Source organism: Poecilia reticulata, chromosome 15 (genome assembly GCF_904066995.2).
Source record: "Poecilia reticulata chromosome 15, P_reticulata-male-v2, whole genome shotgun sequence".
NCBI lineage: Eukaryota > Metazoa > Chordata > Actinopteri > Cyprinodontiformes > Poeciliidae > Poecilia > Poecilia reticulata.
This window is the reverse complement of record NC_088844.1, coordinates 16,670,504-16,814,682: the sequence shown is the minus strand read 5'-3', so window position 1 is coordinate 16,814,682 and position 144,179 is coordinate 16,670,504. Positions and strand designations below refer to the sequence as shown.

The following is a 144,179-nucleotide window of genomic DNA, read 5'->3' as shown; positions in this document are numbered from 1 at the left end:
AAAATGTGGAGGAACAAAAAAAATATAAGTGTTTATTGTCTACAGTAAATAAATGAGCCACATAAATGAGAGTAATAATTGGAAGAACCCTCAACTGTTTTTACCATATTTCATAATAACGATGGTTTTCTGTAGCTTGCGAAACGCATCGTTTTGCTGACCCCATCAGCAACTGTGGGATGTTTAGTTTCAAATCAAGAGATACTTATGGTTGAGGTCAAAATGTTCACGTTTTATTATTTTGAAACCTTAGTGTGGTTTCAGAAAATGTGCTGTGACATGGGCATTCAGGACCAACATGCACATTCGACTTTGAGATACAACTTCAGACCACCTTACGATTTCAGGTGTATCTAAGGACTTAAACATGTCAAACTGTGTGAGAACCATGAGACAGTAACTCTAGTCACACTGCATGGCAGATGACATAACTTGCTGCTGAAGCACAAATGCATCGAACAGATTTCACAGACATATGAGCCCATCAATAAATGGACAATAAGGTATAGATGTTTATGAGCTTATCATGAGAAATAGATGTTTTCTTGCTTTCTTTGTTTACTTGCATTGGTACAAGTATTAAGTCCAAGCAAATACTGAACACTTAAGCATTTATAGCCTTTGCTAACTTGTAATGCACGTGACCAGGTGGTGCTGAAAAGAGGGAGAGGAGGATGCTGGAATGAAGATTCCAGCAGAGCTGCTTTGAGGCTGGACAGAAGTGGAAAATTAGATGTTGACTGCTTAATTTTCCCAGGAAATATCTGACTCGACTTAATATTTGTTCAAGGTCATCGATCGCTGTAGGAGCGCTGAACTGGTGTTTGGAGTGACTGTCGCACTGAACGACCCCAGAACATTAACTTAAGCCCCAAACAGAGATTTTCATTCACGCTGAAAAATTTTGGACAAGAGTACAGATACTGTAATTGCACAGAACCTGGTTTAACGTTACAGGTAGGATTTTGTCTGTAAGATGAAGTAAGTTCATCCTGAATGAACGCACGCATACTAACTACATAACAATGTCCCAGCTAACATATTTTTGCAGCAATGCACCAAAGCAAAGAACTGTGCAACAATAAAGCCATACTCAAATGTATAAACAGTTTAGAAGCAATGACTTTGCTTTCAACCAAAACCACACAGTCTGAAGATTGAGAACCACACAATCACTTAACATATTCTGTCCTCATTAATGTTTCTTTGCAGACAAAAATTTATTTATGCTTTTCCTCTGTGTGTATATCAAGCACATCAGCCATGAAAGTTTACAGGTCATAGAAATATCATGCCCTACATTTTGCTTTAGTCAGTGAATCAAATCATCTAATTGAATAATTAGAAATTTAAGTTAAACCACACAAGGCTGTACTTTTCTTGGACGCAGTTTATGTATGCAGTGCCCATTCATAAATCCGCTGTTCCATTGTTGACACAACAGCATTTGGGCTTGAAAAATGGATTTCCTCCACCGCTCATTTCACACAAGGATCATATGGGGCGAAGAAATAATGTTTCGAGTTCTCCTTGTTCCACATTTTTGCACCTGCAGAATTGGTTGGTCTGAATTAGATTGCCGTGAATGAGACTTCAGAGAGTACAGCAGCGGGGCCCTGCCCTGCCCTGGAACTGGCCCGGCACATGCCTGTCTAATAGCAGTGATACGTGAGTGGGACAGAGCACGTTCAGCACACTGCACCCTATTGATGAAGATGGGATGATTTTCCTCTGACCAGGCATGAAACTGCCAGGTGGTCTGCCCTTGAGATTTTTCATCTGCACGCATTGGTATGTGTGGGGTAATGCTTATGGGGCACCATGCACAGACTGAATGAATGAGCGAGAAAGTGAGGAAAATTATGCTTTTCTTGTTCCAAAGTTTATGTTGTCCAAAACTAGCATAGGTGTACGGTGAGCAGACTCCAGTACAGATGAAGTGGTTTGGAGCAGCGGCTCCAACCCCTGCCAGAGAGAAACTGCTGTTCTTCCATTAACACAGTTCAGCAGCGTGTCCGCCTGCCAGACTGCTGAAAAGCCCCATTGTGTTGAACAATTAACTAGTTTGTTCTTGCTTTCATTTATCTGGGCAGGGGTTATTCTGGACACATGTTCTTATGCAATATGTCACATTCTTTAGTTATGCACACGTCTCCAGTTCCTCCCATTAGTCAACTGCTACTGACTACTCAGAGCTTCAATTATGTGCTTAACCCGAAGCCAGTTTAAATATACAAAGGTTGCAATGAAAGAACATTAGCAGTAAAAGAATTTTAGTCTAAACTGAGTATCAATATATGAATGTTCATTTGGTGTTGTGCATGATGACAAACATGTTACTGTGTTTCTGATGTTTCAACATTTAATGTTTTATTTTAATATAATACATTATAACTAGAACATTTCTGAAGAAATTTAAATGGGGCCTGCCAAAGTGTGCCCGTCTAATGCTACAAATTAGCATCAATGTGAAAGTAAGCTGCAATGTACTCTATAGCACGTGAAGAGTCACAAACATGTTGAATAACATGGACTTACTCCACTCTGTATGTTAAAATTAGTGCACAAGTTAAAATGAGCCAAATTGCTAACATTAGCCTAAATACTGTCGCTAGCATGTTGTTTTACATGTTCTTCCTCCATTCAGTATACTAAGTGAGAATAATAAATACGAAAAATAGATAAAAACTGTTTTTAGGGAAAAGGCTAATGCTAATGTTTGTGCAGTGTATTAACTGACAAAAGAGATGTAACTTCTATCATGAATATAGATTAGCCAAAAACCCTATAAATTGCAATGAAATACTGTTACTTCAGCTGGTCACCAGAAGTAAGAACCATAATCATTTCCCCAGTAAGCCTCCCAGGAGTAAGGTGGAATGTTCAGTTCCAATGGTATCAATGACATCAGCAGTGATGTCATCACTCTATGATATCACAAGGGAATCTCTCTCTTGAATATAGCTGGCAGACAGGATTTTCTCTGATCTGCTCCACAGTTCTATCGCGACAGATCACCCTTCAGAGCACGCTCGAAGTTTAGAGAAGCAAGAAGTTACTAGAATACAGATATGAAGCAACAACAGATTGTTTGCGAACATGAAGCTTTTCCAGCTAAGCTTTCATGGGTCGACATTGTAGACCGCAACATCCAAGTCGACTACGACGCTGTCATTTTCCCCGTTGAAGATGACAGCCCCATTGAGCCGGAAGTTGAATCAGAGATCCAGGGGGAATCAAGTCCTTCCGGCAACTTTGAAAGTCCAACATCTTTGGAAGTCAAGCAGAAAATAACACCCTCTGCTGGCTTCAAGATCACCCCCTCAGTGGAAGACGTGGCAAAGACTAGCCAACACGTCAAAGATTTGACAAAGCAGGTAGACGATCTTAAAACAGAACTGCAGAAAAAGAATTCTGAACTCCACGAGGAAAGAGACAGAAAGATTGCATGTCAGGCTGAAGTCAAATCCCAGCAGGAGGAGATTCAAAGACTGCAAAAATTGTTGGAAAAAGAACGTCACCTGCAAGTCAAACATGAACAGGTTTCTTGCTCTACCAAAGTTACAACTGACAAGAAAGTTCTTCAGCAGCTGGAATACTTCAAGTGGGAGGCTGTAAAATACGCCTCCCACAATAAAGGTCTGATTGAAGTAATGATGGAAGAATACCAGGTGAGACTCAAATATGAGGAGCAGCTCAAAAGTCACTCTGAGCAAGCTTCCAAATTTAAGGCTCAGGAGGAAATGGTGAAAGCTCTGCAGGGTCAGGTTGCGGACCTGAAGGTGGAGTTGAAACTTGCTCTAGAAAACAACCATCCTAGAGTCTCCACCCGACCAGAGGTCCCCCTGGAAAGAGAAGGCTCCCCACAAACAATGGAGACCAAGGATAGACAGACCTCCAATCAACCAGGGAGGTCTGAAGAAAGACAGACCTTGAATCAACCAGGGAGGTCTGAGGAAAGATGGGCCTCCAATCAAACAGGGAGGTCCGAGGAAAGACAGACCTCCAATCAACCAGGGAGGTCCGAGGAAAGATGGACCCCCAATCAACCAGGGAGGTCCGAGGAAAGATGGACCCCCAATCAACCAGGGAGGTCCGAAGAAAGACAGACCTCCAATCAACCAGGGAGGTCCGAAGAAAGATGGTCAGAGGAAAGATGGACCCCCAATCAACCAGGGAGGTCCGAAGAAAGATGGACCTCCAATCAACCAGGGAGGTCCGAAGAAAGACAGACCTCCAATCAACCAGGGAGGTCCGAGGAAAGATGGACCCCCAATCAACCAGGGAGGTCCAAAGAAAGATGGACCCCCAATCAACCAGGGAGGTCCGAAGAAAGACAGACCTCCAATCAACCAGGGAGGTCCGAGGAAAGATGGTCCGAGGAAAGATGGACCCCCAATCAACCAGGGAGGTCCAAAGAAAGATGGACCTCCAATCAACCAGGGAGGTCCGAAGAAAAATGGACCTCCAATCAACCAGGGAGGTCCGAAGAAAGACAGATCTTAAATCAACAAGGGGTCTCCATGCATTGCCTGGCTCAGCCTTTGCGCCGACCCACACTCAGGTTGCAAACAGAAGAGTCCACGCAAAGCCAAACCTCCGCACAAACATGGAGGTCCGAGGAAAGACAGACATCCATGCGATCAACCTCCACTGGTTGCATGGAGGGTCTTCATGTTAGCATTGGCAAGAAGGTCAAAAAGCTAAGCCCAGCTAAGCCTTTAAAGCGACCCACACCCAGGTGGCACTAACCTAGGTCACTATCCAAGCCCAGGTTTTGCTAATACTTTGCATTATGAAAATTTGAGACTTTGCACAAATTTGGCAAAGCCTCAAACACTTTATATTATATAATATTCATCCATCATCTAACATATCTATGTATGTTAGATGATGGATGAATATCTGTTAAACAGTTGACAATAAAATATGAAACAGAGAATTTGTGAAAATTCATTTGGCTCGGCTACTGTCCAGAAACAACAGTAGCAGAACCAAATCAGAACCAAAAGGCAAACTTGGTTCTGATTGGTTTCTAATGTGTTGAATGTGCTGAGACACATAATATAATGTGCTGAGACACATTCAACGCATTAGACTATTAGTGTACTGCAGCTATGCAATTGGCAGAAAAACAACCTAACATTATATCATTATTTATAGAATTATTTAGAAAACAAAATTCTATACAGGCTGGTCAAAACTATTTCGACCCATATTAGAACTTTGCATTGATTTCCCTTTATTTTAGTAGCTGCGATTTTGCCTAACCCAGACATTTTCCCTAACCCAAACCAATACTAGTCTATTCCTAACATTAACTAAACCTTAATTCACATCTTACCTCTAAACATTACCCCTGACCCAATCAATGAATCCATCATGTTAGGACAATTCTTTGGTCCTAATATGGTGGACCTAATATGACACTGGACATATAATGGTGCGTTCACACCAAACACATTTTAACCGTCAGGCGCATCTGGTTTACATTCAAACACTATGTGGAGGCACATCGAGGGCCGTTGCGGCGCTCTCCGAGCGTCTAGCGCGATGCCATTTGAACCGTTTGGAGCGTTTGACACGTCCAGCGCATCCAATACTTCACATAGATTTTGAATATAAAGCAGACTTGCTCAAAACGTGTTTGGTATGAATGCACCATTAGAATGTTTAGTTCCTATGGTAACAATGACATCATAAGTGATGACATCACTCTTTGATGCATCAAATGAATCTCTCTCTTGAGTGTAGCACACAGACTGATTTTTCAGACCTGTTCCTTATAAGTTAACTTGTAGGTTCCTGTAACTTTTAAGTTATGAATCTTCTACAGGAGCATTAAAATTATTTGAAAGCACAGAATCAGCCTAGTAGGTTCACATTCTCAGGTGAGAGACTCACCTGGTATAAAGTTAATTTTTCGGTACTGGAATTGCACTGAATATAAATTACTTTAATCAAAGCATGTCATGAATATATGTGCATATATTCCATCTTAAGTACATAGCATAATAGTTTTTGTTGCTTTTTGCATCACTAGATGATCTAACCTAAACAGCACTATTCAGAGATGCAATGCGTTTATAGTAGCGGTCTTGATGCTAACATCTCCAGAAAACATATTAAAGATTGTAGCATGTGTTACACATATCAGGGCTGGTGTCAGTGTAACAGATGCTGATTTTCCTGTCAAAAATCTATAACAGGTAGGAGTGAGGAGGCAGAAACAAATCTGTGCTTCACTAATCCTCCTGGAATCTGTTCTGGTTAAATATTTAAGATTTCCAAACGCCACCATATCTGATCTTTCTTCAAAATAATCATTGTGTCCACATTATTTTCTTTATCATTCTAGACAATATACTTATTCCTGTAATAAACAGTTTTAGATCCTTTAATACAAAGGTACAGCTCAAAGGTACAAAGGTAAGTCTCAGAATAACCCCCATCTGCTACTGCATAAAAAATATACAATATATTTGGTTTTTTTTTCCTGTACACCAACCTTTTCACAGAAAGACACAATATAGCTAAACAGATTCGACTCATGTAAAGAAAAAAAAATCTAAACATGTCAATAACACTTTCCAACAACTTCCAGAACCATTTTATTTCAAAGCTGATAACCGACGGCGTATTAAGTAATCTGTACATATAAACAGATCGCAATTCAGCTCCTGTACAGTAGGTTTATACCTCAGCTAACTAGAACCGCCGTCGCTCTTTTTCCACCCAGTGCCCGTTAGTTCAGTTGCTATGACAACGGTAAATAAAACACAAAAGGAAAAGGTCTAGTAACGGAGTGTTCCACCATGTCTGTAGTTCCAAAGAGCAACTTAGAGGGGCAGACAAAAGTCTATGTCTATTTTGAGTGGCACTGTTTTGTGTCAGACTTTTGTTTTGAGTTGAATTTGGCTCATTTTGATGTATATATTGTGAAGGAAGCACGCAGTGGTATGAGCCGCATTAACGGTACTAGGAAGAGGCAGTTATTTTGAGGTGTAGAACGATAGGTGCCTGCTTATGCATTGCTATGGCAGGCCCCAATTCTGAAAAATTATAAATTCTGGATTTCCCCTAGAAAACTTGGCAAACCTGGTGGTTGGGAGCTAGGCTCATCCATCCAGTGGCCCGTCGTGTTTTGGGGTTAAAAATGTTTAAAGTTGACAGAAAAAGTGCAAAAGTGTGCCTGTCACTTCTGACCCAGCATTCTAGCTTATAGATTGCACAGTTGGACTTGCTCAGGAGCACAGATGCAATACTGATATGGTGCTGATATGGTTCATCACCAAAGTACAACAACTGAAGCTTTTGCCTGGTCCATCACCATAGTGTTACAGCTGACCCGGTTCACTGCAACAGCACAATTGCTAAACCTGTTACACAGTTCGAGACTGATGACTATACGCTTTGCACATCTGGTTCTTACTCACGGTCTGAAATAAAAAATAAATAAATTCAGTGGGTAATTGTTTATGTCTCGAAATTTTTCAACCTTTTGGATTTTAATTCACACTCAAAAATTCAGAGAAATAATAATTTTATGTAAGCGAAGTATGAATAGTCACAGGAAATGTGTATTCTTCCCACAATGCATTGTGAGACCTGTCACCTGTTTGTGAGACTACTCACTGCCTCTCTCTGGGCCCCGTTGCTATGGTAATTAGTTATCGGCACCTGGGCTGGCTCTCTCTGTCAGACAGTATGCTGGAGATAGAGTTTCTATACTTGTGAAACACCCAGGTCTCCAGGACCCTGACAAAAAATCATAAGCTCTAGCAAAATTTTGAAAACATTTTACTGGAGCAGGCATGTGCATCTGTTATGACCAACTTTTAGACCAGTAGAGTGATATTTATGCCTGTGATGGGGAGTTAAATAGAGTTTAGGAGTCAGAAATCCACTGTGCTGTGTGTGTTTCAGAGAGAAAAGCCCCAATTATCTTAAAGTCCTCCATGAAACTTTAACTTTTTAATTTCTCAATTCCAAGTAAGTCAGTTTATAGTTGCTCTCACTTTTTTTTTTTACCTTATAATCATCCATACAAGATAAAATATACTATGTATGTTGCATACAACAAATGCAATGTCAATTCATATAAACGAAAAGTTTAAGCTATTGAAGCAACTGAGTTCATGTCATTGAAAGAAGACAATTAACACTTTTAGATTAGGGGAAAATCACTAAAAAAACTGAAGAAACATGAGTTTAAAGCCAAAAAAATTGAAAAGACACACATAAAAATATCTATAAAAATGTAAACATTGCATGTTGTTTTATCATAGTTGGAGAGAACAAAGTACGGTCTCATTATCAGAACTATTTTCAATTAAGTACATTTTTTAATTTAGGATAAGTAAGCTTTTGTTTTTCATTTTATTGTTTTATTTGTTTATTTTTCTGCTGCCTGAATTCCTGTGTATTCTATCAGCCATTTCTCCCATATAGTTAGTTCATCTTTAGTTATTTGCCTTTCTTCACAGCTGCACCCTGTTCCTAACCAACCTGTTCCTCTTTCAGTAACAAACTCTCCTTAAATATCTGTTAGGCAGGCGTTGGTCAAATCCCTTTCATAAAGCCTTAAACCTGTTTCCTTGTGGTTCTCTCATGGTTTATTATTTTGTATCTTCCCCTGGAATGTGTGTTTTTTGTAGGTTTTTGAATTTCCTTCAAGCGAAGTTGTTGACATTTTCTGAGGCTGTTTCAGTTCATGGAGAACGCGTTTTATCTCAATTGTTTTCTCTCTTTTTTCACTCTTTGTTGATAAGAATTTAAAATATTACAATCTCAAGAAACTTAAGTAATCAAATCGCTTCTCTTGATCTTCATGAGGTTCGTGGCCATTCTCTGAAAATCAGCCCGATGATCACTTGTGCAGGTGTCACAAAGCCAACACAAAACCATATGAGACAAACAACGCACAAACTCATTAACTCAGAAAGGTTAGATGTGCTATTTAACCTAACATCTATGTTTTTCAGCTGAGAGAGGCAACCAGAGTATCAGAAAAACAAAAAAAGAAATCTTATACAAGCACATGGGAGAACATGAAAGCTGCATTCGGGAAGAAAAAGGCAAAATGAGAACTGAACCCGAGACTTTCTTACTGAAAGCAGCCAAACCAATACGAATAAAGGAGTCACCTTTCATTAATGGGGAAAAAAATAACTTGCTAAATGCTGAGTAGTGTGGTGAAAAATGAAGTGTTATTACTTTTAAAAATACAATCACTTCTTAACTAGAAAGAAAAGGGAACATGGAAAACTCCAGGCTACCTTTTCGTTAAAACTATTTTCTGTTTTCTTATCACAATCAATGGAAAATCTCAGATCTGACAAAGTTTTCATAAACTTGATGGGTGGAGAACATCCAGAACTTCCATCACCCTGGAACTAATAAAACAGCCATATACTCTCTCACTTTTGACTTTGTCAGAAATGTTTAGCTTGATAAATCTTGAAGGCTGAGAAAATAAAGGCTTGTGAGAGCTGCTAAGAATAAGGTTCAAACTTCCAATAACAAACTGTTCATAAAGTAGTAAAAAGGGAAAAGCAGAAACATGTGGCTGTGCAGTGTCTCTGGCCTGGCTAATGTTCCAGAAAATTCCCAAGAAAGATATGTTTCACGGAGCTCTATGACAATAAGTGCAAGTTTAAATGACACTGATGTCTTAGTCGAGCCAATGTTGATGACTCAAATAAAACACACATCAAAAAGCAGCTTTCTGAAATATGTGGATGGTGTCTATCATTTGTTCCAGCTCATTAAAGAGAGTGGCAATCATAAGCTCTGTTCTTGTTGCAAAGCAGAGTCTGTACGAGAACCCCGAAAAATAAATCTTTGCATAACCAGCAGATCTGTTTTTATTAAGCTGTAACAGAGGGTTCAGAGGGACTGCCAGACCTTCTTAAAAATTTAAAATGGAGACTGCTGAAGGCTGACATGAATGCCAAGACTTTTCTCTAATCAACTAAAAATGTTATCTTACAATCTTTCACAGAGATATGGGAAAATTGTTTTCCTAGTTGTTGAAATTCCAAATTCTCTTGTTTCTCATTACAAGCGAGTTTTGAGCCTTAACTGATGACCCCTGAGCAACTCCTAAAATATGAGAGAGGGCATGTGGACACACACACGCAAATCTGTGGAGTTTAAAATATAAAGTGGAGAGGAACAAGATTTTTTCTGTTCTTGCTAACATGTTTCGAATTGCATTTTGAGGGACAAGCAAACAGAGAACCAATCACACGACACGATGGGAAAGTTTTGAACAAGTCGACTTGTAAATCACTGCGGGTCACACAGTCACTGACGAAACACACGACTCTCACCTGAATTCACATCATCAATGGTAAAACTGGCAATCCTGGTGAGGTGAACAAACCCGTTTAGCTTGGCAGTAACCCACATATGGACCAGGTTAAAGAAAGATTTAGTCACCTTCATAATCATAATTTGTTTGAATGAACCTTCTTCTTTGTTAAAATGTCCACATTTTTTTCTCCTCCCTAATTTTGGATGTTGTTGACCTTTGGTTTCTTTTAGGGTTATTTCAACTCACCGGCTTAAGAAAATTTAATAATAACAGAGTTTCAATACCTGGATGCCTCCAATGAATATTCAAGACAAATCAGATCTCTGTGTTGGACTCTAGTCGCATTTCTTTGAAATGCAACAAGTCAAGAGGCTAAAAAGGAACGAAGAGCATGAGGTGTTAACTTTGTCCAACATTTAATGAGGGTAGTTTTAATATTTTAGAGGTATTTTAAGGTGGTAGTTTAGTGGATTAAGGACCTTGAAGTATATTTTTTTGGGGCATTAACCCCAAGCCTTCATTCTTGATAAAGTTAGTTGATGATTGTGATCTTATATTACCTCCAGTTTGTGTCTTTTCTTCATTATAATAACGTCTCCATGAACATTTTGGACCGAGACTTTTACAATGGTCACATCCACACCATGCTGCATGCGTGCAAGATTTGTGCTCATTGGAAAGCGTTATTCCATCTGGGCCTAGTGAGGCTGTTTTTGAAGATCCTTGAATTAGTCCTCATCACCATTGCCAGTTTTTCTTTCTTCAAACATTCCTGAGAGGGAAACTTTTTATGTACACCTTTCTGTTCCTGTACTGTCTACTTGGGAACCTCCAGTTCTAAACCCATCAAGTAATTACTTTATTTAAACTGCTTTTATATTGATCATGAGGACCAGAGATACCCATCAAATATTGCATTTGAGACAGACCTACGTTGCCTGCTCTCCTTCCTCAAAGGCTGAGGGGTGAAGCTCAATTGACAGATAGGGAGTTGGGCTGTTATCTAGCCTGCTTGCTGAGAGCCTGAGATCCAGAGAACACGAGGCAGACATTTCCCAGCTGACCCAGGAGGGAGAAATCCTTTGTATTGCTTGATGTGAAAGTGGATGTGAACATGTGTTGGAAGAGAAAACTTCAAAGTCCTTTCTTCCCTTTTCTCTTTGATCAGATAGTGCTCAGATTACGTAGCTGGAGATCCTTTCATACATGGTTTCATGAAAACCTGTTGAATCCCTGTTACAGGTCTGACTGCATAAAACAATAAGTTTTCTGAATGTTCATTCACTACATTCAGTCCTGTACCACTTTATTCTTGTCAGTAGCAGTTGTTTATTCTTTGATATTCAAGTTTATACTTGTACTTTCTTGGAGTTTCAAATGTTAAAAATGCAGTTGGTTCTCTTGGACCTGTTAGATGTATTGGAGTAAAGGGGAAAACAATCTACACGCTCACATCTTATTTTAGCTTTTATATGTAAAACAAAAACAAAAAAACATGAAATGCAGTGTTGCCACAGTTATCTTGAACATGTAATCGAACTCCAGATTACTGATTAATGCTTTAAAATATAAAGCTTTGCTGATTACTTTACTTCAAAAGGAACTAAGTTAGATTACAATTTACTTTATAAGTTACATCCAGTATCTGATGAGAACATCCAGCCTCAACCGGCCTTTAAGCATTCATTGTTCAGCTTGAGGAAGCACCGCCTTTTCATATAGAGACAAGATGTAAAAAATTACGACAACCATCCGGTTACACACATAGCAAATCTGTGAATTTTAACACACTGATAACAAATGTTACCCAGAATCCAGAGGACAGCCATCACTGTTGGCTCAGTTATATTGACAGTTTGTCAAAGAAATACTGCTTCTCTCTCTCTCTCTCTCTCTTTTTTTTTGCATATATACGTGTCTCAACATTCAGAGATGTTTCATGTCACTCAACGATTTTACTGGAAGTTAATACGCAGGATAGTTTGGGTCAGCCTTTCTTCTGTATGTCTCCTTACATTGGGTTCCATGACAGAGAGCTGGTCAAAGCTCCCTTAAAAAGAATCAAACAAAGGGAGGCTGAAGGCTCGGAAAGGTTAAAGTTGACCACTGAGGGAAGCGTGTGTAACTTTTAACGTTATCCTGACCTCACATTGAAAAATGAACTTGAGACTTGTATTAAAAAAAAGGGATGAAGACAGACACCACAGCAAAAGAAAATTGACCAACAAATGAATCTCCAGTCAAACAGAAAGAACTGAAGCCACATTTCATCCCTCACTGCCCAGATTGACATGTACAGGTTGCAGCACTATGTGACCAAGTGGTGTTAAAATCTTCCAGCATAATTTCATCACATTTTAGCGACTATGTGCCATATCCCCTTCTCTGGCTAAGTTGTTCCTGGCTTTAGGCAGAGCAAGTAAAAGGTGAAATGAGGCAGAATCAGTCATTTCACACAAGCCCGATGTTTCCTGGTGACACTCATGCTGCCAGATTTCTGCTAATTTCCGACAGTCATGGAGAAATACATCTCTGTCTTATTTTCATCTGTCTGCTCTGCAATGTAACCGACTCTGTTGATATTGTGCATTTACATGCAAGTGACATAATGATCATACAGTGCCTCTGGAAAGTATGCAGCGTTTCCCTTTTTTTCACATTTTATCATCTTGCAGCCTTATTTCAAATTGCATTAAATTAATGTCTTTCCTCAAAACTTGACTCCAAAAAACCTCATTATGATAATGTGAAAAAGGTTTTTTTTTTTTTTAGATCTTTGCTAATTTGTTAAAAATAGAAAGCCAAGAAATTCCCGTAAGTATTTACGGCTTTTGATTAATAATTTGTTGATGCACATTTGGCAGAAATTACAGCCTCAAGTCATTTTAAATGGGGTACGTGTGTGCAGGATTTTGAGGAGATTAATTTAATACAATTTGTAATAAGCCTGCAACATAGGAAAATGTTGAAAAAAGGAACCGAGTTAAACACTTTCCGGATGCACTCCATGAAAAACATTTAAATGTGTCACATTTCTGGTTCCAGTCAAAAACTCTGGCAGCAGAATTTTGAACCAGCTGCAGATGAGATAATAAAGGCTGGTTAATGTCCAGATAAAGAGAATAACAATGGTAATAAGGTACCATTGTTACTGCTTAAGGTGATCAAAGCAGAAAGAACTGTTTTCACATTACGATTGTCATGTTTTATATTTGTATATTTTATATTTATATTTTATCAGATGCTGACACTGATACTAATGTTTTATGGTGACCAAACGTGGGCAGGAAACGGACAGAAAAACTGTAAAATATTTTTTTGTGAAAATGCAGGAAAGGACTGGTATTTGAGGATATTTGATTAAATCATTATTCAAGCCTAAACTGACAAGAAAACCCTCATCTCTGAATGAATCTGATACTGTAGATTAAAGACGTAGCATGCTGAAAACCATGTGGCAAGTCTTGTGACAAATGTCGGCTGAGTTTCCTTATATATTACGATAAATGTCGAGCAGTTAAAAGCTCATTCCCACCTAAAATTAAGAAAAAAATATATACTGCTCAAAAAAATAAAGGGAACACTTGAACAACACAATATAACTCCAAGTAAATCAAACTTCTGTGAAATCAAACTGTCCACTTAGGAAGCAACACTGATTGACCCGATGAGGGTCCCCGTTGTCAATCAGTGTTGCTTCCTAAGTGTACGGTTTGATTTCACAGAAGTTTGATTTACTTGGAGTTATATTGTGTTGTTTAAGTGTTCCCTTTATTTTTTTGAGCAGTGTATATTTTATTTACCACCGATGTGGTAAATTATCTATCAGTGAGAGGAAGCCTGTTTATTGGATGAAAACACATGCTGGAACAGAATGTAAATTCCACAGAAAAAGAACCAAGCCAAGATCTGAACAAGTAACGTTCAAGTTGTGACAAGACAATGATAACTAAGACTCCAACATTCAGTCTCAAAATGTGTCCCGCCTTAACAAAGTATTTTTTTCCTTACACTCTTTATTAGGTGGATGAAATAGAGTCAGCTGAATGAGCTCATCTGTAGTGCATGGTAATTACTCTGCAAAAGTCATGGATCATATTCAGATTATTAGTACCAGAGTTAATGATTCTCAAAAATTTGATGCTGACCAATGACTTTTGACTTTCGAAAGCTGTACTAGACGAAGCATCGACGGCAGAGCGAGGGTCCTCCTAACATCAGTCACTGAAGCAAATGGCTGCAAAGGAATAACAACTGAATAAGGGTGAAAATATCAGTCTTATATTGATAAATGCTAACAATTATAATGGAATTTTTATTTTTTTAACTTTAGATCCATAAATGTATTGAACTTAAAATACCAAAGTAAATTGTAACATCTGAATCCATTTAATGCAATTAGCTTACTAACCACAGATAAGGGGTATTATGGGAATCCTGATTAAAAGTCAAACACCAAAATATAATAAATCTCAAAAAATAACAAAAGTTAATGAGCTTTGCAAGACTGATTAAATAACTTTTAATAGACACAGGGAGAAACTTTTGCCCAGAATGCACTGCATGATACCAGATGGTACCATTTTAATAAAAAAAAATACATTGATTTTCACTGTTTTTTTGTTGTTGTTGTTTTTTTTGTTACAATGTAGCCACATTCATGGCGTACTTAGGAACTTTTCTGTAGCCTACACTTAAACTGCTCTTAATAAATTACAAGCAGTTGTATTTTGAGCACATTCGCCATCCTCAGAAAAACTCTTCTGTGGACACTCATAGCTACAACTTCTGCAAGTCTTGTGCACAGAATGCAGAAATTGTTTGTTGTGAGCATGTGGCGAGTGTCGACTCTGGCCGGCTTGTTTAAAACATCTCACCACCCGATCTTTGCGCAAGTAAACTGGTTTTTAACTGGCTGGAGAAAATCAGCAACTATCAACATTTAGGAAGTCATTGTTTTTTTCTACTTATTTGTGTGAAACTTCAGTCAGAAAAAAAAGACATGCAACATGTTCATGCATCTTTTGTTGGGGATATCCTCACTACCATCTTCTTGTGTGGTTTTAAATTCAAACTCTTCGTGGAGGGCATATCTGCGTAGCCGGCCACCTCACTTGTCCTCTTCACAATCGCCACGACACACACACAGATTCACTATCTCCAAACGCACTCACACTTGCTCATACAATTGCTGAGACACTCTTTTCAAACCATGCTAAACCTTTAGGCACAACAATACAGACTGAACCTAATCTCATAACCCCCGGCCAATCAGAGGGCTGGAAACCTAAGAGTGGAATTGATTGGCTGGTGGCCAGAGGGGCCAGTAATGGGGAAGGAGAACAAGAGGAGACAACCATTGTTGATTGATTACCATGAAAGACACTTTTGTTGCTGACTTGAAGGCAGGACACTGGGCTTGTATCTGTAGGAAATGCTGGCAGTCTTAAAATGGGTCACTGCTGCCCTAACTTGCATACAAGTTACCTCACAAATATAGCGATGTGTGCACGAACAAACCGGCCCTCCAAGCAGGAGTAACGTCCACAAATTATTAGCTGCGAGTAATATTGATTAGCTGCAGTTCAAAGGTTAACAGAGTAACACCTTCTTTGAGCAACACTCTGGAGAACAAAGGCAGGAGAAAAGTAACTGAGAATATGTCGGGAGAAACAGTCAGCAGGGCTCTAAAGCAAAACAAAATGTTTTTAAGATCAACTTCACAGGCCATGACGTCAGCGTTTCTGGGGGGAAATCAGGAGAGGACATCTGATCTTTCCACACTACAGGCTATGAAAAACGATCTTAGGGAGGTCTGCGCGTGCTTGCTCCGGCGGCAGCTTTTTGATTCCCAAGAAAATCAATCAGCGGCGTTGGCGCACACTCCAATAAGGCAATGATCTTAACTGTATCCTCAAGAAGATAAAACCTGAAAGATGTCCAGATTAATCTAAAGAAAAGAATGCAAATATGTTATTTACTGCCGTCTTGTTACAGCAAAACCTTTATTACATGTAGATAAAAAGGATCGTTATGGATGTGGCCAGCTTCCTCACATTGAGCCAAGTTTTTATCTGTTTGATTTCATCTTATTGAATTAACCTTTTGAAAACAGACACCTTTTTCTGAAATTTTATCTTTCACATATCAGGAAAGGAAACAATGCAATCCATATTTTTTTTTTATATCTGATTTCACCTCCAAACAGATCCTGCGCTCAATTTCCAATTCCCGTCATTTTAATCTGTCACTACTCTTCAGCAACAATAAAAAAAATAAATTAAAAAAATCATGTCATCTTTCTCCATATTATATTCAACAAAGAGCAAGTGTGAGTTTTAGCAATCCTGGTGTGTTTTTGGTAAAATGTCAACTTGCAAAAACCTGCATTTAGAGCTCATTCAGTGGAGAAGATGCATGAAGGCATGACGCACATCAAATGCAAGACCCAGGGACGCACTGAGATCCCACGTCCTGTTCACAATGCTCCTGCCTTTGCTCCAAAGATGAAAGATCTCACTGCATCAGCAGCATGGATAGAAAGAGACAGGGGGGTAGTGTGCCTCGGTTCACAGCCAACATACACATTAGCATATTAGCTCATAGTGCCACCTAGCCACCTGTGGCCGCACAACCATCTCTCTGTAACCACCCCCATGCTGCAACTCCTTCACTCTCACCTCATTCATACATTCCCCTGAAGCCTTTGCACGAGAGTTGCGATTGCAAATGCGTGCTTCTCCATGCCAGCAGAGGCTTGCTGCCAGACTGTTTTGAGCTAATGAAGTGAACAGACTTAAATGCCAAGCAGACTTCCTTTGTTGTGTGCGAAGGGAGCTTCTTTAGGGTGCAATGAGTTAATCAATGTTGGATAGCCTCTGTGACATCATCTGCAGAGTGTTAATCTAAGCAAAAAGATGTTTTTTTAATTACATTTTGGAATAAACAGCTGCAGCGGGAAGAACTTGTGAAATATTGCTGCCTTTTTCTTTCTTGCTAACTTGCTCCAGAGGGGGAATTTTGTTGAGAATAAGTAGCGGAGGGAGTGTCCTGAAGACCAGTGGCAGCCTCCCTCTGTGGTTTCAATTGGCTGAGGCTGTTGTGAGTGAGTCCAGGGGAGGCCAGTAGGAAGATGAATGGTCTGGGAGCCTGTTGGGGGGGCAGGCAGCTGAGGAGAGCAGCTACCACCAGCTCTTAAAATCTAGGTACTCCTCTTCACAGCCACACACTGATAGAAAGCAGGAGTGGGCTTCAGACAGTATGAAGAGGGGGTGAAGGCAGTAGAGTAAGAAGCTTGGGGGAAATAAGAGGTCCTACCTGCGTGTTCACCTACTACTGGCTGCTGCACCCCCTTCAACTAACTGAGGCTCTCATACAAAGACAGACTTTAAGGGCTGACTCTCCTGGGAAGAAGAGATTTAAAAACTTGTGCTTTCTTTCTGTTTGCGATATCCATACTCAGAAGAACAAGAAAAAAAAAAAAGGATTACAGTTCATACGCCTTGTCCACTTGTTGAAATCTTCTCTGAAGATTGTCTCTTCACTGGGTTACTTTGGAGACTTCTGGATACGTCTTTCTTAAATAGCAGGTCTGAACTCAAAAAAGGATGGCATATGGACAAAAGATCCTGAGGCTGGCATTAACCCAGGGTTTATTCAGCCTGGCACTGAGCCTGTTGCTCTTCTCCCTCCTCCCTGACATCGTAACCGCAGATGAGTATGACTACTACAGCTGGCAGTCAGATAACTTCCACAACGGCCGATTCTACACCAAGCAGCCACAGTGTGTGGACATACCAGCTGACCTACGCCTCTGCCACAACGTGGGGTACAAGAAGATGAGGTTGCCCAACCTCCTGGATCACGAGACCATGCCAGAAGTCAAGCAGCAGGCGGGCAGCTGGGTGCCCCTCCTGGCCAAAAGGTGCCATGCTGACACCCAGGTCTTTCTGTGCTCGTTGTTTGCGCCCGTCTGTCTAGACAGGCCCATCTACCCCTGCCGCTCATTGTGCGAGGCTGTCAGGGACAGCTGCGCTCCAGTGATGGAGACCTATGGCTTCCCCTGGCCAGAGATGCTGTCCTGCGACAAATTTCCCATTGATAACGACCTGTGCATCCCCATGCAGTTTGCCGGGAACCACGCCACGCAGCCTCCAGGTAGGACCAGCCTATGCATCCTCGCACATAAAAAGACAACATTTTAGAACAATTTAACTAAGCCACTGGTCAGATTCAAGGCCCAAACTGTGGATAAACATGCTAAATGTGATTTTGAACAAAACCAAATTTTCATTTTAAAGTGTCTAATACCTAGAGGAGGCAAAAAATGTGTTGCAAGTTCTTTATAATTTGTGGCTCAATTGAGCATGGAGTACAAGACTATTAGATTAATCATAGGTCAAAAACTTTCAAAAAACCTTATCTGATTTTTATGACACTAAATGCACATTAAAGAACATGAAGTTGTTGATGTACTTATGAGCAAAAATGGTTTGTTTTTAGTTTTAATGAATAGAACAAATGCAATTCAGATTAATGCAGTAATGGAGAATCTGATCACTGACCACAGTGCCTGATGCTGCAGGATGACCTCAACCTGGGAAATGGATTGATGGATCTCTATGAACAAAAGTTCTTATGATATATTTAACTTTATTTCCAGGTCATGAAGAAGTGTGTTGTAGTTAAGTGTAGCTTTGATCATTTTATTTTATTTTTTTACAAACGTATTAACAGCCGAAAGCTATCACAACATCAGCGCTTCAGTAATGACATGAAAGTTTAAGGCAGAAACTATCCAGAGGAGGTCAGGGAGGAGTGACAGGAGCAGGATGCGTGTGTGTGTGTGTGTGTGTGTGTGTGTGTGTGTGTGTGTATGTGTGGTTGGGGGTTGTTAGGGGTGGCAAAAGGGGAAAGTTCCCAAGTGGACAGTTTAGATCTCACATGCCTTCAGGGGAGGCGAGGATGGGAGACTCAGAGACTCCAGTTACTAGATTCTTTAGTAAGTTAAGATAAATGTCCTGTGATGACGTATCCATCTCCATGAAAAAGAAGGGCAACACACACTTGCGCATGAACACACTCACCTTTATCAGCAGAGATCCAGTTACACCTAATCAATCAGCCTAACAAATGGGTTGATGAGGAATGTTTAATGTCAATGTAAATGACTCAGGACCTGGTCTGCTCAGAGTCACCGAGTGAACAAATGCACTTCAAACATTAAGGAATAAAAGAAAGAAGGTTACAAACATTCTGAGAAAGGTTTCTGAGAAGGTGAAATGGACAGGTCACACTGTGTGTGTGCGTGCGTGTGTGCGTGCGTGCGTGCGTGCGTGCGTGCGTGCGTGCGTGCGTGTGTGCGTGCGTGCGTGCGTGTTAGCATTCCTTAAATTGTAAGGTCATTTTTCTGCAAATACCAAGTTGTGAGAACCTGTTATGGGACCCAAAGCCCAAAGCTGTTTGGGACAAGGGGTTAGTTTTAGCATTAGGACTATTCTCAGTGATAAGATTTAGGGGAAGGACTAGACTTTAGAAATGAATGAAAAATGAATGGAAGTCAATGCAAAGTGTTTGTGAAGACAGGAAGACTTTGCATGTGTGTGCGTGTGTGTGTGTGTGTGTGTATGTGCATGTAGTACTCTTCACAAAGCAGTCGGAACTGAGGGAGACTCAATGAGAAGGGACCGGTCCCCACTGTGTCCTGCTCTGCTCGACCTTTTGTTGGTTCTGGCAGACAGTGGGCCAATTAACTAGAAGGCCAATTACTGAGCTTCGATAATTAGTCGACATGACAGAGCAAGCGGGGTGGGCAGAGAATGGTAATCGCCAAGTATGATTGTTCCTGAGAGAGTCGAATGGAGAGGAGTGAAAGGAGGGGGGGAAGGAGGAGAGTGAAGAGAGGCAGATGGAGCATAAAAGTGGAGAAAAGCTTCTTCCTGCTGCAGGAGAATTGTCCAGCTCTCTGCTTTCTTTAAGGAGCTTGAGGAAGGTTCTTTATTCCTCAAATAACTTACATTTCTATGTTGCGTATGTCACCACATATTGCGTTTTTAGTAGATAAAAATTAACTTTTTTCATTAGTTTTTTTTCCCCCTAATATTCTAGACTGCTAAAATAAATGCGCAAAGCATTTGGTTCCTGCAGCTTCAGGGCACATCTTTTGCTTGTTATCACAAAAGTTCACGGCGCTCTGTTTTATGTAATTGCCAGTACTTAAAAGTGTGAAAATTATTGCTGGGTGATCCTCAAAGTGAATCAATGCACAACTAAGTTATTCCATTTGAGGGGGAAAAAATGGCTGTTCTGTTTTTATAGGATTGCTTTCAGCTATGAAACATTTTGGCTAAAGAGTCATAATTCATTCTTGAACATAGTCTCCAGAAATAAAAAAAAAGGGAGGCAGCTTAAACTTCTTCTGCTATCATGCTAGGAGATAATCAGTTGTTTGTTTAAAGTAATGAATTAATGAGTCAGGACATCGGTTCAAATTCAGGTGGATGTTTTCTTTATTTCAGTTATTAATAATAATTAGAAATAAATGTAATAAACCAGATAAAACACAACCAGGTCCTCAATTAAACTAAAGTGGAGCAGCGTTTAACAATACGGTTTCTTTGTGCATTTTTGTGGCCGTGCCTGACTACGTCTGTCTTTGAAACTGATATTAAACCCCTATCACTTCTCGCCTGAAGGCTCAGTGACATTTTCATAAGATCCAAAGATTCTCAGATGTGCCGATGAGGCCATCCCAAGGACACGTTTTTGACTCCAAAAACACACGCATACAATGCATACTTACACACATGGAGGCAGCCAGCAATAATAAAAAAAGGAATTTCAGCTAAGAACTCTGAGAAGAGGGTTTTCTGGGAACCTTCAGTGTCACTGGAGGACACTGACGATTCTCTTCTGTTGGGATCACAGAGGGAATGTCGAGTAATCCAGCCAAATGTCAGAGTATAGTCAATCGGGGGAATTATGCACTGAGCTACCTGCTGCTCTCACCGGATAGGAGGCCCAGATGCTGTCTGAGCTATTCTGCAATTACATGATACAGCACGGTTGGAGGGTTCCTGTGGAAACTCACAGCAGAGAGTCAGATTCACTTTCCACCTCAGTGCCACTTCAAAACAATAAAAAAAAAAAGTTAGAAAAACTCCCAAGACCACCTGAGCTCAGGTTGTCTGTGTGCATGATTTGTTTCTAGCGTGTGTGTGTGTGTGTGTGTGTGTGTGTGTGTAGGTGTGTGTGTGTGCGTGTGCAACATGTTTCTGTGTGTGTCTGTTTAAGGAACCCATGAGGTGTTGTTATGTGAAATACAAGTATATACATTGTATCAGGGAGGAACAGCAGAACGCTGATTAAATAAAAAAGGTCCAGGAACACAAAATCCCAGCTCAGTCTGTCAGCCAGATAACGACTAATGCTACCTCATCAACCCTACTTAAATAGGATAGTTCAGTTTCTTCCTTTCCTTCTTTTTTTTCTGAGCTTTTGTTTATAAGCAGTTAATAACTCTCTTAGCATCGTCATTTACAGTAAATCCAGATTAGATGGACCTGGAGTGTAGCATAAAGTTTGCGTTTGCCATTTTTGTCATGATAAAATGTGTCTCAAAAGAAATGCAACAGTGGACATCTTGTCCAGAGGGAAGGCTTTTCTGTAATTTCGGACCATTGTGCTCAGCAATGTGCTTTCAGTCTACGATGGCACAATTTCATTAATCTACGTATTTACAATACAAAAATATCAGTTACAAATAATCAAGATTTTTCTAAGTTATTTTTTTTTAATTTTTTTTCATGATTACAATTTTCATGAGGTTTTTTACATCTAGGCCACTGGAAGTAGGTGTGTGGTATGAGAACCAAGGGCATTTGAAGACTGTATCTGGTCGCATGAATTACCGCTATGGTAACGGCAAATGTGCAGCTTGAAATGTGTGTTGCTTCCCGGCAGTGTTTTGCAATTGTGATACTGCAAGCACTGATTTTGAGGTGATGACTGGTGTGATGTAACGTGCAGCTGTAGTAGAGTCTGACATCTTGTTCACTTTTACTGCTAGATGTATGGTCTAATGTAAACCAGGAGAACCAGGAGGAAACAATTATTGCCAAAGGTCACATATACATAAAAGCTAACCAACTGTCCTACTTCTTTAATAAATGAAGATGCAAAGAGATTTATGTACTCCAGATAAGATACGAAGTGATTTCAACATTTCAGCAGAACTTCAAAAAATTCAGAACCATTTCTTTAATCACCAGGTGGGTAAAAAACAGAGTAGACTCCTCGCAGGATGATGAAGTTCCTCTGGTTTTCTCTATATATATATATATATATATATATATATATATATATATATATATATATATATATATATATATATATATACAGATTCTTAAAAGATTGGATGCCGCTTAATTGTGCCAACTCAAAGTATTGCCTGCCTGCGCTCTCTTTGATGTGGCCAGTTTAGGTTGCAACCACGCTAAAGGAGACAAGCGAAACTGTCAGGTCTCCAGCAACACAATGGACTCTACTCATGTGGCCCTGGCTGCTATATGAAAAGGAAAATGTGATCCAATGCTCCGTGCATGGAAGACCGCCGAGGCCCTTTTGAGAACATATTTTCTCGTCCGTATAGTATTCCTTCAGATGCAAGGAGTGTGCTTTGTTTTAGGGCCCTCGAGGGGCTTGCCTCCGGGCCATGTTTAAGCTTTCCTCTGTCTGTCTGCATGCCACATTTAAACAGATGTGAGGCCCTTGGACGTAAATCATATCCTGCATTTCATCTCCTGCACAGTACGATTTTATGTCATAAGTGTTGCTGTTCATAACTTAAAGGGCCCAGATGAGACATAAGACAGTGACCCGAGCATTTTTTAAATGGAACATTCTTCTGTAAAAGTCAGCGTGGAGCTCACGACTGTGAGAGACGAGGCTTGAGACGTGTCAGGGAATCCGACCACAACGCCGTTAGATCAGGTTGCCCCCCACCCCTTTTTTTTTTTTTTTTTTTTTGGTGACGACATGTGCGTGTTTGCCCCGGAGGAGAGAGACAGAGAGCAGAGTATGCAACGTTGCACATACTCCACCTAAAATGCATTCAGCTGCAAGGCTGTTGTCAAGGAAGCCTGTCAAAAGTTGCAAACAGAAGCTGTGATTTACTATGTTTTTGTTTTCAAATGGGCGTTCGCAGGAAATGGGAGAGATTGTCAAAAGTCATGCAAAGACAAAAAGGAGAACAGATTTCTCTTTTGCTTTTCAAAGGCTCTAATGGGGTTCGAGATTTATGGTGTTGTTTATGAAAAATTGAGGTCATTCTTTAAAGTTATTTCAAATCGTCCGCGTCAAATATTGACATCAAAGTGATCTCGATGCTTTTTGTGGCGCAAATGAACAAATTTCATTGTCACGCCAGAGCACAATGGCAGGTTTGGGCGGCTTTTTTAACCCCAAAACGATGAAACTTTAAAGTGAGCTTTTAACATTTTGTACTTAGTATTAAACAGTTTCAATATGTGTTTGCTAGACATTTCTTTGGAGATATGACAGACGGGGAGAAAGGAGAGGCTGCGTCAGAGAAAGTGATATTAACTTTGGAGCTCTGACTAAGTGAAGCAGTGCAGTTAAATTCTTGGACTCTTGCCGCTCACCATTTCCACTCTGGCTCCCTGTTTGAAGATTAACAGCAGTGCTTTCAAACAGACCACCTCCTTACTCGTACAGCTCCCATCAACCTTTTTCCTCTTACCCTTAATCATTGACTCATAAGCTCTCTCATCCTCCACTGAAATAGTTCTGCGAGCGGTAACGTAGATCTGCCAGAATCGCTGATAACTTTAAAGGTTTGCAAAACAGAAGCTGTCAACTCCGTAGCCAAATTTGATTTTTCCTCCCTTTTTTTCCCCCTTTTTTGCAACTTACAAATACTCCTATCTGTTTTGCAATGTTTGCAAAAGTCGATACAAGAAATAAGATACATGCACATAGATTAACCTATGAGGCGTTGATTCCCAAGAGAGCATGACAGTAATTCCTCTGACAGACTCGTGTTATGAGGCGGCATCCAAATGCTGGTTTTCAGTCCAAGCTCAGAGAGTTTCTTGGAGGCACTGGTTTCTCCTGACACATGCTCTGGCATCAGCACAGCTGGGCATCCTGCCAGCATACCACCCCAGTGAAATGATTTCCCATGGAGGCTAAATAACATGCAACTTCAAGAGATTTGTAAAAAGACAGTGGCTTGCAAGAGTCTTAATATCCCTTGAACCTTCTAACATTTTTTGAAATTCAAACCACAGATTTTAATGTATTTTAATGAAGCTTCGTAGACAAACACATCAGAGCAGAACTGTGTTGTGGAAGGGAAAGGATTCATGGTTTTCAACAAGCAGAAATGCTAAAGGGGAGTCATGCATTTATGACCAACCCCAGTTCACTCTCATCTTTACTACATACAATCCAGTGCAACTAATTTCCTTCAGAAGTCACCTGGTTTGCAAGAATTTACCCATCAGTGCAGCTGCTCTGTGAAGGCCACAGAGGCTTATTAGGGAATAGTACTGAATCAACAGCGTAGCAGAGACCAAGCAACGCAAAATAAAGGTTTCAAAAAGTTGCAAAAGATTGAAGCAGAAGTGGGTTATACTTCCAGGCCTCACAGAAAAGTGGCATTAAAATAAAGTCGCTGTTGAAAGAAAGGCAAAAGAAGTTCAGTTTGTAATTTGGGGGACAGAGTAAACATGGAAGGAGACAATCTGGTTGGATGACTATTTTTGCTTAAATGCGGTCCCTGTGTGTGGTTGTAAAAACAACTGCGTATTATTCCGAAGAAATCACATTCACTGTGACGTTAGCACCATACTTTGGGGTGCTTTTCTTGAGTAAGAACAGGGAAGCTGAATAGAGTTCATGGGGACATGAATGAGGATAAATACAGAGCAGCACATACAAAAAAATGAGTACTGGCAAAAAACTGGGATGGAATTTCACCTGCAGCCTGACGATAACAAAAATATATATATATATATACCAAGATGGTTCATCACAAACCATTTTTATGTTTTGTACTTGGAAAAAAAAAAGAAAGAAAAGAAAACCATGTGTTAAGTTTATGTCTGTCACATAAAATACCAAGTAGTTTGGAAACCGTATAGATCCATAAAAGTTTGGTTGCGTCTTGTTCATGTTGGTGTGAGTGGTGGTTCCGTGTTACTGCCCAGCCCTCCAGTAAGCAGCCGGCAATTAGACGCTGACCCTGCATGGACGCGCATGGCTCCTTTCTGGGAACGCATGGACTTCTCTCTGACGAGAAAACTGTCAATTACTCTACAAGAGCACGGTTCAGCTGCCCTGGACATGCACACATGCACTCACACAGACTTGCACTCACCGATGGTTAAGGGGGTTCACCTCCCCACGACCCAGGCAGCAAAGCATGCAAAACTTTGACCCTTCTCATTATCTGTCCAGACACTGAAGTCTGGACAGGGGATGATAACCTCTGAACCCTGACTTCTAACCCCGGGCCTCAACTGCACAGCAGCACACCCATGTGCATTTGAATGAGTGTGTTTGTAAGCAATCGTCATGGGGGAACGGAGAGGGAACAGTTAGCTGAAAGCATATTTTAGGTATAGCGATGAGTGAGCGACAGAAAAATGTAGCTCTTGTTTTAGAAGCCCTGTTAAAAAAAGGCTTCCCACTCAGGGAAAGGTCAGAACTGTTTTCCCTTCGGACGAGCTGAGTCGGATCAAATCTGTCTGCCCTGTTAGTGCGTACTGTACTGAGATTAGCGGCAGCCGATATTTTTGGATCGTGTGAAGTCCTGAGTTGTGTGGAAGACAGACGCTAACTTTTCTGCATACAGTTCAAGCGTTATCTGTAATCTCTAATATTGTTTTAATTGGCTGAGCTTCAAAGATATTTAATGTTTAGCATGAGATTGTTAACATAACACAACAATCAAATAAGATTATTCTTAGCACTTGCACAAATTAAACTTTTTTTGCATTTTAGATTTAAGATTTAAATTGGCTATTTTCATTTATCTGTACTGAAACCATTAAATCTAATTTAATAGCATTCCAGTTTGCCATAAAAAATATATAACATTTTTAGCTCTATGGTTTGTGTTAAAATTCAAGTAATTATGGGAAGCCTATGATGGCAAAGCTTTGTTTGATCATGCCTTGGGCTGGCTCTGCTCTTATATCACTGTGCTTTCTCCAAATTAGTTGTGTACTCCAAGTCCTCACTGAAACTGAAAATAACTAAATCCTCTTTCCTCAGTAACAACGTCAAGACAGAAGAGTTTGTGTTTAGAGTGAACCAGTTGTGGCAATATCTGTAATGATGCATTCAATAAGAGTAAAATCACACTTCCTGAAAATCGATCAGCTTGGTTAAGATGACTACAGTAGGCAATTGTTTGGTGTTTTCCTAGGCAAAATGTAAATTCTTTAAAAATTCTCTGACATTAAACAACCCATTTTTTAAAAAGGTCATATATGTAAGTGGTGTTTGTGCTGAGTTTTCTATAGCTTATCTAGATGTTCAGTAAAATGGAAGTGGCATTGTGTTGGTGCCAATTCACACAATGCACTTTGTGTGTGTGCGTGTGCGTGTGTGTGTGTGTAAACATCACTAACAAAAACCCCTAGAGAAAAGGGCATTTTTATTTTCTTACTAAATTTTTTAAGTCCATAAAGATCCCCATTTATTTCCGGGATAAACTAATATTGTTTAAACAAATGTTATGCTTCCAGTTTACCAAGTTGGATTCAGATAATGGATACGGACAAGAAAAGGAGCGGCTCACAACCATGCATGAACTGCCACTGATTAGGAGTGCAGGAACAACTGAACAGCTGCACTATTTTATTGAAAAAAAAATATTTTGGGTCCTTTTGCTTTTACTCTGTCTTGTTGTGTCTTCACTGTAATGACAGTCACAAAGCTCCATATCAAAATAAGCAAGGCCAAACACGTTCTTAAGCACAATGTGCGTGACCATAAATTCAGAGTTCCAGATAAACAGGACTCATTGGTTTTGGTCTGCTTGCTGTTTCACAATGTGTGTCTGCTTAAGTGCTGCCTGCGCGTGTGTGCGCGCACGTGTGTGTGTGTGTGTGTGTGTGTGTACTGAATCACTTTTCACCATGTTCAGCAGCTCCTTGCGCCCCGTTTACCTTTCTGCACAGCCAGACCACGCCTGCACCACCAAAATATACAAGTGGGTAGAATAAAAACATTTTTTCCAGTGTAATTGCAGGGCAAACATCAGTCAGTCTGCTGGACTTAGTATTTGCTCCACAGCAAATATCCTCTGACAAGAGGACCCAGTGGGGGCTGCAAATATGTGACTCAACAGTGCTCAATGTTTTACATCCGCTGCTTTGGTTTTGCTGACTGCACTCGACTAACAATGTTCAGCTGTTAGAGATGAGCTAATCTAGGTTTAAAGGCATCAAACAAAATGTATTTTATTCTAACTGATGAGAACTAGGCAATTCTCATCTCTAAATCCTGTTTTTTCCCTTCAGTGTCGAAGGTGTGCCCTCCATGTGACAACGAGCTGAAAACAGACAACATCATGGAGCATTACTGTGCAAGTGATTTTGGTGAGTAGGCAATTTTGAGAAAAAAAAAAGACAAGAAATACTACTGGAGTACTTCAAAACTGTACATTTTCTTCAATAAATGTTTCACATTTCAAGCTAATATTAATATAACCTAGAGATAACATGAATGGTTTTTAGAGAAGAAGCCATCCAAACAATCCTTGGCTTGTGAGAACAAGAGATTAAATTATCACTCAAAATCACCCATTAATCACATTTAGAAAGATGGGTTCAATTCCACTAGACACACCCAGAATCAAAAGAGCACAAAAGTTCAACCTGTCTGAGATAAAGTACTCAAAATGCAAAACATCAAGTTTAAATCTAAAGAGATTCAAATTAGATGTGAAAATATGTCATTAAGATATATCAATCTGGAAAGTGTTACAAAGCAATTTGCAAGGGACTGTGACTCCAGAGAACAACAATGAGAGCCAACATTCACAAATGGAGAAAACGTGGAACAGCGAGGAACCTGGATGGCCGGCCTGAAAGAAAACCTCCACAAGCCCTTCAGTGACTCATCCAAAAGAGCCCTGGACAATATTTAAAGCACAAAGATTTACAAAGTGAAAACAGCCAGTGACCAAAAACAACACAAAGGCCTCTTTCACAGGCCCCAAACGTTTTGAAACATATTCTGTAGATCAAGGAGACAAAAGTGGCATAAAACTTACAGCATTTTAGAAATGTTTCACACTTGTATTGGTGGTGGTAATATAACGACGAGGGGCTGCTTTGCTGCTACAGGGCCTGCACAGCCTACTCCAGTTGATAAGAAGTATGCTCAAAACACTGTGGCTCATTTTAAACAATTCTGCAAAAAAACGGTGCCTTGAGCAATATTTATTTACAATACTGTAAAATTACTAATTGCTAGTTATTGCTTTTAGGCCAACAAGTTATTACATAGTTTCCTTTTTTACTTAGTTGCTGCTTCCTTTGGATAGCTTTTTTTCTTTCAATAAATAAAATATCATTTTTATTTACTCAGGTTTCTTGTGTCTGACATTAAAAATTATCTTATACATATGTGTTATTTCAGAGTTTGTCCGTTCTAAGATATTAATTAATAGTTAAGCCAAATGTTTGAAGAAAGAGTTTCAAAAATATTCAAATTCTTTTGTGGTATCATTTTGGAACTTGTTTATATTTTAAGAATTATACCTTGCTCACATTTTTTTCCTCATTGTGTTGAAGCATTTCTGTTTCTCTTCAAAGTCCACAGCAGCTTAATTTGTATTTTTGCAGTGTTGTGCCATAAACACAAAATGCCTAGTTAAAACTAGGCATTTTAACCAAATTGCCTAGTTCGCATGCACCAAATCAGAATACAGAAGAAAAAAGCTAATCTTGATATTCTTTCTGTGCCTAAGCCTCGTACATAATTAATCACACCTACAAAAACATTACATGAACAAAATCATCCTAAGCCATTATAAATAGAACAAGCTTATCCAGAATCTACAAACTATGTCTTCACACCGAGCTGAAGCTGAAATACAGTCTCATCATCAGCAGTCATAATTAATTCTGACATTTAACTGCTGAGGTCCTTTATGCTGTTTCAAGAATCATACCACACATTTTTTCAGGTTACTAGAATAAAGTAATGGTTGCATTTAAACATGTATAGACACTCGAGTGAATATGTTTTATTAGTTAAGGCTGCTTACAGGTTATGTGTAACAAGATAAGGTAAGATAACTGATATACATTGATGATCAAGGGAAGAATTGCTGTACAATGGTATTAAAATGAACCACAGTTGTTATCAGCTTGATCTCATGGCCCTGAAACATTTTCACAATTTATTAAGAGTCTGCTTTTGATGCTTAATCCTTAAACATTTTTTTTCTTTAAGATCCAGAAAAAGGGCATGTGCTGCATAAAAACCAAGTCTGGCATCTTACCCTTTCCAATGAGTTTTTTTTATTTTTCTTTGTTTTTTTTTTTTTGTTTTTGTTTTTGCTTTTGAAGAAAATCTGCTTCTCCTCATAACGACAGAGCACTTCTGTACGCTCACAGTAAAGAGACTAAGTTTGTATAAAGAAACGGGCACGGCATGTCACAAAGATGCTGGCCAGGCAGCGCAGAGGGGCCACTGCATACTTTGTTCTAAGTATGAATGCACACGGGTGGGCATTTAAAGCCAAATGAAAGGGGAAGGGTGGCAATTTAATGCTTCGAACCTGTGCTAAATGCAGTCATTCATAAAATGACACATATGCACAAGCACAGAATCACATAAGCAAAGCGCCATAAACACACGAGGAGGAGCTGGAGGACAGTCACAAAGTGCACGAGGAACAATTCACTGAACATTGCTTGAGGAGCATGCCATAACTTCACATGTACGGTACATGCATTAGCATACTCAGGATTGTTTATTCAACCACAGACAGGCAGACGAGAAGCGACATGGCGATCTTCCAGCAGGCTTAGGCAAACGGAGATGTCTCGTTTCAGCACTGTGCCTTTGCCCAACCTATGATTAATTCCTCCTGTCAAAAGGGGTTACCCTGCAAATTCTCCTTGGAAATAGTTGCCACTTTAATTTTAATCTCCGACATGAGAAAATATGAACCTATAAACACAACACTCAGTGAGGCCTAAGAGTCAGCATTTCATCACGCTGACAAACTTGGCTTTGTCACATGTAATCAAAACTACGTGCAGAATTTTTCAGTTCTGTTTTTGCACTGCAGGTTTGCATGAAAACACAAGTCTTAATACAACACGGATGATAGAAACAACTGAAATCTAATTACAGTCTTCAAGAAGAGTGATGACAAGTGACCTAAACAGAACCACAGCACGTGTTGTCTTTTGCTCCACAGATGCTTCAGCTTCATCTAGATGATCAAATAATTCCCAGCATCTATTAATTTTGCACACCTATCAGTTTGACTTGTGTGCAAAGTTGGAATATTCACTAAAAATCTGATGAATCCGTTGGAAAAAAGAGTCACTGGTCATAGTTTTAGTTGCCCATTCTTCTGATTCCATATTTTCATACTTTATGAATAATTTGAAAATATACCCACTTTATAATGCCAGGCACATTCTTGTGTGTCTGCCTTTCATTTAGTGGAGCAGAATGACATGAAGCCAAAGGAAAATAAGGTTTCTACTTCATCTAACAACTGTTGGATTTGTAATGTGATCAGCAGCTATGCCAGGCTACAATGCTGCTTCTTGATATGTTGAAATCCCACTTCAGGATTTCCGCAGTTCTCAGAGGCCATAAATAACTCATGCGTGCCAATGCTACAGTTCTGACGCAACTGCAACTTTTATCTAAGTACTGACCCCAAAATAACAATATTTAATGTGATGCTATGTTATACAACATATTCACTCTCCCCAGTATTCTCATTGCTCAAAACTGAAGGCGAAGTCATCACTTACTCTCATAACAACCACACAGCATGGAGAAGCAATTTAAGTTTCATTCCCCAGTGTTTACTTAAACCCCAAATATATAAAAAGCTAATAAAACCAATGATCCCGGTAAACATACATTGTTTTGAATTAAGTGCATCCAAAATGATATTAATAATAAATGTTTAGCTATAACATGTAAAAAAAATTTTTTTTGCTTGGTTTGAGGTATTTGGGTACTTTTAGCTCTTGGTATTTAAAAAAGTATTTCTTATATACATGGTTCTTTCAAAATAAACAACAGCTGTGTCAAGTTTACTGTCTGACAGAGTAAAATCTGTTCCAGCCATGCATAGAATTGTCTTGTTGCTGAATTGTGCTATAAAAATGAACATCACTTAACATAGTGCATATTTTTTCTTGGCATCAAAATTTAGCATTATTAGCACAATTAGCATGGTAGGATTATTGATTATATATGTCAGCCATTGTGCTTATTCCTTGTGGAGTTGGTATACGGCCTCCTTAACCGTGATATTTGCCAACGACTGACGTTTCCCAATCCAGCATGTTGCAAGACAAATAAAAATGTCTATTCAAATGGATTAAAAGGACCAACTTCCTATTATACATTTGGCTTCTTGTTATTGTTTTACTTTTTCTGTGGATGTTGCAGCTTGAATCAATTGCCTCAGTAAAATAAAAAAATTAAAAAATTAAAAATACAGCTGGCTCTCTAGCACTTTTTGTGTGAGGACTCTTCACACAGTAACACTTTTCTACTGTAAAATATTATTGTCAGCTCAACCTGGAAGTGCCTGTGTATGCTGCATTTACAGTTCAGAACAAATGTCAGACTTTTTGCGTTGGTGTAGGTTTTACAAGCACAATCCTAAATGAGAATAAATATCTTCTCCTCTTTTCCAGTCCTGAAGATGAAAATCAAGGAGGTGAAAAAGGAAAAAGGTGACCGAAAGCTAATTGCAGCGCAGAAGAAGAAGAAGGTTTTGAAGCAGGGTGTGCTGAGGAAGAAGGACCTGAAGAAGCTGACCTTGTACATAAAGAACGGAGCGAACTGCCCGTGCTCACAGCTGGAGAACCTGGGCTCCAACTTCCTCATCATGGGCCGCAAAGTGGACCAGCAGCTGCTGCTCATGTCCATTCACAAGTGGGACAAGAAGAGCAAGGAGCTCAAGTTTGCCATCAAGTACATGAAATCCCATCAGTGCCCGTCTTACCACACTGTCTTCCAGTGACACTGCTCAAAGAATGTTCTGCAGAATTTCCAGTTTTACTCGCATCTCACCCTGTTTTAACAATGAAATTGAATCACGCTTCAATAACTTAAGAAAAATGCCAAGTCCTGTATAGTTCTAACTGTATATAAAGAGTCGGTTACATAAACATAAACCCCATCAAAAATGATAAGTTTGCTAAGGCCTTTGTTCTCACTGATTTAGCTGCAGCTCCCTCGGTGAGCCTGGACAAATCTTAAGGAAGCCAATTCATTTTCAGCCTAGCAACACAAATTGCTCAAAACAAAATCAAGACGAGAAGTGAAAATTTCAGTGGTGGTATGATTGTTGAAATGATGAATGAAATTTGAGGGGAAGTGAGGATTTATTTGTGTAAAACAAAAAGGACCAGATGAAAAAATGTTCATGTACATGTTGGTTGTGCAACACACAAACGCATACAGCTCCTTCAAAGCAGAGCAACAATAGATGATCCACGTAACTGCATCTTATAATCATGTACAAAAGTAGATTATCATGAATAATAGAGAATTAGAGAAACGTTTTGTATTTTTTCTTCTTTTCTTATCTGTGATTGGAAAGACAGTCGGTGGAACAAGGAGGGCAGATGGACTGGACAATCCTTCTACCGACTTTTAACAGCACCGTTAAGGTGGTTTAAAACATGGGAACATGATTTGTTTTTTTGTTTTTTTGGCTTCTGAACTTTTTGAAGAAGGAAAGTAAGTACCTACAAACAACTGGGGAGTACAACAGAAATGAATGAGCAAAGACTGAGAGACTCATAACAGAAAAAAACATTGGATCTTCCATACAGATGCTTCTGATGCTCGCTATTTTTTTTTTTTTATATTCAGCATTCTAATATTTCAATTTTTGTACTTAAAAATAAAATAAAAAAATCACATCAGTTTTACTGTTATTGTATCAAAGAATAAATCATAATGCAGACATAGCACCTACGTACACTTGCTGTAGTAATGATTTAATTTCACCAATAATGTCTAAGCTATTTTTCTGTACTCAGTTATTTTACTGAAATAGATATTGGTTTTGAAAAAGGTAAATGAATCAAATCTATTTGAAATTTTTATAAATAATGCGACCCCTGTGAGAGATTTCTTTTACATTATTGTTTTACCCCAAAGTGTACTCTTGATGCCTGGAGAGAAAAAGTATCACAGTCTTACATCTAAAATATGTTTTTCCTTCAATTCCACTGGGTGCAAAATATTTTTTGTTTTAATTGTGATAAGGGGAATAGCCAGTGGTGCCTTTAAATCATATTAAAGCAACACAATATTGAGTTTTGTAGTTATAATATGCAAACTTTTTTTTATTAGACCAGCTGCGTTTTCTTGCCAGGCTACACTTTGTGCAAATTAAGGCACAGGACCTCATTAACACTCTTTATCAGCAGGAGGAGGCATTAAGTACAGTTGTCAAAATGTTTCTTGTAGATTACTGTGCTGACTTTGTACTTCTGGACAAACACCAGCAGATGACATGGCTCCCCAAGTCATCTCTGACTTTGGCAGCTTTGCATTATTATTACTTTGCTTTACATTATCCATATGGTTGGATGCGGTACTCTGTCTTTAGCCAAGACGCTTGATGGCTTACTCTCCTCATGCAGATTGTGTCTGTCTTCTGGACAATTGTCAAGTCTGCGGTCTTTCACACGATCGCAGGGCAATACAAAACAGTAACATTACATTTCTGTATTTATGTAATCATTTTTGTTGGTATTTTGCAATATTCTAAGTTTTGGCAACCCTAGCTTTTGGGCTTTTTGTTAGCTGTAAGTCGTTGTCATCAAAATGAATAGAAATAAATGCTTGACATATATCTCCCATGTGTAATAAAGGTATACATCACACAAGTTCAGTTTTTCTTTCACTTGAATTTGTATTTACCGAGTTGCATCCTAAATGATAAGCAGCCTTTATATACCCAGCTACTCGAGCAGAGAAAGTTGTCCACTAAAAGCTCATCTGAGCACAAGACATGATTCGATAGCCTAAAAAAACAAGCAGCAATAAGAGTCCCAATGACATCTGAACTCTGATGGTAAATCAGTAAAAAATAAAAGCAGATCAATGGAATTCATCGCTAAAGGCAAATTGTCAAAAAGAGTAGAGTCGTAGTAAATGCCAATAAAGATTGGTTCATTGATTGAGAGGGGCATACTAAAACCATTCAACATTAAAAAAAATCTAAATGAAAACTCCTTTAATATTGTTTTATTATCTTTGAAAAGCCACTTGTTTTGTTTTCTTTGAAATACAATATTGTAGGTTGAATGAAAATAATTTTAAATCTATATCTGCCAACGATGTGAATAAATTTGGGCTTAACTGTATTCATGGCCCTAAATTCTTATCCAAACATGCAGTAGATTGGATCCGTACAGAACCAATCTACTGTTGGAGGCATTCCCATTTATTACTTGCTCACTGTAAGACAAAACAATGGAATAAGATTTGGAAAAACAAGATGTATGCAAATAGTTGTTATGAAGGCCTATTTCAGAATTACAAAAAAGGTATGCCTACGGCCTGCAGCAAAACCACCTGAAGAAATAACCGATGATGTAAACTCAGCTTAACAGCAGGGGAATTAAAAAAGAAAGCAGGAAAACTGCATCAAAAAACAAATTGTACACTCAAAGCTTTCATCAAGACCAGATAGTTTCTTATCAACATTGTTTCAAACTTTGATGATTGTAGAAATCTTACTATTATGACAAAATAGAAATAACATGATGAAAGACATATCATGAAAAAAGTGGAACATTGTGGAAAGACAGCAGGCTTCAATGTATCTCACCAACATTATTTTAAAAAATAAAAAAACTTTCTTTCAGAGCCAAAATGTCATCAGTGTGCTAAGTGTGTTGCTTTACAATGTTTACTATCCTGCACTCATATTTCTCCCGATAGTGCAAACGTTTGGAGGCCGCTTGAAGCTTGAATGCCGGCGCAGCAGTGATGTGTTTCCAAGTGATTGCAGAGATAGAGCCTTGAGCTCCAGATTGAGGCATGACAGAAACAGGAAGGGACAAGCATAATGGGTTTACATGAGTTGGACAGAGGCGGTTTTCTCGGAAACTCAAAATTCGATGTGCAATTAAACATTAGCTCGAACGTCATATTCCAGAGGGCAAGAGTGCGCTCTGCAAATGTTAGCAGACAAGGGAAGGAAAAGTCTAGAGGACCCAGACAGTAAAATGTGTAAAATATTTAAACTTTCACACTTTTTTAGGCTCAAATTTTCTAGATTTTCTAGCTTATAGATTTACAAATTGCAAAACAATTTCTGGTATCCTGACTAAGACAGATCGACTTCCAAATCTGTAACTCTTGTATTTGTCAATAGGTCAAAAAATATTATATATGACATGGCATTTTATCAATCTTCAGCTGAATTTAAATTTGTCTAGATGACAGTGAGTCAAATAAAAAAAAAACTACAGATGGGTAAAACCAATATGTGATGGGGTGACTCAAAACTGAAGAATGTAAGTTAAATATAAATCAACTTAAAACCATTGCATTTAACAAGCCTTATGGTTATACTGTTGTTCAGAAAAATGAACACAAAAAAGAGTAAAATAAAACTTTTTTCCATACAGAACTTAATTTTCTTTATTTCAATCGTTCCCAGACTCTTCACAACTATAGAGGAACCCTGAAAATCATAAGCAGTGTTTATATTTGGAGTTAAATGGAAGGTTTAAAAAAAGAAGGAGGAAACTTGGCAAAGTCCCAAAGACACCAATCAACACTTCCTCAAAGGTCACTTGTGTAGTTAATAAGGGCCCGATGATCGACTTGCAAACTCATGAAAACACACACACATGCTCAAAAGCACCAAAAGCTACAGTTTACTTGCTCTCTTCCAGAGAAATCTTGACTGAGCAATCTGCTGAATACAGACATAAACATCCTACTCAACACTGTTGGACTGTATTAAAAGCATTGGTTAAAAAAAAATGAACGCAAAAAAAAAATCACTTCACCCACATTCCCACAAGATCCAGAATAAAAGCCACATTGTCTGATTTCATTGCAGTGTGCTGATAAGCAGCACCTTTTCACAGCTGAATAGTGGCTGTCTGTCACCTGCCTGTATACACACACACACACACACACACACACACGCACGCACACACACCATTCACACCGTTAGTCACACACTTTATTACACTGGACATTCCAGGACTTGCTTGAAAGTTTAAAAAACCCAGAGAGATGGGTGTGATCAGCTTAAAACTGCTTGCTTCAATATCTGAGAAAATATTTTGCTTGTGCGATAAAGTTCTTTTGGGAAATGAGCTAATGGAGCTTAAAAGTATGTCTCGTAAATTTGATTTATGGTGTGGTTTCACTACTCTTACCAGCCCTGGAACCAGTGGCAATAAAATGTTGATCCTTATAAAGTAATCTCTACCCATTAATGTAATTATCTTTATTAACTTACAACTTATGAAAGCACAAATATACAATAATCAGAAAATGGATTGTGTGGCTTAGGATGAAGGAAGTAACTTTGACTCTGGGGTAAGAAAATAAATTCTGGGACCTCTTATTGAGAAATAACATTACTATTACAGAATATAAGGTTTAATTGACATTATCCACAGTCCGCATGAACAAGTCATATATAGTCAAGCTACACTAAAAATCTATTTAGATATAAAACAATGCTGCACAGTGGTGCAGTTTGTAGAGCTGTTGCCTTGCAGCAAAAAGGATCTGGGTTCGATTCCCGGCCCCGGTCTTTCTGCATGGAGTTTGCTCCCTGTGCATGCGTGGGTTTTCTCCGGGTACTCCGGTTTCCTCCCACAGTCCAAAAACATGACTGTCAGGTTAATTGGCCTCTCCAAATTGCCCCTAGGTGTGAGTGTGTGTGTGCATGGTTGTGTGTCATGTCTGTCTCTGTGTTGCACTGTGACAGACTGGCGACCTGTCCAGGGTGACCCTGCCTCTCGCCTGGAACGTTAGCTGGAAAGGCACCAGCAGCCCTCCCGACCCCACTTACGGACAAGGGTGTAAAGAAAATGGATGGATGGATTGATGGACAATGCTGCCAAAAACATGTTTTCGTGGCAATAAGTGATTGAGCACATACAGATTTTAGCACCCTCACAACATTCATATGCATCACAATCGTGTTTGCCCAGTCTACTTCAACGGGAAAAGACCGTTATATAACCCTCTGGAGAGTCAAAAGAATTTCTATTAGTTACAGCAGGCCTCTATAACCACCACACAAGGTACCATTAAAACAGCATTAAACATTAAGCCAACATCCCTCTGGTCTGAACCACGAGACCACCTGTCTGGACGTCGGCAGGATGCAGAAAGTGGAGGAGAAATTTCAGAAATGGCCACACATGAAGCTCTGCTCTAAATTGTTAATTTATCCCTTCCTCTACCACACAAAGGTTATTGTCTGAGTTGCATTGTATGAGAAACTACTTAAAGTAGAAAAATGTGGATTTCCTGCAGTGTGAATGTTCTAAGCTGAATATTTTTGAGTGAAACTTGCAGAAGCAATTGAGGTCAACTGCAGAGTGTTTGAGGAAATGCAAGAAATAGCCAGAAGAATGAAGTAGAAGCATGCAAAACGCAAATGAAAAAAAGGTAGAGGAGGATAGAAAACTTTCAGTCTATGCAAAAATCCAAGCCAAAAACTGTTAGAAATTAATACAGATCACTGTTTACAAAGGAGGGCTGGAATTAAACCCTAATTCCAACTTTAATTCTAAACATTCTTCTAACCCTCCTTCAAGCTCTTTTTCCAAACCTAATTCCAACCCTCCCTCTTCTTTCATCTATAAAGGTAACAAAAGGCAAGGAATTATATGAAAGCGCTGTTTAATTATTTTCTTAAATAAGTAATTATAACTGCATGATGTAGACGACGAGAAACCATTGTCACAGCAATGGGTAATGGTAATCCAAATAAAAACAATAAACAAATAAACATGAGTTGAATGTGTCAACTCAAAAATTGTGTCAGATATGTGTTTGTAAAAAACTGATCAAGTTCTGCATGTTTTACTTAAGGGCTCTTAGGTTATTCAACTAAACATTTCAAATACTGAAATTTGGTACTGGCTGGTACTCATAGAAGAAAAACGGTTGACAGTTTGTTGGCTTAAAAATGTCTACAGAAATGAACAGTTAGAAATATTTCACTGTGTATACAATGAATCATTTATGAGGTTTACTTTCTGAAATGAGTGAAAAAAGTCAAACTTTTTTAGATTTCGAGGTTTTTTTAGATGAATGAGGGAAGCAACGAAGACTCACCTCACTACAGCACTTACTGTACAGTAAGTACAGGTACTTTGTAGATTTTAGTAAAGAACCAACTAAAACACCATCGATCGAGCATGCATTGCGCATCTGAAAAAAATGGCGACCTCCATTGGTGAAGAATATAACAAAAGATATGATTTAATAAAATACTATTAGTTTTTATGTAACACAAATAACAAATTTTTAGTCAATAGAAAAATAGCAACATATTCAGGCCAACATGTTCAACTAATCTTGGCTGTCTTCAAGACATTGCAGTGTCAAACTATAACTTTAGTGCCAGATAAAGAAAATCCTACTGCTCATACACATAATTACACCCGAACCTGCTAAGTATATGAGCCAAAACTAAAAAGTACAACGGTGTAGTTGTGACAACTATCCATCCACAAAAAGTTAAGGTGTTGTTTCACTTCTTGACAGATGATTAAGAGGCTGCATAAATCACAGGTTCAGGTGTGACCACAGGACAAACAAATGTACAACAACATAAACCTGGAGAAAAAATGACGGGCCACAGGGGGTGTCGGGGAAAGTACAAGTTAGCAGAAAGTAGTGGAGAAACAAATAACAGAGGTGTCTCTTAACAGCAATTAGCACTGGGAAACAATCACAATCACAACGGGCTCCGGCGTCTCATCTGCCGTGGAAAATGAATAAATTAATAGATGGAGTAAAAGACCTTGTGTGGGCAACATTTCTTTAGCCATCTGTGAAGGCTATCAGGGTGTCCCAAACCTGCTGTTTCCCTACTGAACCAACAAGTCAGTCTGGAGATTTACAGCCATTTGGAAAGCACACGCACATGTCCACACACAGTAAAACATTGATTCTAGGTGCAGCCAAACCAGCATTCACAGAACAGATCACCGTCGGGGTACAATGGCTTAGACAAAAACAAACGATTGCACATACACATTACACAAACTAAGTATTCATCCAATACTCTTAGCACATACGCTTTCACGCTCAATCACATTGCTGGCAAGAAGATTTACACTCGTTTGGAAAGACAAGCATCAGGCGATAAATAATTCCTCCAGCTCAGGGAGACCCTTTTGCCCTTCCTCTCTCTTCTTTATTTTCACACACACAACAGTGGAGGGGGTCAAGGGCAGGCAGAGATGAGCAGAAGGTCAGAGGGAGGTGAGAGTGTGTCAGTGTGTGATTGTGTGTGGTGGCTCACAGGCTGATAAAGCTGCATAAAGTCACAGTGGCAAAATGTTTGCAACCTCTGCGAGGTCGCGAACTCTGACCCCTCGGGCCCTGAGAGACGGGGCAGTCTAGTGAGGTGGGACCGTGGCCACTAATTGACATAATCTCCCATCTTCAGCTTGTCAATCTCCTTTCAAACAGACATAATACATTTGTCTGGACAAGAGAAAGCGTGGGTGGCATTCTGCTATTGTTAAATGGAAATATTCCTGGTGCCGTTGTTAGCTAAGCCTTCGAGAGCTCCTCTTCTGCTTCCGCCCAAAAGACATGAGCACACTGAGTTTGGAACAAAAACAGACTCCTTGGCACAGGCTTTTGAAACATCCACACTTAAGGTATCAAGTACCAAGACACAAAAGAACTTATTGGTTAATTGGTGGCTGCTTTAAGTTTTAGCTCTGATTTTCAGATATTGAACAAGAAAATACATTACAGTGCAACTTTAAGATCCAAAACTGTTTTACTTTGAACTGCTTAATGTTATTGTTGGTTATATTTTTTTGATGGATTGGTAACCTATTCAGGGTGCACCTCACCTTTTGCCCAATGACTGTTTAGACAATAGATGTATGGACAGACATACATTTTGGATGAATTTCTTACCAATTGCGTAATTTGCTTCATGTAGTTAACATATTTATTAAAATTCAAATAAAGCTTTAAAAACTGTTCTTGCTCTTACAGCAAACATAAGGACACATTAAATGAAACCCAAAACGGTTGAATGAATGTCTCTTTAGGTGCAGCAAAGGAGCCTGAGAAAATATGAAAGTTCAGATAATTCAACCTAAATATTGTTGGACTCAACTCCACACTTCCAGTTACTTTGGTAGACAATTTAGCATATTTCTACACCTGATGTACATTTCTCTGAGAGAGGAAGCATCCTCTTAGATCATTGTTTTAGGAAGGCAACAATAACATGTACGTACCATGTGCAGCTTCTGATTTCCCTTAACAGTGCTTTGCAACATCCACCTCTTATGATCAGGGTTTATAGGTAAATCTTTTGCAGAAAAGTTCTTAAAATCCCCAAAGCCAGATTAGATGCATTGACTTTGTTTTTCTTAATTGAAGCAGCTTTAACCAGCATTTTAAAGCTGGTTAAAGCTTTAAAATGCTGGGTCAAATTGCTACTGCAGGGTCAAATTCTTCAAATTCAACTTTGTGAGTTAATACAATAGGCAATACTAAGCTTCTTTCACTGTAAATAATGACACTCATGTCCTCATTTGAGTTGAGTTGCTGCCTTAAAGGGGCAGTATTATGTAAAATCAACATTTATTTTTTTAGCTTTCTATCATGTGTAATGTTATTCTTTCATCAAAAACATACCTGTAGTGTTGCTTTGATTCTTTCATGCATATTCGAGAAACAGTTTTTCCTCAAAGCTGCAGTTTCCAAGTGTCTGACCTTGTGCCTCACAGAGCACCTGTGACTGTCCCATTCAGCTCCTTCAGACTAGCCAGCAGCAATTGGCAAACATCTCATGTACCTGCATATCTGCTAAGCTCAGTGTATGAGCTTTGTCTTGGTGCAACGCTGGTAAAACGGCTGATGAAGGATTAGTAGAGATGTGATGTTGTGATAGGTTCCTGGAGGGAGAATTTCAGAAAGAGCAGGAGCTTTTAAAGAGACAGAAGCCCAATTTCATGTTTCTAAATTTTGAAGTCTAATTCTTTTTAAATATAGCATTTTTATAGCATTCATTTGTCATCCTTTATCGAACACACCTAGAGGGGTTGCAAGGGGTGCAAAGCGGTCAACGGGTGAGAGTACATTGTAGATTTTTATGACAATTGAAGTTAGTATAGTTACTAGATTTTGCTGTAAAATGGTACTCTGTGCCTGAAAAATACACATACTGACCCTTTAAAATAGAATGTGAAAGCTTTAAAAACATTTGCATCACTGTACAGGCTTTCTCACATTAATGATGGGACAGTAATTGGAGCATATGTAAAATTTTAATATTGGATAACTCTTATTTCTCTCATTATTCAGACATTATCTAATTCATCAAAAAAAAACAGAAAAGTTTGATTTAGTTTGATTTTACTCAAGAGTTAAAACTGTATATTTACACAGTGTGTGCATGCAGTAAATATCAGATTTTAACTGAATATATCAAAAAGACCAAGAGCCACAACAGTTCTGTAAATATGTACATATGGCAAAAAGAATAACGATGAGTCAATGTAACGTGTGCGAATGATGAGCCACTTGGTTGCTTTGACCTTCACCCATGTGAAAGAGCTGCCCTGCTCTGTCATCACACCGAGTATACACAACCTCTATCTCTGTCTGTCAGCACCAGCTTATAAAGAAAGACGGAGCCATCGCAGGCAGACAGCGCTCACAATTGAGCACTCATTTACAGACGCAGACAGTAACAGCTTGTAGACAAGGGCTGTTAACTCGGCAGTCGCACAGAAAGTAGTTTAGGTGCACATGAATGCTTCTATTTTTTCCAAGTGGCATATTTCCTGATATGCAATGACTGAGAGAAACAAAGGCAAGATTCCTCGTCCATGCATCATTCAAGTAAGAATGGGACTGTGGGTAATGTGAAAATGGCCTCCCACTTTCTGATCCCTTTGTTGTTCTGTTGTCCCTTTAATATACTTTCCTGGAAGTAAAGTGAGACTTCCGTGTATTTGACATTACTCACTGATGATTGGTACTGATTGGTGAGGTTTATTCACCACCCATGGCTCCTGAAAAGTGAACAAAGCCTTTGCCTGAAAGGGGCAGTGCAAGATCTTGATCCTACTGACCACCCAAAATTTTGCGAGTTGTGAAATAGGTTTTGGAAATACTAACATATCTTTCTAAAACATTTTTTTTTGTTGGAGTATTAAAAATGTCTAATTGCCAAGTTAATCAAAATTGTAAATAGTTTTAAAGATCATTTTCTAAGAACACAGGTACATTTGCATCATGAAGCTTAAAAAGTTGAGGTGCATCATCTCACTCAGTATGTTGTACGACATTATTAAGTCACATGAATCTGAATCCCAAACTCCTTTGTTCCTGAAAGAAACCATCTGTTGTTTTTCCACCACGTTTAATTCTTGATTCACTTGCATACTTGCAGAATGTTTTCTGGCTCCAGCATCAATTTTAGATTTTTGGATGAGTGATCTTTCAAACCATACCATTTTCACTTGAGATCTTGGAGGCTGCAGCACACCCCCAAATGAATGATAAATGTGTATGTTGACAGTATAACTTCTGTCCTGTGGGAGTCTGTTTGTGTATGTTGCTCTGTTGATCTAGAGGGAGAAGTCAGCAAATCAACAGCTTTTTATGCCAAACTCATCACACAACGCTCAAACTGTGCTGCCAAATCTCTTCCACACAAATACAGGTTTGCACAGGGACTCTTGAACTTGCACACTGTGCACAAACCCACACCATTACAGCTACATGTAAAGAGTGCAATATTATTTCTAAGGATTTTATACATTTTTTTCCTGAGTTCACGAGCTGATAAGATCTAAATATTAAGGTCATTGATGATTGCCTGGATAAAACCTAAACTTATCCTTCATATTCTAAAAATTGACTTTTAGAACCATCATCACTTCCAAGGTAAATATTTTACAAGTGGCAACAAAGGATTCTGGGAGACAAACTGGCTCAAGATAGATTGGTAAGTTTTGCCATAATTAAAAGATCTTAAAAACTAATTAATTACATTTAGGTTTGTGGTACATTTGCTAACTAAAGAGTTCACTGATGCACAAATACAGTGTGCAGCACATGTTAGTGCTCATTTTTAATGAAGTTCAGTTCACTTTGTTTACTGGATTCCAAGTAAGATTCTACTGAGCTGGTGCCAAGCTATCAACAGGCAAGAAATGGGGTATAGTCAGCTACATCAGGGTTTCTGCTGAGACAGAGACAGAGACAGATCTATGCACATATGTTTTAGTTGCCAGTTAATCTCAGATGCTTGTTTTTACACCATGCCACACAGCTGGTACTCGTAAATGAAAAATCAGAAAACTCCACATAGAAAGATTCCAGACAGGATTTGATTTGGCAACATGCTAACTGTGAAGCAGCGGAGCTAGCCATCAGAAACACAGTGCGAACACAAATTAATTTAGTTACATTTATGTTAAGTTAAGCCTTTAATTTTATTTCAATTTTTGAGGTACTTCTAATACAATCTTTTATGACATTAAGTCCTCGTGTTGCAGTCACCAGCTAGTGGTGAAAGTAAAGAGATTAGCTTGTATGAGAATAAGGATTTTATTAAAAAGAAAGCTGCAAGTGATAAAAAAAGCACATATTGATTTAAAAATGAGGGCCAAGTTGTTGCCATTATTCACCTTGTCACTTCAAGGTTGATGACAGTTTGTTATCGACAAGCTGTCATCAACCATTGACTTTGGAGAGGTTGCTCCATAAGAAAGGGACCTTTGTTCTTGTGTGCCCACCTCCCTGTGTGTGTTTGTGTGTTGAGACGGCTTAACGTTGATAATAAATGGCAATCAATTAGGGTGTGTGCTGACTTTTTAAGATAAGTTCCAGACAAGGTAATATCTCGGGACAAATATGAGAAGGGTGTCATAAAGCTGCAGAAAATAAAGAAAAAAGTCCAATAAATAATGACATAAAAGCATTCTATTGCCTTAGACGTGTTGTTAGTATCTCATCAAAGATAGCTATGTGTTGAAGGAACAAGCCTTAACCTTAAAGAATAGCTAATGAATTGTTACCTGTCTTTGTATGTTTGTGAGGGTACCAGCCGGGCCTCTCCGGGTCCTAATGACAGCTTATGATAGGGCAGAGACTAGAGTTAACTACAGCACACTAAAGATAATGACTTTTTTCCGCCTTTAACACTTTCTTAACCAATTTTGGAAAAATAAGACGTGAATAAATAGTTAAGTAGTTCCTTGACAGAAGAGTAACAAAGTAATATGTTCCAAAGAGATTTCTTAATTTCAGCTTGTTATAATTGCACTGACAATTTTAAAAATGATAATAAAACGTAGTGTAGTACTGTCCAATAATCACACTTTAGGAAACTTTAAATAAATGTAAAACAAACTGCTAACATAGAGTTTATTGTCAATCAGCTAACATCAACCTGCAGTCCAAGTAGATATCAGGAAACACAATTATCAGAGGGTTTATAAATTACATTTGAAGTCTATAAATAAATCTGCTTCTCACTCAGGCCTAACAAAATAATAAAAAAAAAGGTAAAATTGGAAAAGTTGTCACTTCATGGCAATATTTTTAGGAACACTTTTGTGGTTGCTGTGATTTGTGGAAAGAAGAACAAAACAAAGGATATAGAAATTCAAGCTGCCGTTTCGTATAAACTACAGCGTCAGGGAAATTTGAAGCCAATATGCTTAGTTTTAATATTTTTCATGAAAGGTGGAAAGAAAAATGTGATGATGTGCAGGTTTCAAACTTTGCTGCTGCAAAACCACAAATGAGGAGTTTTCAGAGGCTTTGTGGACACTTTCAATATACATAATCTCATAGATAAATACTAACTTAATCTTCACGGTTTATCTCATCAAACGTCAGACTTTAAACTGTTTTGAGGACTCAGGGTAGGTACCCACAGTAATATAACATAATATTTGATTTACTTTTTAGCTAGGTGCAGATTTTCAGAGTTAGGATTCTTTGGCTACAGCCCAGATTTGCTGCATCTAGAAAAAGCTACCCAAAATCTTGAGCTGTTTTGCAGGAAAAATGAAATAAGTCTGTCAGTGATGATGACTTATTTCATCAACAAATAACTTCAAAGATGAGCTGAGTCTCTACTCCGTAGCCTCAGAGAGACAACACAGTCCTAAGGCTAGCACTGAGCCAGTGCTGTACATTCCGTAGCACATTCAGTGTATACATTCATATAACATTGTAGATCAAACAAAATGTGGAAATACTACCCTGCTTTTTGTCTACAGAAGAAAGTAGTTTAGGCTTGAACCACATAAGGCTTCATATGGAACTGTACATACGGAATGCTTTGATAAAAAAAAATTGGTATGCTTTGTTTTAAAATTTGTATAATCAACACCGGTAGAATCACAGAAAAATTGTGGATAATATGTGAAAAATCGAGTGCCAACATGAAAGCATGCACGGGACTAATCATATTCAAATTTTTTGAATGGGTCAGTAAATACTTCATAATTTGAATACTTACGTTTTATGGCATATTATGCATTTGTTCTTTAACTGAAATGATAAGTTTTGTTAATAAGGAGAAGAAGATAAAGACGAGACCCACACTAGCAATCGTTTTGCACAACTATGTCGATAAGAGCTGGATCTGATGTTCTACAAACAAAGACCCATCAGCAGTTTGTGGTGGTGGGAAGTGGATAAACAGGCACTTGAAAACATTTAGGAAGATGAGACATGGAGGTGTTACCTCCAGCCACATTTATCTCTCTTCAAGGCCATTACTTTGGGAAATGGTCTAACTATTAATATCCATAAAGAAGCCACTGTATACAGTCTGTGTCAGCATACAGATGATGTGTAGTACACACAGACTGCAGACCATTCCTGTTTGTATTAGAAGGGACGTGGCACCAGTAAATCCACATGCCACACACAGTGTCCATAATTCATATTTAGTGTATCAGAAGCCTCTTTGGGGAAATCATGTATTTGTTTCTTGATGGTCCCTTAAACACAAGCAATTTGGTTTAAATTCTTCACAGATAAATACTAATAATCCAATAAAATGGGGATAGAACAAGACTGACATAATGGATCTGGCATTGTTGTTTGCCATTGTTTGACACTGAAGTTTGCCATCATTGGTGACCCAGTAAAATTTGATACCTGATTGCTAATAAACCTACTTGGTTGCTTATAAAGAAGACAAAATTACATGCATAGAAATGGGAGAGGGCAAAATTAATGTGGAGAAATGCAGGAGAGAGGGAGACAGAGAGAGAAAGAAACAGAAAAAGTGAGAGAGAGAGAGAGAGAGAGAGAGAGAGACCAAATGGGGAGGGGGAACTGAAGGGAGAAGGGCAAGGTCTGAGTGTAGGAGACCTAGGAATGTTAATCCTCTTTGTATGTCTCCCAGCAATGATTAAACTTTTCTAATATCAGGCATGACAAGTAAAAACGGGTCAGAAATGGGTCAGCTGAGGAAGAAAAGAAAAAAAAAAAATCACTAAAGCCAGTGGTTATGATCACAGCAGTAGAGCTTTAAAAATCACACAGTACAAAGCCACAAAAAGCATGGGCTACCGCCAGCAGGCATTCTTATACAGCAAAACATCCAGGCTGTGTTGTTAGTTACGGTGTCTCAGCCGCCGTGAGTTGCTTGCACATTGGGGAAGTGAATGTGAGATGTCATTAATAAATCCAAGGTTCATTACACTTATATTATGTCGGCCTAGCAATCAGTTTACCGCAAAAGTGAGCACCATGTGTCAAATGAAATGTGTCATGCCCACCGCTACTGTGTGAGAAACTGGAAGGCTGAGTGAAGGAGTCACAGAAAACCACTTAGCGGCTACGCTAGGCTAATCAGAGGTGAGAGGTCGGCTCCAAAATGTGTGTGCTTAACCCCCGAGCTTCCTGGAACACCACGCTCTCTGGAGGAGGATGAAGACACGGCGAGTGAACTTTTTCCACAGTTTGGGAATCCCTGAACCCCTGGACTTTCTTTCTTTTTCCCTCTCAGCCTCTCTTTCCAGTTTGAATGGGCCGCATCATTAGTAGCAGATTTAATGGCGGGGCAGACGAAGAGTGAAAGCGAGGGGCACGAGCAGGGTTAAGGAGGTCTCGTATGTGTCAGTTCTGTGGAGGGTGTCGGCAACGAGACAGATTGAAGAAGTATTTCCTTGAGGGTCAGAGGAAAGACCATCTCACTGGAGAGCTCAGACATCATAAATCCGCTGTGATTCTTTCCATGCTCTTTTCTCTTGGTCCTTCTCCCACCGAGCCCAGATTCTAGTCAAAGTGTCGAAAATGACCTGATTCATAATTTCCCCCGAGTGGTTCCGTGAATCAGCCGCTCAAACAGCAGGCCACGCTTTCACACAGTCTCTATTCATCAGCGTCTGCAGTGAAACAATCCAAAGCTGCATTAACATTCTTCCAAGCTTGATGAGAACAGACTATAACCACCTCCGCTGATACCTTATTGAACTTTAACAGCACAGTTTGTCTTTGTTAGTCTGTCATGTCTCGGCTTCTTTTTTTATTGTGCACAAATTCTGCTGTATTTCATAGGGACTTTACTGTGAAATACAACAGACACCCACTTGGACACTTTCACACGCTCTCACTTGACTCTATATATATTCTTACATCTAAACCATCACAGCCCTAATCATTAACATTCTTATGCTGACTGGCAGTTTTATCACTCCAGCTGCACAAAGTGGACACTCCCTTTGAAGTTGAGTTATAGTCGGCATCAGATGAGCAGAAATAGTTAAATTTGGTTGCCTAAAAAGAGAGACAGGCTCTGTCTATCCTCTTCAATATGTGACAGAGGGATTTACACCGTCACCTCTGGACCAGTTCAATCATCAGGCCATTCGCGTTCCTCAGATTCCTCGCAGGACGGACATGAAAGGCTTAGCCCATAGAGCAAAAATAAAATACTGGCCCCATACATTAAAAAAAATAAATTAATTAATACTAAATGTAAAGGCTGTATCTGAAAAGATGCAAAAGCAAGTTGACAATTTGTACTGCACACATCTGCCCCCTTCTGGTGAAGGCCGACATGTTGAATTTAGAGGAGAACTTGTGAATTGCTGGAGCTTTCATTTCACTATAATATTTATGAAAATTTAAATTCTCATGACACTGGGTCATGCAACAAACATGTAAAAAATAAAAAAAAATCAAACAATTGTGAACATTCATTGTCCCTTGAAATATTCATATATGTAATGACAGACAATTTACTAAAAGAAGTCACAAAACAAAATAGATTTAAAATTATTAATAGTTGTGTTTTTATTGCACGGCTTAGTTACACAGACCTACAGGGCGACCTGTGATACCAAAATGTTTAAATGGCTTGAGTCTACCTCATAAATGACAGATATACTTATCAAGAATCAAAATGAAGAATCAAAATGAAAAATTAAAAGTCAAATAAAAAGACACCAGCGACGATGTCAGTTAAAATGGGACTTGATTCACCTATAAGCAGAGACACGATGGACAAAGTGTAGTGTGCCAAAGGGCTTCTGTGATTAAAATGACAGCAGAAGACACAAAAGACCTCTGCAATTTCAGCAGAACTGTACATGCCTTTGTCAAGTGAAGGTATTTGTGTCCATAGTACATCTCTGAATTTGCTGGCCCAGTCTTCTGATGGGTGACTTACTGCCCATTGGTTTTCCCCTCGGCCTTAGCTGTTAACTTCTTCCTCCCTCAGGTCCGGACAGAAGCAGAAAGAGCGCTCTCTAAGCTGTCCCGTGACACATACTACTTAAACAAGCACTCTTCAAAATATTTTTGGTTACCATGACAGTGCTACTGGCCTGAGAAAATATGAGGGGAAGAGACCTGTCCGCAGAAAAGTGGAGTCAGACACACTTAACAGCAAAGTAAAAGAGGGTTTGCCTCCTGAAAGATTTTTTGTCTTTTTGGAACATTGCATGTTTACAATCATAAAATAAATATTAAATTTTTAAAGGTCATTAGTCATATATGGAGGAAATATGGAGGAAAACCTATTTGGCATTCAGTTCATAATTGCCAAATGACGAATTTGGCAATTCGTAATTTGGCTGAACCATAAGTGGTCATGGCTGTACTTGCAACCCAAATTAACTATAAAAGTGCTTCATCTGCCTCAGTTGCGTGTAAATAATTTAACAATAAAGAAAAAAAAATGCTGGTTAAAAATGGCCACACACACTTCCAAAATGGAAACCATTGCTGATAAACCCTCCCGTAAAGAACCTTGTTCCATTTGCCAAAAAACATGTTTATTCAAGACAAAAATATATCTTTATCATGAGACAAAAATGGAACTTCCTGAAAAACATGTTCATCCCATTACCTTTGGTGTAAAACTAACTGCATTTCATGATCATACACTGTCAAACATGGTAATGGTAGAATAAAGGTTCATGGGGTGTGTCTTTATTTGAGAACCAGGATGGCTTTCTGTAATGGAACCATGGTCTTGGTCTGGTCTTTACCAAAAAGATACGGGGAACAATATCTTAACCATGTCATCAGCAAATCCTCAAGTTAAAGGTTTTCAAAATAGCCTAGTTAAAGTTTTCCTTATATCTGATTTGGATGCTGTGTTCTCATTGGATGCATTTTGTAGGCTTCTAATGTGGCTGAATTAAAACAGTTACTCAAAGAAGAGCAAACCAGACAAACTGCATGCACTCTTCTCCAATCATTGCAAATGTCTTGTGGTCCTTGTTGCGTCCTGCTTTATTTTAGATGAACTTAAGTACTATCTTACATATTCTTACAAGTTGTTTTAAATTGTATTTTCTTCTATTTTCTTTGTCTGATATCAAAATTTGTTTAATGATTGGGATGGGGCCAATACTTTACAATAACACTGAGCGTACAGCAAAAACATGTACATACACATGCTCCTGCACAGCTGGTGGGTCAGTGGGTATCAGGGTTCAGCAGATGTTTACTGCAATGGCTTCTTTAGCTGAACCATAAGCGGTCATAGTTATAATTGTATATTTACTCATCCTTGTTGCAGCTTGTAGACATGAAGTAAACCACATCGACTGTCTTTGACTCTTAATAGGGTTTAGTCTTACACATGCAAACTCATCATGTCTGGTTTAATAGTTTCCTTTCAATTTCCTCTGAATGCTGCAGTGTTTAAAATAGCTTCGAATAAAGTTTTAAGAAAAGTTCGGCGCATCCAATTGTTTTTAAAAAAAACTGTTGGGTCAGCATCAACTAATGAGTCACTGTATAGACACAAACACAATAAGCAAAGGCACACAAGCACACATCTATTATGACTGACAGATCATTATAGTCTGAGGCAATGATGCTGAAATATCAGGCCATGAGCACATTTAGACTCCACAACATAATGCGCTAGCGTGCAAACACGGACACATCTATGCATTCTGGACTCAAGCACATGCCTTTCTTCTCTGGTCCCTCATTAATAACACTCTGCAATCCAATCGTTATAGCTTCAGCTGGCAAGAAGTTACTCACTAAAGGTCCTTATAAAGATAAACATCAAAAGTCGGGCGCCCACATTCTCTTTTTCACACACGCACGCGCGCGAGCAGACACCAGCAGATTTCAATTAGACGCCGATGAAAGACATGAATACGCTCAGAGTTTAGTTCTCTTCCATTTCCATCTTCAAAAGCAGAAATATATAGAGCCTCCTGCAATTATTCTCAGCTCCCTCCCCTTTACTGTATGACAGGTTATTTTTCTTTTAATTACGAGTGGATGCTGATTTGGGGGGGACACAAGTTCATGTGTAGTACAGTTTAGTGGAGTATATTGTGTGGGTACCACAGGCACATTATCAAGCTTTTTTCATTAGACTTACACAATTCAGTGATTAATTAGATGTTTATTGAGACCCAAATGTAATAAATTAACTATAAATGCTGTCTGGCCAAAAAACAAAACCAAAAAAAAAAAAAAAAACCTTGCCACTGGGATTTAACTAATCAAATAGGTACGAGCCTCCTACTGCATAATTACTGCAAGGGCAATTATCTTTCAGCTGGTAACAAGTTATTTAATTGTAATTGGCTTCTCACATCCTCAAAAGCTCCTCAAGATCCTAGACATCATGCTGACATCCTGAGAAATACACGAACAACTGAGAAGGAAAGTACTTGAGCTCTATAGGTCTGGATAGGGTTACAATAGAGTCCAGCTAGTCACAGTGTGAGTCACAGCTCAACACAACTGGTAAAAACATGGAACAATGGTGAACCTTTCCAGGAGTGGCTGACTGACCAAAATTACGCCAAGAAATCAGTGAGGTCTCATCCAATAGTTCACAAAAGACTCTGGAACAATATCCAAGGAACCACAGGCATCCCATGGCTCAGTTAAAGTCAGAGGTCATGCCCCCCATCATAAGAAAGTGAGAAAAAATTACCTGCATGGCAGAGTTCCAAGACAAAAAACCCCTGCTGAGCCAAAGGAGCATTGAGGCTGGTCTCATTTTTTCAAAACACTTCTTAATGATCCCCAAGATTTCAAGGAAAACATTATGTGGACTGATGAGACAAAAATGTAACTCTTAGGGAAATGTGTGTCCTATTACCTCACACCACCACATTTTTAGAAAAATAGCATCATACAAGCAGTAAAATATGGTGGTAGTGTAATGATAAGAGGCTGTTTTTAGGTTTCGAACCTAGAAGACTTTTTCTGAAAAATAGAACCATGAATTTTGTCTACCAAAAAGTCCTGAAGGAGAATGTCTGGCCATCTGTCAGAATCTGTTGGTGACCTTGGGAGCTTGGCTTCTGCAGCAAACAATGATCCAAAACGCATCAGAAATTTCACCTCTGAATGGCTGAAGAAAAGCAAGAAGACAACTGAATTAGCTTGATGATCTGAAGCAAACTTTCAAAACAATAGGTAACTAGGGCAGGGTCAAACAGTTTTCTCACACAAATATAAGTAATCATATCATTACCTTTTTTTTAGGTGATTTATGGCACTTTTGGAAATCCATTAAAAGAATGTCATATGAATTGTTGAATACCATTTTAAAGTTTCAGTTCTGATACAATAAAGTCTTTTTTTTTATAAAACTTGTTACTTTGAGTCTATGTATTTGATTATTTTTCCAAAATCCAATTTCCTTAAATAGTTGTTCTTTAAATTTACACCAATCTTTTGACATCTAAAATGTGAATTTTATCTACCATAAAGACACAATTTATTACTTTAATACTTCATGCCAGTCTGCACTATGTTCCGTTACAAGTCAGACTCACAAGTTCAGCAAAGATACGTCACAGATGAAGTTAGCTAGTTCTTTGGTTACAGCTAAATGCACTGAAAACAATTCATAAAACACACGACACTGCACTTTACAGATGCATAAAATGTGGTTTTAACCCCCAATGGGCTGGTTCATTTGCATTTGCATGACAGAATTTTCTGTTGCATCATCAGAAAGCAATGGCAACCCAGTCCATCCAACATATATTTCTTTGAGATATGACCCAGTGAAGCCCTTACTTTTGGCCCATTGAGAACTCCTGGGTAAACCCTTGCCAAGTTCAATTGGCCCTCCACCATGTGGCGAAACATCCACCGTACAAAGAGCACATCTGGAGTTAAACAAGCTCTCATAGCCTGAGGGGAGCCAGGGTGTAGCCCTCTGTGGTCAGTGCATGCTGCTAAAAAGCAAGCTTGGGGTGGGAACATTGCAAAAAATGTTCCCACCCCTTAAACCATTTTAAGAGGTGATATATGTTTCTTTTAAAAGGAAATAAAAGATTATAACATGTTGCATGCTTTTATAAGTATCTCACTTGAAGGTAGCGCCAGCTTTTTCATCATTTATCAATAATGGAATGCAAAGCGGTATTAGTATTATTTTGTAAACTGTGTAAGTTTGATGGAATTGTTACTTCCAATGCAATTCTATTCGATTCTCATCTCTCTTCAGTGCTGCATCAGGGATTTCCCTCATTGACCTTAATTTCTCTGTTAGAATTTCAACCAGCTTAATTAGCAAACAGAAGGATGAGTTGAGAATGACTTCAATTTTCTGCTTTAGAATTGTATTATGCCATGGCTGTTTCAGAGTCATACTTTTTCCTTCCATTCCTGAGATTAAATTATACCTAGCTAAATTCTGTTTCACAATTTATTTCTGAAGGCAAATGGTTGTGCTGAATTTCATTTATGAACATTAGAGTAAACAAGGATAAATTTCCCAGATTTAAAAAAGTAAAAATATGTGTCCTTTATCTCCAACTACATACAATAGACTACCTTGTGTTGGGTGTGTCACATAAAATCCCCCCCAAAATACTAAGAATTTATAACATGGCAAAATGTGAACAAGTTAAATTGTTTCTGCACGTCATTGCATTTCTAATTAAACTCGGTCTTATGGAAGCTTGTGGTCATTTCAACATCTCATAAATCTTATCCCCTCTCCGTCCATCTTTCTGTCTTGCAAAATATTTTGATCCAAAGGTTTTTCCAAGCACTGTAGAAAAAGAAGAAAAAAAATATTTTATTATAAAAAATGTGCTCTACAAAAAAAGAAAGAACCAAGCATGCAATACATCATAAAAGAAGAGTCTGCGACCCTTCTTTTATGAGTCTCTGAGTGACCTGAGAGCGGGCAGACAGGGGAGAAGCCAAATGTGGAAAAAGAAGATGGACGGCAGCTGCCAAGGAAATCTGCTGGTGTGGTCAGAAGTCTGTTGCATAATGGATCTGTGTGTGATTAAACAAACAGCATGTTATCAACAGTTGTGATGGATGTACAGTGCAGCACTGTGAGAAGAACGTCCTTTCCCCAGGACACCTTACATCCACACTCACTTGGACAGCAGCACCGAAGCATAACACACACATGCGCACGCACGCGCACGCACACACACACACACACACGCAAAGTGGCATTGCAGATCTCTTGTATCAGCTGAGATGTTTTTTTCCTCAGGAACTGTACAACCACCTGTGAGGTATAAATCCTCAACACGCAGGATTGTACGAAGAGGGCCAAACAAAAAACCACACACAGATCCTGGAGTAACATTTCAGCCCAGCTGTCAGTCGAAAGAAATACATTTTGCATTTGTTGAAAATGCATGTTCGGTGCAAACACAAGACGACACATACCCACAGAGAGGTTGCCCTAACAGGCAATTTTGTATGCCATGTTTTTTCATGTACAAAGAATTTGACTTATAATTATTTGATTAATCTACTGAGAAAGGTTTTAGGAAAGGCAATGGAACACCATGGAAGTAGTCAATACCATAAAATCATTTTTTTTTTCTCAGAATACAGTTGATTTAGATGAAACAGTTTGTCTTTAACACATAGAAGTGACTGTAGAAGTTCTGGCATGAGTTACCAGTCGGTTTTCTACATAATCACATTGTCTGCAAGAACAATGCAGTACCACAGATAAATTATAATTAATGTAAGTCAGAATAACACTTATGAATAAATGAAACCTAAAAAAGCACACAGACAAGAATAAAGTTCTCAGCAATCGATAAATTGTGGTTACACAAAGATCCTGCATCACAAAGTGTCCCCCAAATGTTTTTGTTCTGTTACGACCACAAGAACACAACTTCAGCCTTGTTAGCTGTAAAGCTAAATCTCTTTTGTTTTTGAAGAAAGAGAATAACAGCTTGTTGGAGAGGGCTACGTTCATGCCAGTGGTTGCAAAGGATTTCTGGGGATTTAGAGTAAAGCCATTTGTGGATCATGGAAACTCGGGGAATGAAAGTTCTCAGGGACTTATAGCTGCTTGAAGTTCAAAACGTTAGCAAATTACAATGAAGAGATGTATGTGTGAAGTCAAAATCGACATGAAAGCATGTTCTTTAGCTTCCATGCAAATTATTTGTACTTGTGTGGTCATGATGTAATGCGCTCTGCTGATTGACGCTCATTAGAATCTGTTCCCTGCTCACAAACACCAAAGAGCTTTTGATAACATCTGCTTGAGAAGATCTGATGAGTTTGTGTTATGTATTTTTCAGGCTATTAATACAATTACCCAACCACTTAACTATGTTACCCTCAGTTGTCATAAAAATGCTGTATATATTCAACATGACTTAAAAGAATTTTGACTTATTTGACAACTTGAAACCGTGCCTCTGTCTCTTTAAGAATCCCCTACGCTTTGGGACGCTCTGCGTTCAGCATGTCATCACGTAAGGGCTCCTCCATTATGGTGTTTACAATCATTCTGAGGAGTGTTGAATTGAGAAGTAGCTTATATGATAAGGTCAGCACTCACAGTTTCACCAAGTGTTTGCTAATTGCATCTGCCACTAGTCTGTAGGAGCCGAGTGGGTAAAGCTTGTGGGAGAGGGGCTCTGTGGGGCTGTGCCTCACAGTTTGTATGATAAAACAAGCTCAGATTCTGTGAGGCAGAAACTGAGCTTCCGTGATGAACTTTTTTCCACAAAAAAAAAATGGAGATTCAAGGAATCCTAAAATGTAGCCTTTATTTAACCATGTGAGTTATTAAGAACACATTCCTATTTACAATAACAGTGCTGAAGTGTTTTGCTGGGACTCTTTCAAACATGCATGACAGAATCCAAACAACACTCCAGATATGTTTTTGATAAGTATCACATTAGAGCGTGATATAGAGCTCTAGCTGCTTTGGGTTTCATTTCAGTGACAATTTACAGATTAAAAGTTAAAAAAAGTCAATATGAAGCTCAAAACAGATGGCTTGACATAATACTCCTCTCCAACCCATCCTAGATCTCCCCTGTTTAGGAATAAAGATTTCCCCACATTTACAGTAAAAATCAAGACGACCTAAATCCGGATTCACACACACCTTTTGTCAGGGAGTCAGTAGGGCTAAGAACAGAACTGACACACTGCAGGAGTATGTTCATCAAACAGAAATGAGACATGAAATATTTATGAACGCGTGCGCATACACACACACACACATTTACACAGCAATAGGCAGAGGCGGATCCACACAAAGTCAGTCAGCACAAGCTTTTTAATTCCAGGAGGACATCTGTAATGAAGACTGAGTCATTTGGATACAATTATAGGCAACGGAGTGGAAAGAATGGAGTAAATAAGTTCAAAGTGATCTCAGTAAAGAAAACTCAGTTTCAATGTATAAACTCAATTTGCCATGAATTTAATTAATGCTGGTTTAAATGGAAGCATTCAGACATAAAAACCACTGTAGTTTTTATGCAACCCCCTTTCTATGTTCTCCCTTTTTTCCCCTCATACTGTGAGGGAAAGAAAGCAGTATCTTAGCGCCATCTGTTGCCTCTGAATTCCTCCTACAATATTTAAGGCAGCTCTACAGTGGTTGTCAAAAATGTACGCCCACAGTTGGAGTAGAGACACATCTAAAATATGGGAATATTGCAAAGCAAAATATTTGAACAAAGTTGATGCAAAAAAAAAAAAACATGACTGAAATTGGTCATCTAGGCTGCTTAGAGATGTAGACAATAATATCTCACAAGCACTGGTTGTGTTTTACACCTTACAACAAACTTGTGAATTCTCCTCATTGAGAGTTTTTAATGCAGAATTATGTTCTTGCGAAGAAAACATTCAAGTCTTTCTAAAATCTCCCAAAGTATCATGCTACAGTCCAATGAAACCACCCTCTAATTATTATCACAATTCCAAAAGGCAGGTTTTGCATAAAACAACACTGCATACCAGTGAATACACATTCATTGAAAGATAGTGGTGTCAGCATTATTATCTGGGCTTACTTTTCATCTGGCAATACTGAGGCTTCTGTAAAGATGAATGAAGATATAGTTTCAACTATCTGTTAGTTTGGGCCCAAATCCTTTTCATCTTTAAACATCACATTGAAACCAAGAGTATATGAAATCAACACACAAATGGATAATGGAAAGAAAATAATGCTTGTTGTGACAAACTCAGAATTTAATTTTTGATCATAGACAGACATTGCCAAGTGAGGGATGTTGGGATGCTGTTAGAGTCTAACCCTAACCAAAAAAACCACAAAATGCTGATATTAAATAAGAATTAGATTGTTTATACAACTATTTTACAGGAATCATGTCTTTATTGATCTAAATTAACTTTCTTGATTTTCAGAACATAGTATGTTTATTTTCTTCGGAAATAAAATGTCCAAGAAATTAGGTAACTTATACCTTGCATTTGTTTATAATAATTTTCCAGAAATACTCTTTAGGAATAAAAAAATCCAATTGCATTTCATGAGAACATGAGATCATCTTTATTAAACTAAACTGGTGGCATTGTTCTCACTGTTATTACTTATTTCTCACAATACAACCTAATTTGAATTTTAATTGTTTTCATCTTTTTGAGCTTTCCTTGTAAAACCAGCTGTATTTTCATTTAAACAAAAAAACATTCCTCTAGGGAACCGATTCACACCAAATTGCTATAGATGTTTTTTATTGGTTTGTTTCTTAAACCAATCTCTCCCCAATAAACAGTAATGAACATCAAGTTTTAAAGGCTGCTGCTGTAAATAAATATTTACTTTAAAAAAATAAACCTAATTCAACATTATTACAAATTTAGACCTACATCCATTTTGATGTTTGCCATCATTTTGCCAGCATTTCCTTCATTGTCCTCCTAACCCTCCTTCTACTGGGAGTTTCTTATTAAAAGTCTGTTGCTGATAGAATGGGAGACTTCAATAAAGTGAACGTTCAAAGCAAGCTTCTTGTTTTCTTAAAAAATATTAATTGTGAAAGTATTATTTTAATCTGATTTAATTTGGATTTGACTGAAACAAATCAAGTGGTTTGAAGTGGACTTGATGTAAATTCCGGATTTATAACTTATTATTGTGAGCACATATTATGCTATGCAAACAAAATATAGTCGATTGAAAAATTCTAAATATAATTTTGTTTTAAAAGAAACAAAATTATATTTAGAAATATTTAGAAAAAAAACATAAATTAATAGTTGTAACTTGCAGTAGCTCTTAACTCCACAGTATATTTATTTCCCGCTAGATGGCAGTAGCTACCAAAGGTAGAAAACAGGATCAAAAGTGAGGCAGATAAAAAAAAAAAAAAAAAAGCATGCATTATAACCTAATCACAGAATTTCAGTTTTTGTGAAGCAGTCTTATATATGCCATTTTGTGGAGGAAAAAAGAAACACAAAATGGTTGGTTTCAGATGAATAATGGAAAATTTTAATTTAAAGTGCAGAGCCTGTGTAGAAACTGAATGACATAGAAGTTTGTTTAAAACATATCAGTCGTGTGATGTGATTGGATCTGATGCATGTCCTGCAGACGCATTTAGATTAAAAATACTGCAGTAGACATCTGATGACAGTTTTGTAACTTTAGGGCTTACATTGATCTGTCACCTCAATAAATTATTTTGTCACTAGTTGAGATCGCACAAGCATAGTAAGTGGATTATTAATGTTCCATGATAGGTACAATAAATATAGAAGTTTTGGGGGGAAAAAATGGTTTGTTGATAAGACTATATCACTTCTACATACATTATTCAAACAGTACACATACTTTGACTTTTTAGAACTTAAATCGATAGGTTTGCATTTTTATTGCCTCAATAATGTGAGGATAATTGAGGAGAAGGCCATTAATCACGTAAAAAGGATACTGCTTAGGAACGAATGGTAGACAGATTATTTATGTGTTGGCTCCTTCTTTCCTGACTGGAATCCAGGCGGGGTAACAAGTTCACATTAATTTTGATTTAGCTCCCTCTGTGCAATCTCAGTGCCGCCTGGCCTCTATATATTGCTGTTTGTAAGTGATCTGAGCAGTAATGCTAAGGGTTGCTGACGCTCCTGAAATTAAATCTCTCGCTGGCCTCTCTCTCACCTGTTACCAATAAACACTTAATTGTTAAGAACCTTTGTGCAATGTTCATCAATGACCTTGTGAACTTTAATTTGTTTAACTCGTTCCTTACAAATAAGCTCCACTCATTAGGTAAATGACAAGACCTGTTGCTATTTTTCAGACTTGAAGGGTTTAGCAATATGTGTCTACTTTCTAATTACTTAGGGGAATTTGATTCTCTGAGGTAGCAGACCTTCTTATCAAACTACAAATTGCAATTCACCTCACTTGGCTAGTCCCAACAGCAACTGCCAGCAGACAGCACCCGACCTTGGCGTGACATTAAACTAACCGATCCAGTATCTTAGCAGCCCAGACCGAATAGCACAGTAAAGATTAGAGGCAAAGATGATGTCACAAAATCAAAAGACTTGGAATACCTTCCCAACACAAATAAAGACACTAATACATTGCTTGCATTTACATATCTGGGAGTAACTTCCACATAGTCATTGCCAAAAAAAATTTGGGGGACTCCAAATTTGTGATTTGGACATTTTACAACTTCTGTTTAAGGCACATGGTGATACACATAGTACATGTGTATCACCAAAGATAATAAAATGGTGGCTAAAATATTAAAGTCTTGACATTTTAGACTAAAACTAGAAAACTCCTCAATATATTGAGAACTTATGTCTAGTAGTTAAACAGCAGATGAAAACACAGACACCAGATCTGAGCAGTCATGAGTCATGAACTGCTGCACATTTTGTGTCGAATGATTAATTTTTAGCTTGACAATGGCTGTGTGTTCCCAGTGATGGACTGGTGACCTGTTCAGGCTGTACCCTGCCTCTCTGTGTACCCCTGACTGCTGGAGAAAAGCACCAGCCCTCCTGTGTTTGAGTTACCTGGGGCTTGGTTTCTCCATCCAGGTCAGTAAAAGGTGTAGCAAAGGGCCACGGGAAATTATGCATGTAAAGTAGGTAAAGTGCCTTGCTGCTTGGCCCTGACACAGGATATCTTTAAGCTCCACAGGAGCTGTTCCTCCACACAGTGCTGATTGTTCCCCTAAGTTTGAAGTAAGACACTGCTTTATCAACATAGTACACCCTAGATGAGTGAAATGTATATTATATATGTATGAAATTACATGCAACTCTAACATCCAATGTATAACAAGCAGTGTGCCACAACAATTACCCAACATTATCTTCATTAAACACCATGACAACATGACAACAAACAGACAGCATGACCTACTTTTTGATTTATTTACTAAATAATTTCCTGACTACTTGTGGGGTCCTCAGAGCACTGAAACTGAATTGCCAGGCAGTCAGTAGATTTTAAGTAATTTATTTTCATTTGTAAAGAAGATAAATTTGCTTTACACTCTGACGCAGTTTAACACTGTGATCTTCACACCTTTGGTCCTAATACACTATAGTGCACACTATTCCATCTAGGAGCATACTAAAAGCAACATGCATGCCTCAAAAACTCAACAGGACTTTGTGATACACAAAATCGTGTTCATTTTCTCTCAATTAGATCTGTGTAACGTTTTCTAGTACAGCAGCACGGATCGCAAGATAGAAAGAGCAGAAGTAGTAAGTCAAAATCCTGATTTATACCACTGTTGTGGTATAAAATGTGAAAATCAAAACAAATTAAAATAATTTAAACAAAGAGATCCAGAATAGTGACCATTATTCAGCATAAATACATCCTTCATTTGTAAAGAAGATTAATTCAAGACATTTGTAAGATATTATAATATGAATCAACCTGCTGTCAGCAGCTTACTGAGAAAGAAAAGAATTACATTCAGCATGATAGACAATATCTGCTCAACAAAGAGAAACTGTTTTCAAGAGTAGGTGAAGATTATTGCGCTCATGTGTGCAGGCTGATTGACATCGATTTCGATGTCAATCGATTTCGATGTCAATTAGTGAGGATTTCGATTGGACATCGAAATTCTCACTAAAGAAAAACTAGCAGCTCTATAAAAAAGAAAACCCTGCACACATGCAAGAAAACGTATGAAAAAATACAAATTTAATTAAACAGCCTGTGTGGGTTTTCTTTCAGGAGAAAGGCTACATTTACAGGTAAGGCACTATTGTCACACAGACCACTCTCAAAACATCATTGATTGAAAAGCAGTTTTTTGTTGCTTTTTTTTTTTCCTGAAATTGGACAGATCTTCACCTACGTAAATCCAGGCAGAGAGCTGCTGAAATCCGACTTCTCGCTTACAGCTTTAGGAAAATGTCACGGTTGAAGTTTATGTGTCAAATGGCTCCAGAGAGATTGTCAACAGATGATGAAATTTAAATCACATCCCCGAAGACATTTAGAGATGGCCTGAATTTGTTCATGATCTGCACTGTGCCAACAATGCGAAACACTAAGAATACATATCGATCTGTTTTACAGCACTTTTTTCTTTTCTTTTCTGCGTTGCAGCTTTCTAACAGTAGACTGGCTTTGGCAGTCGCAACTATTCTGAAAGCAATTGTCGATCCTGAAATTTAATTACACCCAGTATCCTTGCTACCTCCCACTGTTCAGCTCTCTGCCTTCAACAAACTCATGAAGATAATTTCTCTTCTTTGCACCAGGGCACCTGACAGCCAAAAGAGCAACAGATTCATTTCATGGACCCACAATCAGCAGGTGATGCTTTTGAAATTTGGCCATAGTGCAAGTTGTATTTGAAGACTTGCTTCACCACTTTGCAAAACGTTTCACACACAAACACACGCACACACAACATGAGCCCACAACACTCTCTGTCTCCAGACCAATACTGCACTAACCATCCTCGGGCCTGGCTTGGCTGGTGGTTTGATAAATTGGCCCTTTCATCGCATCAGTGTGAATTGTGTCAGTGGATTAGTGTGTGTTTGAATCTGGGCGTGCATACATATGCATTTGTGTGTGTCCGTCTGGGTATATTGTCTAAGCTGCAAAGTGTTTGGCTTCTTCACAGAGCGCTGCTGTCACAGCCCCTGAAAGCGTATAATAGCCCCCCATTCTCTCGGCATGAATGCACATCCATACACAAGCACAAAAAATGTGGCATTTCAAAACGACCGGGATAATCGAACTGAAAAAAATTATAAAAAGGGGCATGGCAATGTCATTCTCTTCAGCTAAGCTCTAAATTTGGTGAACACGGCTGGCTTTACAAACCGGATGCAAATCAACATGAATTTATGCCATTATTTGACAGACTTACAAGTCTTCGGTGACTACATTTTCTTTTGTAGATTGTTCAAAAGATTTTGGCGCATAAGTCAACTCTCCCTTAAAATAACACCTTGCTTTAAGACCTTCTGACTTAATTTCAGCATTCAGTCGTCTCATGTTTACACCTACTATATTTTTATGAAGGAATGAGAATCTGTTTCAAAAGTAAGAGAAAGATTAATCTTTGTCTTTAAGTTTCTTTATTCGAAGGCAAAAGCGTTCGAAGACCCGTCTCACTGAGCGCAGTCAGGAGAAGAGCCCTGAACAACACACATCACATCGTTATATAGTCACAGCAAGGCAAAGACCCTCCCAAAGTCTGATGTTATCTCTTCTGCCAGATGGCCACAGAGACACCCTGATCCCCTCCTCATGAACTATCTCACACCTCTTGGAGGAGATGATTTTATGGCAGGATGGAGATCTGATAAGGATTTCAGGAGGAACTTCTAACACTTCTTTGTCAGTTCATGGGGTCAGGTCAAACAGAGTACAAACTACATTCCACACATCAGTCCTTTAAGACAATTATCAGATCAAGCATTTTACCCAAGATATCTTCAGATCTCATGGCTGCAGAAACATCTAAACATTATCTGCAAACTTATTTAATGGAAAAACACATCTTACAGAAATACAAAATACAGCAGATATAATCAGTAAATAAATGGTAAAAAGTATCATCAGTTCCATCAAGACTGAAGTAAGACTAAAAACAAAATTTTCTATCACATACTGAACTTGATCAACAGGAAATAAAGTTCACCTGTCCTGGTTGGGTGGTCCCAACACTTGTCATGATCATACATTTTATTTACAAGAGCCATTCAGGTCATTTTACACAACAATAGAAGAAACAAAGAGTAGAAAATGAGCGTAGTTAAAATTAAGAGAGTGAATGCTATCCTAGTAGGTGAGTTTTGAGTGTGTATTTAAAGAAGAGGGTCAATATTGTACATTTCTTTGTAAGGAGTTAGATTTGCTTCTCATCAGCCAAGTAAAATATCCCTAGAGTCACTTTTCTATTAATGGAACAGGGATTTTAATCAATTTTAATGTTGAATAGTTCCAAGAGTCATTTTTCCCCCCAAAACTATCAGTTGCCTGGTTTAAATATGAAGATGGAGATGAATTACATTTTTCAGCATTACTGTGAGGCCAAACTCAAAGCTTCACCAGAGGGAAATTTAAGGCTTATAATTGCCAGCCAGAGCTGATAACTAAATATAACAGGTAATTCTGGTCTCACCTGAAGAGTGGAATGAACAGGAAATGACCTCCGGCTCTGATAAGGCTGCCAAACAAATACAAAGTAATGAGGACAAATGTACTTGTTGGGATGTGGGATGCAGACTAGCAAAGACTGAATACTAAAATGTAATCAAAATGTGCTTTAGCCAAGTATTAGTTTAAGAGTGTAAACACTTACCCACCCAAGTTGTTGCCATGTTTTATTTACTTCTTTATTATTATGACTCTTAAAGGTTTTGGAATGATTTATCATGGCTTCACTTTTTACATCAGTAACATGGAGAATATTGTTAGCTTTGCAACAACTTCTGGCACACATCCAGCTGAAGCAGTTTAAGTAACCTTTTGTTAAGTTCCTGAAAATGTAAGTTTTATCATAAGACTTGTATATAATATTTATTAATTTATGTTCTAAATTGTAATCAACTGATTACAATCATCATACTTTATTGTCATAAAATGATTATGCTCTAAAACAGATGCATAGCATTAGCAGACATGTCATGTCAACATAACTTGAGGTTTTATATTGTTACTACCTTTTCTTTTGTCAAAAAATAATAATGGCAACTGAATTTTAATGAGCGTGTGTAGAAAATGTGAGCGTGAGCCATGATGTGAAGCACCATGGGAAGGGATAGCCATCTCCTGTGAAAAGTGTTGTGCAGATAACTAGCATCATTTTTAGTTAGACAAACTATATTCTTAGATATACTCCAACATACTAGACAAATAAATGTAAATATGCCGACTGCGAAAAAAAACATACATACACAAATATACCAAACAGGCATAAACCCATGTCAACAATGCAGAGAAGCACTATAAATTGGCCAATTTGACCAAACTATCAGCCTTAGGAGGGCAGAGGATGTTCAATGACAGCATTGGGTTCAAAGAACCGGACATTATGCAGAACTGTCTTTCATGTACAACTTCCACCAGGGGTGTTTAACTGTACATTTTATGAAGTGGATGTATTTTGCATGAGTTTAATTGTGACTTTTTGAACCTTTGTACTTTTTCTACCATATCACTGTTAGGTACGTAATGATACCCCCTTCTTTTGATCAGTTCATGAAAAACTGCAGTGCTTTTAAATGCTTTCAGACAAATTTTCTTTTAATCACATAATTAAACTTTACAAATAATTCCAGAAATAAAGATTTTCAGTGACAAGTGGTCATGTTAAAGATGAGCTTGACTGGTATATTCATTAAGTCTACTAAAAAACTAAGGAAAACCTTATTGTATAGACTTGCTTTTAAGACAGTTGATATGTGAGAATGATTCACTAAAAAGCTCTAATAGTCATTTTTGTTACTGTTTTGGCCATTTCTGACCTGACTTTTGCAGGTGTGCAAAGGAACCTTCTTTCAAATGACACTTAGTACTATTTTTCCAACTGTAAGCAAAAGGACATTTTTCTTAATCCACTTTGACTAATAACTTGAAGTATTTTATAATAACCTTTTGTAAGGAAATGCAGTTATGTGACTCATTAAATGGAATCTGTCAGCACAATGTTGCTCAGACTCTGGGAAGATAGTGTAATATGAATTCGTCTGGAAATATTACATTAAATTATTCATGAGATTTGAGCATTTTTATAGATTAATCCACAAATATACTTTAGCATGGGTATAACACTGAAATACGAAAGGATGAATGTGAAGTGAGCAGTGGTGGAGAAAGTACTCAAAAAATGTACTTAAGTAAAAGTACAAATACACAGACAAAAATGTACTCAAGTAAAAGTCAAAGTACCACATTAACATTTTACTTAAGTAAAAGTAAAAAAGTACTGGTTTTTAAAAATACTTAAGTATTAAAAGTCGAAGTACTTGCTGAATGCATTACCTAATCACTAATATGATTAAGTGTACCGATCATATGATCATATGCCACAGATAAAACATGTTTTTATTGCGTTTATTCTGTAACATAGTTTAGACTTAGATATGTGATTCTATGCATCGTAATTTCAGGGATGGAAACATCTCATCTCCTGTCCTAACATAACATGAACTTCACTTTTTTTGCCACACATTTATTTTGAAAGAAATCCAACTGGCAGAGGAGGACATGGAACCAAGGAGCCACATAGCAGAGTTGTAGTCTGGACCACTGAACCCAAGACCAAATCAAAACCAGCACCCCATGCTACATGACAATAAAATTTAGTGCACCTATCAAAACTGCTTCTCAAATTGATCTGAAAGATTCACTTTCCACCTACATATTAAATGCTTAGAGCTTAAATAAATTTAACCAGTATCAATTCAAACTCTTCTTCATTCTGTTTTGCTTTCATCTCTGTGCCACAATACACAGGTCTCCTGCCATCCCTAAAGAAATAATGCCCTGTGCGGTTGCCTATATTGCCAATGTCAGAAATAATAATTGTCTGCACTATTAAACATAGCAATTAACAACGCTCAACTATGAACACTGTCCAAGGCCCAATAAGCAAGAAGTAACCAAGCAGGAGGAGCACCGTGACTGTTCTCATCCTCCCTCCTGCTGCAATGTCTGCCACCATGACAGGTGACGAAAACAAAGAGCAATGAGCATGCTCTGCGTTCTTACGTTCTTGTTTTATTTATTCACCAATTAAATATAAAGATATTTTAATGAAATAAAATAGCTACTGCAGTGTACTCAGAGCTTTACAAGAACAAAGAACGGCTCTCAGTGAGGCTTCAGTACTATAGGACTTAGTCAAGATCCGTCCAGAAGAATCGGATCGTCCATGAATGTCATATTACAATATTGCACTTTGGTCACAGCGTTGTCCCATATCTGCGACATGTCAGTCATCGCAGATGCAACATGTGTCTCAGTCAATACAATTAGCTTTGCTAGCATCACGTCCACAGATCTTACCTTTCTTTAAGCTTTCCTTCCAAGTGACGTTAAAAATTGGACCAAGTCCCCACCGTCTGTGAAAGCGAAGCGCTGCTGATTTTACATGTCGCCATATCTATGATTTATGCAGCGCTTCCGTACTGTTATATTACTGAGGCTCAGAGGAAACCACTGCGCATGTCTTGGAGCTCCGCGTGCGAGTAAAGGTGGAGGAGATGGGTGACAACAGACACTAAGTCACGTTATTGCTCGGATTTTACGGCGCCACCTTAAGACCCTGAACTTCACATTTTAACGGGGGAAAAAAAACACAATGCGACTTGGATGTAACGAGTAACGCGACAGTTTTGTAGAAATGTAGTGAAGTAGAAAGTACAGATACTTACTGTAAAATGTAGTGGAGTAAAAGTAGAAAGTCCCCATTATTAAATCTACTTAAGTAAAGTACAGATACACGAAAATTGTACTTAAGTACAGTAACGAAGTACTTGTACTTCGTTACTTCCCACCACTGGAAATGAGTAGGTTTGGAATTGAGGTACAAATTCGGTCAAGAGGTGGGGCTGATGCAGAGCATCATAAAAAGTTACTTCTGAAATCTGATGGAAAAGGTTAATTGCTTAAACTGCCTGGTAATATTGCTATATCCGTTTTCTTTCTGATGACATGTCTTGCTGGACCAAAGAGATTCTTAAGCAAATACCTGCAATGCAATGTAATGTTTTGATTAAGATTTTTTTATGCCACTGACACTAGTGTTTCAAAGAGCAAAACTCAGTATACATTTGCATAATAGTTTTTAATATATAGACGCACTGCAAACATTGGCTGGATTGTCAGGTACGGTGCTAAGTTGGTTCAGATATTTCTTATCAAACATGGACAACTTTGTGGCATTTGGCAAATCTAATAATGTCAAGAAACCTTTATATAATATTTACAAAGTTAAGCTGTACCCCTAGCTCAGATTGTGTCTTTTATGTCAAGACACCAAACCATAGATATACTGATAAAACAACCTTTTATTTCGATACCAGCACATGACCAGAGTCCCTTTCTGTCATTAGATAAATGTGTGATTATATTCCAACCACTCTGAAGCTCAGAACTGTTTTTTTTTTAAAAACCCAGTGCTCTGAAGCTCACAATGGTCTGAGATCTAAATATTTTTCTCAGAGTTGTTGAAGCATGAACCATCTGGACTCCTAAACTTATCAGAAACCTGGTTACTCACCATTTCAGGTACCAGAATTACCCCTGAATTTGAGAAAATATGAAAAATCCAAAATCTGAAAACCAGACTGTTCATTTGTATCATGTCGTGCCTATTTATTTGTGTTACTTAGAATTATTTAGTAATGCATAGGCTATATTATTCTAAATGTAATTATCTTTCCCTTTTCCTTTGATTTTGTCTCCGTGTGTGCAACTTCAGTCTTGTGTGCGTGAATGGCGCGCAAATGAGCCCCTTACCTTACCCAAACCCTGACAAAGTGTCACCAAGATGTGTTGCTATCGCCTACACCTGCTGCACTTTAGCGTCTGCTTTGCCACAATAGCCAAGGTTTAGGAAATACGGGAAAGTAACAGCGGGAGTCCGTGACAAACACTAGAAACGCAAAATTCTACCTCGGTGTCAGGTTATCGCTGGGAATGTTAGGCGATTTTTTTCCTTTCTGTTCATATGAGCTGTTATTGACGTGGGTGAACCAAGCGGAGACCCGCTCCGTGGACCGGAGCTCACATTCGCTCACTGAACAAATCGAGCATTGAGCGTGGACTCTATGTCGCACACGCCGTGTAAGCCGAGAGCGCTTTGTGTCTTTCATTCATCCCGGTGAAGGCTGCCGCTTCCCCTCACACTTTCAGCTCGTCCTCCACCTCCTCCTCTCCCCTCACGCCGGGAGAGAACTACTCTCCGTCTGATTTCCGCTGTGGCTTTACGGTCCGAGTTAAGTGGATGATATCAACAGAGCTCGGTGCTCCTCTTATCTCCTGCGCGGTACCGCGGACCACATAAGTCGCCGGGGTGGAGGGGGGGGACAAGCGCATCACGACGTAAAGCAGCGGGAAAAGGAGTTTGTTATTTTTATTATTATTATTATTTTTATTATTATTATTTTCTCAGAAGGCACGACGCGGTTTGAAGCGTGATATACGATAGAAATGTTTATCCGGATGAAGCGGAGTCCCCCTGAGTTCTGACGGATTTTAAGGAACAGGTGCGATACAGGAATACAGACAGGACAGCTGGCGGATGGTTGTCGGTTCCGAGGAGAGACGTCTCTGCCTCTGCGCAAGGTGAGTGATGGACCGCGCTGCCCAATACTGGGAAATACTGACCACCAACAACAGATGAATTATTGACTAGCTTTTGTATTTGACTTTTCACGTATTTCTTGTAGAAAAGCCACACACAAACACAAAAAAAAAAGTTTTGTGGCATCACTTTACAGAAAGACCTTGGAAACTTTGAGCTGTTAGTATATTTAATACATTTGAAGCGGGTAATTCTGCATGTTTCATATGTAGGTTTTAGCAACATGCAATGATGATGGCTCATTTTAAGGGTGTTATATCCCTGAATAGATATAAAATGAACACATGGCACTTTAGTGCCAGAACTGTTTGCCTGCAACTATAGCTTTATATTGCCAGCTCGTCCGGGCTGGCAATATTATTATACTAAACGATGCCTATTAAATAGTTCAATTTAAGGTCTTAGATGGGTTGATCTCTCATCAAAGTATTAAATTTGAGTAATTAGGATAAAAGCCCAAAATAAAGTGCAATATAAGAGAATGAATGGATGAGATGGATCACTTTTAGATGATCAGCATAGATGGTGAGGCAGTTAAACTCTAAAAGTCATCCACTTTTAAGTCAATGTAGAAAGAAAGAATAACTTTGCATTTTTGTCAATGAGGATGTTCCGTTACACAGTGAACAGGCATAACATTATAACCATTATGGGGACCCTGGCTGTGCATTGTTACACCTTTCTGTAAAGATCAACTTCTTCAGCAGTTTAAACTATTGTTTCATTTGATGGTTTGGGCCACACGGACCGGCATTGTTCTCTTCTGTCCCCTCCTTAGACCATTTTTGATCAATTCTGACCACTACTTGGGCACAGCCCACTTGAGGTGTTGTTTTTGAGATGCCCTCTAACTCAATAGATATTCCAGTTCAGTCAAATTGGAATATCGACTGATATTCCAATTCAGTCGATACTCCACTGATATCTTGTTCTCTAGGAACAAGATATCAGAGTGTTCCTAGAGAAACATCAGTAGACCTAACTGTTCCTGCTTCTCACACATCAACTTTGAAGGCATAATGTTTGCTATTGCCAAAAACATTCCACCATCTGTGATGACAATATAATCTGTTGTTCACCACACGTATTAGTTATCTTAATGTGATTGCTGATCAGCACACATCATATTTAATGTCACACACTGACAGTGAAGTGTAACATTAGGAAATGATTTTTTTTTTGTCAATAAAGAACGTGATTAATAGACTAAAAAGATGTGGTAGTTAGGTGATATTCCTAACCTTGCTTTTGCATTTGTTCATTCATAAATTTCTAATATTATGTAATGTAAAATGGATTTGTTTTAATACAAATCTAACCCTGACATCTGCCACTCAGGACTAATATCCATTTAGCATCATACTGGATGTCTGCAAAAGTTAATGCAAGATTGTGCGGGAGTTATTCATCAGGTTGTTGCTAGGTAACCAATGAGTGAGTTAGTTGAGGCCACATACCCTGCTTAGCTGGTCGTTGTGCATTCTTGTTAGTTGAAGTTTTCTTTCCTCTGCCTGCATCACCCAAAATACTATGCAGTTTTTTATCAGAGATCAGGGGAATTATTGAAAATATTGTACGTATTTTCTTATATTGATTACGTGTGTATCACGATGTATGTTGTTATTAACTTATTGCCCAGCCCTACTTAGTCCTCAGATGTTAGTGCTTTTAAAAGTACAAGAAAACTGACACCGAACAAAACTGGAGTCCAAAAAAAATAACTGAAGGAGGAGCACTCTTGAAGAGTTGTTGAACCATCTTCACTTCTTTAACAGGATGGCAGTTCATTGAGCACTGGTGTTTCTGTCCGTGGACATGGGTTTGTTTCTTTAAGGTTGACAGTGGATTGCGAGTGAGTGTGTGTCTTTGTTTGTGTTCTTTTTGTAGGAATGTTCCATAGCAACAGGCAGCGTATCGCCTCATTCTTAGATATATATTTTTCATTCATGGTGTGCTGTGACCTTTCTGCTGACACTGTTGTCTTTGCATGGGTGCATCTTCATGTGTGTTCCCTTGTATGTGTGTGTGAAAAAGAAAGCGAGAAAGACAGAGAGATCTAATCTCATATATCAGTGTGTCAGCCATTTGACCTTTGATAGTATACTTTCATTAATAGCTGCATGATAACTAATTTGTAACCATCATGATATCAAGATATCAGAGTGTTCCTAGAGAAACATCAGTAGACCTTATTTAAAGGGCTTTTTGTGCAAAATGTTTCCCTCAAATATCACACTTTCCTTCATATTAATAGTTAATTATAGTTTTTTGGGGGCAAAATCATCTTTTTGAGAAACAATGCAGAAGAAACACATTCATTTTTAACATGTCATGCCATGGTTGTCATGTCAAGTCAATGTTAGACTAACAACTAGTTGGATATTTTATATCCAGGCAAAGTAAAAAGAGGTCTTTAGAAATTAATTATCTTTGCTCCATTGCTGTCTTTTGAAACTGCCATGTTGCCAGATGTGAGGCAGTAAGGGAAAGAAAGTGATATTTCAGATTACTTAAGAGAAAAGTAACATACTTGTCATTATTTCTTTCACCTTGTCTTCATAGTTGTGCATTACTTTGTCATAGACATTTATACCACCCAATGACATCTATTAAAGATGTAGTTAAACAGGGATGGATAGAAACTTTACGCAGACTGTTTGTGTAGGCTGTTTTACAAGGTCATGCCCTGTTTGGATCACACCTGTGTAGATCTGTTTTTGTGCCAATTTTTGGACCGTGTGTTTGCCTGCAAGGCATAGCAAGTTTATTTATGTAAAAGGCACACAGAAGGCAATTCAATGTGCTTTAGAGAATCTCTGCTGAACACATTAAAATGGCAAAAACACATTAAAAAAAACCCCAACAAAAAACATTTTAAAATCATTCATTATTGACTCTTTTATCAAAAGCTTCCATAAACGATGCTTTAAACCTGATTTAAAGGAGCAAACATCCCAGGTTTTCAGAGTTTGTTCCAGAATGGAGGCACATAGAAAGGAAATACCGCTTCATCTCGTTTCGTTCTGCTCCTGGGAACAGAGTAAGCCGGTCTCTGAAGACCTGAGGGGTCGACGTGGTTCATATTTCACTTGTAACTCCGAATTGTAAAGCAGCTGTAAATACCTGTAAAGGCACCATCACAATAATCCATCCTACTAAAATTTAAAGCATGGTCCAATTTTTCTGTTTTGTTAGGACATTCTATATTCTGGTAAGAGGACAGGACTTATGCAGTTGTTAACAATTACATCTATGCCCAAAACAACAGCAAGTTTTCTTGCTTCTTCTGTGATCTTTAATCCCATTGATACTAGTTTTGCACTAATCTCACATGTTGGGGACCAACAACAATGATTTCTTTCTTATCTGGATCAAGCTTTACGGTGTAGTGATGCATTGTATACCATCGACAAAAGATGGTATGCAACTTTGCAGTCAGTATAAGGCCTGCTCAGCGTGCAGATAAAAAAGCTCAAGCATATTTTGACACGGCTTCACTTGTCTTTACTGCAGGATCCTACCTGCAGTGAGATGTCAAAAAAAGAATTCTCCTTCAGGAAGACCTCGTATAGTTGCAGTAAACCCAGTTATCAATAAAAATCCACCAATTTTCCATTGTCAAAACTCTCATCTGTTTTTGACAGCAGCAGAAACATGCATTTATACACGAACTTAAAGAATTATGTAGTTGCTATTTGTAGCTCTCATGATCCATTTAGTAAAAGTGGGAATATTGCTAATATTGTTTTATTCTCTTTTTTTTCTATTGTAAAAATACATTTAATGCATCTAAAAGCAGATGCCATAAATGACACCGATGAAACCATTTTTGTTGTGCACATATCCCCTGAGAAACAAAATATATACCGTAATTGTCTTTGAGCTGCATTGTACTGCATCTATTTATATTGCTCCTTTATAGTCACACTATCAGACTTGAGTATGGAGTTTATTGTTTAGCATTTGATTTGTCAGTCGAGTCTTTTGTAGTGAAGAACAAGCAGCTTATACATCTCCTTTTTGTAAATGTGAAGAGGAGAAAATGTCATATTGGTCTTTAGCTGGTGGCAGCACTTCAGCACCATAAACAAAGAGAGTGAGGACAGCGGCATGAAGGAGGAATGTTATTAAAACTTATTATTTGTGTCACCTCAGTGGCTCTGGTGTTGTAATTATACACTTGATTTATTGCGCACTTCTAATTTGTGTTTTCAGCATTTATTATAAGGTCAAACTGATCCTTTGTTGGTTGTGTTGAGTACCTCCTGAAAAGTCTGTTTGCATTTTTATCAATATTAGTCTAATCTAGTAGAATGATATGCACTGCACTTTGCAACACAGTGTGATATTGATTATAGATGAGTTTTGTTTGGGGTTAGGAGAATGCATTAACAACAATATTGAACTTTAAAAGTCATTGCTTACTGCAAGTCCTCTGTTTTTGTTGTTGCAACATTGAGTCTTGTGTACAGAGACAAAGTGTCTATATTGCTCAATGCTGTTAGTTTGTTCACAACCTCAGATGGCTGAGCCAATATCTGCAAGTGAGAAAACAAATATTCTTCAACCGAGCTAATTTAGAATGAACAGAAGTGAAACGGAAAAATTGTTCTTTGTTCCGAGGCTAAATTTGAATATTTCTTTTAAAAATCAGAAACACTGCGTCATGTAGAGGAAGTAATCAGCGCATTAACTCCTCTAGAAGGACATAATGCGCTGATCAAGGTGGCGGGTTGCCAGTTTGAACCCGCGCTCTGTCTATCACAGTTGTGTCCTTCGGCAAGAGACTTCGCCCGGCTTACCCACCAGTGGTGATCAGAGGGCCCGATGCAGTAGCTCACCGCCATCAGCATGTGAATGTGTGCATGAATTAAAGTGAATGGATCCTGAGGATGCAGTTCCCTTCAAAAGAGCCGCAAGTCCCACTGCTCGTTGACAGTCAACTCTGGGAGGTGGGGTTATTGCAAAGAAATGTAAATGAGTAGCCTTTGTTAACACCTCCAGGTAGCTGATCAGGTTTGGGGACATCTGACATGAAGCCAAGACAAGATTGCTCTGCCACGCAGAAATGTAACGAAAGTAGAGCAAACTTCCAACAAACAAAATGAGGTTATTAAGGTGAAGATAGTGAGGCTCATGGCATTACCTGAGACATTTGGTGAGGCATTCTTGCTTCATGAGCCAACATTATGGTATAGTTGTGTTGGAATCATTGTTGCGTGATGGTGAGTGGTTACTTAGTGACATAAAGTACGCAAACGAGCAAATCTTTGTCCACAAATCTTACTGTGAGACAAACTGCAACCACCAACAGTTGCTGACAAACCCACTGTTTTCAAACTTTGTGGACCGTTTTCTCCCTGATCTTGCTTCCACTGTGCCAACACTGAAATTACCTAATCTTTTTTTTTTCTTCCTTTTTTCTTTGTGTTTGACATTAAAAAGCTTAGAATTCACACTTTCAGAATCTGTAAAGAGCTCAGAATGCCTCAGGGGAGATTTATGCCTGATCTTCTCATGGCCAGTCACTTATACTTCACTCTGAACTTCAGAAAAAGGTATTCTGCAATCTTCCTGAAAAAAAGAGCGTCTGAATGCTAGATGCCTTCTGTGTTCAGAATGCAGACGGTAATCTGTCCTCAATTGTAAATGTAATAAACGTTTGTTATATTCAATTTTTTACTGCATGTAAACAAATAATCTTATTGTTGTGCACCATGATTGATGCACTGCTTATATAAACTAGACAGCTACGTTCTGAACTCTGATAGAATCTTCAGCATAAATTTTTTTTTGCACAAATTATGAAAGGCCTAGTTTGATTTCTGTCTTTCTGACTATCACAGCCTTTAGAAAGAATATGATAGTTATTCAAGTCAAGAAATGTATTTTTATTCATACATTTATTATTTAAGTGGGCAGATTTTCATCTAGGTAATCAGACTGACACTCAGGATTGGATCTATAAAGGTTTACCAGGGAAAACAGAAACACGCAAACATGTTGAAGCTTGTTTAGAAATGTTCTTTGAATCTAATTGTTATATATTTTTCTTTGAGAGCCAGAATTATAAATCGGAAAATCGTAATAAAATGATGAAAAAACAAGTTGAGATTAATTTAATCAACAAAACAATGTAACTGACCTGAAGTACAGCTGTCTAACAATATGGACCTGAAATCAGAGTTGTTTCTAACGTAATTTTATCAAATCCACAGCACCTTATGGACCTACAGCCCTCTATTGCTGCAGGTTAAGAATCCAAACCTGTGCCGTTTGTTCCTCCGGCGTGAATTATCACAATTAATTATGATATCTTTTATATTTTCACATCAGAACTTGCACAGCAGCTGCACTCTGTAGCTCACATACTAGCTGCCTTTTACTCTTCATTACATGACATGAAAACTGTTAAGACTTAGACCAGGAGTCAAACTCAAGTCTGAAGTATTTTTATTTTTGGCACTTAAATGTGACTCGGGGCAGTGTCTCACTTACCTGATCTGACTGCATTACATACATGAAGCAGTATGCATTATTATGCATACTGTTGTAAAGCTGGCATCAAGTATGATTTGAGATTGTTTAAGTCCACATTTAGGGGGGGGGGGTTGTAGATTTTTTTCCATATGAGCTCTTTCTCTATATGCCCTGTGAAGCTGATCTCCAGTGTCAAGAAAGAGCAGTTTTGTTTCCACTAAATAAATGTATAACTCAAAAACTTGTTTTGAGACTTTCCTGATATTTTATTATCAAATTAGTTTTACATTTTGGCGATTCTGGTTCTTGAGTTCAAATGCTCTATTAGTATTTTAATTCTTTAAATAAATAAAGAAAAAAAAATACTGTTAAATACGGCTTGTGAAGTCACAGAAAACAGGATAGAAACATTTGGGGAAAAAATAGCTTGTATAAAAACAATGCAATTAGTTGCTAATGGAACAGACAGACCCCCACAGTTCTTTTGCTATCCAGCATAGCATCCTCCATATGTTACAGTAACATAAACCCCCCTCATTAAAACTTTGGGTTGCCTTTTGTCTCCCACCATTAACTCAGTTTGCCTAGAAGTCTCTTACTGATAGACACACTGGGTTGGAGATGTGCTCAGTTAAACTCATAGAAGCAACTTTTTTTTCTTCTTGGAATAATAGTCTTTAATCTTTTAAGTAAATATTGTGGCCTGAAGCCATTGATCTTTTATAGATAACATTACCAGCTAATGATGCACAAAGAGAGATTTTCACACATAAAACTGCCAGAGTGCTCTCTTGATTTCAATTTTCATGTAAAATAAGGGAAGACATTACATTAAAAAAAAACAATATGTAGTTAAGGGCTGCACATGGTGGTTTATCCTCTTTGCATTTCTGCACATGTCCAGATTTTTGATTCTCAGCAAAGTAAAAAAAAAAAAAGATTTTCAACTCGTCGGCTACTATGCATGAACAAATAAAATCTTAAGATTTTTACGCTGCAAAGCTAAGGGTAATGATGTTCAGCAAGAGAAAATAAATACTTTTCATCAAGTTCAAAACACCATTATCTAACTTGTACAAGTGAATGGTCTGAGTTGTAATGTGCATAATAATGTGGTGAGAAGTGATGCTCTTCCCCCCCCCCCCCAAGAGTAAATAAGTATTGCCTACTTTATTTCTTATGAATTATCTCTGGCCTAATGGAAACATTTTACCAAGTGAAAAAGAGAAGAAGTGGATCAGGAGGGAAAAAGGCATAGAAGCTGATGAGAAGCATAGTGACCATATGTCAATAATTTGGATTGTCAGTATTAAGAAGTTGAATCTGTAAGAGACTGAATATGAGCACACAGATACAGGAGAGAGCTTAGAAAAAAACTGAAATTAAGGTAGATAATGGATGGCCAAATGTGATCACCTACAACAGCAGGACTTGCAGTGGTTTGCTGGAATGTATCCTCCTCATACGTATCAACATGCCAATGACAAACTGGGCTGATGTCACATAAACAATGGCTGCTACTAATCCGTTCAGGAAAGGATGTATGTTTGTGTCAAAACAATATAGAGTTCTCCATTCTACATTTAGGAGTATTTACATTGTCAAAAATCGTACAACTTATGATCAGGCTATGTTCAAAATCTTTAAAGCGTGGAAAGTTTTTGGCCCACTTGAGTTCGAAAATTGAAAAGCAACTTGATTTAAGAGAGCACACAAAGGGTAAACCTTCCCCAGTTCCACAATTGTTCAGGCTCCCTTATACTTTTATGTATATATTACATGCAATATGTTTTAGTTTAGTGAGCAAACTCTCCTGGGGGACGACAGGATAAAACAAAGAAAGGGGTAAAATTTTATCATGCCAATTTTAAAGTACGGTGGAGGATTTGTGGGCTTGTTTATTTACCAAAGGCTATTCAGACCTTGTTTTAAATGCATATCTGATAACCTTTAGATGAAAATTGGTCATTGCCCATTTTTTCTGGATAATGATTCAGAACACATAGCTATAAATCAAATCAAATCAAATAGCTTAACATATACGAAGCAGGATTTCTGTAGCAGTCGCATCAGTGATTTTGTTAAAAAATAAAATTCAAAATGTAAATGTCATGATTGTGTTGAGATGGAGTTGGATCCAGATGGAGATTATTTCATAAAGATGAAACAAATACAAACTTACAAAAACACTGGAAACACAGAGAGTCAGAGCAAAAAAAACCAAACAGAAGCCAAGTGAAAAGACAGCAGGGTATAACAGGAGGATCCAGCAAGGAATAAGTGCAGGGTTAAAAGGGAGAGAGCAGAAGGCAGACCAAGGAGAGAGAAAAAGAATGCCACCATGGGGCCAGGGAGAGTAAACAGGGCAACTAGGAAAATAACTAACTATAATAAAGAATATTTAAACACAAGAAACAAATAAACATAATTAAACTAGCTAGAACAAGTGATCAAAACTCAAACCCAAGATCCTGACAGTTACTTTTATGAGATTTTCTTTTCTCTCCCAAACGAAATAAATGTGGTCAAATTTAAGGCTGAATTTTTTTAAACATTTACCAACTATCACTGCTATAATTTTTAGCTTAATTTATTTAAAAATATTTTCTTTTTGCACATCTTTGCTACATAGGGTTGCCAGATACTGTGGAGGGTGCTGCAGATTCTTAGTAGGATGTCAGATGAAGGGAAGGCAGCATTCAGAAGGAATACATTTCCAAGAGTGAAACAGGGAAAATGTAATCTGGAACTTCAAAGAGACACCTCACAGTGCTCTTCCTGGATACGGTTCCGTATTATTAACCCCACCTCTTGTTATTCCCGCTTGTGACTCATTAGACAGGTCACTGGCTCACAGGATGGTGTCAGTATTTCATTATCGCTATGCATAATTCGAATGTCAAATCAGGAGAGTAATTCGTTTCAAGTCAGATAGATGGAAGTGCGATGGAAAAAAAGTGAAAGAGAAGAACACAAAGTCCAGTTCGTAGGAGTTTTCTTCCTAATGGAGCAGAAACGAAATGGAGGCAAGAAGGGGAGAGCTCAACGCGAGCTTGTGCAACCAGCTGGTGTTCACTTGTCCTTTTCCATTATTATCTCTGCATCTCTTCCTCTAAAAAGTGGGGCAAAAATTTCCACTAGTATTTTTCATCACACAGACACGTTTTGTTTTCTGTCTATTAAAAAGTTGTTCTTGGGGGTCATAAAAGAACTAAGAGAATATTATCAGCTGGAATGGTGCCACTGAAATTCCCAGCTGAGATGAAATGGCTTACTGCTTTATATACGTACAGTAGGACTCTCATTTAGCGCAAGAGCATCTAGTTTCATATAAATTCTAAGCTGGGCTTAGTGCTTGAGTTTATTTAAAACAACAAAAAGCTTCATCGAGTTCAGCATGAGATATTTAATGACCGGTAGGCTCGAGGCTGTGATTTCGTGGAGAGTGTATAGTTCACATCTATGTTTAATACTTGATTCTGTCTTAAAAGAGAATCTGTATTTTATACTGTCTTTAGATGCTTTAGGCTTTTATGTGCTTGGTAAGACACAATCCATTTCCCTGGTTTAATTTGAGCTTTGCCTTTTCCACATATTAACAATACATCTCCTTGCTTTTACTTATACTGTGAAAATATGTTTGTAATTATATCCCTTGCTTCTTGTTTCAATTTTTCTCAGAAACATGTTGTGTTCTGACCATCAGTTTGATGTCCTGTCCATCATCAAGCCACCAGATGCCCACAACTTGTCTTCTTACTTTTAGTGCACTATAGATTACAGCATATTATTGGGAAAACAGGAGAGATACGGGATGAGAAAGGTGTCATATTCTAACTCCACCTAAGGGCGGAAATTAACAAGAAGGTGTCACAATTCAGAAGGGTTGTTTGTGGGATACTCCAGTGCTCTGATTGGTTCACAATTGTTTCTACTTTATATTGAATATATTTGCAATGTCACTAATTTATTCAAACATATTATTTTTCCAGATGATATTAAGGTGTACTTTTGTGGGAAAAATTGAAAGGTTGAATTGAAATGATAAAATCTTAAAACTTGCTTTGAAATCAACAGATTATTAATGTAAAAAAAATGGTGTTTGTAAATTGAAAAGAAGTTAATGGAGATATGACATTAAAATATATGAAATTGAACGAATAATGGAAAATGCATTTTTAAGGATTGTTGTTGATTGTAAATTAACATGGAAACAACACTGAATATATTTTTAAAACATTGTAAAAACAATAGAAATTTTGCTTTTAAACTTTTTTTAAGTTTAGAAATGTAGTAAATTATAACCTTTTACATATAATTTGCTGTTCACTTATACTTCTTTATATATCCTATTGTGTGGAAATGTGGCGTTACACATGTGAGAAAACAATAATCATGATAGTTTCTAAATGCAAAAATACTCTACTTTTACAAAAACATTTATTTTTGTGGAGGTCATCAAGACCGCACGCAGGGATGTGTGAACAACAAGCAGCACCAGCTGCTCCAACCAGGATAGCAATGAAACTAAAAGCAATCCAGAAATAACTGGCTTGCTTTTAGGTTAGAAGGAAGCCTGTTAATGGCAGTTCAGGTGTGGCTCAATCAGGCTGACAAGCCTTCCACTTTTCTTCCTGCAAAAAAAAAAAATCTAAACAAAAAGAAAGACCAAGATAGAACAACTAGTGGACTGGAAGGGTCATCATGTTGGACTTTGCTGTTTGGCTTGTTGGATTGTACAGGTTGTAGACCTTTGGTGCTGAGTAACTTTTGTTCGTCCCCAGCACTAAATTACCAGTTTGGATATGTTTATTTTTTACTGCATTGAGAAAATGTGCAGCATGAGAGTGACTGAAAACTCTTTCTTGGAGTGCCTGAGTCTAGCCTCTGACTGCATTAGAGTTGAAAGCCCTAAGCACACACATCTTTCTATGTTGCAAATTGTTTCAGAAGAGCAGGAGGAAAGCAACAACCCTCCCCGAAGAGAAAAGCTACTTCATTTTTACTTCAACTGCACCACCTTTAGGAGCTGATGGCCTCAGGCAAGCACTTCAGGCTGTCTAAAATACACTTTCAGATTCAGAAACTCTCATCTAAGCCCATTTGCACTATAAACAGAAAACAAAAACAGAGAGCTTGTTGTTTTAAACAATACTGTTAACTACCGCATTCTTACCATACCCAAAATTGTATGTTCTCATAGGTTTGGTTTTGTTATTTTCACTGATAGTCCACCCCTGATCATGGCACAGTTGATGTAACACAGATTTCATTGTAGATAGACATAACTATTACAAAAAATATTTATATAACAGAGTATGATTTTGGAGTGTTTTTGGCTGCATGATAATCACATCGCCCTACAACGTTATTTATAATGAGTTTCAAACTATGTTCTTTCCTTCTTACACATAAATCATTTACAGTGTGTCCAGAAGGCTAGATTTTCAGTAAAAAAACACTAACAATGTAAGTTTAACAAAGGCAACTGGTTTCCCCCTGCTAATTCAGTGTTGCTCGTCAGTATACATCCAAAAAGTTGCTATTTCAATATTATTATTTTTTTCTTCTTCTTTGTAGTGTGAGGCGCTTCGGGGATCCTGTGTACTATATAAAGCGCTGTACAAGTACAGGCCATTTGCAGAGAAGAAATGACTTCTACTGTAGCAATGTTAATATTTTAATGTGCACATTTATTTTGTGAATAATAAAGATAATTCAAGACTACATTTTAGAAAACCTGAGAAGAATTATTCAAGATTTGATTGTCTATGTTACCCCGATGTCATCATCTGTGTTTCTTTTGGGTTGTAGAAATATATTCATCCTGAGAAGTTAAGCAATGTCTTAGAATGAGAGTTTTAATCATTCTTCTTTAAGGTTACAAAACATACATACATTTTTAAAAGTAAACTAATAAAGTCAAATAATTTGGATCAATAATTTCAAAACCGAGCTGGAAAAGGCAACAGCTTTCCTGATGTTGGAATTCCAGTAGGTAAAGCCTGAGCATCCTTACTTGATGCTCGGGTAAGGAGAATCCAGTAACCTCAAATGCAATACATTTGTCTTGCATATAATTACCTCAGTAAAAACAGCTAATTAGCATCCTGAATATTTACATCTTCACATACCCAGTCCCCAGTCCAGTCAGAAAATCTCCCTTACTGATGACATTACGGCAGTAGTAAAAATAAGGGGCTGGTCCATGACCAGATATTTTCAAAGGGTAGTCCAAGATTAGATAGGCTGGTCCAAGGACAGATTTCAGCCCCAAGCTGATTGCCGGATTATGAACTGGTACCAAAACCAGAGTGCTAATCCCAAATTAACTGCCTTACAGTCAGTGATTCTTTCATGAAAGATCTCTGCAGAGGGAAAAAATAACACAGCAGTGTCTGTAAAATCCAAAACTTCTCATTTTACAGGATTTCCAGCATGTTTATTGTGGCACAAAATCCCTCCTTTTCCCAAATGGGGGATTGGTTTACAACCTATTGGTAAATCAAACAGTTGTTCTAACATGAGAAATTAAGATGACCTTTGTAGATTGGAAGACAATGGGCATCTGCAGCATTACCACTTAGCTGTGGGGTGTAAAAGCAGGAAAGTCTGTGTGAAGCCAACATTCAGTTTCTGTATTATTTGAAATGAAAACAAACAAGCTTGAACTTGAACAAACCATGGGTTTCAAATATTGTAGTCCAGGTTTGAATAGCTCACATGAAGCGGTGCTTATTCTTTCTGAACTCTACATGTGTTCTTTACACCACATAATCAGCTGAAATGTCCTAACACAGATTGTTCAGAGGTTGTTAACAACAGGTCAACATCTCAAGAACTCCTTCCTAAGTAATAGTCTTGAGTACAGCATGAAGCTTAAATAATTCACCTCTATATCCAGGGCTCATGATAATTGCTTAGAGCAGTGGTTCTCAATCCTGTTTCTCAGAATCCACTCTCTTCTATCTTTGATGGCTCCAGCACACCAGATTCAAATGAGTGGATTACCTTCTCAACATGCCATCAAGTGCCAGGTTTCAGAACCACTGGCTTAGATTTCACCAGAGAAGGTCACATGCTGACAGCCACTGGAGTTACTCATATGACAATAAACACCACCATCCAATTTTGTAAGATCTGGCTCATTGAGATACTGCAACAGCCCTGATGACAATAAATACAATCATATAGTGTTGCACCAAAAGTCTTTTATGAGCATAGGTGATATTCCTGTGAATTTTCTTTATTTTTCTGCATGAGTCAGGAGTTATTTGTTCCTCAAACTACAAAATAGAAGGTACCATGACTTGTTCTTGGACCAGAGCAAGTTGATACAGACTTGCATTATTATTTTTTCTTTAAAGTATATTTCCTGGTGTAAGGATTTCTGGATTTATTACTTTTTTATTTCCATCTTTAACAGAAACTGCTGAGACCAACTGTAAGACAACCTTTTTATTACTCAGATTTTATATGGACCTTCTCTTTAAATTACGACCGAGCAACAGATTTTGCACACGCCGATGTAAAATGGCTATTTTTGAAAGAGACTGCTTCGGGAACGATTACATTGCTACTAAAAACCTCCAGAGTGAAATGAACTAAACTAAACTGGCCTCCTCCTGTTGATTCAACTTTAATTATTTATTGTTCTAAAATTATTGCTACACGTAGTTTAAATTAGGTTAAAATAAATCCATGTAACACACACACACATGCACTGGGTTTTCCCTCCCCCATTCCTCTGCACCCTCTTTCCTTTTATCTTCTTCATTATGTTCCCCACTCTCTATCTTTCTATCTTTTCGCTTCGTTGGGCCTGGCATTCCATTAATCTCCCCAACAGATTGGCTCTATTAATTAGTCTACATCTCCCATCTTGTGTCCAATAATCAAAGGTAATAGAGATATTATAAAAGATATAGATATGTCTTGCATCACACTCACTTTTAATTAGCCTGAAGATTAAAAGATAGAGTCGCCTCAGTCTGGCTGACGTCCACGGGCATTGCAAGGTCTTTTTATCGCTGCAACATTTAGGCGCGTGGCATAGTCTGAGGCAAATTTAGTGTGTCAGTTCTGAATATAATCTCTTCTTTAATGCCTCATAGGGCACTTCAACGTGGAGGTAATAATGTGACATTTTCTGAGGATGAAACATGTTTCCAGCTCCTCATCTATGTCTTTTCAGATATGAAAAATGTACCTCACAGGCATGTCAGAGCAACATGCGGAGGTGATGGTGTCCTGCGCTAGATCAAATGCATTTCCTTAGTTTATTCTGTTGTATAAACATGGCACTGAAGTTTGGCACTGTGAAGTTTAAACGGATAATGAAAAATAATGAACAGACACTGTGTCTGGTGGTAATTGAAAGGTCTAAGGTGGGCTAAACAGAAAAGAGCAGATGGATAATAACAACTGCAATTTTAAGCAGTGAGTGCGTGCTCATGAACAAGCAAATACATCAGTTCACATAAATTACACACCAGACTTGTGATGCAGAAGACTTAAAGTCACAAATCTGAGCTCATCACAAAAATTGAGATTTGTTATTCAGAAGAATATATCGCAGTGAAAACTGACCTTCTGAAAACTTAGCTTCTGTGTATTTTGAGCTCCTAAACACTTTACCCTTGTAAAGCCTCTGCTGTGGCTTCCCTGTCGAATGAACCCCATGCTGTTTGATAGCTGATGTTTCTGAATCATTCCCTAAAGACTCATTACTCACCCCAGTCCAGTCAGAGCAGTGCCTCAAGGGGACACATAATGAAGAAAATGGAAAATTGAACACAAGACCCCAGAGTGCACCACTAAACCCTTCCTTATAACATTACCCAGGATAAAAACTAAAGAAAAACACATCTGCCCACTTATTAAGGCCCCACAGTAATGTTTCCCAGCGGCTAGCTCAGGTCTTCATCGTTTTATTTGTTAAGTGTTTCCCTCATATTTGAGCCTTTAGGACATTTTAGAAACTTTTCTCTAAAGAAATTTGCTGATCTTAGTTCAGTTTACGTGAGAGAATGTAGCTCACAAGAGTTAAATGATAACTGATGATCTTTTGTTTAGTTGACGTTTTTAATAAATCCAGGAAATGCTCAAACTACGGCTAACATACTGTCGGCATAATTGCCCAAGTAATTTTTTGGCCAAATTGAGATATCTGCCTAATTTTACTCTCCTATCACTCATGCATCATCCTGCCTTACTACCATTGTCCTTGGATAATCAGAACTCTTGTTAGAGTCCAAAATCACTGTGTGCCTATTTCATCTTTTTGACTTAGGCATTTTTGCCGGTACATTCAGGGATGGCACACCACATGAGAAACAGGGCTCTGCTGGCCACAAACAAAGCCTTAGCTCTTCTCTTTGAGTCATTTGGTAAGCTAGTTCACATTTCTTATACTTTGTAGCCAGTAAATGTAGTTTCAGTCAACCAAAGGGGTTAGGAACTGTGTGTTTAAACTTAATCACATTTCTGCAACAAGGTATGACGAAATAGTAAGAGTTCGCCAACGCTAACAAAATTTTAACAAGAATATTTTGTCTATTTTGTAGTCCAATCAGTCTCTTTACACTTGAAATAATAACAATATCAACAAAGTGTTTTACAACTTGGAGTAGCTGATTAACATTAAAGAGGTTCCATGGAACTGAAGCAGGACCTGAAATAAGGGACAGGGGGAGGAAGTTCAAACCATCTCTTAGGGTTATTTGTACCATTGATCGTAACGGGCAAACATTTTCAAATAAGCCAGATGCTCTGGAACCTCTGGAAATGACTGTGCAAATATTTCTTCATCAAATAAAGAACATTATGGACAACCATAAGCACCCTCCTTATCAGGGTGCTATAAAACAACAGATTGTCTTCAGTCTGAAGCTTCTGCAGAGCTGCAGTAATACAGATTGCTGCAGGAGAGCATCCCTTTTCACAACGATTACTAAGGTTTGATTTTTATACAGGAATGCAAAATGTGTGCTCAGTTTCTGATGTTTGTTTGCAGTACATCATCAGTAAACAGCCCTGATGCAAACACTACACTTCCATTAGTCTGGCATTCAGTGTCATGAATATATAAATGAAACCAAAATCAATGTGTTTACTAAAACAAAAGGTTACATTTTCACCCTTTTTAAAAAAAATAAAACAAAGAAATTTTAGTAATATGCCAGAAATGCTCTTATATCAGTATTTGCAAGACTAGAGGACCGGAGAAAACCAATATGTATAAGAACAAATTTCAAACCCGAGACATATCAATGAGGCAACAGAGCAAACCATTGCAGCATAAAGTTTTTGTGTGGATATGTATAAACAAACAAGTTATGTCTGAAGTTATATTTATTTAATTTTATGCAGTCTTATCCTCAGATGGAAATGAGTTAGTCAAAACATTCAAGTTTATTTCATCGAGTTACATTGCTAGAATCCTTTGGAAGGTAATTAAGGTAATTAAGGTAATTAAGTACCGACAACTTAAACATTACACAAATACAACACAAATCATGCCAATGTAAATTACATTGCTGTGCTACTATAAAATTAGTTCAGTATGTGACTGAGATTTAGACGAGACTATAAAAATAAGCTTGCTCTCCTTTATAAATTATTATTGCTCAGAGCAAAACTAATCTATTTTTACAGAAAAAGTCTTTTGAAACTCATCGTTTCATTTACAAGAGAGACATGTTACATATAGGTCTCTCTTATAAATGGGACCTGTTGCATACATTGCAAAAAATACCATAAAAACAACAATTCAAACTACTTAACACTTTAAATATCAATACTATATTAAAAAAATATATGTTTAAATGATGAATTGCTTTTTTTTTACTTGAATTTATACTTTAAATTTGTTTTATGCTGAAATGATTTCAGTTTATATGAGTGCCCAGAATTTTTTTTTCTTTTTCAGTTTTTTCCTGTCCTGAATTTGACAGAAGTTTGACACAAAGTCAACAAAATAAAAATAAAATGTATTGCTCAACAAAATGCTACAACCAAAGCCTGAGCCTCTGGCTATTTGTTTTTAAAGCTGCAGCCAAAATAACCCACTAGAAGATAATCTGATGGAGAGGATCAACACATTTGGAGCTAAACTTTTGTGATTAATTAGTCACTTTGAGGAAAAACTGTTTTTAAGTTGAGAAATATTCATGCTTAAACAGCTTCCACACACACTGCAATGTTGCCTCATACTTGATTCAGTCGTGCATTTTAATATTGTATATTCATTTCCGTTGCGGTTGGCCATATGTGTGTGTGTTTATGCAGGTTCAGATGAAGATGAAGTCTGCGGGCGTCGTGGATGGAGGTTTATTCACAGAGAGCTATTGCAACATCTGCAACGCTCAGCTCATCTCCGAGTCCCAGCGCACCGCTCACTATGAGGTGAGCTTGTCTCTTCAGTTTCAGAGTTATTTTTCAGAGAAATTAAAAGTAGGATGGTCTAAAGCAAAAACAGCGTCTATGATTACTACTACTGCTTTTACTTCTGATTCCTGCAATGCATCTGCTTTATTTGTACCAATTTGTGCTTGTGCCATTCAACACTGTGCTCATCCATTATACATCGGATTACATGAGCATCGCAGTTACTTGCACCCAAACATGCTCACTTGGTTTTGATGTGGTCTACTTTTCAGCAGACCTTCTATTAGTGTTATAATGAAAGGCCATTAAATAATCAGTCTTTAAATTAGGTAACGTGAATCTATATGCAAAGTGCATCTGTTTGTTTATCGGCGTGTTCTTGATTCTGTGCGAAGCACTGAGGTCAATCTTGATTATATATGGCGGGATTAGAATTAACAAGCGGACTAATGAGAATGAGGGGCTTTTTTGAGAGACTTCAGCAAGGACAATGACCGTGTGTGTGTGTGTGTGTGTGTGTGTGTGTGTGTGTGTGTGCCTGTGCGTGTGTGTCTACTCACAGGTGTGTTTGCTTTATTTTCATTTGATGACAATCTATTTCTGACCTTGATTTTTCAAGTCTGACAAAAAAAAGCAGCCTTTAGATATAGCGGACAAGATGAGTCACACCATGTTGTCAGAGTCAGCCTTCACAAAAGATTTCTGCAGAGGTCAGTGGATCAAAAAGACAAGGCAAGAAATCGCTTGAAGGCAGGTGATTTTGGCACATTGCAGTATTGTGAAAGAATTATTCACCACCGTCACATTTTTTTCTGTCTTCTGTAAATAAATAAAATCTAACAATTGCTTGCATTTTAATTGGTTGGAGTGCTGCAGGAGGGACTTGTGCACAACACACACATTGTGCACATGTGAATTAAAATTTTGTTTTTGTATCCGTTTTCTGTCTTATGTGCCAAATATGCAAAGCAAACTTTATTATTTGAAAAAGAAAAAGCAGAAACTAACAAAATTCCCTGTTTGTAACTTTAAAACCTTGACTTATGAAGACTTTATTCAACTCATTTCAGTCAACAAATCTTAAATTTCAAAGATCAAATAAAAAGTCTGTTTCCTTTGATGTACAAAATAACCAATTTTCTTTCACACAAACAAAAATTAGGCGTACGTAAACAGGGGTCTTGTGACAGGAAGAACTTTTCGAAATGAAAGAGAAAAACGTTGAAACTTGCAAAGTGTCAAAATGGCACTAGTATGTCTTCACATATGTGTTTTTGATCACCTGAAACACATAGGAAGACATGTTTCTGATGATCAAATCTTGACTGTGATCTTAATCTGCGCTGTATGCTGCATGTATACAAAACTCATCATAGCACAATGCCTTTCTTTCCTTTTAGCAGTCCTCTCCTCTGTCTCCATCGACTTGATTTGACACAACAGGAAAAGGAGAGAAAAGAAACATGCATAGTCCATTAGTGTAGTGTGAGCACTGAGGGTCATTGCAGGGTAGCCTACCAACTCAAAGGTCCAGCTTTTACGGTCCAGATCCCCGAGCCATCAAACACACGGGCATTTATATATCTATAAACACACCGCATACTCTCAGACACTCGAAAACGCGCATATACCCACTGACAAAATGCATTAACAGCCATGTGACAAGTGAGGCTGAGGAGGAATCCTTCTGCTGGGGGGGGAAAGGATCCAATATAAGCTGATGGGCCATAAGTGCAAGTTTTGTCACAGTTTCCCAATTGCCTTCTTTGTGTGCTTTTCAGCCATGATAATTGTCTTGCTTCACTAGAACATTAGCCTCTGTAGAATATGTCCCATCAGCTTCCAACTCCTATACATGTTTGAGTTAGATGCTTGAAATCTTTATTTGTATCTCAGCATTTTGTCCTGTTTCTCTTTGCAGCTCTGAAGCAGCAGCAGTCCATAGAGATTAGAGACAATCCTAGGTTTTATATGGAGATTGGAAATGAAGGCCTGACTTTGCCAGAGATGTCTGATCACGTTCACATTTACACATCTCTGCCCTGCAGTTTGTCCGGTTATTTCCATTGCTCGTTATTAAAGTGACAGCTAGCAGCTACAAGGACAGCTCACTGTCTTTTCATATAAACATTTCTGCACTCATTATTGCTTATAGTCTTTATATTTTAAACCCGTATGACACAGAAAGCGATTGCATTAGGAGAAAACGCTCTAAATGTGGGGAACAAATAAAAACACACTTTGTACTTAAAACTAGTTCAGTAGATGTCACATTAACATACCTAATACATTTGTTGAAGTTTTATTTTTTCCTTTTTGTTGGGTTTCATATTTATAGGTAACCATGACATCGCTGTTTTTGCCCTAATTATCACTTGTTAGACCTAAACTCTTTTCTCACTTCTCTGAGCAATAAAGTGTGAATTTGCAGGTGAAGAAATGTCTAACTTCATAATCTCATTCTTAATATCTTAATTATCTCTTCAGGAAACTGTGAGCAACCCATGCCATTTATCACAATGTGCTACGAAAACACCATTCCTCTTGGACTTCTTCACATGTCATCACATTACAACCGCATACTTTAACATATTTTTGCTTGGATTTTATAGACCAATACAAAATAGTGCATAACTGTTAACTGGCATCAAAATAAGAGACCTTTCCATCAATTATCTACATATGCTATCAAAATAATACATGGTTTACACTATTAAACAATATTAAATAAAAGTTAAACTCGATTATATCTCGAAAAGCTTTACATGACTGCTAAGAAGCAACGCGTTTATCTCTGATTTTAGTTTTACAGTGTGTAAATTAACCTTTTGTAATTTACAAAATGTTTGTTACCTTGTGGGTGTGTCTTCTGTGGCAGCCATCTTGGAAACCTGCTAAAGAGGAGGCCCACCTTAAACCCAGCTCTTTTACAGAAAGAGCGGTGATAAGAGCTGGAGTTTGATTGGCCGATTAAAATTGAAAAGGCGGGGTTTAACCAGTATGTAAGGGAACTGCTGGATGTAGCAGAAAGATTGAGAGAGCTAAAACATGCGTCTTAGAGGATGCAGGGTTCTGGCTGTCCGTTTAGCATTCCTGAGATAAAACTGGTGAATCTCCTCCTAATTATCAAGTGTTTTGCTGCCCCTAACTAGTTTTCCTTCAGGATTGCACGTCTCTGCTGAAAAACGCATCCCTGCAGGATGATGCTACCACTATTTGTCACTGTGGCCTTTTCAGGAAGATGTGTATCATTTTCCACCGTAGCCTCTTGCCTGTCATACAAAATGTTTAATTGTAGTCTCCTCTGACCAGACCAGTTTGCTGTTCTCAACAGATTCATGAGCTATGGGTCTCTCCAGTGTTGAGAATAAATAATTCTGTGTTTTCTTCTATCTCTTTTAGCAAGTTGCAAAGCTAAAGCTAAAGGAAATGAGACACTAGGGAACGCCCCTTTTAGGGCGTAGCTTAGGCAGAGGCTAACAAAAGAAATTACAAACTGTTGCTTGATGCCATTTTGTCCTGCCTGCTCCTAAAGGTAGCATGAGAAATGGACCAGCTGTATTTTGGTATTAATACATGGAATTCATGAATTCAACTCACTGACTCTTCTTCATCCTCATACATCAAGAACTTAGCATGGAGAACCGACAATTCTCCACACCAGCTTCACAAGATTTCCCATAAATCTCTTGGATGCTTCTCAGATTAATACCCCCCTATACCAAACTAACATTTCAAATGAATGCTCAAGTTTTTCTGGCTTTGCAATTGCGCCATATCTTTTTCATTTTCAGATGATGGATAGAACAGTGTTATTGATTTATAACCTATCCCTGCTTATAAGCATACCACCGTTTTCAGCATGCTTTTTCTTCAGATTTAGTTATGTGCTACTTTGTGCTGGTCTTTGTCACAAAATGTCCAAATGAAATATATAAAAATTTGTGGTTGTAGCATGCAAGTATACAAAAGTTTGAGAACTAATGCTTTCCAACTCTAAACCTTTGTTGGCAGATGCCCTCTACACTGAAAGCATGGAGAGACGTGGCGAGATGGAGTGGTGGTTGTGGATTGTGTTCAAATTTCTCACTTTCTGTCTTCCTTGCAGAGTAAGAAACACGCTAACAAGGTACGTCTGTTCTACATGCTTCACCCTGAAGATGGAGGACCACCTTCCAAAAGACTGAGGCCAGATAACCCAGTAAGCTCATACTTAATGTTAGTGTGTATTTATTTGTCTTTTTTCCTGTTTTACTAAACTAACATGAATATGTCTTTTCAAATCAAAGTAGAAGGAATTTATAGAAGGAATTCCTTTTTTTAATTGTTTCTAAATGACTAAAAACTACACTTACCATCTACAGTTGTAGACCATGACTGCTGTAGGAAAGTGTTTGCTCTTCCTTATAAATATTCCTGAACATGTCTTGTAAGATTTAGTAGAAGCAGATTCTGCCAAGTAGTTCTATATCTGACAATTGCAGGCCTTTTCTAAAGAGGTTGTTCTATTATTCCGGTTCTCCTGTGTGAATTTGCTCTGGAAATGGCATGATTTGCATCTAATGCAACTATGGCAATTGCTGAGGTTGCATTTGCATTTGTAGCAAATTGTTGCACATCGAAGATGAGGCATAGAAGGTATTTTGGTGCTTATGTTTAAATGTGCAGTCATTATCATGTATTGAGAGTCCTCCAAGAAAATGCACAACTCCACAATGTGTGCCGGTTTATTTGGAGTGACCCATGTGGCATGAACCTAAATAAACAAAAATAATATTTCCAGTGTCTGCTTTAGAGAAACAGCTTTTATGAGATAATAATAAAAAAAACAACAACTGCATACCACAATCAATAAATTTAGCCACAGTAGAAGGCAAGTCAACGTGGAGAGATCACTGACCTTTTCTTTTTCTTGTCAGAAAATGTATCACTTTGACTAAATGAGCTGAAGCAATTGTTAATATTCCCATTGTTGGAGATACTAGATAGAGTTGTCTTTATCTTTAAAGCAAAATTATTAGGACAGATTTTGCACCAGAATAGAAAGAGAGTAGTGTACTACGGAGTTACAGCTACAAACCAATTGCCTTTGTTGAGATAATAACATTCCCTTGTGATATATTGGCCTAGTTTTTAATGTATCCCACTTGCCCGATAAGATGAGATTCTCTGATGTCTTTGTTTTTCTCCCACTGTTTATAGTTGTGTAGACTGTGATTGTTTTACATAATTTATTTCCTCCGTGTGCATCCAAACATTCATTTCCACATAAAAGATTATATTTACTGATAATCCCATTTTAACCACAACGAAAATATAGTTGGTCTAAAATCTGAGATGCACATATCAGGCCTTTATGGATCGATCCATATTTAAATATTTTGAGGTCCAACATGCTGATTCGGATCTTGTTTACTCGCACTGTCACACACATTAACTCACTATTGTATTAATAGAACAAACTGTGAGGAATCTCAATGTGAAAAGGAGATCCATTGTAAAATGAAAAATGAAATCAAGAAATGACAAAAATAATTTAAAAAAGATTTTTTTATTTTTTAAATCAAGTTTGCCAGTGTCTCGGAGGTTTTAATTAACTAAGAGCAAGAACTGTTAAAGAAAGATGAAAATTGAGGTTTGGAACCACTCCTGATCAATTAAAGTCAAAACCCAGAAGCAATAATAATAGAAGGGGTAAAGCAGCCTTACACATTGAGATCTGGGTAACATCCCCTGAAAACAGGTTAAGTCGTTTATGCATTTCCCCATCTTCATCTCTATTAGCTTGAGAGATAATGAGTTCTCTGGTTTTACAGCAGGTTCAGTCTGCCAAGGGTTGATCTGAGCCTATCAGGTGCACTGTCTCTTCTGGCACAGGCTTGTGGATGTCTGGAGGTCCCCTAACCGGATCACTACAACTCAGGTTGCTGATACGAATGGAAAACACTTAGAGAAATTGACTAAGTGACACTAAGTGCATGTCTGAGTTATGTAGGGAGAAATTTCAATCAATCTATTAGAATTTAGGGCAACACAGCCTAGAAAAGGTGGTTAGTCTTCCATGTGATCTGATTGGGAGAATATGGTTGATGGAGATTTTAGTTCTGTCATAGTCTGTGCTTCCAGAAGAAAAAATTGTCTCAATCAACTAGTCAGAACTGGATCTAGTGTAAAGTTAGCAGTAAGTGGTAAGTGGACTCCTTACTCGTCTTTTTTTCTTCTCCAGAAATCAGACAGACCTAAGTTTTAAAACAATGTCAACAATCTATAACTTTAGCTGTAAGGTTTTTCTTACGGTCCTGCAGTGGCTCAGTGTTGCTGGTTTGAACCCACTTCCCATCCCTCTATTTTGCCAGATCTAAAAAAGAAATACACAAATGAAAACCATTTATCATGTAATCATAGTAATAACTGAAAGACAGGTTTAGACACTAAATTTGACACAATTAACATTTAAAACTATGACTGATACTGGATTATTTTGAAGTGTTAAGAATTTCTGCATGAGCAAAATAATATCACTTCAAAGGAACCATCATATCTATTTACAGGCACTCAGACAAAAACACTTATGCTTATCAGCTGACAAGCGTGTATTCTTCTCGTGTTTTTCAGAGTTACCACCTGCAAGGATAAGAGTTTGCTTTTTACTGAACCTATAGATATACAAGGTCCTTTTCAAGTGACATACAGAAAAGGCTTTTAAAGTGGGTTTTAGTTCACATACCTATAACTACCTTTTATTATCCTTGGAAGCATCCAACAACTTATTAAAATAGTCATTTCGGCTCATGAAGAAAAAGGCCAAATTCAACATGTAGCTCTTTAGAGAGTCTCCTTTCTGTCTTTGACATTTTTTGTTGTTTTCCTTATGGGAAAAAGTGGCAACTGCTGCTTTTTATCTAACTTCCAATTGCATGCAGGAATCATGGCACTGAGGGAGCCTAAAGGTCAGTTTATAAACAGAAAACTGAAGGCTGCCACAAAGTCGAGTACCTAAAGCTTTTCCATCAGATGGAGATGGAGAATAAAGCAAACTGGAATACAGTATTCTCCATATGCAAGGCATACAAAGAGAGCATTTCTGAAAAAGTTCAAAAAAAGTTCTGCCAAGATGAAATTGGGAACTTAAAATGTATTTAAGCTGGAATTGAATTCCACTTGGGTTCAGCACTGCTCAAATGTTTAATACTTAACTTTGGATCAATTAAACTCTAACATAGTTTCTAACAGAAGTAAAATTGCCCAGATTACACTTATAAAATAATAATTTGTCAGAAGACTTTGGCCGTGCACTTACACTGACACGCAGTGCAGAAATATAGACACCTGCGTCTCCATCTGTCTCCCAAGGTGAATAAGACATGACTCAGCCCATCCTGGCCTGCACCTCATATGGGACAGTGAATGCATATAAACAGGTCATCAGACAAGCACACACACCAATCATCTGCCATACTGTAATGCTGCATGAGCGCTGCAGCTAGTGCTTTGGGCTTGATTGTATCAGACAGTGCTAGGAAGCTGATATTAGATGAGCAGAGATGAAATACTCAGTCTGGGTAAAAAAATAATAATAATCTTTTCTCCTTTCATCTATTTTATCTTTCCCCTCCCATGGGAACTTTCACACACATTTTCTCACCGCTGCATCTAAGTGTGTGTTTTTTTCTTTTTCTCTATCTCTGTTTTTGCTCTGATTGACACGCCGCTGTCCGGTGGGAACAGCAGAAAAGGTTTTCCTCAGAGTCAATGAACTGCCAGAGTAAAATGCCATGCCTTGAGGTTTTCTGTGTTTGTGTGTAAGTGGAAGTGTTTGTCACGGAGAAGATGGAGAGAAAGTAGGTCGTAAAGGTGCTCAGAAATGTAAGGGATGGTTTGTTTAACCTCCCATTTTCTCTGTGCAGCTTTCTACCTTTGCACGGGGTGAAAAATATCACATTTTCCCTTCAGCTTTTATTCTTCTTGCATTATGATGCTTGCGCTGTTATCCCTTTCAATTTGCTGTTAGCGCTTCCTCAAACTCTGCACTGCTTCACATGTAAATTTAGCAAGACTTCCCACAGCAACTCGGCGCCGAACGGTGGGAGAATCAAGGAGGAGCTGAGAAAAACAGAAGGAGAAGAAGATAAATACTGCTAATTAGGAGTCTATTGTTAGTTGCATGAGTTGGAAGAAGTCACCCTAACAAAAAAATATATATATATATACACACATGCAGCAATACAGGGGACACTGTCAGACAGCTGATAAGAAGGCATACATGCATGTTGACACAAGCACACACAACAATGAGGTTGCATGCAAATCAGTTGCGCGACAGATGTTTGAAGTGCGACAGGTAACAACAGTAAAATAACAGGGAAATTTGGAAAGGTTGATGACTTTCAGCAAAGACAGAGGATAGAGGGAAACAGTGAGTCAGACATGTTGTTTATTGTTTAAAGGGGTTGTGCAGAGTGGCAGCCATAATGAGATGGCAATTATTCATCTGTCAGTCACCCACACATGCATGAAATTGTTTAAAAACTTTTCCCCTGCTTTCCCCAAATCCCCGGTGTGACGTATTTCGTCTTTTCAATCAGATGCTTCACTGTGGCTTGGCTCCCATTTGTGTCGCTGAATCTTTTACTCTTCTCTGAGTCTTGACAGGTGAGACCCCTGCAAGTTTCTGCACGGTGTCATCTTCAGATCTTTGTCCCTAACCAAGAAAAAAAAAAAAAACAAAGCTAAAGGATGAAGGGGCTGCTCCAGTTGATTTCCCTCAGCTAAGATTTTGGTTCAGAGAGGTTTGAAGTAAACAATGTAAGCGAGGGTTTAGGTGGAAGGAAGGAACAGAAGGATAAAAAGAGAAGGAAATGTTGCATAAAGTACACATGAGAGACTTTGGGGGAGGAGAGATGAAGGGATGGGGATATGAGAGGAAAAACTGTTTAAAAACAAGACAGCATAGAAAGCATTTGCCCTTCAGAGGACTACAGTGTCTCTGAAATGACACAGAATTGAATACCATATAACTATGGAAAAGCTGATTTTATTTTTTAAAGCGACATAACATCAAAAAAGTGCAGATAATTTTCTGCTATTGAGCTTTATATGTCATTTATGTGTGTAACATCAATAAATCAGTCAGTTGTAGGATATAAGTAATTTTTAAATCCCTGTTCTGATGCAGAACAAGCGATTTCAGTCACACCTTTAAAATCGGACAAGCACTTTAATATGTATGACGATAATGGAGAGTGTAGTATCAGGGAATCTTTCTTGGTAATCACAGATTTCTTAGACAGAAAAATACTATTTCCATGAATATGACAACTGATTTTTTTTTTTTGTCCACTTGGTTGCTTAGATCAAGGATAGAGTGAGCACTTTTGTCTAAGACATCAGCAATGTAGGAAATGTGGCTTAGCATTGTGAAAGTTAACAGTCAAACACACTGTTTGGTCTACGGTCACTCAGTTGGTAACACTTTTAACCCAATTGCAGTCTTGGTATTATACCAACATTAACTCACAAAGCATATTTCATTTTTTAGGTGTTGAATTCAATTCAATCTTATTTAATCAGCGATAGAGCAGGACGAAATGTTGCATGATAGAATCAAAGCAACCATTGTTTTGTATGAAGATTTTCTAGCTACAGGCTAATTTGCAAACAAAACCCTTGGTTTGGCCTTTTTTAAAAGATAGAAAAATTGGAATTAAAGATTCTACATACACATGCACACGGACACACTAGGGTGCTAGTTTGCTAGATTTCCAAGATACTGTTCACAATCAACATTTCTTAACTTCCCCATCCTCATGGAGGATTATCCAAATAAATATTCACTTTGTAAACTCACATTTGAGCTGGAGATTTGGCTTTTATTACTTTTGTTTGAAACAAACTTTTGGCTACATTCTCAGCTTTTCCGTGCTGTTTTATCTTTGACACTTTTTTTTTTTTTTTTTACATTTTTCTAAGTAAATGAACTAGGGCTGTATAAATAAATCGATTCGGCGATATATATCGATATTTTCCGCCCTCGGAAAGTATTGATTTTTCATCTGCGAGTATCGATCCGTTAAACCATATAACCATGGAGCCTTATAGCTCTTTTTAACGTCTAGCTTGTTACGGCGTAGCAGCAAGACTCCAACTCCCTCGGTCTCACCTTCAACTTGAGCTTAAAGTGCACATTATAAACTACACACCAGTTTTTAAATTGTGTTAATAGCCCAAGTATAACCGGAGTTATGCTAAAATTAGTGAACCATATTTTTCCGAATGTCAGAGAAATGTCAAAAGCGCCGCCATTCCGATTATGTGAGAGGGAATGAGCTGCCAAACGTACAAAACGAAACATTAGATTCCTGTGTTTTTGGAAATGTAAAATCTTCAATAAATAACGATGGGCTGTATTTTGTTGCTGAGAAACGAAGTAGAGTTGCTCAAGTAACCGTGAAAGAGAAGCGGAAAGGAGTAGCGGCGCGAACGGAGCAGCTGCAAAAGCAGTGAGATCGCGAAATTAATGCAAATTTCGACTGGAGGCATTCACTTCGTAATTAGTTTTTAGTTTAGCGGTTTCTGTTCTGTATATAAAGGATTACCTGAAGAATGAACATGGGTTGATAACATCCGAAGCGGGCGCGCAGCGGCGCTGTGTTTTGAGCAGGAAGACGAAGAGGAAAAAAAACCACAGCCGGAATCCGCGGCGCAGTGAGGATTTCCATGGTAACAATGGCTGATCGATCATTCTTATTAGCAACAGACAAAGAGTATCAGAGACTGAGAGAACTATGAGATCCTGGCAGTCTGAGAGGCAGTTACTCAGAGATCCAAGCAGGGGAATAGCGGCGCTGTGTAGCTGCAGGGAGTCGATCACTACGGGGTGAGGCGGAGCCACAACTTTAGCAGTTAGAAGAAAGTAGGTTAAAGCCACGGCTAACTTCGGGAGCCAAGGTAGAAAAGCCTTGCAGTCTTTTGGACAAATGCATTTGTGCATTTTTACTCCAAAATGCAGCCACAGTGTCCAAAAGAAAAAACATAAATGCAATCATTTGCATATTGAGAGTCTACAGAGGCTGATAATCTCCCCACTCTGCTCCTGGATTACCGTTTAAACTTTTGAGTTTTATGTCAAATCCACATGAATTAAATGACAGAAACTAATTCTCTCACTGCATCTTTGATTCATTTTGTCCAGCTGCAGACTGTTAGACTGTCCAATCAGAGTCAGGTATTGTGTAGTTGGTGCTTTTAATCAGTTTTCAGTTAACTAAATTCAAGTCTATGGAACACAAAATGTCACTAAAATCACTCTGTCCTTCTAAAATCTTTCAGAAAATCGTAAAAATGCACTGAATCGTATCAAATTGTATCACTCAACAAATACCATGATACATATAGTATCGTGACCAGAATATCATATATCGTATTGTGAAATTATTGTATCACTACACCCCTAAAATGAACATTACGACCTACATTTGTTTTATGACCTACAAGCAAGAAAAGGGAGCAAGCAAGAAAAGGGAAACGTTTCACAAATTATTATATATATATGCCATTTAAGTCACAGAAAAAATAATATAAAGCAGTGAGAGAAATTCATTTTGTTTTATTGATGCATGGGAGAGGCGTAGGACAGTTGATGGCACGCATTTACACGTCGTTCACAGCAGGCACGGGCATGGAGGAGGCGAAGAGGCGAGGCGAGAGAGGGCAGGGAGAGTAGGGGGTGGCGAGGGCCTGCCAATACAGATAAATATTTCATCCCACAACACACAGAGTCACTGAGACTGGGACCCAGAAGGGGAGAGAGGACGCAGGGGAGGAAATGCTAAGAGCAAAGGGAAGGCAGGCAAGACAAAAAAAACAAAACAAAAGAAAGAGAATAGAGTAAAGGAGAAGGAGAGAGAAAGAGAGAAAGCCTGGAAGGTAAAGGTGTCCTTATATCTCACATCACTGTTCATGATGCTAACCAGGGATGACATGAGAGAGACACACACACATCCTCAGAGACACACAGCTTTCACCCACTCATTCAAATATGATGTTCAAGGGACTACACTGTTACTGTATTCACTTATTGTAACAGCAATTTCTTGTGAAAATCTTTTTGCTTGTTTTTTTTTTTTTTTTTTGGGGGGGGGGGGGGGATTACTTTGACAGCAGAGAGATAAACGAAAAATGAAGCAAAGAATAAAAAATACCCCGAAAGTAAAACACAAAAATACAAGGATGGATAAAAAGAAAGAAAGAAAGAAAGAAAGAAAGAAAGAAAGAAAGAAAGAAAGAAAGAAAGAAAGAAAGAAAGAAAGAAAGAAGGAAGAAAGGTCACACTCAAAAAAAAAACAGTGAGAAAGGTCACACTCAAAAAAAAAACAGTGAGTGTTTTGAGTGTGACACTCAAAACTTCTTTTATAGTCTTCTTTTAAAGTCTAAGAATGTAGACTATGCAAGTCTGAATTCTTAGACTTTTATAGTCTTAGACTGTAAAAGATGCCATACAGCTTGCTTCATTTTTTTACTGGGGTATTATACACAAAATCTTTCAAATGTGTTTCAAAATTTTATGATATTCACATATTCAGGGAGCACAGCAGCTGGGTAAACTTTGAGCCGCAGTCTAAATAAAATATCCTCTACACTAGATAAGAAATTATTTATGTGAAACTGACTTAAACATGTAATGTGTTTTGTTTACAAACATGTTCCCCCACAGATTTCTTTAGTTTTTTGCTTTTTGTCACAACTAAATATGTTTGATCATCAAACATGTATTTATTTATTTATTGATTTATTGATTTATTTATTTATTTATTTATTTATTTATTAGCCTCTAATGGCCTTTATTGGCTGGGACTCGAACCTGTGACAGTCTTGTAGAGTGCTAAGACATCCATACATTTGTCGCACATTTTATCCCAGTGCTGTGCCCAGAAAAATATTTTTTTTCAGACAAAGATGGCCTAAGTGGGAGTGGTTGGTTTTGACAACCAATCACTCCCATATAATCACATATTCATATGAATCAATATATGCTTCATATATGATTATTATATTGAATTATCTGATACTTTTTTTTTTTTTTTTTCATGTTATTTCTCATTTGCTTGTTAATTTCTACTTTTTTTTTTCAAGGTAACATTTTCAGTCTTGCTTTGTTTGGGCATTTTTAATGACAGCAAAGCTATATTTTTGTCTGTCTATCTTTGTCTGGTGAAGATATGAACTTGTGTGTGTTCGCACATTTGTGTCAGTCAGACAAGTTGGTCTTTTAGCTTGCGCCGTCTCCCACGGGGAGTAACGCTGGCTCATCATTAGTAATGAACCAGCAGCAGCAGTGGAGAGGCCAGACCACAATCTCAGCCCTGAGAGACAGATGCATATTTGATCATCATTCTTTTTGCCTTTGTGTTTGCTGGCATGTGTGTGATTGTGTGAGAGAGAAAGCCTACCGAGTTCTGAGAAAGAGGTTATTTCTCTTTGTTCCTATATTTTATCATGAATCTATGTTTCACCAGATTTACCGTTTTCCTTCCGTGCCATTTAGCTTCCTTTAACCATCTTTCCCACTTCTGTTCTTCTAGGACTGTGCAGAAACAGAAGTAGACAGAAACAAGTGCTGTACCTTGTGCAACATGTTCTTCACCTCCGCCATTGTGGCCCAGTCCCACTACCAAGGGAAAACCCACGCCAAGAGAGTGCGCCTAGTGCTTGGGGAACCACCAAACCTGCCCGCAGCCATAACCAGCCCTACAAACACAGGTGCATTTTACATTTGTTGTTATCTATGCAAATCACTTTAGCAATAATGTAGACAACTCGGTTTTAGAACTGCTGAAAAATTCAATATGAATGAATAAAAAACAACTAAAAAATTCTAAGATATATTCACAAAAGGCAATTACTGATCAGAAACGAACTAGGAAACATATTTAAACGGGAGGTATTAATCAAAATCGACTTTACATGTTGTCAAAGCATCATTCCCTCATCAGAAACAAACCCAGAGAGTTGCTTTCATACCAAGTGTGAAAGCACTGAGCTGGGTGTGTCATTTCACAGGTATGCTTTCTTCCAGCAGGACCTGGATGCTACGATGGTGAGCTAGCTACTATGAGTTCTACCAAGTGTCAAATGGTGCAATATGAAACTGGGAGACCACCTGTATAAAAGTCACTTAAAGCAGAAGAAGAACTGGAGCCTTTAACACGGCATTGAACCAAAACAAGTTTGTAAATCCTCCAAGGACTAGATATGAATTAAGAAACGGAAAGCTTGAAGCCAAAACTCAGATCTGTATTCTTTCCATGGTGGAAAACTTGAAATTGGCTCAATATGTGACAATTGTTCAATAAATAACCTAATTTTTAATTATATATCCCATTTTTTATGTGTGTAGGTATAAAAATTTATACATTAGGAATGGATACATTGTAGGCACCTCTCAGCCAAAACATTAGACCTAAAAATAGACACAATAGCAGAGGAGAGCCCAAAGGCAAAATTTTGAAAGCTCAAGGCACAAGGTCAAGAATAAGCCCAAAAATGTAATCACTCCAAACAAACTGCAAACACTGCTGAAGCAGGAAAACTAAGCATCTCTGGAGCATTTGTGGGACTGTTTGCTAAAAGCAGAGTAAAACAGACTGGAGTAAGCAGTTTTGTGCAACTTCACCCTTAATAAGAGTTCAATTTGCAGGTTAAAACTTAAATGCTTGTAGTTTGTGTTCATGGTTCACCACCTAAAAAATTCTGAACTAAGTTCAGTTCCACCACAAAGTAGTTTAGCATAAAAAAATATGCCCATTAAAAGTAAATTTTTATTTGCTGCCACTTTTAAGGCACTTCCAGGTGGGTGTTCCACTTGGAAAAAAAAAAAAAAAAGTTTTATTCTGTTTCAGCTTGTCAGCTAACACAGTCCAAAGTCTGTGATGGACAAAGAGCTGAGCTAGGAGAGTCTGAATGCATTAGGGTGCAGATTGGAGAATTATTCTTCTGATTGTGTCTGTTTTATCTGCACACCCAAAGCAGGTCTTACTCCCTGACTGAAGCAGGCTCCAACACTTTGACAAAACAAAAGGGGTACAGAAATATTTTTACATAATGTTTTTTTTTATGTTTAGGGCACAAGCCTTCAATTTATATCATTAGGTTAAAATGATGGGGGAGGCTGGTCCCCACAGAGACAAATATGTGGTTAGCAGCATGAATTGCACCCACACACAGATTCACACTCTTAGCAGTCAACAAACTCTGTCCTTTGAAAGTAAATGTTGGAGCACTTTTCCACACAAACTAGCTATTGTTTTCCCTCAAAGTTTCTTATCTTATAATAGTGCTGCAAAATATATCATAAATGCATCATTATTGCAATATCACTGGACACAACATGAATATTCCAAAGTGCCAAGACTGCAACAAATAGAGTATTAAGCAATTATTTAAGTTTCAGGCATTCAGTTTCTCTATGCTAGTAATATATTTTGAAATTTTAAAGAAGCTTAAGTGGTGATAAGTACTAACCTGGTAAAATCCAGCACCTTGCACTACACTTTGCTCCATGCAGAGGGTTTGGACTCTTGGCTGCTGAGAAACAATTTATTCCTGGAGATTTGAACTTTGTTGAGGTTTTAAATTTTACCCAATTGCTAGCGCTTGCCCATTACCAGTGGTGGAGAAAGTACTCAAAAAATTTACTTAAGTAAAAGTACAAATACACAGACATTTATTTTTAAAGAAATCCAACAGAAAGGGTGGGCAGGGGAGGACATGCAACCGAGGAGCCACGTAGCAGAGTTGTAGTCAAGACCACCTACCCATGACCAAGTCAAGACCAAGACCAGCACCCCGTGCTACGTGACACAAAAAAATTTAGTTTTACCTATCAAAATTGATAGGTAAAATCACCTAGATATTAAATGCTTAAAGCTGAAATAAATGTAATCAGTAAAGGCCCGTCCAGAAGAATCGGATCGTTCCTGAATGTCATATCAATGCAGACTTTGGTCACAGCGTTGTCCCATATATGCGGCACCTCAGTCAACACCTCCACACAATAATTCGCATGAGTGACAACTTTTTTTGTCGCAGATGCAACATGTGTGTCTCAGTCAGTACAGCTGGCTTTGCTAGCATCACGTCCACAGATCTTACCTTTCTTTAAGCTTTCCTTCGAAGTGACGCTAAAAGTTGGACGAAGTCCCCACCGTCTGTGAAAGCGAAGCGCTGCTGATTTTACATGTCGCCATATCTTATGATTTATGCAGCGCTATTATTACTGACGATTAGACAGACATTTTCTCCCACTCAGAGGAAACCACTGTGCATGTCTCAGAGCCGCGTGCGAGTAAAGGGGCAGGCGATGGGTGACAACCAGTGGTGGGAAGTAACGAAGTACAAGTACTTCGTTACTGTACTTAAGTACAATTTTCGTGTATCTGTACTTTACTTAAGTAGATTTAATAATGGATACTTTCTACTTTTACTCCACTACATTTTACAGTAAGTATCTGTACTTTCTACTTCACTACATTTCTACAAAAGTGTCGCGTTACTCGTTACATCCAAATCGCGTTGTGCTTTTTTCCGTTAAAATGTGAAGTTCAGGGATTTAAGGTGGCGCCGTAAAATCCAAGCAATAACGTGACTTAGTGTCTGTTGTCACCCATCGCCTCCACCTTTACTCGCACGCGGAGCTCCAGACATGCGCAGTGGTTTCCTCTGAGCGTCAGTAATATAATAGCTGCATAAATCATACAATAAAATCAGCAGCGCTTCGCTTTCTCAGACGGTGGGACTTTGTCCAATTTTTAACGTCACTTGGAAGGAAAGCTTAAAGAAAGGTAAGCTCCGTGGACGTGATGCTAGCAAAGCTAACTGTATTTACTGAAACACATGTTGCATCTGCGAAGAAAAAAAGTTGTCACTCATGCGCTGAATTACTGTGTGGAGGTGTTTACTGAGGTGTCGCAGATATGGGACAACGCTGTGACCAAAGTGCAATATAGTAATATGACATTCATGGACGATCCGATTCTTCTGGACGGATCTTGACTAAAGTCCTATAGTGCTGAAGCCTCACTGAGAGCCGTTCTTTGTTCTTGTAATGCTCTGCGTACACTGCAGTAGCTATTTTATTTCATTAAAATATCTATATTTAATTGGCGAATAAATAAAACAAGAACGTAGGAACGCAGAGCATGCTCATTTCTCTTTGTTTTCGTCACCTGTCATGGTGGCAGACGTTGCAGCAGGAGGGAGAATGAGAACAGTCATGGTGCTCCTCCTGCTTGGTTACTTCTTGCTTATTGGGCCTTGGACAGTGTTCATAGTTGAGCGTTGTTAATTGCTATGTTTAATGGTGCAGACAATTATTATTTCTGACATTGGCAATATGGGCAACCGCCGAGGGTGTTATTTTTTTAGGGATGGCAGGAGACCTCTGTGTATTGTGGCACAGAGATGAAAGCAAAATAGAATGAAGAAGAGTTTGAATTGATACTGGTTGAATTTATTTCAGCTCTGAGTATTTAATATCTAGGTGTTTTTATGGGAAAGTGAATCTTTCAGATCAATTTGAGAAGCAATTTTGATAGGTGCACTTAATTTTATTGTCATGTAGCACGGGGTACTGGTTTTGATTTGGTCTTGGGTTCGGTGGTCTAGACTACAACTCTGCTACGAGGCTCCTTGGTTCCATGTCCTCCTCTGCCAGTTGGATTTCTTTCAAAATAAATGTGTGGCAAAAAAAGTGAAGTTCATGCTATGTTAGGACAGGAGACAAGATGTTTCCATCCCTGAAATTATGATGCATAGAATCACATATCCAAGTCTAAACTATGTTACAGAGTAAACTCAATAAAAACATGCTTTATCTGTGGCTTTGTTCATTAAAATGGCACATTACTGACGTATTAAAATTAAATACGATTGGTACACTTAATGGTCATTTATGGACAGAATTTCTAGGCGCAGCCGAGGTGTTGAGGGGATCCGTTTTGGTGGCCTTAGGATCGCATCTCTGCTTTTTGCGGATGATGTGGTCCTGTTGGCTTCATCGGAACGTGATCTGCAGCTCTCACTGGAGCGGTTCGCAGCCGAGTGTGAAGCGGCCGGGATGAGGCTCAGTGCCTCCAAATCCGAGGCCATGGTCTTGAGCCGGAAAAGGGTAGAGTGCCTTCTCCGGGTCAGGGGGGTCGTCCTGCCTCAAGTGGAGGAGTTTAAGTATCTGGGGATCTTGTTCACGAATGAGGGAAGAAGGGAGCGGGAGATCGACAGGCGGATTGGGGCAGCGTCTACTGTGAAGCGGGCGCTGTACCGGTCCGTCGTGGTGAAGAGAGAGCTGAGCCAAAAAGCGAAGCTCTCGATTTACCGGTCGATCTACGTTCCCACCCTCATCTATGGTCATGAGCTTTGGGTCATGACCAAAAGAACGAGATCACGGGTACAAGCGGCCGAAATGGGTTTCCTCCGCAGGGTGGCTGGGCTCTCCCTTAGAGATAGGGTGAGAAGCTCGGTCATCCGGGAGGGACTCAGAGTAGAGCCGCTGCTCCTCCACGTCGAGAGGAGCCAGTTGAGATGGCTCGGGCATCTGGTCAGGATGCCTCCTGGACGCCTCCCTGGTGAGGTGTTCCGGGCACGTCCCACCGGGAGGAGGCCTCAGGGAAGACCCAGGACACGCTGGAGGGACTATGTCTCTCGGCTGGCCTGGGAATACCTTGGGATTCCCCCGGAGGAGCTGGAAGAAGTGGGTGGGGAGAGGGAAGTCTGGGCCTCCCTTCTGAAGCTGCTGCTTCAGAAGGGAGGCCCGACCTCGGATAAGCGGAAGAAAATGGATGGATGGATGGTACACTTAATGATATTAGTGATTAGGCAATGAATTCAGCGAGTACTTTTACTTTTAATACTTAAGTATTTTTAAAAGCCAGTACTTTTTTACTTTTACTTAAGTAAAATGTTAATGTGGTACTTTGACTTTTACTTAAGTACATTTTTGTCTGTGTATTTGTACTTTTACTTAAGTAAATTTTTTGAGTACTTTCTCCACCACTGGTGACAACATACACGTAAGTCACATTACTGCTTGGATTTTACGGCGCCACCTTAAGTCCCTGAACTTCACATTTTAACGGACAAAAGCGCAACGCGACTTGGATGTAACGAGTAACGCGACACTTTTGTAGAAATGTAGTGAAGTAGAAAGTACAAATACTTACAGTAAAATGTAGTGGAGAAAAAGTAGAAAGCATCCATTACTAAATATACTTAAGTAAAGTACAGATACACGAAAATTGTACTTAAGTACAGTAACGAAGTACTTGTACAGTAACGAAGTACTTCGTTACTTCCCACCACTGCCCATTACCAATGCAATTCGCCAGTTCGGCGCTAAGAAACTTACCATAAACTGCCTGTGCTGTAAAACCAACCATCTTCCACTGAGAAGAAAGAAGTGCCAATCCGAACAAGGTGGCTGTTAATGTTAATTCAATATATTTGGAAACATGACCAACATTTTTAAAACTACAAGCAGACTACAATTCTATAACAGTGCAGAAAATCAACATCAACTTTCATTACTTCTCTTTCTGTTTGCTGATTGGCCGTAAATTTACTTAAAGTCTAAAATTTAGAGAGTCAAGTGAAAAAAAAGCCTAAACTGAAAAGGCCATATACTTAGCAATACAAAATCTCTGCCAAGTAAAATTGTCTCCTAGTTATTTCCTACTCTTTGTTCATGGGAGTTTGAGTATCTTTTTCTTAAATTTGTGTTCTGGCGAGTAATCTCCAAGGAAGTTTTACATAATGTGATACAAATTGGAGTGAAAGGGAAAATTCACAGAGCTGTAAACACACCATTGCTCCAAAATGGAACATTATAATCAACCCCCAAAGTGACTCCTGCTAAACTTTGGCCTACTTTGGAATACTGTCACTTCTGTGCTGCTGCTGCTGTGGAATTTCTGTCTTTTTATGACAGTGGGACCTGGAGGAAAAGATACAGGGGAAGTAGCACAAGAAGAGAGGAAGAGTGACCTGGGAGAGAAGGAGGGGATTTCAGGAGAGATTAAAGTCAAAGCTAGCCTTTGTGAGCTCACTGAGATGAGTGCAGCGCAAAAGACACACAGCCAAGTTGACAGGCCAGACCGTACATGGGCATCACAACACGAATACGCTTACATGATCATCAGAAACACACAAAAGCAGGATGACTGATGTATTTACTTAGAAACCTGGACTCCAACATTCACTGAAGTAAGAAAAAGAAAAGTCAATAGATGCTGTAGAAACCCTGGAGAGATAGAGAAGAGATACCTGTGTCTGTTCCTCTGTGCACATCAATTGAGCACTTCCTGCTAATGTTACACACACACGCACGCACACACACACACACTCTCTCCCTCTCTCTCTCTGTGCCCCACTCCATGAAAAACACTTACTTCTGCTCCAATGTACAGAGATCACAGTCAAAAGGGGAAATGGTGGGAAAACAAAGGCAGGGAAAGAGAAATTACATTGGAGGATCTCTCTCTCTTCGTTTCTGCTCAGTACTTGTTCCACAAAACTGTCAGAGCTGAGGAACTTCACTCATGCATGGGCACACAAAAACAGACAAACATCATCCAGAGCTTTGATGACCCCCTCGTCTTTCACGGGATCAGAGAAAATTTTTTAAAAAGAGACACGACAGCCACATAGTTACAGGTTTGTGTTTCAGTAACTGAGAACATGGGGTGGCTTGGCAGAGACGAGCAAAGCGAATGTGAGTGGGTGTGGCGGGTTCGATGAGCAGAGGCACAGCCATAGATACGGTAACTATGTGAACAGAGCCTGAAGACACATCAAGGTGTCAGTAGCCAATCAGATCGCCGGGCTAGAGTTCAGTCAACACAGGACCGCATAGAACAGATCCTCTCTGAAGCTGACCTCAGGGGTCAGTGGTCAAAAATTCATGCATGCTCTTCATTTGTTAGTGGTTGCAGTTAAATCAGTGACTCATCCTGGTTCAAAACCATGCATGAGTGGGCTTTTGTTTTGTGGTATAAAACGTACCAACGTGCGGCAGTGCAGGTTTACCGACACAATCAGTCTGACTCTGAAGTCTTTGACTCATTCAGGATAGTGAATTGGCACATTTGGAGATACCATCTGGCATCATAAGCTTTCCCTCTCAGTCTGGCTGTGGACCTAGCTCCCCTCCCGGGTTGATGTCTTTCGTACACATATTGTACCTTAACGCATGCAAAGCAGGCTGTGCTGGATCTTCGTTCTAGCACACAAACACACACTTTCTCCCAAGGGATTACACATTCAGTCCGCCGCCCAAACACCCACACACACACACGCAGACATGCCATCTTCTCTGTGAGAGCCACTACTACGTCCTGTGGCCATATCAGTGCCTGTTGGCTATTAATGGACAATCACCATGGTAACCAGTGTCGTGTCATGAGTAGCAGGTCACCTGGAAGTCTGCCATTTCCCCTTTTTTATTCCCTCAGAGGACAGACAAGACAAGGGGATGTTGAAAAAAAAATGAAATGGAAAGGATTAGCAGGATGGTAAATGTGAGCAGAAAGGCAGCTCTTGAAGATTGGACCCCAGAGTGCCGATTGCTTCGGCACTCTAGGGTGACACTTGGCACAGATCTGGCCAACAAAGTCTAATTTGATGGGTACAACCTGCCGCTAGCAAGTGCAAACGTAAATGAGGGTGCTCAGGACCATGCATTAACACTGTCATCTTGTTTCATGAGTGAATGTGAATGCATTAAATTTTATACCAATATAATAATTTAATAAAAATCTTTTCAATTCATGTCATTTTTGCATTAGGGCTCAATTTGCATTTGAATGAACATTAATATCCACCTTTACTCCCCCTTCTCTTCTTTTTAATCCTGCAGCACTCCCTCCTCGGCTCTTATTTTTGCAGTTTTTTTTTTCTTTCTCCTTCAGATTCCTCACCTTCCACCCCGCTGCCCACAGACCCCAACGCTTCCCCCGCCTTACCCTGGCCAACGCCAGAGCTCAGTGGAAACGGTGGCAGAGAGGCTGGGAAGTACTGCTGCCTGTGCGGAGCCTGGTTCAACAACCCTCTAATGGCCCAGCAGCACTACGAGGGGAAGAAACATCGCCGAAATGCTGCCAGGGCCCGCCTGCTGGAACAGCTAGCAGGCAGTCTGGATGCCACAGAGAGCACAGGTCAGCCTCCGGAGTCCCCACTCAACTTGTTGACAACCGTGGCTTGTGAGGGTGTCACAATGAACAAGGTTAAGTGAGTGATCATATCCTTAGTGTGGGTGGTGAAATGTTCAAACTGTGCACTTGTAAATGTCGTGTACATTTCACATAAGTCACATTGGTATAAGTATCACCAGGTATTTTAGTCAACATTCGCAACAGTTACTTTGAAAAATACCCACACACCAAATTTACAGTTTGACTAATTGAGAGACATTTAATTCAATTTTGTTACCCAGGCATTTCTGAATTACTTAACTAATGTAATAATCTTTAAATCTGTATAGTATTGTGTAGGTTCATCATTTCGATAGTCATTAAACTATGAGGCAGTGTTGTAGTACTCGAGATCGGTCTTGGTCTCGAGACCATTATTTGATGGTCTCGGTCTCATCTCGGACTCGACCGCATTTGGTCTCGGTCTTGTCTCGGTCTCGGGCGCTGAGGACTCGGCATTTTATTTCAAGACCAGTCGAGACCGCAACTGTGAAAATATCACTGAACATGCAGCATACTATTCAGTTTATTTGATAACATCTTTGTTTTCAGTGGATGCAAAACGCACCGATTAAAATCCAAGCAATTACGTGACTTGCCAATTACGTGTTTATGTTACTCCCCCCCCCCTCGCCTTTCACTCGCATGCGGCGCTCCAAGACAAGCACAATGGTTTTCTCCCAGCGGCAGAATATCTGTCTAATAGTCAGTAATATAATAGCGCTGCATAAATCATCAGAAATCCGATGGCCACAGCTAACTCAGCAGCGCTTCGCTTTCACAGACAGTGGGGACTACGTCTAACTTTTTTCGTCACTTAGAAAAGTATCTCAAAGAGAGGTAAGCTCCGTTGACGTGATGTTAGCAAAGCTAGATGTATAGAGACACATAAGCATTGTGATGAAAACAGTTGTCACTCACTGCGCTGAATTATTGTGCGGAGATGTTGACTGACTTGTCGCACATATGAGACAACGCTGTGTCCAAAAGTCTGCAATGTAGTGATGCGACATTCAGGAGCAGTACGATTCTGATGCACGGGTCTTTACTTATTTGATAGGACTGGAGTGTCACTGAGAGCCTATCAGATACGCTGTCAGAATAGCATACATCAGAGGTTTCCAAACTGTGGGGCGAGGGGGCGCGGCGCCATTGCAGGGGGGCACGGGAAGCCGTTTGGATGAAAAAGAAAAACAAAAAAACATGAACGCTGTGTGCGCTGGGTTTTTACCTTAGAACGGCCAACTCTCTGTTATTCCTCTGTCAATTTGATACAGTAGGGGCTTCCACACTTCCCATATCTGTGTCCTCTGTCACTTTTATCAGCAGTTAAAACTGTTTAATCCGTTGTTAACATGTGGTAATCTGTTTTTCCGAGCCGCCTTTAAACGCAACATGAGCGCTAAGACGCTGGGTTTACACCTGTGCGGACCTACTGCTGCTGTGCGGAGTTGCACAGGTGTGTTAGAATCATGGCAGCAAAATGCAAAGAACTTTTCACAGTTTTCCCCCCAAACTAACAGACTGTTTAGTAAAGCTGCTTGATGCAGGTAAAGTTAGCTAAAAGATGACTAGCTAGCTAATATCAATACATCACCTTAAGCTTGTTAACAAGTAGCTTATAGGCTAAGTTGTTGTCTATGTTCAGCTACATAGATTCATTTTGCCCACCAAAAAGTCGCCCCCCCCTCAAAAACACATTGTTCAACCACACAACTATTTGTGCGGGGGTTGGGGGTGGGCAGAAAATGTTTGGAAACCACTGGGGGGGTACAGGACAAAAAGTTTGGGAACCACTGGCATACATGTATCTACTTCTTGCTTGTTGCTCCTTGGTCAGTGTTCATAGTTGAGCGTCAGGGCATTGCCTCAATTGCTATGTTTAATGGTGCAGACAGTGGTGGTTTCTGACATGAGCAACATGGGCAAACACCCAGGGCGTTATCTTTTTAGGGATGGCACGAGACCACCGCGGATCAAAGCACAGAGATGGAAGCAAAGCAGAACAAAGAGTTTGTTAAATTTAATATTGGTTAAATTTGTTAAGTATTTAATATATATGTGTTTTTATGGGAATATGGATCTTTCAGATCAATTTGAGAAGTAATTTTGATGATATTTTACATTTTATTGTGTCATGTAGCACAGGGCGCTGGTCTTGGTCTTGACTCGGTCTCGACTTCCCTCGGTCTTGGTCTTGACTTGGTCTCGGACCCTAAAAGTCTTGGTCTTGTCTCGGTCTCGATACACTCTGGTCTTGGTTTTGTCTTGGTCTCGGGTTAGGTGGTCTTGACCACAACACTGCTATGAGGTGTATTCTGAGCTCAGAGTATAAAACAACTTTTACAGTAACAAATAAAATACAGTGGTCTCAATACAACCACAAACATTGATGTATTAGGAAATCGGAAACATTTCTCTACTTTAACATAAAAAATAATTTATTTTGTTGAAGTAGCAAAAGGTTTCAGATTGTGCACACATCCTTTTGCACACCTCCTAAATGTTAATCACTGTTTTCACACCATTCAGCAGGAATCACACGTAAACTGGAGTTGTTTTCCCGTCTTTCTCTATAAAAACATATAACTATATGAAGCCCAGTACAAACATCATAAGCTTTGTTGATGACCAGAGCAACCAAGTGATTTAAGAATAGTGGACCTACAATATATGTGTCTGTGTGTGTTTTGATTACCTGTAGCATTAATGCATTTAAATAAACCCCTCCAGTCTGAAGGCTTTTACCTTTTACACCATGGAGTCTGTTCTCTGGTAGTAGATTACAGGGACAATTTTGTCTCAGGGTTTCCCACACAAAACGTGCACAGGCCAAGCAAGCGAAGAGGCATTTATACCTGGTGTGGTAAAAAGAGCCTTTATAGAGTGGTCATATAAATGCCAGTACAGGTGAACCTGCTCTGCAAAAGCACCTTACTTCCTAATAAGGTGAGGTGGACGACCAGGCACCGCGACAGCGCACAAGGCCAGTTTAACATCAACGATAAACCGAGCTTTAGCCTGGGATACGAGATCGAGTTCTCCACAGTAGCTAAGGGGAACATATATTTATCTTTCATGCTTAGTTTGAGGAATGGTGATAAGGCAGAGAATCATAAAACATGAAACTCAAATAAACATCTGAGCAGGGTAACTGCAGAACGATCAAGGTGCCAAAAATAGACAACATTTAATCAAGGGAGAAGAATCAAAATTCAAAATCTACTAAAAACCAGATGGAAAAGGAACAGCTATAAACCCATAGAGTACAACATTTTAAATGAACATATATTAGTCCATAGAAATATTTCCCACTCTTTATATAACTGTGAATCCCTCCTCAACTTTGACCTGATATCTTATTAATTCTGTCTGCTACAGTCTAGCTTTCCAGATCAGTTGTCAGGGTTCACAGTCTGCTCAGATTGCAGCGCAGCTTCTACACTTGTTAGTGCTGTATTTTTATGTGTGTAAAACCCAATGGGTTTTCTGTTGCCATAGCATATCCTAGCTGCTAAAACACCTCATAGTGGAGCAGGATTTTGCAGCTACAAAAGACGATATCAAAATATATGCAAAAACTTTAACCAAGGAAATTCACACTTTATATTTGTGACAAAATTACAAATATAAAGGACACTAGAATGTACTTTGCTTACTTTAGTAGAAAATTGCAATGATGCCAAGTCCTAGCTTTTAATTTTCACATTTAAAAGCTAGGACTTTTCAGTCCATCTCCTACGCAGATCCAGGCTGAAGGATAGCAAGAAGAAGCAAGGCTGTCCTTAATTGAGAAGTCATAATAACAAATGTTTGGCACGAAGACGCCATCTAACATCGTCCTACTCCACTTTCAAGTTTGGCGCACTTATGGCGCACATTGCACAGCCTCTACAAGCAAATGCTGATTCTCTAAGAGCCTGAGCTGCGCTGATTGCTCTGTGCTCCAGGTGCCATGACACAAACCATCATCTCAAGAAGCCAATCATATTAAAAGCATGAGTCATGTTGCCGCCTACAGTGGCTCAGAGGCTTTAAAAGTGTCGTGTTAGATATCGTCCGCAATCCACACACTGTGACCCAGATCCCACAAACTGAGCTTTTTTTTTACATAATTTTGACAAAAGCATTTAAATGTATGCAGTTAAAAATATTTAACAGACACCTTTTTGAAAAATATTATATTTGTTGAATTTAAGAAAAGCTCTTCCTTCACGGCCATTAAAATGTCTTCGTTATAACCTGAGATGACGTTCTATGATGTGTGAGTTTATTCATATTTTATGATATTTACAAAGTAGAATGAAAGTGAAATGTTGTTTTGTATATTTTACTGATAAAAATCCAAGGTGTGCATTTGTATTCAGCCTCCTTGCAGAATGAATCGCCTTCTCTTTATATTACAGCTGCAAATCTTGGAGTATATTTTACCCATTCTTCATCGTAAAGTAGCTTAACCTCAGTCAAATTAAATTGAGACGTTCTGTAAACATTAGTTTACAGTTATTGCCACAGGTTTATGTTTATGTCTAGGCCACTCTAATGCATAAATCTCACTTGATCTCAAGAAGGCGTTCCTAGCTGCAGTCACAGAGAGACGCTGTCCCACAGCCTTTACATTAATCATGAAGGTGTGCTTCTTTTAATAAAGCACGCCTTCATTAAATGAAGAACACATTATCAGGCCTCTGTGGAACCATGACCTCCTGCAAAGGTAATTCAGTTGTGTCGAAGTAGGGGTGCATTCAGGACAGTGGCCCCTGAAAACCACGGTTAGAAATTCCTGGTCTAAATCTTTACTTTTTTTCTTCAACTTTATTTTTAGACTCTTTGTTGCTTCAAACATTTTTTTTTTCTTTAAGTAAAGTGTAATTAGCGCCACAGATCACCCCTGATAAGCTTCTTTGCACTGCTGAAGAAAATTATACCCACAACAGAATCCTGTCTGCTGCTCTGATTAATTCTGTTTGGTGTTCAGTCATCTAAGAGTAAAAAGAGCAACTACAAACCTAACGTGACATGGTCAGTCACTCCCACTGACAGGCCCAGTTCTCTGAGAAGTTCAAAACTTGAGGTTTGTTTTGTTGCCAAACCTGTTTGTTATGTTCCTTGGTCTACTTGATGTTCTTTGCTGCCTAATGTGCTGCAAAACCTGAGGATTTCACAGAACAGCTGCATTTATACTGACATTAAATTACACACAGGTGGACTTTATTTTTTAGGTTCTTCAAGATCATTTGTCACATAATATTTCATTCAAATAGCACATGGGCTGGTTATAAGGCCATGTACTTTTTAAAAGCTTTTTATCAATAAAACATTTTGAAGCTGAATGTATTTTACAACAATGTATGAATTGGCACTGTTCTAAATCCCTGTCAAATATATTAAAGTTTGTGGGTGTTACATAAAAAAATGCGGAAAAAAAAACCAACTTGATCTGCCATCAGTCAGGTACTTTTTTCTCATTTATTTTAATACAAAACCATTGCATGACTCTTACTGACTGAAAACAGTGTCCAGCGTTGGCACAGTTTTCACTTTTGATTGGCTTTTATTATCACTTGTCCTCCTTTTCCTCTTTCCAGTCCATTTTCTCCCATCCTTCCTGCTGCTATGCTCGTTCCCCGATGCCTGTTGCTTGTTCCTGTGCTTTTTTTGGTGTTTAAATGTGTCCACTTGCGTCACAAGGAGCTCAGATATGGCGTCACATCTCCTCTGTCGTCCTCATTAGCGCTCTGCAAGGTGTGGTGAATTATATACGTAATATTCTTCCCCTCTACTCACTGTGGCTACAGAGTTTGCCTGCTGTTTTATGCTTGTATCCCGATGATAGTACATTCTCGTGCTTTCATTAGTCTTTCCTATCCCATCTACCCAGTAGCTAAACTTATCACAAAATAGCGTTATATTTACATGAGCACCATTTGTTTCTCGAAGACATTTCCAGTAGATAACGAAGGAGGCGCTGTGGGTGTGGCCTCACTCAGCTGAATCTTAACATAAATCACAACAGAGTAGAAACCCCTTAAGAAGGCCCTGTTCTTTGTCTTTGTGGCTCTCTGGAGATTCAGCAGGGAACTGGAAGCAGTGAGATAAGCGTCTGGGATTGGAGAGCACGTGTGTGAGCGAATGCTTGCGTGGGTCCATGCGTGAACGATTCAGTTCAGAAGCTGAAAGAATGTGGCCTGTAATTGATGGCTGTGTCTCAGTTGTGAGGCGGAGATGACCTCCTGTCCAGGAGATAGCGCTCCCTGACATAGCTGCACATCACTTTCATAGATATCCACAATCAATTCCGGGCTTTGTAGATAAATGTGTTTATCATTGAGTCCAGATCAATAAAATGCCTAACCCTTACAACAGCTATAGGAAATGGCTTGTTTAAATAAGTTTTTATATAGATTTCTCAATAAATTGTCTTGACAACTGTTTGAGATTACCATAACCAGAAGAGATGGCTCTAAATAACAGAGCTCTGAAGTTCGTATTAGCTCTATGCTCATTAGTCTAAACCCTAAGCACCAGCAGGCAGTCATTTCAAAAACATGACATAGCGTTAATTTTGTTAAATATTTTGATGACAAAGTCGATTACGACCAGCCCATATTTGCCACGCTGCTTTTTTTCTCTATTATAATGTCCCAATCTATGTGATTTCTGATCTCGGTAACTGAGAACTGTCTCATTGTTTGAGTTTAAAGGAAGGTCACAAGTTCATTCAGTTCACACAATTTACTAATGGAAAGCAAAGTTTTAATGCATAATATTGTAATCAACCAAATAGTGCAACTAAGCAGTTTTATTCCGATTGCACTACCACAAACATTGATTTTGCAATGAGAACTGCTATTCAGTATATTGCACAGCTCTCATTTATATCAAAATAGCAGAAATACATAAGTAAATTATAAGTCAACAGCATCTTTTTGAATGTTCCCCCTAAACCTCAGAGGTGAATGATAAAAGACATTGCTCTAATGGACATTCATTTAGGTTGCTAACAAGAAATTATAACAACTGCTGGCTAAAGGGATCAAAATTATTTGAAGTTTAAATGCTATGTTTTTTTAGAGTTGAAAGAATACCATTGTTTATTTTTTTAGGAAATCTTGAATAAGACAGACAAACATAATCAACTGTTTGCATTTAAATGATGTGTAATACAATCATTTTAATATTGTTAATGTGCAAAGTGTTTTGCACTGAAACATGTCTTAATCAATGTTGACTTGAAGTGGAAAACACAGTTAAACTAAAACGCAAACATCAGTTTAGGCAAGTTTCAATCACGCCTTTTATTCCTTTATGGCTCCTGTTCCGTCCTCTCGGAAACAGATGGTGTTTCCAATTTCTGCCACATTTCCTGCAAAATTAATTAGGCTCTCCTGAAGTCCTTGAAATGTTGCTGGTGAAATTCCACTTGGACTCAGACAGCTTCAGACTCAACGTTCAACTGTTTTCTGCTGTGATGTGTATGTCGCATTCCTTGGAGACAAACAGTCAGGCCTATGCATACTGTTAGCTTTGATTGCATCTCAGAGGATTTCTTTTGAATCTGCTTCATTTTTAGTCTTGAACAGTGCATGCCCCACTCATGGTGTGTCACAGGATTTTAGGGCTATGGGATGGGGAAAGCTTCATAAATCTGCATCCAAGCCAGCGGCACATAAAAAAAAAAAAGAATCGCAATTATAAATTTGTTGCGAGATTTTTAACTTTTACTTGCATTTCTAAGTATGTTCTAACTTTACATTAAATAGAAAGGGAAATGATTAAAAAAAGAAAAACAAAAAACAAATAGGGTTTGTAATCATGGTTGTGCACCTTTGTTTTTCATAATCTGCTCACTGGTTAATTGTCCCTCTCTGCTTGATTTAGTGTAATTTAACAAACTGTACTCACCATAAACAAGATTTCATAATTGTCAGTGTTAAATGGTACCATAAATCCTTCTGAGACACATAAAAGGAGTTGGACTAAGAGCTTGGCAGAGCATTTAAATGGACTAAGCCACAAATATTGTGCCCCTGAAGAGAGCAATAATGCTGTGAGACCTGAATCAAAAATGTTCAGTTGTGTGTGACATGTAATATTTAAAGGCAGAAAACAGAAGCAAGGACTTGTCAAGATTCCTCTGCAGCAATGGCCTCGTAATGAGCATACAGTGTGTTTCTAAATGTTAACATAAAATCCGGTTCGTTTGCAAGCAGCATTAATGCATCTGCAAACAAGGAATGGCTGCAGTGCTAGAAGGCTTTGCACATTAAACGACAGTCACAACTCCACACCCACTGCCTTTGCTGATCGCACCCTCTCTTTTCACTCCCTCCCTGGCCTATCTTCTTGTGTAATTAACAAGGCTTAAAACACCCGCACAAATACTGCTCCCGCTGACAAAAAACAGCTAAATTCTTAAGCCTGAGCTGCATGCTGTCATGCACACTTTCCTTGCATGTAATTAACATGGATTAGGTCTTTTGCCAGAAACTTATGCCAGAACCAAAAACACAAAGCGTCTGCTCTTGAGTGTACATTAATGTCTGTGTGTGTGTGTGTGTGTGTGTGTGTGTGTGTGTGTGTGTGTGTGTGTGTGTGTGTGTGTGTGTGTGTGTGTGTGTGTGTGTGTGTGTGTGTGTGTGTGTTTGGGTTCAGACCACTGGCGCCGACACAAAGCGGCAGCATATTGCACATCAGTGCTACTCGGCCACACACTGGGGAGGTGACATCAATCAGGCTAAAAGCAGGGAAGCTGACATTATCTGTCCACATACACACGTGCGCTCATAACACACTTAGTCTTATGTAGAAGAACAGAAATCTTTGTGTAATCCTTTCAGCACTATAGATTTATCGAACTAAGAAGAGCAGAATTGGGCATTGTTTTCTTTTCAGGGTTATTTTCCAATAAGCAAATAGGAATTTAACAATATGAAATTTGTGTTTCATGATTATCGTGTGCAAAAATAATAGTAGCAGCAACAGCAGAGTAGTTCTCAGTGCCACCATCAAACGCTGAAAGGCTGCTGTATTACATCTGTTTTTAATTCAAATAAAACTGGAAAAATGTCTTAGTGTGAATAAATGCAAACGTAATTCTGCAAAAGCATTTTAGACTTTCTTTTGAAAAATTATATTAATTTCAGCTAAATATAGCATTTCTATTTGGCTTTCTTTGTGCCTACATCTCCAATTTATATTCCCTGCCTTCTGCTTGCTTCTTTGGCGATGTAACTTAGAGATTAAACACATGTACTTAAATGATGATTTCAAGTTAAATTATGCTGATCATCAGAAATGTTATCATATGAATATTTTCCCTTTTTTATTTGCACACACAGATTCAGCAATCAGCTTTAAAAAGCTGCAAAATATCAGCAAGTTAATCTACGACGGTGCTTACTTCAGGCTACTAATTTGCTCTGGGCTTTTCTTTTTTTCTTTTTTTTTAATGACTGTATGTCCTTAATCACCCCTGTCACAGACGGAGTGACTCCTGAGGCAACACGAAGTGGATATGCTACATTATGCAGCTCCCACCCAGTCTGAATGACCTCACATTGCTCTCAACTGTGTTACAACTTCATTTCCCAATATAGTTCTTTAGCAATTACTGCCTCCAAAGGTCAGAAGGTGACAGAATACACAGACTAGTCATAAATCTCAAAGACAGTAATGACAGTGGAGAAAAGGGCACCCACACACAAGCAAACACATCCAACTTCTTTTGCAGCACAAACTGAACGATAATCGTACACATTCACAAAAAAATATACTCCAAAAATAAAAATGAAGCTCTATAAAGCCTGAGGGCCATAGACTGGTAGATTTAAAGTATCAAGGATTATGACCTCTGATCCATTGATGTTCCTGATTATACAACATGTTAGAAAACATTAATAGCCCTTCATTGTATCTCTGACCGAGATTACAGAGCCAATTATGTCACGCTGTTGATCGCCCCATCCTCCTTGACACAGAGAGCATTTCCTCGGCTCCCTCTGCCCTCACAAAAGGCAGACATTTTTAGAATCGGTGCTGCCATGCCAACAACTCATTATGTGTCTACTCTTCTTTATCTGTATATGCATCTTACTTTTCTCTGGAAATTTTCCTCACTTCTGCTAAGCCCCTTCCTCTCTCTCCCCCCCATCCTGCCTCCAAATGTTGCTTCGCCCCGCTCTGCCTCTATCTCCACACTCATCTATTTTTGGGGTGCTCATCCCGACCACCTGCAAACCCTCTAATTAGTTAACATCTGTGTCTGAAGCGTGCATTCACTGCTACAATGTCAAATGTTCATTTACGCACATCTTTTCGCAGTGGAAGGCAACACAATTAGCTGCTCGGTTCTCTCTGTTCGGTGTCCTGATTCTTGTGTTGAACCCCGCTCCAATTTCCAGTTTGGAAGAGACACCCCGACTCACACCCACACACACACACACACATTGTTGCTAGACAGTCAGAGGCATTGATTTAAGGATCTTAAACTGTAACTGGTTTTCTGCTAATGATTTGTCTAATCAAATGCTTTTGCAGATGCACTTTAATTAACAAAATGACTTTCCAAAGCTGAGAGTAACAGGATCTTATTTAGTGTCCGTTGAGAATTGTATTGTTGCCCACGTTGTCCTCGTTCCAGCATGTTTGTAGTGCAGCTCATAGGGACGGTGGTTTGAATTCTACATATCCAAACTTCTCTCCCCAGTAACCTGTGCGAATACCTGGTTGTGTTTGCTTCTCTCCAGGGCTGCGCAGTAGTTACTCTTGCAGCGTCTGCAGTGTGGTCCTTAACTCCATCGAACAGTACCATGCACACCTCCAGGGCTCCAAGCACCAGAACAAGTGAGTAGAACTGTTGGATGTTCACACAAGTTCATCGCAATAAATTAGAATTATTAGCAACAGGTGGATATATTTTAGCTATTTATTTTGAAATAAATGTTCTTTTAGATGTGTGTAGGAATGTAGATGGACCGGTTAACAAAGAGGTTCAACTACCTAACGAGAAACGTTAGGTAGTTGATTATATATATATATATTATATATATATAATCTGGAGACACCACATCAAAGTGATGTCAGATATTTTTGTACAACATTTTCTTCAAAGTTGTTTCGTCTTTTTCCTGCCGGATGGAGTTTAACGTTGTTTAGCAGTGTGGAAAGACTCCATGAATGACAAATGAAGGATGAGTGCCGAGCTCAAGAGCTGTACTGCCATTGTAACCTACAAAATGGAAAAATACTTTATATCCACCAGCAAAATATAATCTGGAACAGAACGATTGTATTGCTTACATTTACCATGAGATAGCTGTGAGTGTGGTTGCAGGCTGTGTTGTGATGCATGGGTGAATGCATCGATGTATTCAAAGCAGTGAAATTAACATCAGTGTTTTGCCAGATATAAATAAAATGCCATAGGGTGATTTGGCTTTCTATTCATGTTTTCTTTTGTTTTACAGTTAAGGAATCAGACTTTTGTTTTTTCCTTTTTTTTTTTTAAATTGCTCAACCTTCAACTTTCCTCTCCGGCGAGTGCAATTCAAACACGTTTGAGGAGAAAAAAATAAAACTACTTCAAAATAAACTGTTAAAGAGAAATAACATGATCGTTCTTTAACAATGATGTTTAGTTAGTCTGTGTTTTTATCACCATTAAAATACGACTGCCCACGTGGCATCGATGTCTCACGTCAAGATGTTGGCATAACATTTTGTCAGCTGCTTTATGTACTTGTAAGGAGCTGCTGTTAATTGGAAGAGATTGCTTAAGATTATACCTTGACGTGAGAACAAAGATTAAGTTCTGGACACCAAACAGACTTTCACACTGAGCTGTGGATAAAAAGTAGTGAGTAAACTCACAGAAAGAGGGATTTTTCTGAAGTATCATAACTCTACACAGGAAGAATATTGTGGTAAAAGACGACTGTTCATAACTCTCTTGTGTCAGTTTTACTGTCGCAGGCTGCAGACACTAAAAGAGTCATGTTTATGACAAAGGGAACATAAGCAAGACTAATTGACAGCATCCACCGCAGACACCAAGAGACAGATGAGACGAGAGACGCAGGGAGAGGGAAAGAGTCATCAGGTTTGAGATGACGGGTTTCAGAGATAGCAAGAGGCCACAATAAAATTAAGAAATGTCTCTATAGTGTTGTTTCTTTTTCACAGAGAGAGGCAGAATGTATTGTAGAAAGGACACTGCAAAGATAATAAAGAGAGAGTGAAACAGAACTGCAGTTAACAATAAATCTTCTAGACTGGGCAAAAAGTTAGAGCTGGAGATATAGAGGAGATTTGGAGTGGACGACGAGGTTAACCCAGCACTGCTGACAGGTGCAGAGCTTTAGGATGGAAAGGATGGATAGGCTAGAGACAGATAAGAATAAATGAGGAAGACTTACAGGGGGACACAGGGCTTTTGTTTTTACTGCCCTCACACCAGTCAGAATAAGAAATGGTTACAAAAGGTTCAAGAGAAGTAGAAGGTACATTTTCTGACTCGCTGAGTTTTTGATGACACCTCAACATTGCGGCATTGAGGACAGGAGGAGGGTTGCTGAGGATGATATCTTCCACACACACACACAGAAGTTTGTATTTCTACTCACATTAGGACTTTGTATTGACTTCCAATCATTTTAGTGACTGCAGTTATGCCTAACCCAGACCCTAACCTAAACTCAAATCACACCTTCATCCTAAATCTAACCCAAAAACAGCACTTCGCCTTATGGGACCTGAGCTTTGGGTCACATTAAGACCAGTTGTCCCGACAATGTAGTTTCTGTTTGGAAAATGGTTCTTACAATGCGTTAAATGAAAGGTCACATACACACGCGCATGCACAAACACAAATGTGGAGCATGACAAGAATTTCAGCTAGTTAAAACTGTTGCGGCATTTCCACAGTTAATTGAATTAAGTCCATTACATGTCAAACTGAAAAACCTCAAAGCACAGGATGTTTTTAGTGCAGCCACTCTGACACATTGCAGGCGTTGAGCGACTGAACACAACTGATTCTGAAACCTGAAGCCTGGCCAGCTCTGTTGCACTGCGGTATCGATCCTCTGGGTAACAGAGAACAAGACTAAAGGTTCCACCTCATCAGCCTCACTTCCTCTATTCACCTAGTCACTTAGGTGAAACACAACACTGCACCAAAAATCTGTGTTTGACAACAGTTTAGGATGAGCCTCATCTCCCATCGTTCCCATGCCAACTGGCATCTTATTCTATCCTTTATTGTCCATGGGATGATATAATAAAACTTAAAGGTGCATTTTGACAATGCAAACAAGATGTTTTCCAAAAACAACCTGAGAGGGTCCCTCACACTGAATAAATGTTATTGATTCAGCATCTACGATTGTTCCACGACAGCAGAATCCAGAATGCAATTAAATAGGCTGGATCAGACTAATACAGCATGAATATCAGTTCTACAGCTTTATGTCTGCAACATAAGAAACTTGTATTATTTTTTTTTTGCTCCTGACGTTGAATTGAACAAGATGTATGAAAGCAAAAGCAAAACCATTTAAGATACAACTGACATATGATTGTCTTCATCTGTTTGGTGCGGGGGTGTCCCTTTTTCTTATGCTGCCTTGGACAAATGCCCATATGACCCACATGGAAAACTGCCACTGATGACTGGTTTAAATCTCATAAAGTGGCTTTGAGCTGACTGTTTTTTTGGGGGGTTATTTTTTTTATCTCTTGGGTTTTCTGATTTATGAAAATCTAGGACATTTAATATGAGTCACTGGTTTAATTTCTGTTTGCAAACAAAAATGCTAATTAGTCTTGATGAATGTTGTATAATTTAAAGTAAACAGCAAAAAAATGAAGTGTGTAAGGGTTTAAGATGGAAGACAGTTAAAATACAGTACTGTAAAAATTCAACTAGCAACAAAAATTCACAAATCCCTGATTAAAGAATACCGCCCTGTCGAGATCATTTCTGCAGGTAGCTGTCATTTGGCCTCTTGTTTTGTAGTTGAAATTACTCAGATAAAGTTGAGCAGTAGCTCCAGAAAACTTTGACCCTGAAAAAGATTACTGCAGTGGAAACAAATCTGGATAGTCTCTAAGAATTATCTTTATACATGAAAGTGGCTATATGGGCAGTTCTTTTTATATGTTGCGATTCTTTATTTCTTGGACAATATTTCGATCAGGTCAAAGATTTAGGCCTTCCTAAGTCTTTGGGAGCATATGCATGTTTGTGTTGTATATGAGTTCTTTCATACTAAGCACGAGCTTTGGTTTGTGTAAGGAGCTTTCTGGATGAGATGAAAGCGTGGCTGGCAGCGGCAGAGGATTAGCTTCCACTGAAGAAACGTCCATGAAAAGTGTGAGTCCGTGTGTGCGCGCGTGTGAGCGTGTGTGTTTTGTGTGGTGATTGGCATTAGGAATCCATCATCCTAAAACAAAAACAGATTTCTCTATCACATAAACAGCTGGACTCCTCAGTCTACCAGCTTCTCTGTCTTATCTAAGCCGGCCATCTGCTTCACAGGCAGCCGCAGGTCACTGGAAGCACTGCACACTCCACAGTTGGTCCAAACTGGCTACTGTAATTGGACCTGTAAAGGATAACAGCAGTCATTATGACATGATAAACTGGCAGAAATTTTTTTTACAGTTTACACTGTGTGGTGATTAAGCTCATGCACTTAGCTGGCCAGCAGACAAACAACACAACTGAATCAGGCACATGAACTAGAAAACACAATATAAGTCTCCAACTGAAGCCCTCCTAAAATCGAATAACTTAATTGCTAAAGTGAAAATGAGACAATGAGAAGGATAGGCCCCCAGCCAGCAGGAGTTGAAACATGTTTTAGCTTTGCTGTTGTATAAAAATTAAGTATTTTAATTGTAGCATGGTATAAACTACTGTCAGGTAGAATTATCTATAATATTGTCTAAAAAAATGTTTTCTAGTTTCAGCAAGAATATAATTTAGCAGAAAACTGACATGCTATTTTATTTTATAGCAACAAATTCCAAAAAGAACCCTAAATATAAAGTGACATGCACATCCACCATTGTTAGATTTAAAAAATATGTACACTGGGAAATGTTTAAGCCATTTCTTATTTCTTTATACACCTTTGGAGTATCTAGGCTTTCACATGACATTTAGAAGCCTAAATACATTGTATATAAAGTAGAGATGTGCCGATCACGTTTTTCCTCCCGATTCTGATTCCGATCACCCATGAGGGCCGATCACCGATACCGATCACATAATTTTTCTTTTTTTAATCATAAGCACTACCGGTTATATTATGTGGAAAAAGGAACCATAAATTCACCTTAATTTAGACAAAAACTTGTTTTTAATAACTTTTTCCAAGAAAAAAAACAAAACAGGCCTTGTGCAAATTGTACTGCTATCGGTAATACTATCTTTAACAGACTGATAACATATGAAGGCTCTGAAGAGGCTAAATAATGCAAAGAGCCAAAATAAAACCTCTCAACATTGCCTAAAAGTTCAAATATAAAACTTAACATTCAAAGGCAAATACAGGTTCCATTACAATAAAGAGCCACCTTAAGCCACCTGAGTTACTGAATGAAAACTTCCTGATAGCATGGCGGCTAGCTGATTTCTGCTATTTCTGATTGGCTGTTTCTGACTGAGCGGACTAATAATACAGAACAGGGAGGAGATCGATTATTTTTTCAGAGATTATCTGTCTCATGTTAGGACAGGGAAAGTTTTAATACATATGTAAAATGTATTTTAAGTTATATGCTGCAGCTTTAAGCAGAGGTTTGGTGTGAGAGTCACTACCAGGTGGAGCAGAAGCGGCGCTCAGTCTGTGAAATATTACTACCTGTAGTGCGTAGCAGTGGTTCAACAGCGAGAACAGAACCAGCGCCTTACTCCGCAGCTCGAAGACTTAAATAATTTTGCGGGTTATTTGTTTAGCTTTCTTACCGTCATGCTAATCCGTGTGTTTGTAGCTGCGCTGTAGATTTGTAGATCGCTCCATATGTCTTTTTTTACTGCAGTGAGCCTCGACGTAGCCAAACTCCTCATGTATGGCATTGTTATTATCCCATATTAGATTCGTTGTGTTGATGCATTTTGACGTGCTTCACCCCACGTGCTTCAATTTTCCGCCGCAACATGCAAACTTCCCCATTCACTCAGTGCGTTATAGTTCCACATGGCTTAGGATTTGTTGTTGCGCGTTTGCGCAGTGTGAAGGAAAGAGGAGACCAGCTGCATAGGCAGGCTGCGAAATGAGATGCAGGTGATCGGTTTGTGTGATCGGCAACAAGAGACCGTGATCGGCGATCACCGATCATACACTTTTTCACGGAAATCGGCCGATTATGATCGGTGGCCGATCGATCGGCACACCTCTAGTATAAAGAGATAAGTGGAGTTTAAAGTGGTCTAAAGCAGTCGATAGTTCATCAGACTTTCTGGTGCTGCATTAGAGTTTTTCTTTTGACAGAATGAATGAAGAAAGTGTGAAAGCAAACAGACCTTCAGATAGCCTGGGAAAATATTGCTCAAAACAACTTTAAATAACTTTCACAGGTTACAAGAAAGCTCTGTGAAAAGCAAACTTTTTTTCACTTTTCCTCAGTACAAAGGTAAAATATAAGTTGTTTTGCAATTTTTAGATAAATACCTTTGTAAGATGATCAATATAGAACTGAAAATCTTGTTTTTATTATCCTTGTCTCTTTACAGCAAGTTTTCTGCTGATTCATTCCTTCTGCTTTAAAAATTGGTCTCTTTGTTTCTGCAGTTCCCCCTGTTTAACAACAAGTAATAATTGATTTAAAGTCATATAATCTATAATAAATGGGTAATTTACTATGGGTAACTTCTACCAAGTTGGACCCTCTTCTGCCATGAAACTGCCTTTTCCTTCATAACACATTCCTCAAAGGATTTGGTCAAATAATCTATCTATGGTTATCTAGACATGATTTGTGTTATGATATGTTTCTACCATATGGTAAATATGGTCTGTCAAACTGCATTTTGCAGCCAAGTTAAAATTAAGACAGTCCTGTTGTGTATTGGCAATGAAAAAAAATTCACTTTTGACCTTTTGGATGTAAAATGTCATCATTTCATTCCCTGTCCAAGTAGACATATGTCTCCAAGTTGAAGACATTCCCTCAAGGTGTTCCTGAAATGTCACATTCACAAGAATGGAGAAAATCTAGGTCACAGTAACTTTGACTTTTAAACTTTTACAACTAACTTCAAATGAGTCTTTTTTCTGATTCCAACTGAACAGATGTGCCAATTTTGAAGACGTTTCTTAAAGGTGTTTTTTTCTGACCTCTTTTAACTGAAAAGGACTGCAGACTCACAATCTAGATACATAGAGGTAATACAATATTTCAGATCACATCAATTATCACTTAAAGGTTAAATATAGCTAAAAAAATACAACCACATTCATGCACATATAGGTAGTAATACAGATGTAGACGCACAGACGCAGATGCTGAGGGTAGCTGTGATGTTAAGCTTACGTGATGACCATGACTCAGTCTCTTCCCTTAAGCTACTGCTGCCTCTCGACCATTTACCTGGCAGAGAAATCAGACTCCAAATAAAGTTTTTACAGGAACAATAAATTAGACTGTTACTAAAAGTAGAATCAAGTCAGCTAAAGTAGGACAACACTCAACCGGGGGATAGTCACTAAGTTACAAAAGATTTCAGTGAGTCTGGTGGCATCTTGCCTTTCATAAATAATAAAAAGCACACTGTCTGTTTGCAGTAGATATTGACCAGTATTGTTTCTGTGGCACAAATAGGCTTTTAGAAGAGATGTGTTTTAGAGCTATTCAGAATTCGATTGAAATTGAGATATTAATAATTAGAGGGAATCATTGATGCAAGCAAAGAGCAGCCAGATTATGAGTTAATTATTCAGTTTTCTGATCATTTGTTTTCTTAGAATATTAATAGATGTTTTTTTTATTATAGCAAAATAATTATGGCATGAAAAGTAGCATGTTTGACTCAAAGTAGCCACTATGTAATTACCTGAGTAAGAATAAAAAGTATTCTGTATGAAACTAATACTTAAAATAGGCAGTATATATATATATATATATATATATATATATATATATATATATATATATATATATATATATATATATATATATATATATATATATACCATGTATATGGAACATGGTAAATTATACTTTTTACCGCATCTTTTTTGCTCTCTGAATGCCACATTAGGCTCAGTAGATAAAAAAAAAAAATAACATTAGAACAACAAAGCCTTTATACGGCAAAGTTTAACTTTAACTTGTGTCAGCATCTGGTGCATTTTTGGTTAAAACATATTTGTTCTTCTTTCAGTGAAGTTACTCATGGTGGGTAGTGTATCCAGAAATGTTACTCAAGTAAGAGAAGTGATACTTCATAATAATATTACAGAAGTAAAAGTAAAAAGTATGGCGTCATAAAGCTTCTCCTAAAACAATTTATCTTCCAAAATGTTACTCAAGTAAAGGTTACTGAGTAGCTACCCACCTCTACCAACACAATCGGTGGTTTTATTCTCACTGTAAAGGAAGTTTTAATTATCATGTTGAAAAATAAATGTTTTTTTTTCTCCAACATAAAAAGCTTTTTGCTTCCCCATGACAAAGGCAGCTGTCGTGCAAAGGATCATATTGTATTGTTGCTAGTGGGCAAATGCGTCTTGAACAAATTCTTTTCTTTTCCCCTAATATTCTTGGCCATGTCTTCTGGTGCAGTGTACCAGCAATAATATTGTGATTTAGGCAGACAACTTTCACTTTGTTTAAAGATGCAGGGGCTACACATGCTACTCTTGAAATATTAATAACTGAAGATAGATTACCGTTTTTTTAAGCTGAATCAAAGATAACAATATCCAAAAGACACAAATAAGCATTGCTTTTAGCTTTCTCTGACTGATTAATAGAAATAGGATGTACTAAACACGTTTTGTTTTCAACAAGCTTAAAGGGCATCTACAGATAATTAGGTCTGTGTACGTTTGCAGCATCATCTGGCTTTATTTTCAGAAAGTAGGCATTGTCTGAACATTAGGCAACTAGATGATCTCTATAGGCTACACGTAGCATATTATACATGCACATTGTAAAGATTTGAAGAAAAAAGGGTTAAATATTGTAATTGACTACTAATAATATTCTGCAGTGCACCCCTTGAACATCCACTTGCAATAAATTATTAATTACTGGGATGATTTTCGAATGACCCAGGCAACGTGTAACATGCAATGTGTGCAGGCATCAGGGAAGCCTTACAACACAATAAAAAATAGAGTTCAATATTACCTCTTCTTAATTGCAATAAATAGCCAATCAGATGTATAAATGTTATGGATCTCTAAAGAAATCCACCTAAATCAAGTTAAGATAAGAAGGATAATATAAGATAAGACTGTACTAGTTCCAGAGGGAAATTCTTTGTCACCCCTGTCATTTCCACTACATAAACTGACGCCAAATGAGAGTTTCGTGGTGGGAGGATGATCAACATTTATTAAAGGTTATATTTTCACTGCATTTGATTTAAATCATTCCCAGGTAAATCTTCTATTAACTTTTAGTAGGAGTAATTTCATCTTGGTGCAAACAACATCACTTATTTTGAATGTCATCAGGTTTTTGAATGCCTGCACTCAACTATTCAAATAATATTCACTAAGGTTATTTGGCAATTAGTTCATTTAATTAACTTTTATCTATTAAATTAAACAGGTTTTTGCTTTCAGTTTTTGTAGAGAGGTGGAGAGAGTAAATAGTCGTCTTAAACCAATGGTGTAGCAAAAGATCTTCTGCTTGCCTTTAAAGTAAAGAAATACTAAAGTATTCTACTAAATCCAAAATTTATTACAGTTATAGTTCAAGTGGGCTTTCCGTGGTTTGCAGAAAGGCATAAACTGTAATCACTGTGACAGAATTATTGGTACTTGGAGTTTATTGCTAAAAATCAGCGCCAATGAGAACGTTTTGGAAAAACGATGTCTTTCAGAGGATAAATGTTGGGGCTGCATCATCATCCACTTTTAGTTGTAATGTTCTTACCTGGGTAACGCAGGTCCAGTATCAAACTTGCTGTTGGGCACTGAATGCTTATAAATGCAAATTGCTTCAGACCAAAAATGTACTCTTGAGATTATTCCCATAAAAAAAAAATCTAATTACTTCACATAAAAATAATGGAGTTAACGTCCACTCGCTCGTCTGATATTTTAAGATTTATCTGCTGTCAGCTTCTGTTCTCGTCAAGGTTCAGCTCAGAGAGACCCCGGGACGGCTTCAGTGACATTTAAGTTTATATGATAGAAGAATATTGTTGGTCCAGTGACATCTGAACATGGGTGACCGGTGCAGCTTTGCAACCTTGACCCTCTGAAATCTCTCCATGCTCCCATCTAACTACTTGGACTGGAAAAGTGATAAATGTGGAAATCACTTCTAATATTTCTTCAAGGAACATTTTCTTTCAACTTTAATTGAATGTAAATACTTCTGTACACACACACACACACACACACACACGCACACACACACACGCACACGCACACACACACACACACACACACAGACAGACAGGACTCTTTTTTTTTGACTTCCTTTCATTTTTTTTTGTTCATTTCTGTTGCCTAACCCTAACTCTAACTTAAACTCAATTTATACCTTAGTCCTAGGCCTAACCTCTGACCCAAAAAGAGCCCTTCTCCTTGTGGGCCCCAAACCCAGGAGTATTTGTCAGAACAATGGGTCTTACAGAGTGAGAAATGTTTGCATTTTAACCCATATTAGGACATTGTAATGACTCATTCTTTGCATTTATGTCTACCTCTATAAACGGGGTCCACCGGATTAGGACCAGGCTTCAGAAGGTTAGTAAAAACATCGGAGAAAGTCCTGGGCTCCATAAATGAGTAAACACTCACAGCATGCAAAAGTGACCTTCAAATCTCCACAAACACCTCCGGTGGTTATTGGAGGCGCATGCACTCTCTTTGAACCCACTGTCACACACTCCTCATATATCTTACATCGCGCACATGTGACCCGGAGACAGATTATTGGATTAGTCCATTAACAGCCTGTTCATTCACAGACCATGACCTTTTTTCTGCCTCCTTCCTCGGCTTGATGTATATTTCCGTCTTTGCTCCCCACGCTTTAGCATTTTTTTTCTGTTTTTCTTTGTACAATTCTTTCATATCGCAGATTATTTGTGTTTATTTCTGATTCTGTTGTTGTTGTCGTCGTCGTTTTCCCACTTAAGGAGATGTGAATAGTTTTTTTGGACCAACACTGGTAAAGCATTTACAAGACAGTGGGACTAATATTATGTGAGCTTCAGCTATATACTGCAGATTTATGATTCTTGTCCCCATAGAAACAGAGAAGATGCAGAACATTTTCAGGTAAATGTGAAACAAATAACACTGACAATAATGGCTGATGTGTTTGACATAAAGCTAAATATAAATTTAACTCCATCTGTACATATGGAAGTGTCTCCACAATTTCTGTTCATGAATTTACCTTGCTGGTGAGTAAGTCTGCAGTGATGATTAACCTACTGCGTCACTTTTCTCAGGCAAACACAGTAAACAGTCTGTAAATAGATCTACTAGTATTACAGATTTCCTTTGTTATATATTTGTTTGTTGTTTTCCCCTTTTCAGATACCAGACACTTTCATCGGAATAACAAAATAATTGACAGTATCTACATATGATTTACATTTTTATGGCTCATTGTACGTAAAATGTATAGCAACTTTAATTTAGCAAGTCATCCTCTTTTCTGCGTTACATTTTTTTTTTCCTCTGCCTCTCTCATCTCTCAGCCCTCCTGGCTGCTACCTGTCGCCTTCCAGAAAACAAAACAAGCTTCCTCACTCAGGCCCTCCCTCTCTTCTGAGAGTCCAACAGATAGGTCCTGACAGAGCAGACAGGCTGCAGGAGCCACTGTTTTAACAGCCATTACCGAGACGGGCGCTGACAGGCTGGTTTGCCTGCAAATTCTCCTTTCTTCCTCAAAATCTGCCGCTGCGTTTGCACAAATGGTGATTATGAGGGTGCACTGCGAAGGGGTGGCAATTTACCAAAGACTGTGATGAAAAGAGTGGAATCGGTGCTGCCGTCTGTGGTTCGTGTTTTCATTTCAGGCTCAAATTGGCCGCAGCGTATGGAGGAGACATTTTAGTTTCAACGTGTTTGTTTGTTTGTTTGTTTCAACTAAAGTAAAGGGTGAGAAGCATAAGCTCACACTGAGACAAATCCCAGAGCTGTATAATAAAAGAAATGATAATAGCATCCCAGACTGAATGGAGAATCTATAACACAATAATTCCTAGGAGATAAAGAAGACATTATACGTTTGTGTTATGACTCCGTACAGCTCGCATCTCTGGCTCACGTTCGTCATCTGACCGATACGGATCTGCGGCAGGATTTCCCAGGATGTTTGTCCTCTATAACACTTCAAAAATAAGGCTCACTCACTGTGGTGTGAGATGCCTTCTATGATCTTCAGTCCGACTTATCGCTTTTTGTTTTAATTGAATACGGCTTCCCTGCCTCTCCACTTGCTTTATTTCATAGTGATAAAGCCGCAGAATGCAGCCGCGGCGGCTGTCATCGAGAAAAACAATTAGCAGTTCGTGATAAAGGCCAAATCCACAGCAAATATTGCACTTTAAACATGAGGGTTTATGCTCCTATCTATTTTCTTTGTTTTAATTTGGAGCACAGCCAGATAGCGGGCATAACAGATGACTGTAATTATGAGAAGACAGTGGAGAAGGAGTGTTGGTTAATGTTTCGCATATTGCCGAGTCGTACTTTGCAGTAAAGGGGATTTGTTTTAAGTGGAGCACGTAATGAGAAGTAGCAGCAATGCAGAATTACAGTACTATGTTGCTGTATGTTTGTCTTGTTAAAATACTAATGATGACTGTGTTTATTGTGCCATCTGCTCTGGATTTAAAATGTCAAATGGATTTACAGAGAAATAGGATTAGTTCAAAGGGACCAGGTAAGGTCTTTCACTCCACTGGGTTTCATGCTCCCTGTGGTTAAAAAGGCCAGGTCAAGTCAAATCTGAAGAACAAGACTAACATATTCTTTCGTGTGTTTTGTTTTTCAGCCTAAAGCAACACCAGCAGTAAGTCAGACCACACGGGAAAGAAGAAGCAACGAAGACAGATTGGGATAAACAACTTCAGAAAAAAAAGGACTTTGTGCCAGAAAGTAGTGCAGATTAACTGCAGTGTCTATTCTTACGTGCGTGTGTGCGCGCGTGTATAGGTGTGTGTCGTGGGCATCTATGCACATATCTAAAGTGAGTGTATGTAGGGAATAACGGTGTGTTCATTTCAGTATTCGAGGTATATTCAGCACATTGTGTTTGATTGTTGAACGGTCTGAACGATCTGCAGAAGTTTTACGACTGAGGATTACCACGTAGCTCCTCTGTGAACCACAATCATAAATTAAACTGATGTCACTGCATTACCCAGACTGGTAATAATCATTAAGTTGATCGCCACAGAACAGGAGTACTAATAACTCTGTGACTAGTGGTGACCCAGGTGTTCTGACAGTGATCTGAGTCTGGATACGATCCTTTATGTGTTTGTGATTCTAATGCAGTGCCTTGCAAAAGTATTGATATGCTTTGAGCCTTTTTGGATTTTCTTACATTAAAACCACAATCACAAATGCATTTATGACAAGTTTAATACAATATCATAGGATCTCAAAACTCTGACATCTATTTCTTCAGCTCCATTGACTCTATATATTCCTCTACAGTAACTACTTCAAGTCCTGTGGGCCATGTCACGATCCGCTACGCACATCCATACTCGATTTTCTTTTCAAACTAGCTCAAGCTTAGTCAGATTTGATGAGATGCAATTGAATGTCATATTAGAAAATGTGTTCTGATGTGCATCTGTTGAAAATAACCTTGAAGCGTCGAACATACTTTTCATTCATTTCTGTATTAAAAATGTTTTTTTCTTTTGGTCTCAAGTACATTTCTAAAATGTCATGTTGAAAGCACACAAAAAAACCTCAGAATTAGAACTTAAAGCTTGGGAACATCAGTATGTGTGTAATTAATCTACTTTCTTGGTAAAAGTTACTGCTACTAAAGTTTGCTACTGAAAAAAAAGCAACTTAAAAATGTTCTGATTTATTGGATATGACTGTATAAGTCTTGACACAGGTACAGTTGGTATGCTTCTCAGTTTTATTTGCAAACAGTTTTGAAAGCCATCCATTGCTTTTCTTCTACTTCACAATTATGCAGTACTTTGTACAGATTAATCATACAAAACCTTGATAAAATGCGTTGAACGTTTCAGTTCTGACACAACAAAACACAAAAAGCTCGAATGTGTGCGTCCGCTTTTGCAAGGCACCGTAATGCAGCGATGAGTTTTGATGGCGGTCAGGCTGTCTGCACGGTTCACTTTCAGACCACTTGAAACCTACTCAGGCCCAGACTTTAAAGTCTAAGAGCAAGAAAATCCCCTGTGACCTCAGCCACGACTGACTGCATGACTTGCCATAGGTTCAAACAAAAAAATAAACAGTTTTTGGTTTGAACATAGCAATGCCTGTCAGTGTTGTGGATCGGTCTGTTTTCAATATATGTCTCCCTCCTAATCAGAATCTGGAGAAAAAGGGTAAACGAGCAAAGAGACTCTGAGTTTTACGGTTGACGAGAGTCTGTGAATCATCTACTGTTGAAAACATTCCCACTGCACTAAGTATTGATGTCAAATGCAGATTGGAGGTGACAGAAGCTGTCTCTGTAAAGGGCAACATGTAGATAATATTTCTTTATATATATTTTTTTGGTTGCTATAGCCAGAGGAAAACAAGCTTCCCTCCATATTCATGTAGCACCTAATACAACTGGGATTGTTTTCGATGCATGCAACCATTGCATTGATTTGACTTTTTTCAAGCCTACGTATTGCGTGTTTTGACTGTAGTGCTGCTTTTTAGGAATAGCTTTGTAATGCATTACAGCACATGCTTGCAATGGAACTTAAAGGTCACATTCAAAAGTGATTTATTCATCCAACAAAGGAAAACAGTTTGATACTTGGATATTAGACCTGCCACTGCAACATAATGGCCTTGTGTTGTTTCTTCTGCCTGGGGATTCGAAGCTTCTTTCAGTGAACAAAGATGGGATGTAACAGCAAGGAGAAATGTAGTCACTCTTATTTTTCTATCAGCTTATATCCTGAAAAATCCTAAAAATAAATATCCTGAGCTGTAACAGTTCCAGGGAAGCGTTTACATACACTCATCATTGCTATCTTTTCCCCTTTAAAATCTATATTTAAGTTGGATTGGTCAAACTAAATTAACTTTAGAATTGCTTAGATCCAGATAGTGGCAGATTCAAAGATATACATTTGATCTCATTAATCTTTGGTCATATTTTGGTTAGAATATTGCACTTCAAGAAGATCCTCTTTCTAGCTAACAACAAACTTCTTGCATAATTCTCGCTTGATGTTGGGCGTCTGTTTATTACTGAATTTTTGGATCAGCTTGAAAAATAGTCTAAAATTTTCAACAGGTTGAAGCTTTCATGTTTTTCTGTTTTATCCACCTCAAGGCTAGTTTTGATGCATTTGGTATCACTTTTATGTTGGAACATGTGTCCATGTTTCAAGAATCTAGCTATTTTATTGAGATGAAGGTGAAAAATTGCAGGGCAGTCTTTCTTTTTTTTTTTTTTTTTGCATGTTTGTCACACCTTATACCAATTTAAATATAGTCAAAGACAACACAAGTAGGCTTTAACACAAAATGCAGTTTTTAATGGAGAAAAAAATGCAAACCTACGCGGTCCTGTGTGAAAAAGGTTGTTTTTGTTTCTCCGTTAATTCTATTTCCGCCACAGCAGAGAACGTGTGAAGTTTGAGACCTTCACATCGACTCCTCCGAATGTTCGCAACACTGTAGCTAAAACAGCTTAGTCGTTGTCTCCTCGGACCACAAAACTTCAGAAGACATTATAGAAACAGTGGCGTCTTTCTTGGTCGACATCTACTCACTGAATAGTGATGTAAAACTCCCTTTAGTGGAAATGGTGCTCCAGCAATTTTCAGTTCCAGTTCAGTGAATATCCAAACAAAATGATGTCAGAAACGTGTTATTAGCTACATAAAGCCTGTTGTCAAGATGCAACTTGTTAAGGAATATTTGATTGTGGGCATATTATTAATCCCATGTCTATAATTTTGACAATTTGCAGATTAGAAAAATAAAATCAAAAGTTGTTCACATAATTCTTGTTTATAAAATATAACGGTCTGTTCACAATCAACAGTGGTTCTTGCATGAATGCTGCATTTGGCACCCACATGCCCACAAAAATTTTAGTTTATCAGAAAAACAAAAATTAATTAGTTCATCTATTTGACACTAGTCTTGTACTTTACATGTGACACAACTATATCTGTAAGTACATTAGAGATGATTAAATATGTGTCAGGTTCTTAAAAAAAATCAGTGAAATGGTTCTGCAACTTAGTACTAACTTTGCGAGTATTTTATCACAGTGCTTACATGATGTAAAACATCAGGTGATGCTCCTTACATTACTCACATAGAATTGGGGGGAAAAGGGAAAGTTGTTTGAGGTGCAGCTGATGATATTTTCTTTTTCCCTTTTTAATGTTAACGTTGCCTGGCCCCTGGTTGCACCGTCTAGGTGGGGACATGCGATTAACGACATTGATGCTAAGATAAGTGTATGTAAACTAAAAACTGGATCTGCATATTGGTTTTAATGGTGTGAAAAAAAAAGTTTTTAAAAATTTTTGTTTTTTCTTCCTTTTCTTTCTTTTTCCCTTTTACAATGAGCAGCGTAAACCACTGAACTTTTTTTGGAAGGTTTTCCGTCTGAGACGTGGGAGAGTTAACATTTTTTTATGCATTTGTGCCGTAAGATTAACAACCGTAGAGCGTGGGCTTAAAATGAGATAGTTTATCTATGGAAACAGAGCAGTGTGTGTTCTTTAACAATAGCAGCAGGTGAAACTTGTGTTTTGAAAAGAAGAGTTTTGTATTTATAGTGTTTATCTGCACTGAGCCAAGAGTGGTAATGTTTCTTATTCTATTAATGAGAATTATAATATGCAGGCACTGGAATAAAATCATTTGATGAGTCGTGTTTTTATATGTTTTTTTTTGCTTTATTGTGGAAATAATAACCTGAAAAATGTGATGAAGGACCAGAATGCAGCAAGTAGCTGTGTTTGCTAATAGGGTTTATGATGGGAGATGTTTTTATCATGAAATATGCAGTCATCACGATAAATACACTCATATATAATCAGAAAACTGCCAAAAAAAAAGGATTCAAGATACAGCTGGGTTATTATTTAACTCTAGCAAAAATGCAAAAACAAGAGGATTTTTATTTATTCTTTTGTCATTTTTTATGTGCATCAGACTGTTTTCATGTATATTTACTCTGACTGCTCTCTCCTGCACTGACTTACTCACAATAGATATGTGTCAATATCTCAGCCCGTGCAAAAGGCCAACTGTGCCTTGAGTCACATATTTTAGTAGATGTTACATAATATGTTAGAGCGCTTTATCTATGAGTAGAAATTGTGTGATAAAATGCTTTTCAGTGGGTGTCAGAATGTGAAGCTGTTAGCTGCACTGACAGTGAGAGACTCTTTGTTAGTTGTGTACTGTAAGCACATTTGTAAACACACCTGATATTGAACACAATGAAACTGACATCTATATCTGTCATCTCTTGCAAAACCCAAACCTGTTTTTCTTCTTTCTTTTTTTTTTTCTTTTTTTTTTGCTGCACTATAAGACATTTAACAAATATCCCTAACACATGAATGAACAGCCTAACACTTTTTCAGAAATCACATAATTTTGTTCTTTTATAACTTTCATTTTTCATGGAATCTTGATGAAATGCATTTTTACACACATCTTAGTACTTAATTAACATTATGCAGCCACCGACTGGTATGTTGTGACCAATATCAGATCTTTTTTTTTTTCAACCTTTGACCCCTGTGTACCACCCTGACTCACTTTAAGACCTGAAATATTATTTGAAATGTATTAGACAAATGGCCAATTTATTAGGTACCGTTTTGTAACATTGGACTGGATAAGCCTGCCTTAGGAAAAGCTTTGATGTTTTTGTGGCATAGATTCAACAACGTGTCGACATTATGCAGTTTATTTACATTTTTCATCTGGACATCCATAGTGCATGTTCTCTGTTGCATTTCATTTTTAACAGTGTTCTGCTTAGACTGAGATCTGTGCCTGCTGGAGTCCGGTGATCTCATCGTCATGTTCATGAAATCACTTTGGGATGATTTGGTCTTTCATTACATCATGCATTATCCTTCTGGAAGTAGCCACCATGAAGTGGGTGCACTGTGGTAGTTAAGTAACGCTGCAGCTTGCACACCCGGCATCCTGCAGTGTTTGAACGATGCTCAAGTGGTGCTACAGGTACAACATGAGCCAAGAAAACATCCCTCATACCATAACGCCACCTCAACAAGTCTGAACCATTGATACGCGACAGGATCCATACTCTCCTTCCATCTGAATTTTATTTCAAACTAATTTTCTAATGTGCTTCATTGGAGTTCATGGGAATGACGGCCTGGATTTCCAGGGAAGAGGAGTGGCACCTTATATGGTCCTTATTAATTGTAACCCTTATGCTTCAAGGTTAAGTGTTGAAGCTTAAGTATGCGTCCTCTTAACTCAGCAATTGCATCTACACTTAAGAGTCTAGCTGATCAGTTGATTTCTATGTTTATCCATAAACAAAACCTTACTTTTCTCATTCATGCAGAGAAATAGAGCTGACATGTTTATATTTATTATCAGTTCATGGAGCCAGACGATGAACTTAAAACAGATGACTTTATTCAAGCTTAAGAATTAACTTCATTCGTCTTAGTTCTTAAGAGAACTGAAGTAAACAGACACCTCTGCGTGTATGCTGAAGATTTTTATTTTTAACAAAGAAACAGTTATAATTTGATCCAAAGTTTGTTGCTCATTAGTGGTTGCTCTACCAGAGCAGAAACATGTTTGAAAAAGCCTTAGGGAGCAACTGCCAGGCGCTCACACAGTCACAGTGACTTCAGCACTTAACGTTTGGACATGTTTACTTTCACGACATCACTGCTTCTGCCGGAGCAGGTATTTGAATAATTGAGCATAATTTCTTTCAAGACCATAGAGCTGCGTGAAGTTTTTGCAGGGGAACAAAGTATTTGACGTGTTCCTTGTGATTTTACTAATTGGGAGCCAAACTTATTATTCACAAAGACCAGAGCGGTAATTGCATGAAAGAAACAAGTGGAAGCTAGAGAGGAAGGAGAGCAGCAGGAGTGCAAGAGGAATCAGTGCAAACAGGAGGTGTTGTGCACTCTTAATGACTTATTGTAGTGAACAGGAGATGAGCTGAATAAAACATTAAAGATGGTATTATTCCATTTCCACTGCACCACCCAACCTCCATGTACTAGAAAACAGTAGGTGTGAGAATATAGGGCCATCGCCTCACTTAGCTGATAGTAGGGCATGTCATCTGAGTTCATCCATATTCATGAACAGATACTTGAAAATCCCTGCATTCTGCTGGGATGTGCTCTTGAAAAGGCAATCTTTTTAGTCGCGTACATCGGACAGCTTTCCGAACTTTGTGAGTTGAAATGTTGGTAGTTTTGTAAGTTTTTGCACTGAATTAGCTATGTCAAATGCTAATGTGTGATCATTTTAAAACACGTATATGACTAACACCGAGTCATGATGGTGATGGTTTCTGGAGAGTAGATTTCAAGTTGCAGTTTCCTTTGTGTTTTGCTGCACTGCTGTATCAATAAGAGCGTTGTTTTGTGAGCATGTCACCTGTGGGATAGGTCTCCTTTTTTAAAAGATGAATCTGGCCCGGGAGTCTCAGAAAACAATGCTTCAAAATAAAAATAAAAATGAAAACTGTGTGCAGTGAAAAACCCACTTTTGAATTAACAAAGAAGAATGGTCTTTACAGAGTCCTTGTATGTAATTACAGTATCTGAACCTTCGCTTTATTTAGCTGTAGTGTCATTTTGACGATCGATAAGAACTGGCTGAAAAATTCAAAGCCAGTGGTGGATTCTGCAAAAGAGAAAAAGACTTTTACTATCTAACCGTGCACTGTAAACAAAAAGCAAGGGCACACAGAGAGCAGGACAAGAATTTTCTGTTTGTTTTGTTGCTATTACATTTCTGCACAACAGCGTACTGCATGTGATTCAATACACAATCCTGCAAGCCAACGACAGATTTAAACTTCCCTTCCTCCCCAATGTGTCACAGACTGTATCTGCATGCTCCAGTCTAACTATCAACGGAGATGATGTAACCCCCCACACACCACAGAAGCACAGATTTTCTTTTCCCTGCTCTGCTTCATGCAGCAAGCTGTTCATTGTTGGGGCTTGTCGGAGCTTCACTGTCAAAAATTATTGTTGTCATCACAATGTTGACCCCATGCCCTTCGCTGGGATCTGAGATAAAGCATCACAGCCTGGTGGGAGATGTAAGTGTCCATATTCATGCGTCCCAGCTGAATGTATCTGCTTTGATGCTGAAGTCACTGGCATCTGACAGTCCGGAACAGATTTCAAACCCATTTATAAGATTTCGGCCAAAACCAGGGTCATAATTCACACCTGAACAGAAAATGCAGCCCTGATTAACCAAAAATACTCCAAGAGCACATTGACGATTCATCCAGGAGGTCACAAGAAGCCCAGAACAATATCTAAAGCTCTGCAGGCTTCACCGCCTGAATTAAGGTCAATGTTCAATATTCAGCAAAAAAAAAAAAAAAAAGAGAGACGGTGCAAAATTGCCTCTATTAGAAAGTTCTGATCTGACTCACATTTGCCTCCCAAAAATCTTGATAAACGTCAAGAGACAAAAGTGGAATGGTGTATCCTGTCGTCTAAATCTATCTTAAAAACCAGATTTTCAGAAACCTACTGACAGTTAAAGGTGGTGGTGTTAATTTGAGTGATAGGGGCTACTTCATGATCATAAATATTTTGCTTTCTTCCCAAAAGGTCTGCTGGAGAATGTCAATCCATAAGTACAGGACCTTAAGCCCAGCCACACATTGGCAGGATAACGATCCAAAATACCTTAGAAAGGCCATCTAAGACTGACTCTAACATAACAACAAAAAACAAAACAAAGTTTTTGGGTGGCTGAGCTGAAGTCTGGCCTTGTATCTGATTCAGATGTTGCATCCTGACCTTGAACACACTGTTCATCTTCAAAAGCCCTCCACTGTGGCTGAATAAAACATTTCTGAATGGGAGAGTGGGCCAAAATTGCTCAGTGAGAATGATAAAGACTCAGTTATTACATTTAGGGGACAATTACCTTTTCATAGAGCAATGTTGGTTTGGACTTATTTTCTCCCTCTGTAAAGCATTAAAATACAGATTTTTCGGTTATCTTTCTTCAATATCAAAACTTGTTTGATGATCTAAAACGTCTAAGTGTAATAAAAAAGCAAAAAACACAAGAAGTCGACAGTGGGACAAACTTTTTATTAATTATTATTATTATTATTATTATTATTATTATTATTATTATTATTATTATTAATTGTCAAATTGATACACACATTCACCAATGATAAAATAGATTTCTTTAGACAATAGGAAAATCCAACGAACAAGGTAATCAGTTCTGACACATGTTTTTCAGATGTTTTCTCATTTTACCAAGTTGTAGAAGAAGCCTTCAGATAAAAGAAATTGGGTTGGATGTTCAGGAACAACTCAGTAACCCAGAACATGCTAGCCAAGAATAATTTCCAAGTCTCAAAACTGATACAATCAAATTTAATTGAAATCTGGATCGAGCCAGTTACTTCTGGAGGAAAGTTTTATGGTCAGATGAGAAAGACTGAAAAGTTTGGACTCACAAGAACAAGAGAGCAATAAAACTTCAAAACCAACAACTTTTGACCAACTCTGGCATGATGGTTGTCGGGTCATGTTGTGGATGTTTATTCAATCAGTCGTATAGGCGCATGGCGCAAAATGGGCGAAATATTGAGAGGTGAAAGTAGTAAACTTCACCTTAAATAAGTTGCTAAATGTTTGAAATTAGAACGTGCAGTATTTCAATGGGACAATAATCAAAACCGGTTTGGGAATTGGTAAGGAAGGCCAACTAATTAAGCTGATGGAATCATCTTCCACAAACCCTGATCTTATTCCCACTGGAAATTTGTGGCCCAAGCTTTAAACCAAATCTGTGCCGGGAGCCAGTATTGATCAGCGCCGCCAGGTGAAATATTCATTCTGAATTATGTAGAAGGATGTTGACGGCTTCAAAAGCTGCGTGAAACACCATGCAGTTTTCAAAGGGGCATTCATCCAGATATTATTGGGACATCTGTATATAGTTAAGTTTGTATAAACTTTTCAATGAAGCGTCTGTAGCTCTTTTTTCATTCCATCTGTTTGTAAGAACAAAACTGAGCCGACGCTGAATGCTAATTGCAGGCTGGGTTGGCCTAAAAAAAGACCATGGCAAAAGTCAAGCAGACACATTGTTTGGCTTCTGCTGCAATCTGTCTCCTGCTGTTTTTTTTAAAAACGAGGACACATTGGCAAGTGCCAAATGCAGGACCAGTAAAAGCTTTTTGTTGTACCTTCTCTGCAGCTGTCCACAGAAACTGAAATCAGTGCTGACTGTGCCGGCGCTGATTTCGGGGGCTTTTGTTTGAGCATGGAAAATACAAGCGTGCATGTGCATTTCATGTGTAAGTGAGAGATGTATTTGTTACACATTTATGTGTGTGTAAATGTGTCTGTGTGACAGATGTATGTGCAAATAGCTACGCTGAGTGCAATCGCTCTTAAAAATTCATTACAAGCTTGCTCCTCCTGGAATCTATCTGTCTGTCACTGAGCCTTTTGTAACAAATCGGTCTGTTTTCCTCTGCATGCTTCACACAAGCTCACACAAGTGTAAAAAAATAAATATATTCAAAAAGAATATCCTAAACCTGGGTCCTTTAAACCATGTTGTGTGCATTAAACCAGGTTAACAAAGAAATTTAGGCAACTAATGGCCTAATATTGTTTTTTTGTTTTGTTTTTTTTATGTGGAGAGCAGCCAAATCAATAAGGTTGTCTGTCGTCTAACAGCTACGTCTCACGGTTCCCTGCCTGTGACTGCTGTCATCCTGAGATCCTGCTCTCAGCCTGCAGATATCATCCCAAACAAGGATATAACTCTGTAGCCACCACACACGTACTACACACACAAACACACACGTACAGATAAGCAGCTAAAAACTGGGGTGTCTGAGCTAACTGGCAGCTACAGTAGTCAGATGCTTTGTGTCCCTGTCAAGCAGCCTTCCTCTCGGATCCAACTTTAGTAATGAAGAATCAAAGCCTTTGTGCTACGCCATTTTTTTACTTGACTGACTCTCCTGATTGTCTCCATGTGTCAGTCGAATCCGTGGACAAACAAGGCAAGCACACTGACAACAAGACCAAGACAGAGCAAACACTTTATAATGCTTTTAATTTAAGCTGTGGAAAAGGAAAACATGACCATAAAAATACCAAAACCCACTTGGTTGTCTGGACAGAGAAGTAATCGATGTCAGGCCACTAAGATGTCAAAAACAAAAGTACAGCAGTGTCTTAAGTGCAATTGTCATTCTGCATGTAGACTTTCAAATGTAAACAATCCATTCTATTATCCAAGGTAGGAATAATACCTGCCATGAGGATAAGGCATTATGAAAAGTGAGGAAAAGTTTTAAAAAGTGAGCACAGAGTTGTTTCTTACAGGTGAGGTAAAGTCCCTTCTCCCTTGTTAGGTTTCACTTTTGCTAATTAATGTCTGGTTCAGCTCTAGATGAGTTAGTGTAAGTGTGTCTCCATTGCAGCGAGTTCCTCACAATTGTTGATGTGAATACGAGTAGGGGCGTGGGTCATTGCTCCAATAAAATCACCTGCAGCAACACTCAGCAATGGAGAACAGCGAGGTTGTGGTTCTGATGGACTCAAATAAATCGACATATTTGTGTCTTAAATTCAAACAGCCAAAAGTGTCAAGTAGAGAAGATTAAAGCCCAAAATGACGTTACATCTCACTCTACGTCTGGGTGTTCCTACAAATACTTAATAGTAAGAAACAGATTGCACTGGAGAATTGGCTAGAACCGAACCAGGTATTAAATAAGAATTGACAATGGAGAGCCACAGCATGATCAATATATCCAAACTTGGTCAGCTCAGTCGGTGGGGTGCCTCCTCAGCATCTGGACTCTGAAGTAGTAATTAAGTATTTATAACCTTTCATCAAAGGTGAACTTACTGGAAAACTGAACAACATCTTCCATGTCAGCACAGGAGTGGAAAATATGGACACAGCCGGATCTTTACAGTTTCTCTAAGATTCTTACCAATAGATGAGTCAAACTGCAACTCAAAATAAATAAAGACGTTGCCTCTGATGCCTCAGACAGAAGCGTCTGTAGCAGTCATTATCTAACAAAGGGCAGCAGTGACTCCATGCAGTTTGGGTAGTAATTTAAAAGCAAATG

General features: G+C 38.5%; 2 protein-coding genes across 2 annotated transcripts; both read left to right on the top strand.

Moving 5' to 3' along the window:
• Window positions 1-17,313: 17,313 nt before the first annotated feature.
• Window positions 17,314-34,470, top strand: sfrp5 (secreted frizzled-related protein 5). Its single transcript, XM_008429625.3, has 3 exons — window positions 17,314-18,475; window positions 27,871-27,948; window positions 32,260-34,470. The coding sequence occupies exons 1-3, from the start codon at window positions 17,926-17,928 to the stop codon at window positions 32,586-32,588; spliced, it is 957 nt and encodes a 318-aa protein (XP_008427847.2). The 5' UTR covers window positions 17,314-17,925; the 3' UTR covers window positions 32,589-34,470.
• Window positions 34,471-68,559: 34,089 nt separating this feature from the next.
• On the top strand, window positions 68,560-136,711 carry LOC103476895 (zinc finger matrin-type protein 4). The gene is made up of 7 exons (XM_008429624.3): window positions 68,560-69,329; window positions 87,118-87,234; window positions 91,325-91,417; window positions 100,797-100,974; window positions 109,170-109,415; window positions 120,200-120,296; window positions 132,654-136,711. Exons 2-7 carry the CDS (start codon window positions 87,124-87,126, stop codon window positions 132,673-132,675), a joined length of 747 nt encoding a protein of 248 aa, XP_008427846.1. The 5' UTR covers window positions 68,560-69,329; window positions 87,118-87,123; the 3' UTR covers window positions 132,676-136,711.
• The last annotated feature ends 7,468 nt before the right edge of the window (window positions 136,712-144,179 follow it).

What these genes read in the sequence shown, in the direction of transcription:
- sfrp5 (XM_008429625.3), top strand. Translation starts at nt 17,926, where the DNA reads ATGGCATATGGACAAAAGATCCTGAGGCTGGCATTAACCCAGGGTTTA. An exon ending in CCACGCCACGCAGCCTCCAG is followed by an intron (nt 18,476 to 27,870) that starts GTAGGACCAGCC and finishes TTTTCCCTTCAG; the next exon opens with TGTCGAAGGTGTGCCCTCCA. An exon ending in TTACTGTGCAAGTGATTTTG is followed by an intron (nt 27,949 to 32,259) that starts GTGAGTAGGCAA and finishes CCTCTTTTCCAG; the next exon opens with TCCTGAAGATGAAAATCAAG.
- LOC103476895 (XM_008429624.3), top strand. Translation starts at nt 87,124, where the DNA reads ATGAAGATGAAGTCTGCGGGCGTCGTGGATGGAGGTTTATTCACAGAG. An exon ending in GACTGAGGCCAGATAACCCA is followed by an intron (nt 91,418 to 100,796) that starts GTAAGCTCATAC and finishes CTGTTCTTCTAG; the next exon opens with GACTGTGCAGAAACAGAAGT. An exon ending in GGCTCCAAGCACCAGAACAA is followed by an intron (nt 120,297 to 132,653) that starts GTGAGTAGAACT and finishes TTTGTTTTTCAG; the next exon opens with CCTAAAGCAACACCAGCAGT.